Raw genomic sequence first — 112,627 nt, forward strand, 5'->3', positions numbered from 1 at the left:
CACTTAATGGAGGAAGGCTGCAACCCGCACACGAGTGTCTATGGTGTGGCCAGTAGCACGCCGGGGGCTGCCTTTATCTCTCCCCCAGTGCTGATGCTCACACGAAGACAAATATCCCCTCTATGGCCTTTAACAGACTGTTGGGGCAAGTTCTTTGTCGCGAAAATCTATGAAAGCCGGAACGGTACACGGGGGGGGGGGGGGGGGGTTGCGGCACTTACACAGCCGAACCAGGCACTCATTTGAGGCCGAGTCGACCTACGGGAATGTCCAGGACCGGTTCATAAAGTCATCACCGGTGTTGACCGTGAGCTGTGATCGAAGCTCAGATCGCCGGGTTTCGTAGCGCGCGGCGCGTTAACCTCTACACGAACCTCTTCCCCTAAACACAAACACCGCAGCGACCCAGGTGAGTCGCCGGCGTACACAAACAAAAGCGTGCCGAGATGAGCATTACGACAACCAAACAAATGAAAATAACCCACGGGCAAAGCGGCCGGTGGCGACACTTTAAGTCAAACGGAAGAGCACGAGAGGAAATTAAATTAAAAATCAAATTGGAAGGAAAATTGTCTGACGAGTCCTGACGTTTCGCAAGCGCAACCCACCAAAGGGAGTGTAACTGCGGCCGGGGGGGTGAGAGTGTGAGTGGACAACACGGACTCCTCCCATTTCAACAGCCCGCACGTTCATCCTCCCTCTGGGAGTGGCGTCCCTGAAAGCCAAAGTCGAGTTGAAAGCCGATTTCTCTTCTCGGTGGCGTCGCCTAGCGGACACGCGTGGGAACAGCGGCTTCCGGCCTCGAGGATGGGACCGGTTAATCACAATCTAGATTTGAAGTTTTCGTGACTGCAGGGATCCATACTCTTTGGTTCATTCGGTAAAGTCACGTAGGTATAAAATGAAATAAATTAAATCACGGCGTTTCGGGCGCAACACAAGCGTCCGTCATCAGGTGCGACAACCACAGCAAGAAACAATTGCTGAAGTGGGAAAAAGGGCTGCCGTGACAAGAGGCTATATAGGTAAGAGAGGGGAGAGAAGCAAGGGAGGAGAGATTGAGAGGGGGGTGTGGGGTAGGGGAAGTGGAGCGCTGCTAGATCGTTATTATCTCTCACGTTTGTCTGGCGCGTCAGGAGTGATTCTCACGTCAATCAGTCATCGTGAGCAAACTTTCTTTTGGGAATTAGTGATCAAGTTTACGACTAGTGGAGATGAATCATCCACGTACAATAATAGTGTAGTTATCATTATACTGTTGGCTACCAACAACAAGGCAACTCCTATGACTAATTGGGAATGGGACGCAAGCGTAGGATTGATCACCCTGTCGCTGGCCGCCTTTGGGGAGGGTGTATAGTATGAAAGGCCGAAACACCCTAGGAACCAAAGGGTCACTACTGACGATGCGCTCCCCAAATTTCACCAGGCTCACTGTTCATGAACTCTTGGAAGTGCTTGCAAAAAGGATAGTAACATCTCATCCTGTGTTCTTTGAAATCGTAACGATTCATTATGATTCAAATAATTATTTTATTTTTTATTTTGAGGATGATAATTATCACCCTCGAAAATAAGTCTTTCTTAATTGTCGCAAATGAGCATCATCATCAATATAATCAATTCACAATCATCCATCGTCATCAATACTCATCATTATCGTCAATTATCACAATACATTATCCAATATTTTTAATGCATTAGATGGAAACCAATGTTCAATAATATCATTATAAATAATCAATGCATTATCGATAACAAATAAACGATAATGAACTGTATAACCAGCTAAGAGCACATCGATAAAGATGTATTTTGCAAGGGAGAGCTGGTTTCCAGAGTAAATCATAATGTTAATTTACAGTCCTTGGTCAATCCACTGCTGAATTCGGTACAAATAACTCGATGCAAAAACACGGACAATGAAACTATGAAATAAAGTCGCTACTTATTAAGGAATAAAATATAATATATGCAAGAACGTAAAAAGTCAAACTGCACCGCTATACCTTTCACATATCCTCACCTACATCCAGCACCTATTCCTGTATCACTACATCAGCACTCTCACCCCAGTATGTTAACATCAGTACCCTCACACCTGTCGCGCGACACCGGTACTCGCAGCGCTCACCTATAGTCCGTACATCCACCTGTGAGCTGGTTTACACAGAGTAGACAGTTCGTCCCTGTCGCCGACTATACTATATCGGCCCGTTGTGTGTCGCTGTTAGGAGTTACGCACACATTTCAAACGCTTTAGTTTCCCCCCCCCACCCCGGCCCATGGGGTTGTCTGCAATGGGGTTCTGCTTTTGACCAAATCGCCTCTTTTTTTTAAATGCACCCCATCTGGTCAGATCTCGCAAGGCCGAGTAGGTTTGAGCCTGGTTGGTCCACGGTAAGGAAGCTGACGGGGAATTGCCGGGGGGTGCTGCAGGGCATGGGCGTCGAGGTGACCAGGAGATGGCGGCAGAGCGACGGAGTCTGGAATCTCTTGTGTCTGGAGCTCTGTGCGGTGTCGTCCTCCCCTCGTATGCGAGACGCGTTTTCTCACGACTGCTCTGGGTTACTACCACGTGAAGTCAAACACTCTTGAATGGGATTTGATCACACTTTCACCCTTTACACAACCCTCCACAAATTTATTAGGAAGCCACTTGAGATATGTATTTAAAAAAAATCGAGATTTAAAACTAATTTCTTTATAACTGCTTTTTGTATTTAGTTTGGCCCTCCCGCGCACCTGCGATTAGCACGGTTCGCTACGTACGGTGTGAAATAAGTTCAACATACATACAGTGCATACAATAGTTGTTTTTGGAATCATCAAGGCTTTCCTGGGTAAATAATGGACGTTATTTTACGCAGATCAGTCACGTAATGCAGATCTGAAACGTAATGGTTTATACCGCAACATTGTGGTGGAGTGGTGGTGTATTGTTAGCTCCCTGAGTTCGATTGCCAGTGTCACGACTACCGCCAGTGGGCAGTGCATGGGGCGATTTTCCCCTCCCCCACTCACCTTGGGATGTTTGTAGATCAGCCTGTGACCAGTGGCTCTGGTAGAGTGATGACTCTACCGGCTCAGCCCCCTCACCCACCCACCCCCACATCCAGCACTGCCTCAGGGTGGCGATGCTACGACAATTCCCACGACCCACACGTCATGGGTGAGGCCCGAATCGAGCAGAAGATCGGAATTGGGCAACTGTCAGAGGGGCTCGGGTATGGAGATGCTGGGGGAAGGCCAAGACATATACAGAGGAAAGTGTTTCTTAACGACTTTGAGAAAGGGCTTTCTGTCCACTGAAACGAAGAGGAAAGTGCAATATTGCAATATAAAATTGCAATTTTTAGCCCTTTGTCATGTCCACTGCACGTTGAAGGCTTTTCCACTCCATGTCAGTTACGGAGGATTTGGACCAGAATGCACCAGGCGCGATCAGTGCGGTTGGGTGAAGGCAATGTGCCCACGACCGGTTCAGATGTCAAGAAACACTGACGTTGGCAGTGGCCGGGAATCAAACTCAGGTTGTCGGGTTCATGGCATAGAAATAGAGAGATGAACAACCGAGCTACCGCTCCACCCATTTTAGCCGTACAATATATAGGGATACAGCAAATAGGGTGAACTGTCGTAAACTTTAAGTATGACCGTAAATAATTGGCGATCATCGCTTTACCGTGTCTGTGTGGACACCATGAACACGTCATGAATATTATGGCGCTATAAGAAACACAGCACTAACAGTTTTTTTTCCAGTTTCATTTATTTGGTATAGCCATGTGAGCCATTCGGCTCTTGAATCGGGTGCAACCGCAACAAACAAAAAAACATGAACACTAAAACATGTTAAAGTGACTATGTGACTATGTGCAAACAGAAAAAAACACAAACGATGTGGTTACCTTACAGGTATCTTACTCACGTGGGTGCTTTGAGCAGCACTGCAGCCTTAACAGGTGATATGCACCTGCAGAGGTAGATAGTGTTTGTCCATTCGTCATCATCATCACACATAGTCTATCATGCTTATTGTTTATGACAGTTCCCACTCTTTACCGTATATTGTATCTTGTCTCGGATTATTTTTTAATCAGTATATCCTCCGGCAATAATTGGGTGGAGTGTCTGGATTTAGGATGCATACGTCATTGCGCGGGGGAATGAAGCCGCTTGTCTTCACACGCAAAGTTGCGCTGCTCCTCGTGGTCACGTTGAGCTTTCCTGAAAGCACTCCATCCTGCTCTCTCTCGAGAGCTTCCGCTATTCCACCGGTTTGATCCCAATCTTCTTTCAATAATTTACCGAGAAATATTCGTATTCGTATATGCTACCGTGCGTTTCCAGGTGTGTCTGTAACACGTGCTATGGTTTGTTGTTGCCTAGCTATGTTAAACGTTTAATAGGTTTCTTTAATGAATATACATTAATAAATACGCCTCCAGTCTATTCCAATGATACAATTGACATCTCATCATTCGACCGATTATAATCCATTGAGACATCTCGTGAATTTTTTTTCCCCGTGTGTCAGAGAATGTACCCGCGGAAGCAATTTATGGAATTTGTCCAACGCCATATTATTTTTATTATGTACACCGTAGGGGGCACACTTCGCAACTCGCTCTGCTGTGAGGTTATCGCCTGACAGTCTAAACCCCATTATACACAGTACATCTGTAATTATTAGAACTGGCATTTTGCCGAACCCATCACAAATGCAAATTATTAATGCTGCGGCGTGGATTTTTGTTTTGTGTGTTCAGTAATTGGTGACCAGGCTGAGAAACATCAACTGGTTTACAACACCAAGTGGCTGCGTGAATTCTAGCATATTGTTAAGTTTTTTCGGTAAAGTCACGTAGGTAAAACATTAAAATTAATCAAAGTAAAATGAAATAAAAGTCACGACGTTTCGAATTCTAGCACGTGCGCTCAGTGATGACAAGCTCAGCGCTGAAACATCTGAATTGTATCACAAGGAGCTCTGTGATGGCAGCTCAACGCTGAGACATCTGAGCGACCTGGTCACATCTATATATATGCACACATATTAAAATCATGCCCATATACAAACGTTAGCTCTGCTTGTTAAACAAATCTTAGTTTATTGTGCTTTAACAAGACACACCCTGCACAAAGATATTTTCGTGCGGGTGTTTAACCGTCTTAAAATATATATTCCGTGTGCACGAGTTGTTTGCGAGAGAGGCTCTTTTATTTATACCGAGGCGGGGTTGAGATAAATGTGATGCGGCGTTTTGATTGCATATTCGTGAGCCATGTCAATTTTGTATTTTCATTACCCGTTTCAATGCAGCCAAATAATTGTTGACAAATTGCGCCTCATTTTAGTTCATACCGATGCGCATTCTGGGATGATGTGTGTGTGTAGTGTATGTCGGATGTGCAGGAGAGCAATGCCTTTAATTTTAAAGGAACCTGCGAAAGTCATGCATGTTTAATGTTTGACGTATTTTTAATGTTTCATACGCACATTCGAGTCTTGTTTCAAAAGCCCTTCCAAAATTTTAGAAGCTAGAAGTCAATTTACTGATGTTGAGTTACTTTAGTGGCAGCTGTTAATTAAAATATAAAATATAAATGAATAGCACCTTTAAGAATGTAAGTTGATATTTTACTGTTTAAATTTGTTCTTTATATAATGAAATAGAGTATTGCGGGCTATGGAATTGGCTGGAGAAAACCCTTCAGATTGAACTAATGAGTAGCAAGGAATTCTGATAGGAACAATTTGGAGAAGACAGAAGATCTGAACGGGGCAAATGTCAGAGGGGCTGGCTTGCTAAAGGAAACTCGGGTATGAAGATGCTGGGGAAAGGCCAAACGACATGAAGAGGAAAGTGCAGTTTTCGGCAAGATAGAAGGAGCTTGAATCGAGAAGTCTGCTCTTAACAGAGCATAACAAAGAGGACAATATTGGAGGTTTTGATCAACCATTGCAGAGATTTATTTTTTGCGCATGGCTGTACGAATAGCAGCTTATACGTTGTACGTTTTAATAGCAAGTTATACGTTGTTAAGGTTCTCGCCAACTCACTCGCAAAACGGTACAAAACTAAACCACCCCACGACGAGCGAATACTTTTTGAAGGTGCGTCAAACACCTCTCAAATTAAATCCGTAACGCGTTACTCTCAAGCGGCAAAAAACTCGCGTGGACGGTCACCTTGAGACAGCTTACGTTAACCGAAGACGACGCGGACCACAGATAAACAACGTCTCCATTGGGCACGCGTGGAGCAGGGGTGGTGAAGTGGCCTCGCTAGTTGTGAGCGTGTTTGATGTGCCGCGCAAGTGGGTCAAGCCACCAGAGGTTGGCATTTTATTCTGTTCATTATGGGCACGTGGAAGTGGCACGGCACCGAGGATTGCCGCTGCGCTCCTGTGGGACTACCTGCTCGTCACCCGTGCCCCATCTGCACGTAGATTTCCCATTAACTCAAATTACATTTTAAACTGAAATCCATACACGAGCCTTCGACTGCACGCTGCTCTGCATTTTTAAGATTTAAGCACGATATTTATTTTTAGTTTGGTTATGAAACTGGCTATTCTGGTGGCATACACAGTGGCGGTGTAGTTAGTTCCTGGGTTCGATTCCTGGCCATGGTCAACATCGGTGGCGTGTGATATGTCTTCACACACCGACCTTGACCAATTGGGAAGTACTGTATATAAAACAAAACTATTGCCGGTAGAGCACGTGGAATACTTCATCGAGGAATGGCATGACAAAGGGCTACAAATGATTATTATTCTTATGAATCTATCCTTGAAGTCAACCTACGATTCACAGAAAGGTTTTGCCTCAAGGATAATTAGTTAATTTCTCAACTTTAACATTTGGCACATTTTAATCAGGTTAAACGATGTCCGTAGGTAGATAAATCTCCATGGAGAGGCGTGCCGTTTATTATAAAATTACTTACAAACGAAATATTTCAATTTCCAAACTATTCAAATCATTAGAGGGCTGCTTGAGGTCACTGATTGTCTCTTGTCTGTGTCAAAATATCCATAATGTATCCTGCCGTATGAACAGACAATGGCTCTACGCACGTGCTGTGTGTTGCGGCCTACACGTGCACGCTTGGAGAAGCAACAGGGTATTATCATGCATAAGGCATAGATGTTTTTCTTGTCAAAAAAAAAATTGAGCACAAAGAGAGAGGCAGAAAAAAGAGCGAGAGAGAAAAAGATCCAGCGAGACATTGATCGAGATTCTTTGGCATAACATGTTGTGTGTAGTTTTCTCTTTCTCTCGTGACCTTGTACACGCATTTAAAACGCGTCGGAAAAAAACGTGGTGCTGGGAACAAGCGTTGCTAGGGGTGAATCCTATTTGATTCAGTCCCCCCACAAACACAATGATCTCCATATAGCCTTTAGAACAGACTGTTGGGGCAAGTGCTGTTCGCGAGCACCTATGAAGGCCGGCACGGCACACGAGGTGGTGGGTGGCCAACACCACGCCCGGCCGCCTTTGTCTCTCTAGTGGCGATATTTACGCATTGCACCAGGTACTAATTTGAGGCTGAGTCGACCTAGGGGAGGCCCGGGACCGGTTCAAATAATCGTCACTTGTGTCGGCCGTGAGCGGGAATCGAACTCGGGCGGGCGGGTTCATAGTGCAGGGAGCTAAACGCTACCCCCCACACACACACAAACACACACGTGTACACACACAGACACACACGTGTACACACACAGACATACACGTGTACACACACAGACACACACAGACACACACGTGTACACACACAGACACACACAGACCCACACGTGTACACACACAGACACACACGTGTACACACACAGACACACACAGACACACACGTGTACACACACAGACACATACAGACCCACACGTGTACACACACAGACACACACGTGTACACACACAGACGCACTCACTAACCACCCAATTCACCTACCCCCTTCCCTTTCCATCCACCTTTTTGTGCACCCCCGCGCCCACTGCAGTCAGCAATGGTCAATGGGGGCGCCACCATGCATCGATTAATTGTCGATTATTTTTTCCCCCACCTCCAATTACAAACACATTGCGCTCTCGGTGTAATGTCATGAGACGAAATCGTTGCTGTTTGGAACTGCAGCTGCCAGTGCATCTCCCCTGTGTCAATTGGTATTAAGGTTCGCGATGCAATGCATCGATTCGCGTGCGTGTGACCAATCGACGCTTTCCCGATTACGCAGCAACGTCTCCGCCGAACGATGCGATCGTTGTTTATACAAATGCGGCTGTGAATATGATGCGAACAAACAATGAGAATAATTTCTTGAATCTAATATGGGCCGTGATTTGTGACAAATCATCACAGCTCTGGAGTGCGTGGGGTTGGAGATGGGTGGGAGGTAGTGTGGGCTGGAGGGGTTGGGTGGTGGTGGTGGTGGGGGAGTAATGAGTGCTGGGAGGCTGCAGGTGGGTTATGCTGGGGGGGTGGGGGTGGTCTAGGTGAGTTGTGTGACCTGGGGAGATTGGGTGCCGGCAGATGCGGGCTGGGGGGCTTGGGTGGGGGGTGGTGGTTGGATGTTTGGTGGGGAGTGGGGAGTTAGGTAGGTGGAGGAGTGGCGGGGAGGGGGGGAGGTTATTCACTGCACCCCTATTGGACAATGTTGCTGGTGAGATTTCGCCCGCCCGCCCGCCCGCCCGCCTCGCTCGCTCTGCACGCTGTGACTCGCGGGGCCGCGCCAGGGAGACACGCGCCAGGGAGACACGCGCAGGGAGACACACGCAGGGAGACACGCGCCAGGGAGACACACGCAGGGAGACACGCGCAGGGAGACACGCGCCAGGGAGACACGCGCAGGGAGACACGCGCCAGGGAGAGACACGCGCCAGGGAGAGACACGCGCCAGGGAGAGACACGCGCCAGGGAGAGACACGCGCCAGGGAGAGACACGCGCCAGGGAGAGACACGCGCCAGGGAGAGACACGCGCCAGGGAGAGACACGCGCCAGGGAGAGACGCGCCAGGGAGACACGCGCAGGGAGACACGCGCACAGGGATTTCCATGCGCTTCCTCCGCGTTTCTCCAAACTCGCGATCGAGCCGCGCGACGCAGACGCCTCACGCCGGGACATCGCATTCACGAGCGCCGGCGACGGAACGTCACGGCCATCATCACCATCATCACCATGACGGATAAAGGCGCCAAGAAAGGAGAGTTTATGAAACGGAGGAGCGCCACTTTTAACATTGGAGGGTGCTCGTACATCATAGGTACCTTCCCGTGTCTTGCACCGTCTCGCTGTTGCAACTGAACGTCGCGTGGTAAAAAGTGATATTACTCGGAGGGGACTATTGAATTTGACCGCTGCATGTGTGACCGTGTTAAGCAAAAACGGTATGGATCACATACCCGTATTTTAACGGGGTTACTTTTAATGTGTATTTAGCGCAGCCTGATCGTTTGCTACATTGTACTTGTGTGTCGTGCCGTGTATACTCCTCGCCGTCACCAGTCACCGCGATGGTGAGGTATGGCTAAATAACCCCACAGCAGTGCATTGTTGACAAGATAACTTTACCATGTACAGGACATATTTGTAATCAACCTCCGCTGTGATGACTATTATGCAATCGCTCCCTCCACGCGTGTCTTTGTGCGCGCGAGCGGCTTAATTGGACCGCCGTTGCCCACGTTGATGACTTTAATGGTTGCCCCTCGCTTGAGTGCCATTCTCCAAAAACGCCGTTGCTCGGTTTGCATCGTTGGCGCCTTCACTGATCGCATCGCCACGTTCGTGTTCCCCGTGTTCAACACGCGCGCGCGTTTACACTCGGACCACGGCAGCGCCTTCCACGTGGTTACGCTTTATTAGAATCCTGCAGTAGTTTTGTACCAGTTTAAAGGGTAAAAACCTACTACTATATTTTGCCACTGGTAAAGGAGATGTCTCATAGTGTAGAATCCTACAGCTGCTCTGTTGCACGCGGCTCGAGAGCAGCGCCGGCTCGCATTTCCATAGCGAGCATCGATGGCGATTGATTGGACGCAGTCCATAATGCAATCGGCGCGGTGCGGTGCAGGGCTGTGATTTTAAAGCGCCGCGTTTTGCACCTGGTCATCCCAGTTCGATCCCCTGTCACGGCTGACCGTTATTGGGCGAGTGATAGCTGAACCGGTCCTGAGTTCCACCTCGTTACCAACCTGTGATTGAGAGTGGCGTTTACATGACGTGCCTGCCAGCATGGGGAGGTGTTCGTCCAGCACTGCATGGCATCGAGCAGACGACATTACGAATACGTACTACGAATGTAATTAATTTAAGACTGTTTTTAGAAGTGAGAGTTAGAATATACATACACGTTTCAGAATTTAGCGGTGTAGTTATCAGGCACACAAATAACATACAATTACAACAAACTAATTAGAGAAAGGGTAATTAGGTTTCTTGGACATGTAATGAGAAATAAAGAGACGTCATATAAATGTTTTTTTTTTCTTTTTTTACTGGGAAAAATTAAGAGGCACAAAAAGTCGGGGAAGACGGCGAATTAAGTTCACCGTGCGCAAGTTGAACAATCGGTGCAACTGTGGGAGACCCTAATGCGGAGTTGACCGAGTAGACAGCACGGGCAGGGTTCAACGGAAGAAAGACCACGGTCGCCGACGTCTTTGAGGAAGGACACGGCTAGCAGACGAGAGAGAGTGGGCGGCCGGGCAGAGGAGGGGTTGTCGTTATAATTGTGTGTTCATGTTTTTTCTGTAAAGCTTCTGCATGCGTCTTGCGTCCTGTTTTTACCCTCCGTGATGAACGAGGGGGGGGGGAGGGAGGGACGTACTTGTAGGAGCACGCGGAATTGCCGACTCGACCGGTGCAGCTGCCGAGTGGCGCCCGGCGCAAAGCGTGCATCGGGAAAAACGACGTTTTGCAGAACGACCGCGCGGATTTTTCGCAACGCTCTTCATGCCGTGCAATGGTTCCTGTTCCGCGGCTGATTAGTCGCACACATGCGCGCGCACGCACGCATAAGTGTGCTGCTGCTTTTTTTTTTTACATAACGCGCGTGGCCGATTGCAGATGAATGTTCCACGCGGCCGCACACGGTGCAATGGCCTTGGGCACTGTGCGACAAAAAGAAACGGAATGGGCTCATTCAGCACGCAGTGTATGTACCTGCATCCGTTGAGCTATCGACGTTAGTTTGCTCAGAGCGGGGCCTTTACGTTCTGCAGCAACAACCTGTGGCACGCAATTGTCTCGTTTGCCGGCCACCTTCCACGTTGCAATGCTCATGCGTCGACGCGCAGAGGGCAGCGCTGCGTGTTCGAAGCAAACACAACCAACATTCCACCGGAGGGGCTTTAAGGCTCTGCGGTTTGGGGGGGCAGCGGGCGGTGGTTGGAGCGGTTGTGCTACGCGTAGGTGTGTGTGTGTGGGGGGGGGTAAGGGATTAAGGGAGTGGCGTGTGGTGGGGTGGGTTATGTCGAGGCCGTGTGGATTTGGGGGAGGCATGAGAGGTGACCAGCTGGCTCGGTAGTCTTAATAAACCAGCCGTCACCTTAATTGTGCTCCCACTTCATCATCATCACCACCACCACCAACCACGAGCACCACAGCCGTGCTTTATCCATCAACTCCACCCCACCTCACGTATTCCCAAACGGGCCATGCCTTCTTCCTCCGAACACCCCACCTCCCCCCCCCCCCCCCCCACTTTCCACACCCATCCCTGGACACTCACACCCACGCACACTCGCACGCACAGTTGTTGGGGTTGTTGCTATAGAGGTAAGCCGTGGGGATAGGAGGGCAGTAAGATGCAGGGGAACGCAGTTGGACGGCGGAGTGTTTTGGTGGTGGTGGGGTGGGGTAAGCTGTGCTTTAACAACTGCATCAAATGAGGTGGAATTAATAGGTTCGAATCTTTTGAGACATCTTCACCCCCCCCCCTCCCACACACACACACACAATCTATCGTAGATACGATAAGCTGGCACACGTAAGAGTGCTGTCGGGCTGGAAGGACCTCGTACTTTGATGATGCACAAACAACAACAAAAAACATATCAAAACAAAACCGTTGGTTCAACTAATGTGGGGGAGGGGATTTAATGAACGTTGAACGTAGACGTTAAACGCAAAGGAGGCCTTACGTGGTGCATCATAGCAGCACACGCGTCTCACGCTAATGCACAATTGGCCTCCTGTTCTTTAAACGAGGTTTGCATCATTTTCAATACGCGTCTGAGAGTTGTTGCGAAAGCAGAGACGCCATTAAACATATACAACATGTCAGTTGCATCATGGTTTCAATCCCCCCCCCACCCCCTATGAACGACGTTCATGAGCCAGATATAAATGGATTCATTCAGATACCCAGTGTGTGTATATGTGGTCGTGTGTGTGTGTGTGTGTAGGGGAGCGGTGGCGTAGTGATTAACGCACCGCGCTACGAACCTGACCTGGGCTCGATTCCCAGGCGTGGCTAACACCAGTGGCAAGAATAAAAGCTTTTCCTGGGCCTCCGCTGAGTAGACTCGGCCTTAAGCTAGTACCTTGTACTGTGTGTGAACGTCAGCACTGGGCCTGGTCCTGGCCCCACACCACCCCTGTGTGCGGCCTAAATAGGTGCTCGCTAAAAGTCCTGGCACCAACACTCTGGATCAAGGCTACAGCGAGGCCCTTTGTCTTTGTAATCCGTATGCAGTCGCGTCGTATGTAACCACGACATCGATTCTACTACAATTCGTGTACGAAATTTTGTGACATTTGGTGTCTGTAATCTGGCCCGATCCTTTCCTCTATTCTTGAACGAATTGGCCCTTAACGAGTACTCATTAAGTCTCAACAATGTTGAGACAAAGGCGGCCGGGCAATGTAAAGCGCTCAGCGCTGGCAACCTTTACCCCTTAACAGGCGTTCACTAAAAGCACTTACGCAGAATGGGAGTATTAATAAGAATTACAAATGTAATTTGTGCCTTCCTAATGCTGCACACGCATAGGCTGATATTAAGTGCAGCATATATATATACTGGACTGTACTACGCCGTCGGTGTAGCGGTTGCGCAATAGTTTTAGAACCCGTCGACATGAGTTCGATTGCCGGCCAGGATCAAACGTGAGTGCCGCGTGACATCCGAACCGATCCTGCACCCTTCCCGGCTCAGCAGGGCCCTCTTGCTGCATTGCTTTCAGCACCATGGCCAGCACGGTAGTGGAATGCACACGTTTTGCGCACGCGCAGGCCTACGACACGCGCTTTAGAAGTAATCAAAATAATCGCTTGAATAATTTGAATAATCAAAATTGATTAACCAATTGTAGAGTCCCGCCGGCTTTTAATTCGGTGGGTGACGAACGTTTTCGCCTGCATTTTTCTGGAAATAATTAGCCTGAAAAGAATAAGAGGGGGGAGAGAGACACTCGGGTTGGTCGGGGGGGGGGGCGATGGGATTCTGAAAGAACGTGACGATGCAGCCGATTTGGAGCGGAGAGCTCACGCTGCGTTTGCTCTGAATGAACGAGTTTACGTGGACTGTCACCATGGTGGTAGCGATATGAGTGATACTGGGGCGACTGACCGCCGATGGGCGAGTGACTGGAGTGAATGAGTAAGTGCGGGATAATCAATCAACCGGACTGCTTTATGTTGAATGTTATCGAGTGCAGTGAGAAAACTACTTCTGAATCACTTTGTGAGGCCTCTCTAAGCCATATTATAGCCTCGCGTATGTACAACTACTCGCCCTTACATATCTAGGCCAAAACTCGGCAGACTTCAAAATAAAACAAACGTGAACTTTTATTTGGTCGGGGGGGGGGGGGCAGTCATTGGTGTGACCAGGTTGAGACAATTCATTCACTGCGCCTGAAAAATCAGTGAAACAACACGTGGCTATCGGCCTGATTCGAACGCAGGATCTCAGTGGCGCAGTTCCTTGAGCCACTCGGTCACTTTTACATTCTCACGTATATATGTGTGGTTATATATAAACATACATTTGTATTCGTATGCATATCTCCAGTACAACCACAAACCGCTACACACACCGTCTTGGTGTCAGAGATACTCAAAGCATAGCACATTTTGACCCATCAAATATGTGCACGTTTTTTTATTATTTAAATAATCATCCACATTTAACAATATACAAAAGCGTGGCGGATGTATACTGTTAAATGTGGATGATTATTTAGATTATTTATGCGCTGATCGTGTAGACGAACGCGAGAGAATATTCGACACAAAATAGCAATCACTTTTTAAATCCTTTATATTAAGTTCACTTGCGTGCTTGCTTGCTTGCTTACGACCATGCAAATATTTCGGTCGTTTTTTAACCCACTTCCCGTGATCCAATCGAGCTGACATTTTGCACACAGACTCGTTGTGCGTGACAATTTATTTTCGTGAACATTTTTTCCCAAAATTTTCCACTTTTTAGGAAAAAAATAAATTCATATTTAATTTAAAATACCAATGTGATAAAAATGAAACTCTTACTCAAGAAAAACAGAAATGAATAATAAAATAAAACCGATGCCACGCATATAAAGGATTTATAGTGAAAAACTTTGTTTTTACGGGTTAATTTTTTTTAAATCCTTTATATTAAGTTCACTTGCTTGCTTGCTTGCGCGCTTACGACCGTGCAAATCTTTCGGTCGCTTTTTAACCCACTCCCCGTGATCCAATCGAGCTGACATTTTGCACACAGACTCGTTGTGCGTGACAATTTATTTTCGTGAAAAAAATTCCAAAATTTTACACTTTTTTGGAAAAAATAAATTATATTTAATTACCAATTGCTTAATGGTGGCAGGCAATCATCTGACCCATAGGTGGCAGCCATCTCAAGCCAAAGGACGAGAGGACTCTAGCCGCCACGCATATAAAGGATTTATAGTGAAAAACTTTGTTTTTACGGGTTAATTTTTTGCACACCCTGTGGAGCCACATTTTTTGTTTAAAACAACTTCCTCGCCACCCATCGCGCGCACGATGTGCACGTTTGTGAACACCTCGACGTGTTAGCGCTGTGTCACGTGCCCTTGTTAGTAGTTGCTGAGGATGTGAAATACGAGTGCCTGTAGTCGTTGCTGAGGATGTGAAATACGAGTGCCTGGTAATGAAGTGAGCATTTTATTTTACGATGCTATGTTTACTTAACGTATCATCCGATGTCTAATTGAATAATTGCTTGTTATTGCTGAACGCTCATCCGTGCCATGGCGACGGGTTTCGTTGTTGCTTCGCGCGGGCATTGTCCTGGCGCGACGTGGAAATGTCGAGATCTCGGCACACTGGCAGCAAAGTCAGGCGGGTCACATGCCTCTCTCCCACCTGCCCCCCCCCACCGCCCCAGTCTCAGATCCGACCCCGCCACAGAAGCACTGTCAACAGCGTGAATACCGCGGCTATTCATTCCGCCAGTTCGTTTTCTAATTTGGCGATCGCTTTGCCCTTATTCCACGTACAATTCCTTGCGTACAACAGTGCGACTAAAGTTGGGAGGTGGTGGTGGGGAGGCAAATCGAGTAAACCGCACACACAACGCATCTCGTTATTCACCGATTGGATTCATAGCTTTCTCTGCCTCTTCCACGGGGGAGCGAGACGCAAGGCAGCAGGGAAAGAGCGCTGCACGTAGCTGTTTGCTCGCTCGGTGGGAGCGACTCTTGTGGCGTGCGCATCCAACCCCGTGTGGACACGCGTGTGTGTGCTGTGCATGAGGAGCGGGGGCACACGGTGGTTAGCGGACTGCGCTACGAACACGGCCACCCGAGTTAGACTCCTGCGCAGCCTTAAGTGAGTACCTGATGCAGTGTGTAAATATCAGCATTGGGGAAACTAAGGCTGGCCGAGTGTGGCGCTGGCCACCCACTCCCTCGAGTGCTGTGTTGGCCTTCATAGGTGCTCGCTAACAACACTTGCACCATCAGTCTATTAAGGCTATACGGGGGATATTTGTCCGTGCATGCAGGGTTTTATTTGGGGATGGAGGGGGGTGACAGCCCATGAACGTAGTGGGGGATGGAGGGTGGAACAGATGGTGGCTGCGGAAATAAAAACAATAGAGGAGAGACGCAGATCATAGTTGGCAGATGGGATTGAGGTCACCAGGCAAGAGGCTACTGCTAAGATGACATCACTCCCCACATCTGATCACCTTGAAGAGAACCGCTAACTGCACGTGGCCCTGTCTATGAAGTCGTACGCTAAGTCAACTGCTCATCGAGACTTATTTTCTCCATTCACTCACGAGGAGGAAGCTAGAGTAACACGTGAACAACACGCACACACATACACACGAGGGGATGTATGGATGCAAAAGTACGCACGGATGGGTGTATGAACCCGCTTGCTTTACTGCAATTTCCTGGCCAATTTGCAAATCAATGTACGCATCTACGTCAAACCTCTTTCGCACCATACGTAGCCAACTGCGCTGATCGGTGGTGCGGGGGGGGGAGGACATCAATCTAAACACAAAAAAGCAGTTCAAAAACAGCGAGTTTTTAATCTAGATTTAAAAGTGCAATGTTTCAGTGGCTACCTAATGACGAGCTCCAGTGGCTTCCCAATCCAGCAGGTGCGAGAGTGTCACCACAATTGGCGTGATCGTCAACTCTTGCCGACTTTACAAGCGGGAGCCGCGACCCATGGGACACTGACCGGTGACTACAGCTGCGCCGTGGCCCGCCAATTTTAGGCCGCGAAGCAACGATTTCTGGCGTTTGTTTTCCAGGATTGCGTGACCAGGGTGGGGGGGGGGAAGGGGTGTAGGTGGTGTTTGAGTGAAAACAAAAAAGGATAATTCCACCAGATGACGTGAAATGATGGGTAGGGTCAGCGCAAGGGGTCCAATTGCTCTGTCAGTGCTATCACATTATTGTAGGAATGGCAGCAATAGTTATTTTCATGTCAGTTGTGTATTCTGGAACGAGAGGGGGATGCGTGGGTGGGTGGGGGGAAAACACAACGTATTATAGTCGCTGCCAGGTGAAATGAATAGAAGCATTGTTTCGTGGTGAGAGCACCCGATGTGGTAGTTTCACACGAACCGGGGCAACGAGACCAACTTTACTCGGCATCATGTTACAGCAGTCGTTTGACCATACTTCACCATTCTGGTCAGTGTGGTTTGGTGAAGGGTGAGGGGGAAGTGTGGTGTCCGGTCGGAGTTCAGATATCACTTGCCGACTCAACTGAGTCGATGTATCTGGGCAAACGCTGAACGCTCTGAATTCACAGTGACAACGATTGTGCACTCAATATCCGCGGTGTGTGGGTAAGGCACGTCCCGTATGCCGAGTTGGGAGTGCCGGAGCAGTGGCTGGCGTGCGCCGCGTTATGAATCCTGAGTGAAACATTTGCAGCCGCGGTGGTTAACATCAGTGGCGGAGAGATAATTATCTATTCCGCCTCCGCCCTCCCGCTATCACCAGCCAGCAATCACAAGCGTGGTGAAATATGGTGAAACATCAAGTTCATTTATTAGGTATAGCCCTGTGAGCCATTCGGCTCCTGAATCGGGTGCAACCGCAACAAACAACAAACAAAAACATGAACAAGAAAACATTTTAAAGTGTAAACAGAAAATCCAAGAAAAGACCGCAGAATATTGCAGAAAAAACACCGTTGTGTGCAAAAATCCCAGTGGGATGCAAGTCAAACAACAACAACAACAACCACAAGACAACTTAGATTAAGGCCATCAGTCTAACTCTGAACTACAACAAACAAACATGGCCAAACCAATAGACTTTTCTGACACATTGCATCAGGGCGTGGGGGTCTTTGATCCAGAAGTGAATTCATAATGGGCTGTACATGACGTTACATTTGCAGCAGATGTTCTTGCCAGCGCACGAGTCTGCAAACGAGGATCGTTGCCCGCTCACCTTTTGCTCCAAGGCACCCCCAGCTGAGCCCCGCACGAGCAGAGCCTTCTAATGTTTGCTTTGCTCGAGCTTGAAAAGAATGCCCAGTCGTTACACGTGTGTGCACTAAGACCCGGCTCTTCGGCGAGGTGAGACCCCCCTGCGAGTGGGAACACACTTCGTGGTGTTATTTGATATTGGAACAAATGTGATTTGTATGCCCAACACATATATACAGACGCTGATATCGGCCGTATAGCTACGTAGACTGGTGGAGGAAAACAAGTGTTGTTTGCGAGAGCCAGGTAAGGCTACATACAACGCAGCTTTGGGGAGGGGGGGGGGTGGCAGATTGATTCGTGGTCTGAACCTGGTGTGTGATCTGAGTACTTTCCAGACGGTTCATATCGTTGGCGAGTGACATCTGAACCAATCCGGGCCCAACTAAACCAACGTCACCAATTTCTCTTTAAAGCTTTCGTGATTGCAGGGATTCATCTTCTTGGTTCTTTCTACGTGACTTTACCGAAAGAACCAAGAAGAACAACGTCACCAACATCGGTCAAATAACCCCAATGATTGATACAGTATGGGGAGGCTTTCATCAATCAGTGGATTTACAAATAGCTGAATATTATAATCTACACACACACAATGCACCTGCGAACATTTAAGGCATTGTACTCATAGACCATATTCCGAGTGTGTGTGTCAACCTCTCGACAAATATTCTGTATCTATAGCTTGTATTGGTTTAATCTTGATTTGAACCTTTCGTGACTGCAGGAATCCATACTCTTTGGTTCTTTCGGTAAAGTCACGTAGGTAGAAAATAAAATAAATCACGACGTTTCGGGCGTTGCTTGTGTTGCGCCCGAAACTTCGTGGTTTATTTTATTTTATACCTACGTGGCTTTACCGAAAGAACCAAAGAGTTTGTATCGGTTTTATGATTTGAGACGTTTTTAGAGCCGAAAATTACGTAAGAAGAAAAACAACCAATCTCCTTGCCAGGATGTCACTCCGGTACAATCCATAGTACAATTGTCGCAGCCCCATCTGTGGTCACCTGTGCATTTACATTCTAGTTTAGAGCCGCTTAGTAGACAATAACACATTTGTCGATAATGCGCTCGGAAGTGACGGCAGATAATAGGGCATTGGCACTCTCCACTCTGATGCCAAACGCGTTAGACCTTTCCAAGGGCTGGTCTTTTGGAATTTTCCTCACTTGATGCAGTAATTTTAGCTGTGACGGGTCCCACCTGATGACGGAGACTTGTGTTGCCTCCGAAACGTCGTGATTCATTATTTTATTTCCATGATTACTTTTATTAACTTTTAATTAAATTTTTTACCCACGTGACTTTACCGAAAAAACCTAACAGTATGAATCCTTGCAGTCACGAAAGCTTCAAATGTAGAACGTTCCAATCAAGGTCGGCTGTGCTATAAAGCTTCAGCTTTATGATCTTGACACATTTCATGAATGCGAGGAAGCCTCCTCCTCCTCCTTGCGCGTTTAAATGTGTTCAACCCGTCAACGATTTACAACGGCCGGGCCAAGCACTGATTTGATAATTGTGCTGAGCTCGTCTAGAGAGCGCCTTGTTGGGCTGCGACCTGTTTTTGAGGTTTGGTTGCCAATAGCAGGTGGCTTCACGTGTGTGGGTGTGTGTGTGTGTTTTTGTTGTTGTGGGGAGCGGTAGTGTAGCGGTTAGCGCGCAGCGCTAAGAACCCGGCGAGCCGAGTTCGATTCTTGCTCACAGTTAACACCAGTGACGTTTATCTGAACCGGTTCTGGGCCTCCCCTAGGTCGACTCAGCCTCAAATAAGTACATGGTGCGGTGTGTAAACATCGATAATGGAGAGACAAAGGCGGTCGGGCGTATTGCTGGCCACCCACTCCTTAGTGCGCCGTGTCAGCCTTCATAGTTGCTGCTCGCTAACAACACTTGCCCCTATAATCCATTAAAGGCGATACGGGGGATCTTTATTTTTGTGTTTTCTTATCAACGTCGTCTCGTTCAATCCCCCACTGTTGCCACCTGGAATCAGGTAAAACAAAGACCGTTGCGACCTTATTTGGGCTATAATTCATACAAACAAAGCTTGTCGTAAATTGTTTTGCTTTTGGGTTGTATCAATATGAGCGGGTCATCGACCTTCAAACTGTCGGGGTGGGTTTGTGCAAAACACATTCTTTAAGCAGTCGGGCGTCCAGATCAAAGTAAAATAACAAGCGCCAAATCAAGTTTAAAATAACAACTTTAAGGTTTCTGGCCAATGCAGCGGTTTGTCTAATTTCAACAAATAAAACCCTTAACCTTTAAGTCGATGTAAGTCACATGCAAAGCAGGATGGGCAGCAATGGTAAGGATTGGAGCTGCAGTGTGTTTGTCCAGGTCAAAGTAACCATACACACGGAAGGCTCCTGGTAAATACAGCGGTGTAAGCAATATATGGCGGTGAGCCGAGAGTGAATACCACAGAAAGACCCGATCCAAGTAATAAACCACTTACCTTTGCACATACAACGTAAACCTAGGGCAGCGCGATCTTCGCTGTCAGAATTTCAACATTCCTATAGAACGAGATCACTCCCATGCATCTTTCCAATACTACGTCAGTCCAGTGGCACCGCTCGTGGGCTCTAAAGGGACGTCAGACGGTAATAATGAAGTCTTTTCGGTAATTAAATGACCTGTATGTAATCTCGTGTCTCTTCGAGCTCTCTTCACTTGATACAGTAATTTTGTTGTGACGATTCTACCTGAAGACGGAAGCTTGTGTTGCCTCCGAAACGCCCTGATTTAATATATTTATTTTCTTTTTTTTTACCTCCGTGACTTTACCAAAAAACAAAAGAGTATGGACCCTTGCAGTCACGAAAACTTCAAATCTATAATTAATTAAATGACCCCTTCTTGGTTCTTTCGGTAAAGTCACGTAGAAGGGAAGTAATAAAATAATAAAAATAAAACACAATAAAATAATTCTCATGACGTTTCGGCCACTACGCAAGCAGCCGTCCTCAGACGCTGTCTCCTCGACGGACCTGGTTTTCACCTGAGGACGGCTGCTTGCGTCGTGGCCAAAACGTCGTGAGAATTATTTTATTGTGTTTTATTTTTATTATTTTATTACTTCCCTTCTACGTGACTTTACCGAAAGAACCAAGAAGATGAATCCCTGCAGTCACGAAAGCTTTAAATCGAAATTTAATTAAATGACGCTTAGGGCTCTTGTCGGACGAACTCGGGACATGCAGCCGCGAGATAAAAGCTGTTTGTGTCTTCTCATTTTTGGTTGCATCATCAGCTTTTGCAACGAGAGGAGAACAGCTTCTGTTCGCCAATAGGTGACGGTGACCTCACCGCAGTGCTTGTGCCAGGCTCGGTGCACTTTTAGGCCAACGCGAAGTTGTCGAAGTCTCGCGCTGGCGAGAAGTCACCGGCGCCGGTTGTCATGGGGGAACTGACCGAGATGACTGACAAGTTCGAGTGCGTTTAAAACAACGAGCCCAATCGCACACACTCGCACGGCAGCGCACAGAGGTCCTCCGAGAAAACGTGTTGAATAAACTCTGCTTCCTTCCTGCCAGGATGAGTCAAGAGACTGTTTGTACGAGAGGAACAGCACTTGAATACAACCCAGTGACACAATTGAATTACACAAAAACGTAGTTTTCTTTCTCACCGCTTTGTCTGTTTCCCCATTTACAATTTGAGCTGTCTGGTGCCATGGTCATGATACAAAGGGGTCAATTTGGAACTCTTGCAAAGTAGTGAGTACATCGCTTCATCCTAGACGATGCGTACGTAACTACTTTTGAGGTGCCTTCACGTGACCTTGCTCATGCCAGTAGATATGTTCTATTATTTGGCAAAGAAACCTCTGTTATCTTTTGTTAATGTACTTGTGATTTAAAAAAAATCTAATATGAAAACCATGATGGGTTGTATTTTCGTGTGTGGTGGTCATTCCAGGTCAGGTTTTTTTTCGTAAACCATCGCTCTGAGAATGCCATTTCATCACGGGTGGCTCAGTTCCAGATCCATACCCCAGAAATCTCAGCAGTGCTACTTCAGCACTGCTGCGAATCCATGAGCCACTTCCCAATTGATTTGAATGTTTAAAAAAAACGATGACACGGCGTGCCTATCCGAACTTCGACCACACCAAAGCGCGTGCAAGGAGGCTGGAAATCCACGTGCGGTTTGTGGCGGCAGGGCCGTACAGCTCCTGCTCGCGCCGCTCGCAGTGAAATCCGATCGCTCGTTTTAAAGAGCGCAGCAGCGGCGGCAGCAGCAGCTGCCTGCGTGGGTCTCGCGCTCTGTAAACAGCGACGCACCCGGCGGCGTCCGCGGAAGAAAAAAAACATTCCGCGCGGCGCGTAGCTCTTAAAACAGCACGCCGCGTTTGTTTTTGTGCTGCTGCTGCTGTTATTATTGTTTAGGACAAAGGCGGCCGGGCGTGGTGTTTGCCAAGCCTCCCCTTCCCACACCCACCCTGCGTGTGCCATTCCGGCCTTCATAGGTGCTCGATTAACAGTAGTTTGCTCCGATAGTCTGTTAAGGCGACACGGGAGATGTGTGTTATTGTTCAGGCTTTGCGTGACATGTCGCAGCGTTCGCTGTTTGTCGGGTTGTTGATTTCCGCAGCGAGTTTTTTTTTTATATTCCATGCTGCGGGGATGTTCGCCATCTCGTGAGAACCGTGGAATCTCCTGGGCAAGTCCACGGATGCTGTGCTCCTGCCATTAGGATGTGGAATTGTGATGACGCGCTTGAGACTACGGGCGTAGAAGTGCGCTGGTTGTTGTAGGGAAAGGGGGGAACTCATGTCTTGACTGGACGTGCCCTCGCGAGTTTGCGTGTCGGCGACGGTTCGCAGTTTGCGGTTAAACCAAAACTTCTTGAATGCGTCAGCTGCTGCGAGGTGTTTTCTTTTAGGTCAGCTCACGTGTAGCGAGTGAGATGGACTGTGGCGTAGCAGGGTCGTGAGGGGTTGCAACGACAGCATGCGGAGGGACACCTCATCCAGCACGGAATAGACTGGCTGGAAATAATAATAATGATTCATGTATTTGTGCCCATATTATGGGGTTGTAGGGAGCTCTGGGTAGAGGTAGTACCTTTGTTTTCTGGTAGCTGCACTCAATTTTTGAGTGGACGGAAACACTGGTCCTCATCCATCTCCTAAATCTCTGACGTCTGGCTCCTAGTGCCACACCCCGGTAAACCGCTTCAGCTGGCGGGCTAAACGACGTGAGGGGGTGATGTCAACACTGCATCACTGGGCGAATGAACTCCCACGACGGAGTCACCGGCCAGGGCGGAAGGGTCTCGTTAGGACCCAACGGCCAAGTGTTCGGGACCAAGGCGCGCCACTTCGTTACTGTGGACTGCGGCTGTGGCCTACCAGCTATGGTTTGAAATAGCAGGGAAGGTGGATCTCTTCAGCCTTGGAAGGCTGTCTACCTAGGAGAAGGAAACTCTGATGTAAAACCTACGGCCCGAGGACCCCGCTGTCACCGTCCCAGCTTGCTAGGCCATGGCAGACGAACCCCGGGTTTAAAGGGTGAGGTCAGTTCTGCGCACACTGCACTCCACTTGAAAGCTCCTTTGCGCAGGCAAGAAGGAAATCTTCACGTCTACCCCCCCCCCCCCCCCCCCCGGTCATGAATATGTAGAATTGCACATGGGCACAGCACAAATTAACGTATGCATGTACTAGCCTTGTAACCAAATTGCCTGGGATGTGCCCAAACTAATCAGATTTGAGAAGCTATACAGAGTCGAGGTTGGATAGATGGACAACGACGTGCATAACAGCTGTTATCGGCTGCAAGGGGATGCGTGCTTGCCAGGGTGCAGTGCATCAAATTAATGATTTCCTTGTACAGTGCTTCGATGCCCCCGTGTATTAGTTCCCTGCCTTCAAAGCATACCGAGCAGCGTGGTGAAGTTTGGTCGACACGTCGTGGGGAGGGCCCTCATCCAACAGTGAAATGACGACATCTCGTACATTTATCGATACTCTGCGGCATCGGGGGCGGAGGGAGCCGTGCACGCGTGCATCGCATTTAGACGACATCCAGCAAGAGAGAGTTCGTGCGGGCACCGTCGCTCGGTGGAATTGAAGACGGCACCGCACCGTTCCGAGGCAAATGAATGGCAGTCCTCTTATTGGACTCGCCGCGCTCCGATCCGCATCGACTTTTCCACCCTCCTCGGGACACCCGGGATGCCGATCGGCACCGCGCTTCCCGCGTGATGAGGACGTCAAGCCGCTCGCGTCCGCCCAATTAGCCGCCGTAATCCAGAGGCGCGGTGCCGCTAAGCGACGCGGCGCTTGCAGGGAAGCGCGCGAGCCCCGGGGCGTGGGGCGCTCGGCCAATTGGTTAAACCGCCAGTCGTGCGCAGAGGATGTCCCTTGCACTCCGGGGGGGGTGGGGAGGGGATCGATCCCCACGTGGACGGTGTCCTCGCTGTCCTGATTCTGTGTGCGTGCGCGCGCGCGTTTGGTGAGGTGAGGAGCGGTGGGTGTAGTGGTTGGCGCGCGCTGCGCTACGAACCCGGCGACCCTAGTTCGATTCCCGGTGACGATTTTTTAATCGGTTCCTGGGTCTCCCCTCGATCGACTCGGCCTCAAATGAGCACCTAGTGCAATGTGTAAATATGGTCCCTGGGGAGGTGGTGCTGGCCACCCACCCCTTCGTGTGCAGTGCCGGTCTTCATAGGTGCTGCGAGCTAACAGCACTTGCCCCAACAGTCTGTTCAGTCTATACGGGGGATCGTTGTATTTGCATTTGGTGAGCGTGCGAGAGAAGTGCAAGCGATGAAAACTCCCGCAACATGTGTACTAATAACTGGGTTCTTTCGGGCATTATGTAAAATGGTAACAGATGAAGGTAGTAATAATCATTACAGCCGATTTTCAATCCACTGCTGGATGAAGGCCTCCCCATGAATTTTGTTAATGGAGGATGTTTGGCCATATTTCACCGTACTGGTCGGTCCACGTTGGTGGAGGTTTGGTGGCCCAGGATCAGTTCAGATCTCAATTCGCCACTGACGTTAACCAACGTCGGGAATCTAACTCAGGTCACTGGGTTTGTAGCACAGTGTGCTAACAACTGTGCTACTCATCCGCCACGTCTAAAACGGGCTGTGGTATATCTGATGGACAAGACGATTGTGCACGAGTGATAGATAAACATTCTAATTATGTTCTGTAGACTACATAGATTAAATTGTGGGTACAAATATAGTGCTAAGTCTATGCTTTTAACTAGGAAAATCTGACAACCTAAATGGTTGAATTTGCACTGCCATAAATGTGGGCAGGAGTTGTATTACTTTCACTCATAAGGCAGAGTCAGCCCAAAGTTCGAATTTACTTAAGTATTGTCCTACACACTTGCAATGTACGGTCTCCATTACCAGTGAACCAAATTCATTCAGCTGAAGACCTGGAGAGATTCATTGCGGAATGGGTTTGTAGAATGTAAAACCATGCACTCAGAGATAGACTAGCAGAGTGTAACGCAAAAGACAATAGTTCTTTTTTGTGGGCTTAAATTATTTTGCTTGGCTCACTCCCTAAATCGCTGTTATCGTCGCAATGCACGAGTTGAAATCCTAATCCATTCAGTTCAGCCCATTGATACGTGTTTTGGAGTTATTACATTGAATCGGATTTGGTTAACGGCACCTTGCTGGAGAAGAGCACTTATGTAATGGTTATATTTGTGCCTGCCATAGAAATGTGGAAATTCTGCAACTGGAATATGATCACGAATGGAAATGAGTGGCGGACAATGCTCCTTTAAAGCACGGGGACGCATTGACCTTTCAAAAGCTATATAAAAAAATGCATTTAATTTAAAATATGAGCATCAGGCAGCACTTCTCATAATGTGTAGAAAGAAAATTGCACCATGAAGTCTTAAAAACCTTGTTTCGATGACCCAGACACGTGAATTGATGGGTGGAAAAAAAACATGAGATTTAAATGGGAAATGGAAATAGGGTTGACCTGGCTGTGAGTAGGAGGCAGCGAGCAGGGCAACCGAAACGCTGAGCGTGCGAGGTCACAGCGGCACCGTTTTCAGTGACATCGCCACATTACATTCAAACTAAACTTTTTATTTCACCACTGAGCTATTACCTCTTTTTTCAGAAGCGACCTGGCCACAAATGATCGCTCAACCACAATTGGCTTACGTGGCATTTTATAGCAGTCAAATATACTCTGAACGCATGTTTCTAAATGTGGAGGGACAAACTGGAGAACCCGGAGAAAAATCCACGTGACCCACGGGGAGAGAGATACGCAAACTCCAAATAAAGAACAGGCATTAGGGTCGGGATCGAACTCACAAACTCCTGTATACCAGGCGAGGTAGTTAACATCTCGTCACCGAGGCGCAATGCTGAGAGCATCTTTAGGAGCGGCACTCCACTTGACACGTGGCAGTGGATATTCCCTCTGTTCAAGTGCGACACCTGAGCAGGCGTATCCAGTGTGAAGACGTCAGACGGCGACCCTGAGTGTGGAGCTGGGATATAATATATATGATTATTTTAATAATCGATTCCTCTACCGGTCACCGTCGGTTCCATTCCTCTGCTAATCGGATAACAAACAAAAATGTATTTGGAACAAAATTGATAATATCTGTTCAGATGCTTGCCACTGGAATGGGAGGCGATGGGCAGGGCTTGGTGACGTCGTTGGCATCACCAGCCACGCAATATTGGGCATCACTTGTAGGGGGCTTTCCTGCTTTCGGGAGGCAGGATTTCTTGGTGGCTGCCAATTTTCCAGGGGCCCAAATAATCGACCACAAACTTGTCGTTTGCAATTTTTCGTCGATTTGATTGATTGAATTGACGAATCGTCTAAAACGCGAAGAGTAGCCTGACATTGCCGTGACAGCATGTTGTAAACTTGCGTCTCCCAGGTGACGGGGCTTCATTCCAGCCGGGTCTGTGCAGGTGGGTGACCCAGTAAATGTATTCACACCTGGCACACAACATCCGCCTATACCTGTCACACTAGTCACGTGCCTTACTCCTGACCTGGGTAACCTCTTCTGCGAGGTGTGGAGCCCTCCTCGGTGAGCTCGCTCACTGCGACCACCAGGAGCTCCACGAGGCACTTCGTGACTTGCTCCTGACGATCACGTGCTTGATGATCTGGTATCGACCTGTGCTCACAAACGCAAGAGGAGAGGAGCAACTCCACGTGATGTTGGGCAGAGGCCACAACTGTCCACGTGGGCGGGCTCAGTGGGGGCAAGGTGAGTAGGGGGGGGGGGCAAATGTGACTCTCGCTCCTGGCGTTAATTTCTGACAATCCAAGCAGCCGTAGCCTCCACGGTCTCAGTGATAGTTCGAGCCACGGCCCCTCTCCTCGTCCACCCTCTCCCGTGTCGCTCCACCCTCTAGCAGTGGAGCCTGGTCGCGCCCGGCACTCCTCGTGCGAGAGTGAGCCACCTGGAGCCGGCTAACGAGCCGGTGCGCTCCCGCTACTCGGAACTCGAGCGGCACGCGAATGTCACGGCTCCTGTCTAGAGGGATGGAATGTCGCGCTTTGCTGCGAGGTCCATCTGCTGCCTGTCACGAGGCACGAGCTGCTGAACACGGGAGAACGGGCCGCCTACAAGAGGCGTATTGTCATGGAATGGGTTCCAAGCCATTTAGTGAGGAAACCAAACTGAGCAAACATCGCTTGCCAAATGAGCACTGTTGGTAACATGCAAATAAACAGATACAAGTCTATATCTGTTCATTAAAATGAATTCCAGTCTATAAATGAATGGGAATAAGTTGATTTATTTCTACATTTGTCTTGCGATCTCCTCATATCGCTCCACTGATTTTTATTTCCATGAATGAGAAATAATTTGGAAGTTTATCAAGTGCGTTTTACTGTGAACAATTTTAATTACTAATGGATTTCCCTCAAACCCAATCATTTGCCTAATTCGGCTGATTGGCTCTGAAACTGCTTATTTATTCTATCATTTATTAAAGCCTGGAATATTCAACAAGCTATATTTGAAAACCATACAAACAATAGGCATAACCCCCACCACTGAATCTCAACGAGCTTACCACTACTGCAGTTGTTTTATAATGAGTCATTATAATGGGTATCTATGCAGTGTTATTTTTGGCATTGACGAGTCCCATCACTGAAATGCATGGCTTGTGCATTTAATATCCAACAGCATTACAGTGTTGGTTTAACAAGCCTGACCACTGATGAGACCCAAAAGGTCAAAACCAGTCCACGGAGTGTTTTCCTAAACAAATGCTGTTAGACAACATACGTCCAAGAGGTCCAATGGATGTTGAATATAAAATGTCTTTATAATGAAGGAACAAATACTTTTTTATGTTTATTTCTTAGCCGCAACATTTGAAATAGTTTGCTCGAGGCAAGATACATTCATCAATTCCCTGGAGCCATTAAATTAATTGTCACAGTTACAGTGTCGATATATTGAAAAAAAAAATGTTTTTGCATACATATTTTGTCTTGCTCACCATTACCCCCCCCCCCCCCACCTTTTAATAAGTTACGTTCACTTCACGAGCATAAACATCGACATTAGCATTCGACTATAACTTGTCACAGTTTAAGCATGATTCTTACGCGCACGGCATTATGCAAGTATCATGAGCGTAGGGATATTAATTTGTTGTCAATGAGTCTATGCGTCATCACATGCCCCGTCTTCTCTATCCGCAACGATCAAAATTAAATATGAAAGTGCTGCTGCTATGGAACCAGTTCGTAGAGAGCGGCCCACGTCAACTGCCGTTTCCACTCCTGCAGAACCATCAGAGCAACCGACCTGAAACGTGTCGGGACATCCATGTGTCGTGTGCTGAGGAGTGGCGGCGCGGCATGCCATCGTGTGTACCGCGGGCACGTTTCGACCACCGTGTGTCTGTGCGTGTGTTTCATCGTATGCATCCTAAATATCAACGTGTATGTAAACATGAAATGTTGCATGTGTAAAGTGAGAGTGGGGAGAAAGTATGAAACTGTTGCATATTCAGTGTAAAATCAGTTTTTTCAGTGGCGTACGTTTGGTTAATCTGCAGTTTCACCAAGTTATTTGTTCTTGTTGATGTTGAATCGTCTAATTGTCTTCTCATCTCCCGCTCTGCCTTTCTCCCCACCAATGCCTCTCATTCTACCCCACACACCGCCCTCATCCCACAGTCGCTAAGGAACACTACGATGCTGAAGGAAGGAGGCCTCTGGAACGATTTCGACGTAAGTACTCTCCCATTGATTAATTATTCACACTTTTCATCATCAGCAGCAGCCATCCACTGCTCGATGAAGGCTTCCTGCAAGCGGTCACCCGACCTCTTGGTCATGCCGGTCGTGACATTCCGTCTAGCTCTTGCACACGATCCGATTTCATCGCGATTATATATTTAAAATAAATACAGTATTGATCATGTGCCCTAACGGAAGTGTGTTGCGCCCGAAACGTCGTGATCTATTTTATTTTATTTTATACCTACGTGACTTTACCGAAAGAACCAAAGAGTATGCCCTCACGGAGTCTAAACCTAAATTGGCAGCAATAGCTTGCTGGCTTTTTTTAACGTTTAACCAATATTTATTGAGCATCTTTGCTTCAGCTTGGCAGTGCCTGAAGACAATCCGCACAAGGAAGGCGTGCCAAATGCTGCACAGATCGCTCGCAGCGAAAACCTACTTGCTGTACTGTGTCGTATAGGCATATATATATTGCTCTGCAAAACAGCTTTTAACACATTTGTGTTTTAGTTGCACGATATGTATATAGCGCACACGTAATGTGAACATAAATACACGTTTGTGTGTGTGTGTGTGCGATGCTAACAATTGAAATTGGCTGTGGAAATAAAATCCAGGTGGGAAAGAACATGCTATTCAATTACTGACCACGTCGGGCCATGGTGTGACATGTCAGGCTTAGTCTCAAGTTTGAAAATATTTCACAAATGGGTTTGTTAAAAATTAAATACTTTTCCCCCTACACTACACTCTACATACCTGAGAAATAATGACTCTTGCTGGGGCCCTCGCCTGGTTAAATAAACATGTTGAACTGAATATAAACGACTTCTCCCTTAGACATTCCCATACGTTCGTACATAATGTGTTCATTATGAATGTTGCTTACGGCAAATTGAATTTGTATATTTAGTGCCATTACCTTATAATGAATGCTATTTTATCATCATTATTCTTTTTTATTTAACCCTGCAAAAAGCGTAGCTGATAAATGTGGCACAAGCGAGGAGGTCGTGCGATTTCCTTAACATGCTTTGGCGGATCATTCAAGATCAACAACGTAGCATTATTAGCAGGGATCATTTTATAATTACTGTCCTTAAACGGAGCCGATCGATTTTCCGGTGAGGGGGGGGGGCAAAAGAAAAAGGGAGAAATTTTGAAAGGGGACTGACAACGGAGCATAAATAAAAAAACAAATAACTGATTTTAAACGCTGGTACGCACGCTTTAATCAGCGGCTCTCTGATGATCAAACCTCAACATGCTCGTAAACACATTCGCCTCATCCAAGTCAGCGGGTAAGGCATCTGCCCCAAGAATGCACGGCCACGTGGCGCCGAATGAGAATGAACATTCGAATGAATGAAGACAAAACGCCGAATGAGAATGAACATTCTAATGACTGAAGACAAAACGCCGAATGAGAATGAACATTCTAATGAATGAATACAAAACGCCGAATGAGAATGAACATTCTAATGAATGAATACAAAACGCCGAATGAAAATGAACATTCTAATGAATGAATACAAAACGCCGAATGAGAATGAACATTCTAAGGAATGAAGACAAAACGCCGAATGAGAATGAACATTCTAATGAACGAATACAAAACGCCGAATGAGAATGAACATTCTGATGAATGAAGACAAAACGCCGAATGAGAATGAACATTCTAATGAACGAATACAAAACGCCGAATGAGAATGAACATTCTGATGAATGAAGACAAAACGCCAAATGAGAATGAACATTCTAATAAATGAAGACAAAACGCCGAATGAGAATGAACATTCTAATGAATGAATACAAAACCCCGAATAAGAATGAACATTGTACATTTCGATTTAAAACTTTCGTGACTGCAGAGATTCATCTTCTTGGTTCTTTCGGTAAAGTCACGTATGAGGGAAGTCCTGAGGACGGCTGCTTGCGTTGTGGCCGAAACGTCGCGAGAATTATTTTATTATGTTTTATTTTTATCATTTTATTATTTCCATTCTACGTGACTTTACCGAAAGAACCAAGAAAAATGAACATTCTAATGAATAAAGACAAAACGCCGAATGAGAATGAACATTCTAATGAATGAAGACAAAACGCCGAATGAGAATGAACATTCTAAGGAATGAAGACAAAACGCCGAATGAGAATGAACTTTCTAATGAATGAATACAAAACGCCGAATGAGAATGAACATTCTAATGAATGAAGACAAAACGCCGAATGAGAATGAACATTCTATTGAATGAAGACAAAACGCCGAATGAGAATGAACATTCTAATGAATGAAGACAAAACGCCGAATGAGAATGAACATTCTAATGAATGAATACAAAACGCCGAATGAGAATGAACATTCTAATGAATGAAGACAAAACGCCGAATGAGAATGAACATTCTAAGGAATGAAGACAAAACGCCGAATGAGAATGAACATTCTAATGAATGAAGACAAAACGCCGAATGAGAATGAACATTCTAATGAATGAAGACAAAACGCCGAATGAGAATGAACATTCTAAGGAATGAAGACAAAACGCCGAATGAGAATGAACATTCTAATGAATGAAGACAAAACGCCGAATGAGAATGAACATTCTAATGAATGAAGACAAAACGCCGAATGAGAATGAACATTCTAATGAATGAAGACAAAACGCCGAATGAGAATGAACATTCTAATGAATGAAGACAAAACGCCGAATGAGAATGAACATTCTAAGGAATGAAGACAAAACGCCGAATGAGAATGAACATTCTAATGAATGAAGACAAAACGCCGAATGAGAATGAACATTCTAATGAATGAAGACAAAACGCCGAATGAGAATGAACATTCTAATGAATGAAGACAAAACGCCGAATGAGAATGAACATTCTAATGAATGAATACAAAACGCCGAATGAGAATGAACATTCTAATGAATGAAGACAAAACGCCGAATGAGAATGAACATTCTAAGGAATGAAGACAAAACGCCGAATGAGAATGAACATTCTAATGAATGAAGACAAAACGCCGAATGAGAATGAACATTCTAAGGAATGAAGACAAAACGCCGAATGAGAATGAACTTTCTAATGAATGAAGACAAAACGCCGAATGAGAATGAACATTCTAATGAATGAAGACAAAACGCCGAATGAGAATGAACATTCTAATGAATGAAGACAAAACGCCGAATGAGAATGAACATTCTAATGAATGAAGACAAAACGCCGAATGAGAATGAACATTCTAATGAATGAATACAAAACGCCGAATGAGAATGAACATTCTAATGAATGAAGACAAAACGCCGAATGAGAATGAACATTCTATGGAATGAAGACAAAACGCCGAATGAGAATGAACATTCTAATGAATGAAGACAAAACGCCGAATGAGAATGAACATTCTAAGGAATGAAGACAAAACGCCGAATGAGAATGAACTTTCTAATGAATGAAGACAAAACGCCGAATGAGAATGAACATTCTAATGAATGAAGACAAAACGCGGGCAACATTTATTTTTTGTAAATGAAATCTGTTTGTTTTAACGCAACGGGACCAACTCCCTCGGAGTCCCTCTCCACGTCTCTCCTTCACCAGCCCTCCTCCTCCTTCCTCGTTACACCTACACCCTCTCCCAAGAGGCGCTGTCGCTAAGCGCTGTGTGGATGGATAATTGGACGCTGCATTATATATTTATTTAGGTGCATGTCGGGGGGGTGGGGGGTGGTTTGGAAGCGGGATGAGAGCTTAGGGAGGATGGCTGTGAGGTTTTAGTTGGGGGGGCGGGGGGGGGGAACGGCGGGGAGGACTGAGCCGAGCGTGTGCGCTGCAGGGGAGGGGTGGAAGGGATGGCAACAGATGCGCAGGGACGCTGTGCCGCTCTCAAAAGGTCGGCAGGGAGGGGGAGGAGGACTTGAGAGAAGTCGATGAGGCAGTCAATACGCACCGGGCGGAGGTGCGGAGGGATGGGGGGGGGGGCTTCGCCAGCCCTAATTGCGCTCACAGCATCGCAGGGCGAGTCTCGCCGACTTCTCGCAGCTGTTTGTGCAATTTGGCGAGAGTACGCTGGTGTATCTGAATATATATATAATACGTGCATATATATAATATCTGTGCATTATATATATATTTAATTACAACATCTTATATATTTGAAATATATTAGATATTTATGTTGTGTGTATATTGAATGTATATGAATCTTTGGCGTTTTGTATATATAATGTGTGTGTGTATATATACTGCGTATATATATATAAAGCGCCACTGATTAATTCCAGCCAGGTGTGTCAGGGTCGGTGGCACAGAAAATTGTCCGGCGATCGGCACACCACATCCGGTATTTTGCTCACCGTGGCTGCCGCGACGAGCTTAGCATGCCTCCCGCTCTGGTCTTACTGCCAGTGAACCAGACAATGTTTCGGTGAGAAGTAAAATCCTCTCGCATCGTGGTCGCGTTTTCGACGTCGTGGCCAAAATTTCAAAATGCTGAGCAGACTGGAAAAAGTTTTCTTGATGTGTGATCACCAAGCGTCACAGGCTGTTGCAGGCTGCTTGTGGGCAATGCGTTTGACCGTCTTCTTCTTTTGTACGGCTGATGTAGATGCAGATACAACAACTGCAATTTAACATTGGGGTGGTCAAACCCAGACAACCGCGTCACGAGCAGCGGTGTATCGCCGTGACGTCTCCTTCGTATTTGCGGATGGGGGCATTGCGTGGTAATACGTTGTGTGGTTGGTCCTGTTCTGGATGACCACAGTCGCGTCACTGGATAGTTTATTCATTTATTTCCCATTTGTACATCGGGTACTCGCATCTGCCACGGTTTATGCGGATGTGGTTTAGGGGTGAACCATGATTTTCGTTGGTGGCAGAAGGCGGCAGTGCAGCAAATGCCCTGTGCGGTCCCACCCCACCTTCAGCCCAGAGGTCGCAAACGGGTTTTGATTCCTTACCCGTACCCGGCCGCACCAGGGTCGCAAATGGGTACCCGTACCCGGCCGGGTATGGGTACCCGTTCCCTACCCGTACCCTACCCGAAATGAGTGACAAATGGTGACTCACCAGTGACTCACGGCCTACCAGTACCCGTACCCGGCCGCACCAGGGTCGCAAACCGGTACCCGTACGGGTAGCCGGGTATCGGGTAGGGTACGGGTATCGAGTACCCGGTTGCGACCTCTGCTTCAGCCCACACTCGCCAAGCGTGGGGGGGGGGTGAAGTTGGGTCAGAGGAGAGGCCCCACGACCCGCACGGGGAGGCCCCATGACCCGCATGGGGAGGCCTTAATCTGGCAAAGCGGGGGGTGGGGGGGGGCCGTCTGTGTTTACATTAATTTCCTGTCGCAATTTGTGCACAATTCATAACCCTCTTTTTTAAGTGAATTTAAGGGTCTTTTGTTTAAGCGGGATAACAAATGAAGGTTTAAAAATACAGACAAATCACATGAATAATTAAATAATAAATAACGAAAGTGGCGATTATGGTGATGGGAACAAACGGCAGCCGGTAGCAAAACACAACAGGTTGCAGATGGTTATTAAAGTTTAATTACCTGAAGCATTAAATATTTAACAATTATAAAAAGTAAGCATACACACGTGTTTCATGCCAGACCTTTTTTTTTCACCTGTCGTGGGGATTAAAACCAGTTGTTTCAATATCGGCATCACGAATGAATCATCTTGTTGTGGACGGAACCAGAAGAGAGCTCATTGGTTTCAAAATATATCTTTGCACACGAAACGTAATGTCTGGCTGTGTCTGAACATGTCGGGTCTCTATGTCTGGTCATAGATATCCGACCCTTGTTTCTGTAAAAAAAAATACCACGATTTTTACATCATTTGCACGAACATTAGCGCGTTTTAAATTAAAGCGTGCAACAGGATGATAAAGTAAACCAGCTATAAAGTGGACTACCAGGGAAAGCCCTGTTCTGCAGGCTCGTATACATATGTGTTGAACTTTTTTCGCACCGTACATAGCCGTCCGTGTTTATCGGAGGTGCGCTGGATGGACAACGAACTTAACACACAAATCAGTTCTTACGAAATACATTTCCATTCTAGATTTAAAAGGGCATAGCTCCAGTGGCATTCTAATATGGGAAGGAAGCACGTTCCAGACAACCACAGAAGTCCATCTGACAGCGCATGATGCAGTGACCATCTTGTTCAATGGTTTGCCAAAAGCTGCGACTGCAAGGATGACTGGAGTTTGGGTGATGGTTTATGTTCCTTGACGAGATCAGCAAGGTATACTGGTTAATTTGTGTTCCGATTTAAAGCTTTCGTGACTGCAGGGATTCATCTTCTTGGTTCTTTCGGTAAAGTCACATAGAATGGAAATAATAAAATAAATAAAATAAAACATAATAAAGTAATTATGTTCTTCACCTGAGGACAGCTGCTTGCGTTGTGGCCGAAACGTCGTGAGAATTATTTTATTACGTTTTATTTTTATTATTTTATTATTTCCATTCTACGTGACTTTACCGAAAGAACCAAGAAGATGGTTAATTTGTGGCAAGCACTTCGTGTGTATGTAACGAGTGCAACCTTTGTAATACAATCCTTTGGCAACGGGGAGCCAAAGCAGTTCAGCGAGGGTCTTGCAGTGTCCATCCGACACCCGAGTCCACACTTTCCCTCGTGTCATTTGTTGAATCGGCATCAGCCGGTTGCCTTTTTTTGGCGCCGTCTCGCCGACGTGGCCGTGAACGCAGGGACGAGGCGACCGTCGAGAGAGGCGAATGAAAGGGGATGTAGCCGACCATCAACAGGGGGTCACTTGCGGGCGATTGCCAATTAACCAATCGCTCCTTCACACGTGTGTACCCACTCTCCCCAGGCCAGGCCTTGCCCTCTCAAAAAGGAACTTACATTTTTTGGAGAGGGGGGAACCGTTTTGTTCGCAATTGGTGTGTCACACATTGTACAACTGCTTTTGGTTCTCGAGTCAAATGCGGAAAGATGGACAAACATCCTGTGATAACTCAACAGTCGTGTGCCTCCTGATTTAAAATTTGCCCACAGAACGGGTGATGAATCCACACGCGATGTTTCCCCCTCCCAACCCCGTGTTGCAGGGACTCAATCACACAGCTCCATCAGGGGGCCGAGCGCCCAGCAGGAGAAGGGAGCAACGCAGCAGCAGCAGCACCTGCTGGTGCCCGGGGGAGGGGAGTGGGGCCCAGCGGGGGGTGACCGGGGCCACGGGGGTGGCCGGGCGGATGACCGAGACCCGGCGCAGGTCCTGGCTGAGGAGCCGCCACCCTGCGACAGCCCCGAAGCTCTGGAGAGAGCGGCCGTCAGGTGAAGCTCGTCACCACCTCTGCTCACCCCCAGCTGGGCACCTGAGCATCTGAGTGTCTGTGTACCTGGATGTCTGGTTGTCTGAGCATCTGCACGTTAAGACGACTGGGTGCTTAGGCATCTGAACATCTGAGTGAATGAACATCCTGGGTACCTTAGCACAGCGGTCCCCAAGCTGTTTGGCACCAGGGACCGGTTTCGTGGAAGACCATTTTTTCACGGACCGGGGAGGGGGGCGTTCATCATTGGGTCTTTCCCCCTTTTCAAAGAAGCTCTCCGGCAACGTTTGTTTTTTACTCATTGTGGCTACTAGGGGTTAGCAGCTTGTGGGCTTACCAAAACTGTGACTGAGACAAGTGTGCAGTGCGGGAAAGAGGCGCAGACGGAAGTGGTCAATAAAATAATGGTGGCGGGCCACGCACGGACTCACCGCTCTCACCTCCTGCTGCTGTGCGGCCCGGTTCCTAACAGGCCACGGACCGGTACTGGTCCGTGGCCCGGGGGTTGGGGACCCCTGCCTTAGCACATGGATGCCTGGATACTCCAACATCTGAGTGCCTGAGCACCTGGGCATCTGGGTACCTGGACATCTAGACATAGCTGTGCCTGGGCATCTGAGTGTCTGGGCATATGGGCATCTGTATATTTGGGCATCTGTATGCCTAGGCTGCTTGAGTCCTTACACATCTGGATGTCTGTATTCCAGCCATGCGCATCCACTCACACATTGAGAACAGTGCTCGGATTGTTTTCCGGGATTTCAGACGAGTTTGTGGAGGGTCGAGCAGGTCTTTGTGTAAACAGTGGTCGATGCTTCCTCGGATATATTCAAGTTGCTTTGTCCTCCGACGAAAAAGTAATAATAATAAAATAATTTTAAAAAATACTTTTTTTTTAAGAAAGAGCCATGCCACTCAATGGGGCTTTCCAAAAAAAAATAACGTGCGTTTTATTTGAAGGTGACTCGCCAATGTCACACTCGTTCCTTTTCATATGCTGCGATAAAAAATTAATGCATTTTGTACCGTTGCATAAGCCCACACATGGCACTGTAAAAAAATCATAATGGCCCCATTATGTTTTGGAAAGTTACCAGGAACCCAATTAGCCCACGAGGTGAAATGGGCCTTTATATAATTTTTTCGCGTTTTTATTTACCATTGTTGTTGTTGTTGTGCCCGACCCTGCGATGCCGCTGATCTCCTCCCGACACGTTGCCCAGACTGCGATGCCTCCTCAAGCAGCTGGAGCGAGGGGAACTTCCCGTCGCCGACCTCAAGAAGAACCTGGATTACGCCGCGTCCGTGCTCGAAGCCGTCTATATGGAGGACAACAGGTGGGGGGGGGGGGGAGTGTGGGCTCAATGTGGGCGTCTGGGTAGTGAGATGTTAACTACCTCGCCTGGTATGCAGGAGGTCTTGGTGTCTATTGGTCCTTTTTGGCAGTATCAAAATGATGAAAAATATAAGAATAGGCTTGACTATTTCTGGCAATAAAACAGGTGTTAAAATGTTCACACACTAAATAGAAACCTTTTGCAAGGTATCAAGTCTGCATTAACCACACGTACTTGTGGAAAAATATGCAAACAAACATGCTCTGATAATATATGCATTGCATTTGAAACTGATTGGCCTTGGGTTCGATGCAGACCCTGACGCCTGTATATTTGGAGCTTGTATGTTCTCACCGTGGTCGTGTGGATTTTTCTCCGGGTCCTCCAGTTTTTTTCCTCCAGATTTAGAATCATGCGTTTGAGAGGATTTGCTACTTTGTCGTGTTATCATTTGTTGCCAGGTCGCTTCTGACAAGGAGCTGAAAAGTTGACTGGGCCTTACTTGGTAAAATAAAATTAAAACAGTTTAGTTTAGGCAGAAGAGCAAGAGTGCACCTCGCCTTGTAGCCTTGCACAATCGCTGCGGTGACATCATCGTCACTTAGTGTGGAATGGCAGCTGGTGTGCTTGTGCTTGCTGTCTCTTTGTGTTGTACCTGCACACTCACACTCGCTCTCTCTCTCTCTTTCCCTGTGGACACGCAAGGCGTCTCCTGGACCCTGAGGATGAGCTGGGAGACCTGGGCACGGAGGCGGTGCCGTCGCAAGTGCGCGACTGGCTGGCCTCCACCTTCACGAGCCACATGGGGCTGGTGAACCGAAAGCCGGAGGACAAGCCCAGCTTCCGCAGCATTGTTCACGCCGTACAAGCCGGCATCTTTGTCGAGAGGTGCCATACCCTCCTGCCATACCCTCCTGCTCCCCCCTTCTCCATGCCGTACCGCCTCCGCTCGCAAGACTCTCTCTATCACAAGGTTTCTGCATTGCGATGCTTGGACCATTCATTGTAAAGGATTGTTCACGCGAGAGAGGAAAGTGAAGTGGCACGAACGGTGGAGAAAAGCCGCCGCACATGCCAGGGGATAGCGTTCGAAGGTTCCCGCAGATGGGGTCACAAATTCACACACTGTACTGCCATATTCTGGCCATATCGCAGCCCATGAAGGTATGAGCGTCTCGCAAGTTTACGCGATCCACAACCTATGCCTCCTAAAGTTGCGAATCACAGGAGTGTATGCGCTACCGAGCCTGGTTGAAACACACTTTACATGGATGGAGAGCAACCGTCTTAAACGCAACGCAAGTAGCTTTTCGTGAGAGCCAGGTACTCGTTTTAAGGCTGAATCGACCGATTGAAAGCCTGGGGCAGGTTTAGATGCTGCTTACAGGGGAAGGACAACAAACTGCGTTTTGTGCTTAGTTTGATGTCCTTCCCCCGATTAGCACAGTTGGCTACGTACGGTGCGAAAGAAGTTCTACAGACATACGTACATTGCCGATGAATTTAGCCATGACCGGAAACCGCAACTAGGTAATTGGATTGGCACTCATCGGGCCCGCTGCTCTCCGCGCACAAACACACGCGAGACACAGATTGCACACGTGAGACACCGTACACAAGATGGTGGCACACATGCAACGCACGAGCAGACACAGAGACACACACCTGCGCCCACATACCCGAATGCCCGCCCAAGCATCGTTTTTTGGCAGCCTTTGTGTTTAGAGCCCTCCTCGTGTGACCAGAGCAGCCAGGAGTCACGCTGCTTGTGAACCGTGACCTCCTGACCCCCCGGGGGGTGAGCGCGCAAACCGCTCACTGCGGCATCAACCCGGCGCTCTGTACGCTGCTCACTCTTATTATTATTATTTATTTGTATTAATAATATATAGAATTTTTAAACATCCTCTTCTACCTCCTACGGGTTCCACATTTGGTTTCCGACTCGGACAAAAATTGATGCACCCGAGCCAGTGGCGTAGCTATCGAGTGTGCAGGCAGTGCAACTGCACCGTGGGGGCCACAAAGACGGCGGGGGGGGGGGGTGAAATTGGACATGGGGGTATGCCCCCCTTTATTCCTTGCCACCCAGGGCCCATTTTGACGAACCGCTACGCCACTGCGCCCCACCCAGAAACCGCTGAGAGATAAATAACCGCAGCAGGGAGCCAGTTGTGTTGATTCAAGTCGTTCATTGCTCTGGGGAAGCCAACGGTCGAACCATATGCTCGGCGCCATTCAATCTCTGGGTCATCAGGCAGGGGTCCCCTTTGTCCCCGCGTGACCTTTTTTGATCCCTGGTGCACGACACAACGGCGCCCCGGCCTGATTTGGGCTTGGGCCCGTTTTAACGGACGCGTGGCACGACCCCGTGAACCGCGCCGATTGCACCGTGGCAGGTCGCGGTCGATTTGTCAGGAGTTGAATTCAAACGGAGTGCGGGGATCATCCCATTCGCTCGCCCGTTTGTAAGGATGTCCGGCCGCTGATCACAATTTATCGTTTGGGTCCTTTTGTTAATTCTTTAACAATAGTTTGTTCTCATCTTGTTCTTCTAAGGTAAAACTATTCAGCGGTGGGGCCAGCAGGGCAAGATGTTGTTGACCAAAGGTTGTCTTGGTATCAGAAAAATGTAGCTTCATAGTTTCAAGATACGTACAGATAAGGGCACGCAATTTTCTTCCCATTCCTGCACCGAAATCCACAAACTGCCAGTACTCTATCAACGACAAGGATTTTCTGTTGACAGAGCGCCATGCTTATTTTGCCAGGGCGGAGCGAAGTGTTTTTCGTCGCATCTCAACACATTTTTAAAAGGGCAACGTTGTCTACTGCAAGTTGTCCCAGTTGCAGCACGAGGTGACAGGCCTGCTAAACGGCATTGGTCTGCTGCCAGTAGTGGTGAGGGAGGCGGGGGGGGTGACAATTGCTTTGTTGTATCATCCCATATTCTTTGGGTCTTTCGGTAAAGCCACGTAGATAGAAAACAAATCACAACGTTTCGATCGCAACACAAGCAATCGTCATCAGGTGAAAAAATAGCAGGAGAGCTGCTGAGGCAGGAGGTTATAAAGGTTTGAGATGAGTGTAGCCCAACGGTCATAAGCGAAGTGGGCGGGGCTAGTGATGAAATTTGCATGTAACGACGACGAAGCTGCGGAGGTGGCCATTGCATTGTGAGAGATTAGCATGTCAATGTAAGATGGTAGAGCCACGCTGCCGGTGCTGCTGCTGCTGCATTTTCAGGATGTACCGCCGCTCCTCCAGCATGACGGGGCTGAGTTATCCACCGGGCGTCATCTCAGTGCTGAAGGTAAGCCCAGCCGTTACGAGCCGACAGCACGGTTCCATACGTCGATGTTGACCGAGAACAATCAGGGTGTAATCGCTCTGAAGGACTATTGAACAGAATGTTAATTTGTTACGGTGAAACGACTCGTATCTGCGCTGATTATATGGACTCTTATCCACTATTCACAGTTGTTTTACTCCTTAAATCCGCGTGAAAATGTGCATAGATAAATGCGGATAATCGGGTGACTTTGCCCCCTCCCCCCACCACTGCTGAGTTACTCTGACTCGCTAATTAATTCCTGATACGAGGATGAATGATGTACTTCCAGGTAACCACTACAGGTCAAACCGAATTGGGACAAAGCTCAAGATAAGTGTGGATAATCGGATGAATGTGCCGCAACTCGCAGGCTGTTGCTTCTATCCACACAAAGTGGATAATCGGATACATTTTGTCACCAATTATGGGCTAACGATCTTGTGCGCAGATAGTAGCAATCATGGACACATGGGTAACAATAATGTCCGCGTGTTGATTCAAATGTACACGTTGCACCCGAGTCAAGAGCCGCATGGCTCACAGGGCTATATCTAGTGAATGAAACTTAAATGAACCTGAAAGGCGTGAATCACAGACAGAGAGGATAAAAGGAGGGCAGATGCGAGGAGGAGTTTCACCGAATATAATTCTCCTGTATAAGATTGTACGATTGATGGCAGTGTTGAATTTAGTTTTTGTTGTTGTTTTATTCTTTTGCAAAAACTGCTGCTGTGTACGGAAAAAAAGTTTGATTTTAGTTTTCGCGAACGCTCTCTTTTCAGGACGTGGACAAGTGGTCGTTTGACATTTTTGCCCTGAACGAGGCGAGCGGGGAACATGCCCTCAAGTTCACCTTGTACGAGACGCTCACCCGATACGACCTCATCGCAAGGTTCAAGGTGCTATGATAAGGAGGGGGAATAGTCCCACGGCCACAATGCCACTTCACCGTAAAGCCTTCACACCGTCATGCCACCGTGACCTCAAAAACCACACGGCAACAAACTACCTCTGCAGCTTCCCTTTTGTAAGCCCAGGGACTCATTTTAGTCCTCGGCATGAGAGTTCTATGGATTTCCGTTGAATTTCTGTAAATTTTCTATTGGGTACGATGAGCGGTATGGACAGGTGTGAGAGTAAAACTACCCAACGCCCTAGTCTGGCCGGGACAATCCTAGTTTCAGAATCAGCATCTTTTTTATACTGGAGGAATCCGATGGGCTATGAATCTCTCTTTCACAGATGGTCCAGTATGGGTGGGTCAGCAAGAAGGGTTCGCCTACCTGAAGAGTGGGTGGGGGGCTTAGGAAAAGCAGTTGGGCCCAACATCTGAAAAAAGCGAGGATCGGGAGGAGGCCGCTCACTAAGTGGGCAGAGCTCGTGGATAATTGAGTGGGCGTGGCTTTTAAAAATGCGTGAGTTTCCGACAGAAGGGAGGGGACTGCCTAGCCAACCCACGTGCGTGTCCCTGGTTAAGCCTTCCAGATGTGTTGGCGACTTTTGGGTGTCGGGGGGGATGAGGGTGACCCATAAGGTACACGCACTCAATGATTAAATGCGCTCCCGCTGTCCGCTCGGGCAGATTCCCATCTCCTCGCTGGTGTCGTTTGCGGATGCGCTCGAGGCGGGATACAGCAAATACAAGAACCCCTACCACAACCTCATGCATGCCGCCGACGTCACGCAGACGGTGCACTTCCTCCTGCTCAAAACCGGCTTCATGGTAACGCTGCTTCCACGACGACAGAACTTCCTGCGAAACACTGGCTCAATAGCAGTCGTTTAGTAGGTGAAAAAAAATGGTTTTGTTGCGTCTATTAAAACGTTAATTAATGCATGACACTTTCAGCCACCCGATGCAAAATGTAAGTTATTGTGAGCGTTAGAGCTTCATTACATTCTTTGAAGGCAACTTCATTCAAGAATGAAAGCAATATAAGCTTAGAGACGGCACTAAGAGTGTGTAACAATCATGCTAACGGTGATTTAGATAGAATCACCAGAAAACATAGCATGATACAGATATTACTGGATACGATCATGCTAATGATAACGATAATGTAAATGATCCTTTAAATGATCAGTTAAATACACATACACTTTTTTTAAAATGGCTGTGTTACAATGATCATGAAGATACTAATTTATTTAATCTAATATATATTTTATATACAGCGCCTTCATTCAAGGCGCTTGACATGACTGACAAAACTCTAACAGAATGAAATGATATAGAGGGAAGGGACATTGCTACAAGGATTGAGGAATGAGTGACAGCGATAAAGGGGTACTTGCGAATCACAACAGGGTAGGGGAGGGATGGGAAGTAGTGGAGGGGCAAGGGGAGGGAAGGGGAAGAGAATGGGCAATATTGAAAGGAGGTGACCTTTAAGAGAGGAACGGAGGGAGCTTAAGGAGGGGGACTGCTTAATGCACGATGATGACGACGATGATGACGACGATGATGATGTAGCTTTTCGACTCTCGTTGCCAGCACTGGCTGAACGAGTTGGAGATCTTCGCCATGCTGTTTGCGGCAGCCATTCATGACCTGGAGCACACGGGGACCACAAACAACTTCCACATCCAGACCCGGTGCGCACGCGCCCGCGTCTCCTCCACGCACGCGCTCGCGCGATGGTCGGAGTACTGGCGCGTCCATGAGGGCACTTGCCATTGTAGTCGCAATTACTTGCGGCTCGTAGTTCAGGAGTGGACCAGTCGCACTGTTGTTCATGCACCGTGCCATGAACCCAGCGTCCTGAGTTTGATTCCCAGCATGGTGCCCCATTTCCCCCCCCCCTTCACCAACGCGCACCGACCATAGTGGTGAAGTATGGTCAAACCACCCTCCATGACCAACATTGTGTGGGGAGGCCTTCCTTCAACAGTGGATTGACAATGGCAGTAAATTATTTCATTACCCTCACCTTCACGCCTTGCCCTGACCCCTAACCCTCACTCTCATCCTCGACCCTCCCCCACCCCCTCACCATTACCAGCACCCCTTACTTTCACCACGATCCTCACCCACACCACTAACCCTCACCCCTGCCCCCTAACCCCACCCCTCACTTTCACCCCCGTCTCTCACTCTCACCCCCGTCTCTGACCCTCACCCCTTACCTTGACCCCCCACTCCCGCTCCTCACCCCCACCCCTCACCAGGTCCGAAGTGGCCATCCTGTACAACGACCGCTCGGTGATGGAGAATCACCACGTGAGCACCGCGTACCGCATCATGCAGGCCGATGAGGACGCCAACATCCTCATCAACCTCAGCAAGGATGACTGGAGGTAGAGTCTACATCTGCCTTCATCTTTACCATCACCAACACCACCACCGCCATCACCACCAACATAACCACCACCACCACCATCAGTGTCTTCAAGCCTAAGCTATCATCATCATCGTCGTCGTCGTCATTTATTCTATATTTAGAGGATGGTGGGAGAGCTATTGTCCAATTTGCAAAAAAGAAATCGTGCCCCAGTTGGTGAAAATGACCACGCAATTGGGGCAGTGCCCTAGTTCAGAAAATGATCATCTAACGCGCATCATTTTTACGATTGCCTGTGTGTGAGGCCGTGCTGGCCCGGGAGATGAAATGTTGTTTTTCTCCCTCCCCCTCGTGCTAAAACCAGCTTGAGATTATCCCCTGCCAAACTGTCGACCTACAGGGGGAGTACGAGGAGAACATAGCTGTTGCTGCTGCCGCTGCTGCTGGTGTTGCTGCTGCTGCTGTGCACGTCTTAGTCGTTTCGTGCTGTGCCACTGTGGGCGATCGGACAGACGCAGGGACAGATGTTGCGGGCTAAATGACGAGGCCCGCGGGCTGGTCCCTTCGTAGACTTGTAGACAATGCCGCCCCCCCCCCCCCCCCCCCATCTACGGAGTGGTGAAGACACTTAGACTCACGCTTAAGTGTTTTCTGTGCGCGATTGCAATCACGATGCAGGTCTCAACGGTATAGAGAGCAGACATTGTGCGCAAATAAAGCCATATCTACACCCATAGAGTACATAGAAACATATGAAATTCGTATATGTAACTACTGCCTAGAGTTGAAATAGAGTCCGACCTGCTCGTTGCTAAGTGTGTTTGCCGTTTTTATGATTTTGGGCTTTATAGAGCATTGTAGTATCTGTCCTCCTGGTTACATTTGTTTCGATAGTAGGAAACCACTGGAGCTATATGCACCTCCAATTAGCACGGTTAGCTACGTACGGTGCTAAAGAAGTTAAACGTACATATAAGACCCTTTGTTCAACGAGGTCTGCCTGCCTCTTCGTTTTTTCTTCAAAATAGTGTCGTCGTTGAGTGCCCGTCATTGTGCGCTGCACAACACGACGTTCATCATCACCGTCACCTCCATCAAGTCCTCGAGTTTAGCTTATCCAATTGTTCCTCTATCGAACGGCTATTACAGCTGGCAGTTTCTTGGGGTTGAATTATCCCCAGCCAGAATCAGAATCTTTGTTTGTAGACTGGGAGGACTCCGATGAGCTCTGAAGCTTTTTTTTCACAGATGTCCAGTCGTATGACCCACGGGTCCTCATCGACAGAGATTGCAGGATATTTCTAACCCAATTAAGAAAGCAATTAATGAGCAGATAATCTAGCGAGTTACGTCTTAATGCCTATTTTTAATTGCACTTATAAACAATTAGATTTCCAACGACGATTAATATAACATTTTCCATTGATTTTTGTTTTAATTGCAACTGTTTCATTATGGAAATCTCCGACCCCACTCCTTGCGGATCATTTGAACTTCATCTCGTCGGAGCGCCGATCATCGCCGCGATTGATCATTTGCGCGACACCCATCGCCTGCTCGCCCGCTGGAGTGTCGCAGGGGACGTCGTCGTGGTTGTGGTGTTGGGGCGGCGGGGGGCGTGGGGGGGGGCGTGGGGGGGGGGCGTGGGGGGGGGGCAGGCGCCGCATGTGAAAGGTGAACACTGAAATTGGCCTCCGGGTCGGAGGGGGGTTGGCTGGGGGAGCCACGCAGCCGTGGGACCAGCACATACAGCGCCAGCAGGCGGGGGGGGGGGCAGCCCCCACTCCCCTGGGGGGAGGGGGGAGAGGGGGGTCGGGGGAAGAGAGGATCGGGGGGAGGGGGGTGTCGGTGGAGGGGGGGGGTCGGTGGAGGGGGGGGGGGGGAGGATCGGGGGGAGGGGGGTGTCGGAGGGGGGATCGGTGGAGGGGGGGGGGGAGGGGGTGTCGGGGGAGGGGGGGTCGGTGGAGGGGGGGGCGGGGGGAGGGGGGGTCGGGGGGAGGGAGGATCGGGGGGAGGGGGGTGTCGGGGTCGGGGGGGTCTGGAGGAGGTATGTGTCGGGGGAGGAGGGGGGGTTAGAGGGAGGGGGCGGGGGGCTCGAGGGGGGGGGGGTCGGGAGGAGGTATATGTGGGGGGAGGAGGGGGGGTTATGGGGAGGGGGTGGGGGGCTCGAGGGGGAGGGGAGGAGGGGGCGAGGGGAGCGCTCATCGGCAGCGACAGCGGCAGCCGGTGGCGAACGGCGGCAGGGGAGGATTCGTCACCCGGCGTGCTCGCCGTTTTAACAATGTTTAATTTATGGAGCTGTTTAGACTCCAGTATTTGCACATCGTCGACTAAGTACACGAGACGGATATACTGTCGGTGACTGTGTGTGTGTGTATTTTGCTGTTTGCGCGGGTGTTTATAGTATGCGCATATGTGACTGTGTTTGTGTGTGTTATGGGGGGAGGGGAGCGGTGGCGCAGCGGTTAGCGAGCGACACGAGTTCGATTCCCGCTCATGGCAAACAGCAGAGACGATTGTTTGAGCCGGGTTTGGGCCTCCCCTAGGTCGACTCAGCCTCAAATGAGTGACTAGTGCGGTGTGTAAGCATTGCTGCTGGGGAGACAAAGGCGGTCGGGCTTGGTGCTGGCCACTAACCCCCTCGTGTGCCGTGCTACTCGCTAACAGCACTTGCCCCTAGAGCCTGTTAAGGCTATACACGGGGGGGGGGGGGGGTATCGTTGTCTTTGTAGCATGGGGAATGGTGGCGTGGTGGTTTTCACAAAGTACAACGAACTCAACGACATAATCGATAATCGATCATCAATAAGCAGATGTTTCCTTTATATATCTATCCCTCCGCAAAAAAAAACCACATTTTAACATTTATATCAATGGCTCGTCCAAATACGTGAGTTTGATTCCTGACGCCATGGCTGACTAAGTGGCTAAGTGGCATCTGAAACCTGTTCGTGGCCTCCCCCTAGGTCGACTCAGTCGTAAATGAGCACTGCACTTGCCGCACTGTGTAAACATGAGCAATGGGGATACAAAGGCAGTCCGGACGTGTTCATGGTCAACTCCACCCCCTTAATAGGTGCTCGCTAACAGCACTTGCCCCAGCTGCCTCAAAAAAACATCTATACAGGGCCTCGTTTTAAAACAAATCCACACGATGTTTTTAAAAAAAACACATTGCCTTGGGAGGAACAAAATAAATCTCAGGTGACATTTCGGGCAATGGCGCTTCTTCGTAGCACATAAATAGCACTTGTTTTTAATATATAGTCTGTGGTATGTGTGTACATTGACGGTATAGTGGCTGGGAGCCCCATCACCCGCATCCCCTTGAGAGACCTAAACCCCCTCTAATACAGGCCCTGAGGACGGCACCACGCCTGCCAAATCCTTTACGAACGTGGTGATCTCTTGCATCGTCGAGTCGGGCGCACAGCACTTGTGATTGCTGCCCCCTCGTCGCTGCGATATATACAAATCGAGTGCTGCCTCCACCCGGGTTCACCAGGCACTGCAGCCCTGCGGAACATTTGCGTGAGATGGAATCGTGCAGGGATTAAACCGCGCCGAGGTTCGCACAGGGCGTATCGGACACCCTATGAGAAGGGAGGCAGTGTGCGTGAATCTACAGCTGTGTTTGTTTTTCGCCGTGAATTATGGCAATACAGTAGATTGAAATGAGGCAGGTTTGACTTTTTTTAAAATTCGTAGGGATTTTCATGCCACGCGGCAACAAGCTGAAATCATCTTCTCTCATGAAGGGGTGACACGATATATTCCAATGTCCACAGGGTACTCGTCAAGTTCCTGCCACAGGTAAAACAATAATTAATTAGCTGATAACACATGCACATATACAGGATCACAGAGCTTGGGCAATTGTTGGCGCTGGCTCACTGCCTGGCTGCCTTCCCACTCGTCTGTGTTTCCTTCTCGCACGTCCAAGTCGTTATTTATCTCCACGAGAGTGAGCGAACACTGTGTGGTGTTCTCTGGTCTGACCCAGGTGAGACCAGGCCCTAAAGAAAGCTGTCGCTGGTGTAGACCAATCAGTTTCAAAGACAATGCATATGTTATAAAATAAATGTAACGATATATATAAAAAATAATTAATAAATCAAATCACGACGTTTCGGAAGCAACACAAGTTTCCGTCATCAAGTGGGAAAGCCACAGCAAGAAGCCCTCCCCGTAGAGGTGGTTCAATCAATATCTTAAGTTTTCGTGACTGCAGTGATCCATACTCTTTGGTTCTTTCGGTAAAGTCACGTAGGTAGAAAATAAAATAAATAAAAATCACGTAGGTATAAAATGAAAATGTTATACCTACGTGATTTCACCGAAAGAACCAAAGAGTATGGATCACTGCAATTACGAAAACGTAAGATCTAGATTAATGCATATGTTATCAGAGCATGTTTGTTTGCATGTTTTGCCACAAGTACGTGTGGTTCATGCAGACTTGATTCCTTGCAAAAGGTTTTTATTTGGTGTCTGAACATCTTAACACCTCCTGTTTTATTGCCAGAAAGGATAAAAACCTCTAATTAATTTTTTTTTCATACTTTGATACTGGCAAAAAGGTCCCTTTTTGCGGTGCGTTACAAGTTAATATTATTATGACATTTTTATTTAAATTAAACAAACAGAATCGTACAGAGCACACCGCGCCGCTCGTGGGGGTTAATTTACGATACTTGACCATGCCAATAAGTGCGCGTTTCTCAAGAGAGCGTGGGGCCCTGGACTGGTTCATACATCAGTTTTAGAGCGCAGTGCTCTGACCACTGCATTACCACCACGCGAACCACATCACCACCACCCTCACCACTGCACCACCACCACCCTCACCACTACATCACCACCACCCTCACCACTGCATCATCACCACTCTCACCACTGCATCACCACCACTCCCACCATTACATCACCACCACTCCCACCACTACATCACCACCACCACCACTGCATCACCATCACCTGCACCACCACCACTCTCACCACTACACCACCACCACTCTGACCACTGCACCACCACTCCAACCCGATGTGTAACTACCGGAGTCTAAACAAGAGAGGAACATGTCTGATCCTGTGAGCTCTTCTGATGCTGGAGGTTTGAGGAATGTCGGCAGTGGTGCGGCGTGGATCCCATCCCCCTTACTCTTAGTTCTTTCGGTAAATTCACGTAGGTAAAAAAATGAAATTAAAATAAAACAATAAAATCACTTGATGCAGCAAATCTGGCTGTGACGGTCCCACCTGATGACGGAGACTTGTGTTGCCTCCGAAACGTTTTAGTTTTATTAATTTTAATTTCATTTTTTACCTACGTGACTTTACCCAACCCCCTTATTAGCTGTGCGCAAATCCTGCACAACGCTTTGCGTAGCTGTCAACACAAATACGGTCCACCCGTATTCTTGTACAGGGAGATTGAGATTTCAGGTCCATACGACACACAGCCGTTTCAATACGGGCGCTGTTTTTTTGTCTCTTTGTTTTTATTTCTCCCTTGTGATGGGACTTTGTAGAGTGAACGTTGAGATGCGTAAGGGTGACCAATAAGTTCTGAATTGGTCTGTAATACGGTAGGGGGCCATCCATTTAGTACGTACGCATGGAGGGGGGAGGAAGGGGGTTAACCCAAATGCGTACCGCTTGCGTATGGGGGGGGGGTCTACTGACAATGTGCGTACGCATAGGAAACGGGGAGGGGGGGTGAAGCCTCGATAATAATTTGTCTACATTGGTCTTCAAATTAGTTAGTCCCGCGGTGGACTTTCTGTTTGCTTAAACACGTTAATATTATTAATCCTTCATCGTTTCTGCGTGGATTAAATATCGGCCGTTCTATAGGATTCGGGGGGGGGGGGGGTGCGTCAGGCATACGCACGCAGGTGCGTACAGGTAGGAGGGGGAGGGGTCAAGTTTTGACATATTTTTGCGTACCTACTAAATGGATGGCCCCTAGGCACTGACAAGGGGTAGACCGCTATGCGCGTGTACGCTGTGCGAGCTCGCCGGGTGTAGCGCCTGGTTGTTTGCGCAGGCTGTTGACGCGGGGTGTTCACAGCCTCCCATCTGCGCTGAAATGAGCTCATCTCGACGACGGACATTGCTTTCTGCACGCTGGCCGACGAATGCGCCCGTGCTGTCAGCTGACAAGGCAGCAATGCGCAGCGTTTGGTGCCGCCATTGTATGGGGATCGTCGACGCTGTTTTCTGTGAATGCCCTCTAATGGAACACTTGATCCGTAATTCTGGCAGCAATCGCCTGCGTGGGTTGTTAACCCCCGATGATATACGCCACGTGGTTTTACGAGCTCTTCGCTCACACTTACCGGTGCCCTCCACGTCGCCACCGTCACCTCACCGTAGCCTTAACCACCCTCGTTACATCTTTGTTTGCTTCATCAATCCCTTTCCCTTCTGTTTTTCTCTGTATCTGTAATCAGTCACTCTTTCCTATCAGTCTCTTCCACTGGATATTCGCTTGTCTCTGTCTCGTCCAGTACTTTATTTTGGTCCCCATTTTTGTTTTAAATGCTTATTTTTTTTTATGTATAAAGGCAGAGACAGTGAGTGTCACCGGGCTAGGTAACGCAGACTGATGGTAGATCACATCTGAAAAGCTGTTGGATTTCGGTTGTGCACTGCCACCATCCACAACCAATAAAGCAAATCAACAGAAGAAGAATGTAAAATTGAACAATTCCACGAGGCCACGGGGGATCTGACAACTGCATTCCTCTTCGAGTTTAACCCCTTTGCCTCCCTGTTTCATGATCCCTCTCCCCTACTACCTCCCCGCTCCACCTCCCGTCCGTGGTGAGTAGGGAGCTGCGGGCTCTGGTGGTGGAGATGGTTCTGGCAACTGACATGTCCTGCCACTTCCAGCAGATCAAGGCCATGAAGACTACGCTGCAGCAGCCAGACAGGTTTCAGCCCCGTACACGGCCCCTGATCCGTCGCCTGTCCTATGTGCGACCGTTAGCGGGCAGTTCTGCAAATTAAATGACCTCGCGGTAATTTTTTTTTAATACTTCCTATCGGGTGTCATTTTGAAGGCAATTATTGCTATGTCTAGTTTTATAAACAGATTTTTATTTTAGCAAAACAAGTCGGTGCTTTGACACCGACATGAAACTGAATGCACCATCTGCATACCAGCGTGTATAAAGAGAAAGTCAGCTTGTCTGCGTGCGCTCAACACCGTGGTATTTTAAGAACATTTCTCTCTTGCCCAGAAAGAGGGGACACACGTGTTTTCTAAAATCTAAGTGACAGTCCCAATTGATTCACAAAACTATGCCCAAGTACACTCAATAACCACATCGTTGTTGGCACCGCATCGGCGTCTTGCCTACGACCGAAGTGTGGACTTTGCTCACGTCCACCACGTCCCCTCTCTGCAGCGTCATCGACAAGCCCAAGGCGATGTCCCTGATCGTGCACACGTCTGATATCAGCCACCCGGCAAAGGAGTGGCGGCTCCACCGCCGCTGGACCGAGTCCCTCCTGGAGGAGTTCTTCCAGCAGGTGACGTCCCCCCTACCCAACCGGATGCAACGAGCAGTAGGCAACGAACATAAAACAGGCAGTGTTAGCAGGCAGGCAATGCGCAGAAAGTAGTTTGCAGTAAGCTATGGGCAATAAGCAATGAGCAGAAGATAATCTACAGCAGGTAACGTGTTGGCCTTGTAGCAATTCACTCAACCACGTACGCCGTTCCTCCCATCATTTGTCCTGATTAAGGGTCACAGTTCGATCCAAGAATCTGCTCGTTTTTGTTCCATTTGCACTGCCTCATGCCTGTTGTCTCTTTTGTTGTCTAGTTTATGGTACCTTATTGCATTCATTAGCCTTAAGATGTGCGCATGTACAGGCCTTTTATCTATCCGCTGCTGGCCGAGGGCCTCCACATGCCGTGCGGGTCTTGGGTTAGTTGACCATACTTCACCATGCTGATCGGCGTGTGTTGGTGAAGGCGGGTGGTGGTGGGGGGGAGATGCAGGAGCATAGGAATACAATACAACAGTGTATTTGCCGCACGGATTTCTGCTGCCCACCACTTGTAGCCCCTCTGGGTCTACGTAACCTAACACGAGTACTGTACGTGGTAGCGTCAGCCCAACAGCAGCAATGGGTATACAACGGTGACTATGTGTGCGTGATGCACGCATAGCAAACCCAAATTATATCATTCATATGAGTTGTATTATTTCAGAATTCGCGTGGCTTTGCCGACATCACTTGCCCCAATAATCTATCTAAGCTGATGGACAAATGTGGTCACGGTGTTTTTGTGATTGACACAACCGGTAAGTGCACGCAGCCACGAGTAGGTTTGCCATCGGTACACAAGTGTATTTGCTTAACCAGGTGAGCAGTAAATGTCTTCGTCTTTTCAGCACTACTTTTACTCTGTTTTAAGTCTCTGAAAAGCTTCAGTGGTTTTGCCACTGTTGTCCCAAATGCACATCCAACAGGATGCACGACTTTGAGGCGCTCAAACCTTTTGTGCGTGATCTTGATTGTTGTTTGTTTAATTCAAAGATGACAGCCCCAACCGGCGTGGCACGAGCGGTAATGATGAAAACACAAGGGGGGCGTCTGTAGTGAAATAAATCATGGCCATTGATTGGTAACGAGTGGCGTAATTCCAGGGGGCGATTTTATATGCGGGGGGTGGGGTGGGAATTTACTGGCTATAATTATTTACTTTGTCCCCTGGACTCCGCTTTCAGTTGTCTTCGCTAATCTCTGCGTGGAGCTATGAGCTGGGGAGCGCCCCCCCCCCCCTTCTTGGCATGTGGTGGGTTCCTTTTCCGTGTACTCGAGTTCCCTTTCACGAGAAGCCAAACTCTCATCATCGGAGCTGGACAAGCATGCACATTTAGCAGCGCCCTCATTAAAAAACGAGAGTCTTGAGACTCGGTGAGGCTTCCCAAGATTAAACACGTTATTATTTATTATTATTATAGCATCATCATTATTATTTCAAAGTACATACAACACATTCAGGCAACAGCACCTGTTACGTGTTCGTTACAGTTACGGTATTTTTCAATCTGCTATTGGATGAATGTGCCCTCGTGCCGTGTCGTTTACGGGGGGGGGGGGGGGTTGCTTGACCATACTTCACCACACTGGTCGATGCGACTTGGTGAAAGTTATTTTATTTCATCCCCCCCCCCCCCCCCCACTGTAAAATTGACAAATCGAACGCCGTGTTGAGTCTCTGTCCTCGCTGCGCTTCATGTTGACGCAGGGAGACCGCGAGGAGGAGCTGGGCCTGCCCTTCTCTCCGCTGTGTGACCGCAAATCCACCATGGTACCGCAGTCTCAAGTCGGTGAGTTGCCTGCGCTGTTTATTGGTTGGTTATAACTATCGTTGAGCCCCCGTAAGTCATTAGCCACGATCTATTCCGTGCTGCGTGGATGCCCTCCCAGAACTGCCGCAAGCTGCCACACCTGTTCAGATGCAGGTTCCCCTCGCTTTATGCGGTAGTAGTAGATGCGTTCCAAAAAAAGGGGGCGTACCTGACAGAACCGACACGAGGAGGCAGCTGCCTGCCAGGGAGCGCACACAGTACACACAGAGAGTACACACACAGTACACACAGTACACACACGCACACAGTACATACAGACAGTACACACACTCACACAGTACATACACACAGTACACACACGCACACAGTACACACAGACAATGTTGTCCCACATCCGACTGTATATGGGTGAATTCATAGTGCACGAGAAAGCGAATATTGGGTAGAAATAGTTTAGCCACACATACGTGAAATTGCACAAATCGAACCTGGTTCAAATGAGGGAAACCTGTACTTTGAAGATTCGTGTAGCTATTAGCATAATTATCAAGTGTATTTTTTTTATTTGGTCATATTCTGGCAAACAATTTGGACAGTAATGCGGATAAAAAATAATGTGTCTACTGTTCCCAATAAGGGAGAAATGCAGTGCAATGGTATTAGACGTACTCCAGATGAACTGGCTTTTTCACGTGAGCTGGGATGGTGGTGGAACATTCTGTGTCACGTTCCATGTCGCACCATTGACTTGTACAACAAATAAGCCGCTGCAGTTTTTATAAAATTATAGATATTTACTCTCAAAGGGAAACCCCAAATATATACTGTACACGCACGTGTACAGTCCGTTTTTCGCACACAGTATGGGGGTTATTTGACCGTACTTCACCATGCTGGTTGGTTGAGGTTGGTGAATGCTGGGAGCATAGACGTTCCAGCATGGTCCAGTACAACAATGGATTTTGCTAACACTGTTTTCGTCTACCTCCAATCTAACCCCACAGCCTGAAACACCTGTTCCATACACTGTGGACACCCATGCCAGCACTACCGAGGCTCAGACCTGCTTAGCTTCTAAGATCAATGAGATGTGCTGGTTAGTGTGGGTCAGTGAGGGCAAAGGTGCAATAATGTGGGAGCACAGAGGTACACAGTGCATTTTGAATCGCTGTCCTCTGTCCCATAACGTAACCCGACACCCGTGTGTGTAATTACGTCAAGTTCAAGTTCATATATTAGGTATAGCCCTGTGAGTCATTCGGCTCTTGAATCGGGTGCAACCGCAACAAACATAAAACAAAAACATGAACAAAAAACATCTTAAAGTGAATATGTAACTGAGTGCAAACAGAAAATCCACGAAAAGACAGCAAAATATTGCAGCAAAAAACACCGCACACCAACGCTGCGTGCAAAAATCCCAGTGGGATGACCGACTCTCGCCGTGGGGCTCCGTTCATTTGTAGAAGTCGCCGACACGGCGCTCGGGAGGGGCGATTTATCTTGAAGCGGCCGGGGGGCCGTCGTGAGCTCGCTGTCGTTTTCCCTGCGCGGGGCGTCGTGCGCCGCAGGCTTCATCGACTTCATCGTGGAGCCCACGCTGTCGGTGCTCACGGACATGGTGGAGGGCATCGTGGCGCCGCTCGTCAAGGAGGCCGTGCGCGCCGCGTCCAGCGCCAAGCGCCGCTCGAGGTGAGAGCCCGAGGGGAGGGGGGACATCGCCGGCATGTCCGACTTCCTCCCTGCCATTGTCGCTGTTGCAGTCGTCGTCGGCCAGCATCTTCGATCATCATCCATCATCGATATTGTTGTGAAAGACCCAACGCAGATGATCCCTGGGTTTGATTTTCAACGAAGCTCACGGTCCACCCTAAATCGCGTCCATGCAAACCATGGCAGATGCAGATATCTGATGCACAAATGGACGATTTAAAACTCTCCAGTGTGTGACTGTGGTCATCCAGAACAGACCATACAATATATAACGACACAATGCCCAATCCACAGATACGAAGGAGACATCAGAGCGACACACTCCGCTGCTCCTGACGCGGTTATCTGGCTTGACCACCTGAATGTTAAATCGCAGTTGTTGCTCTGCATCGACATCAGCAGCCGTACGAAAGAAGGAGATCATTATCATTGCCATAGTCATTGTCGTTCCATCATTTATCATCATCCAACGTCGTTATAATCGTTACCGTTCATCTATCATTTATCATCCGTCCAACAACCGTCACTACGATTATTGAACAAGCACCTTCCAGAGTTGGGTAGGCAGTGGCGTAGCTATCGAGCGTGGAGGCTGTGCAACTGCACTGGGGCCCATGGAGCGGGGATAACGGTGGCCTGTTGAAGTGACTGCGCGACTCATGATGTGGTGTCGTCTTCAGGAGCCATTCCCTGGACGCGATGTAATGCTCTGTTAACTGAATAAATTAAATAAGAAGACGGTCGCTTGTGTTGCGATCGAAACGTCGTGATTGATTAATTTTCTACCTACGTGACTTTACCGAAAGAACCAAAGAGTATGGATTCCTGCAGTCACGAAAGCTTCAAATCTAGATTAAATTAAAGATGTCTGTTCACTCCTTCACACGAAGTGCTTAGCTGGTGGCTCTGGGTTGCCCAAGGCCACAATCTCCAGTTCAGGTTTTCTGGCTTCCGGTGATTCACAGAGTTACAGGTGGATTCACTGAGTTATTGGAATTCGCTGGAAACAAATTCATCATCACCATCATCATTGCCTTCTCACAGAGATAGAATCGCAAAAAGACCCCATAGCCTTGCACAGAAGCCCATATTCTCACAGAGAGACCTATTTAGAAACTCAAATGTCCTGGCAGTGGCTTCATCATCAGCACTGTCTCCACCATATGGGGTGCATGCAGCCCATGCAGCGTCCCGCGGGAACTGGTCTTGTGGGAACCCAGCACTGGGATCATTATCATCACCTCCACATGCTGCATTTGCATTTCAACTATCAATGAATCCACCTGCGTAAGTCACTTGAGGCTGGGAAACCCAAGGCGAACTTCATTGAATCTACAAACCGGAGTGACAAAGCAGCACTAATGATGGTGCAGTTGGATTATAATTGGTGCATAACAAACCGTGTGTCCTAAATAGGCACCTAACGACGCGTCGATTCATCGACTGAAGTAGATTCTTACGGCCACAATACAGGCATGGAATTCTGCGCGTAAGAATCGATTTGATTTAAACGTTCATGTTGTATGTGATAGATTCTCGTAAATCCTGCAGCCAATACAGATTCCACACACACCGAATTCTAAGTCGAATCACATCGTTGAATTGAGAGTTGTCAACAAAGCGCGTGGTGGGGGTGATTCGTTACACACCTTCCCCCTCAATGGATGTTTTTATTTTCTTCCCCCCCCCCCCCCCGTTCGTAATTTCCTGAGCGCAGTGTCGGGGGCATGGAGGTGAGCCAGAGAGGCGGAAAAGCCAGCCCTGCCCCGGGCTCCGTGCTGTCCGTCGACATCGCGTACTTCGGAGCGGCGTGGCGCGAGTGCATTGTCTACAACAAGGAGCGCTGGAAACAGCTCGACATCATAGGTGGGGTGGGGGGGGGGGGGGAGCCCACTCGGTGGTTATTTTGGTAACGTTCAACTTTTAACGCGTCGCCACCACCGCACAGCGTTCACTCGCTCTCGTAGAGAGCGAGAGAGAGAGATGACGAGCTGGAGGTGCGAGGACGAGGAACCGCAGACGCGCGGGAAGGCAGCGGCCAATGCTCTGAGCTGGTGCCAACAATTGGCCAAGCTCTGCGGTCCTCTATGTGTTCGGCTGTTATCGGATAACTCAAGGATTGTTTTACATGTGGGAGGAAACTAGAGAACCCGGAGAATGATAAACTCGATTAGTACCCTGTAGGTACTGGAATTACCTGTGGTACCCCTTCGGTAAGGAATAGGATTTCAGCTTGGTTCCCCGTGGCTGAAATCCCTACAAAAGATAAACAAACGTTAAACCTGCCTAATTTCAATATACTACATCACGACTATTCACGTGGGAGAAAACCTAAGCACCCGCAGAATAGCCACGCACGTGAAGAGGGAAACGCTATAATAAATTTCTAATTCATTATTTGATTATACATAAATATAAAATCATTTTGAAAATGACCATGATTTTATTTCGAGCGGGGATAATAATAATAACACTAATGGCCTATGGCTAAATGACCCCTGAATGCACCTGGATCTCCAAAGCTAGACAGGGTTGAGTCTCATTGGTAAAGAGCTTGCCAGGTGGTGTAGGTGTTAAGTTCTGACGTGGCCAAGAGATGGGATTGTTGCCCCCCCCCCACCTCCGATTGGCTACGTGTGGTGCGAACAAACATCTACACGCATACAAAGTCGCTCCCTCGTATGCACGGGTTTTCTCCAGGTTATCCGTTGCTCTCCTACATGCCAATCATCAATGCTGGGATTGTTTTTGAAAATTCTTGAGACTCCTTGAGGATGTTTTATTATTATTAGTGTGATGAATTTCAAGAAATACATTATTTCTGTTCTTTGTTGAGCATGGTGGTGGGTTCGAGCTTGGTTCATGCATACACCAGCAGCTATACAACGATTCTATGAATGACACCAGCAGAATAGAGTCCTGCTCACATGATGCACGAACCTTACCAGACACCACGAGTTGCTGCCTCGATGTGATATGATGAATGCATCGTAGTGTAAAAGTACAAGTTGGTCAAAACTTGTTATATTTATTCAACTGCCATTACATTTAATCCGGTTGTTTGTATTCACGTCCCGGTAGTATTAGCATAACCTCCAATTCCAGGAATCTAATATAAGTTTATTTTTACATCTCAGTCGACCACGTGTTTCGGAGAGGCTTGTAACTCCTGGACAGTATAGGTGTGGCACCCAATGAAAGTTCTCGGTGCAAATTACAAATGTATCATCGGCATTATTAACACGTAGTCTTTCGTGACCAATATCAACTAGCTTCATCAGGCTGTCGCCTGATGAAGCTAGTTGTAATTCCTGGCGAAACTTCGTACTCAGATTGTAAATGTTGTGACTTGGCTCCAACACACCGGTTAGTGCTGTACTAGTCACGAATTGGCCACGTTCTGTTTACGTGACAACCCTGACTAGTTGGTTGTGTCGGGTGGTGGCGGGTATTAACGACACATTTATATTCTACCGAAAAAACCTAAGAATATGACACATTTATATATTTATATATATTTACGCGATCTAACCCAAAACACCTCTTATGGAGCATTATTACCGTTGACTAATCGCGTTATTGTCGGGTTAAAATGACGCCGAGCAGTGCCCGGAGTGCCGGCACACGGCGTCACGCCGCTGCTCTGGGGGCACGGCGAGTGAGTCGCGCTCACCGGACTCTCGACCTGCAGAGTTATGAGGTGGCCTGTCGCAGCCAGTACAGAAACCAGGTCGTCTGGTTTGAATGTCACGTGCTTGTGTGTTTATATCCCCCCCTCCCTCATATTCATGCATTTCCTCTGATCATTAGTTTTATCCCACATGCAAAAGCACTTATTAAGTGGTTGTCAAAACAAAAAAGGCATGATCGTCATCAAAAACAGTCTCGAGACTGCGGTGAGACGTCCCTGAATCGACACGGCAGTAATACACATATGTCTTCCGTACTTCTTTTTTCGCCATATCAATTCAATGCTCATTTGTTACACAAAATATCCCGTTTAGCCAGGCACCCAGCTAGTTTCGGTGGTAACGGCTCACAGCAGCCACTAACAATAGATATATTCACGTGATCTAACCCAAAAAAAAAAACTGGCCACGAAAGCCTACGTGTTTTAACTGACTGACAACAGAGTTAAAGTTGGGCCAGAGACGAACTCGTCCAGCAGCCAGCCAGAACACTCGAGTAATGATTTTTAATCATCGTTCCGATTATTCCCTTTTTATAGACCAACGCCTCAAAAAGGGACTGTCGGTCGATAAAGTGTCGGACGAGGAGGACACGGCGGCTGCCAAGCCCAGCGAGACGAAGCCGGAGCCATCGGCGGAAGAACAACCGGTCATGGTCATGACCCCACGGAGGCGAGCCAGAGCGCCCCTTTCCCGGAACGGGAGCCGAAGCCGCGTGGGCAGCGGAAGGTCGGTGGGCATGCGAGAGAAGGCGACCAATGGGAAGACCAACGGCAGCTTCAGCAGCACGGACGACGGCGACCCCCGGACCATGACGCCCGGGAGCGACTCGGGGAACTTCGCCGCGATCGATGGTAAAAAAAAATAAAAACGACAAGGAAGAAAAACCGTGCATATTTCATGGCTCCTGTATCGCCTTCCCAGCATTTCTTTGTCCACTGAAGTATTTAATAGCAGTACGGTCGTCGATGGCTGGCTGCCACGGAAAACTGCTTCTACATATTTATGAATAGTTCTTTACGTGCTGATTTGTAGTTGTAGGTTTTGGGCTGGCCCTTTGATTCTTTTTGCCGGTTTTCTAAAAGGCGAGTCTGTAATAGCAACATAACTGTATACTTAAGTTTTGTGAATATTGGATTATCTTTCATATCAGTTTTCTTTACCCATTGTTCCCAACAGACAAAGAAATAATAGACATATATATCAAATACATCTGCCGACTTAAGGTATGCCCATTACAAGAGTATTGTTGCCATGGTCCAAACACAATTGTTATAAGTTAGCCTATGAATACTGGATGGCCAGCCTTGCAATGGAGATTTACTTACTGGTAGATTCATCAGTACATGTACAGCAAATGTATGAATCTGCTCGATGGATTCCCCATGCTGCTTTAAGGTTGGGGCATTGTTTGACCATACTTCACCATACTGGTCATTGTGGGATGATGAAGAATATCACTCGCCACTGATGTTAGCCATCGGCGAGAATCAAACTCAAGATGCCATGTTCATAGTTCAATGCGCTAAGCACTACACCACTGTTCCACCCCGGATGAAGCATATTTAGGGAGACCGCTTGTGTAAACTGTTGCACCGTTCTACCTCTCCCCTATCATATGGCAATACTTCCCTACTCCTGCATAGCCCCAGCTCCAACAATCAAGGACGCCACCGGACGAAACCCAGCGTCAACCTCCTGTCATTGGGAGGGTCACACCTCCTGCTCTGCTGCACCTGTTGTGTGAAACCCATTCACCCTGGTTATCAGCACTGTTGACTTCCTCTTAACTACTTCGTCTGCCCCATTTGCCGATACCCCCCCCACCCACCCCATTACAGACGCCTTCCCCCAACAGTCATCTACTAGCTCCTTGAACGCCAGTCCTCACCACCCATCACACTCCGTCTCTGCATGTTTAACAATCTCCTCCATTCTGAAACGACTTGTATTCGTGACACGCTGCGCTCGCCTGATGACGAGTAAATATGTGCCACGTGATGTAGAGAGCGCTGATCTGAAGATAGAGATTGTGTATGTGTGTGTGTATACGAGAAATGTCCCTCATGCTGCGGTCACTCAGGTTGCTCAGGTCGATCTTGTTAATGAGAATTACCCCGGTCTCTTGAGTTCTCACCTGGTTAAGCAAAATACGCTTGATATGGAAAGTGCTAATTCAAATGTATAGGGATCGTGTGTGTGTGTTTGTGTGTACGTGTAATGTCCCATGGGGAGCGGTAGTGTAGTGGTTATCGCACTGTGCTACGAACTCGGTGACTCAAGTTCGTATCCAATATCAGTGACGAATATCTGAAACTGGTTCTGGGCATCAGCTAGGTCGACTCAGCCTTACATGAATACCCAATGCAGTGTGTAAACATCAGCTTTGGGGAGAAGGCAAAGGCGGCCGGGAGTGGTGCTGGCCACCCACCTCCATGTGTACCGTGCCGGCCTTAATAGGTGCTTGCTAACAGCACTTGCCCCAAGAATTTGTTAAAGGCTTTATGGGGGATTTTTGTCTTTGTGTAATGTCCCACGTGACATAGATTAAGATTGAACTTAAGATGAAGATATCGTGTGTTATGATTGCACGGCCCTCATCCAGCAGTGGATTGGCAAAAGGGGCTGTACATGTGCATACAGCTCACTTTTTATTGAATTGTCAGGTGCTGTAGCTTGTATGATAGCTGCTGCCATTGTCACCAGCGCTGCTGTTGTTGCTGCTGTTGCCATGTGCAGACAGCCCAGAGGGGAGCAGCAAGGGACAGAACGGACCGTCTCCATCGCAACGGCAGCTCCCGTCGGAGGAACACAAGCAGGTGGAGGAAGGTGAGATGCAAGCCGATTTACTTGAATAATAAATAATCTGCCTCCGAGTTCATTTTTATCCGTAGCGCAGTGGGGCCTTGCGAGACTTCTCACCTGGAGCTGCCAGGCAACCCGATGAGAATGTGCGTGCGTTTCGTGCTAAGGGAGTGCATGGTCCGAGAGTGTGGTGGGGGGGGGGGGTGGTGGGTTTGTACCGCAATGTTTTGCCAAATTAGCAGGCGTAATGTTCGGAGTGCAGCTTCTTAAATGTGATTTTTAAATGGAGGTGTGGCCTATTATTAATACATCTTATTGTAATTTATATAGTGCCTTGGTCAAGGTGCGATGCAGAGAATTAACAATGGAACATGTGAATGTAATGGCGAAGATTAGGCGAAATTAAATAGATGAGAGCAAGTAAAGGGCGAAGCTGTGATACGTGAATATGTGAATTGCTATAATCCAGGCGTCAGCAACCTGCAGTTCCAGAACCCGCATGCGGCTCTTTGAGGGACTGCTACGTGACGTTACGCACAAGCATCGTGGCTCTTGAAATATTGAGCTTTTAAGCAAAGTGGAACAAAAAATTGTCTCTCTCTGTCATATTGGTTGCCGAACCCTGGTACAGTCATACGTGTACGATTTAGTGGGTCCATTAACACGTGAATTCATAACATCGTATCAATTTAATTAATGAGTTCACTGACATGTTCGTTCGTAAACTCGTACAGATGTAATTAGTGAGACCATTAATTCATTGATCGATGAACTCGTACGTGTATAATTAGTGAGCCCGCTAATAGATTATTAACAAGCTCGTATTCACGTAGTGTGCCCATTTCTGTGTTCATTCATAAACGTACATGCGATTTTATTAATGCATTCATTCATAAACTCTCACAAAAATTGCATATGTTAATTTTCTGATTCTTGAGTGTATTGTATACATATAATTATACGTAAAACACATTGTTAAATACAACACTACATGTAGACAACCGTGGTTAATACTATGCACAAACTTATCCCACCGTAAGAATTGGCAAATGGGAAATCAGAGTAGCGTCACTTTAGTTTCCACTGCAAAGCCCCGTTGCCTTTTAGCAATTAGACTGCCTATTATATTATATTTATAGAGCGCCTTTTACTCGAGGCGCTGAACATAGTTTACAAAACGGCAGCACAAAAACACGATTTGGATAGCAGGGGCGTGCAAGGACTGCAGGATGAGGCACCACGATAGAGGAAAGGGTAGGGGAGGAACGGGGAGGAGTGGAGGGGTGAGGGGAGGGAAGTAGAGATGAGGCTTCAAGAGAGGATTGATGGACGGTTTTGGTTCATTGTAATGATACATACGATAAGAGACTGAAGCGTGTACGCGGTTTTGTTTTCAGCTCCATCCTAAGTGACCTCTGTGCTGCTCCATGTGCAGTGTGACTTTTCACGAATGCCCCATTTTTACTTTTAACATATTTCTTCCCATGCATAACAATCAATGCACGTGTTTCTCTCCCACAGGTATTTTTAACATTTTGTTTTAGTTTCCAGGGTTTGTGTCGGGGACATCTCGAGTTTTTCTGTTTAGATAACTTAGGTCTTTTTCTTTCAGGCTCAGAAGTCGCAGCGGATCAGTAGGAATTGGGGAAAGCAGCTTCTCCAAGGTTGAGCCATCACTTCCTCAATTTACCATCTCAATCATACAATACCTTGAAAACAACAACTTCTACCTGACCAAACCAATGCATGACCTAACTTCCCATTCCCACATTCTATTTTGCTAACCAGGGTGGACTTGCTGTGATATTGTGCATTTTTGGTCATGAATGCTTCCCTTCCTTCACTGCCTAACCCCCCTCCACCATCTTGATAACAAAAGAACAAAAAATCCCCCTTTCTGTTTGGTGCTTTGGTCGAGGCGACGGCTCACTTCCCTCGCTCTCTTCTTCCCTTTCCCCAGCCTCGGTCGGCGTCGTGGGGCTCAAGTTCATGGGTGATGACAGTGACCGGCCCCCGTACTGCGCCAGCTACCACACCAGCCCAAGCCCCCCGGACACGACACGTCGTTCCAGCAGCACGGACGCCCGCACCAAAGCACGCAGGCTGCGTCGCCTCAGCATGAGGGCCAACGTGCTGCGCTAGCCGACGCAGCGCGTTCCGTTTTCCCGTCACCGTCACTCCGCCGGTCCTGGCTCCTTGGAGGCGACGTGGAAGCGATGGTGTCTGGTGTTGACAGTGCTGCCCCCTCTACCCACCAGGGGGAACGAACAGGAGCTGGGATTGTGGTGGCGGTGGCGGCGGCAGCAGCAGCGGTGCTGGTGGTGGTGGCGGTGGAGGCAGCTGCCGCTTCAGAATGGAAACTTACGATTGAAGACTTCCGTTCCGCTATGCCGCTTCAATGTTTACAGGACGAGATATTTTGTGTTCTTAAGACAGAACCAAAGCTTCAGAATAAATAAAAATATATATATTATATTGTAAGCAAATTAAATGAAAACAAAATAACGTTTTTTTTCTGATTCTCAGAGAACGTAGGAACCGAGGTAAATTAAGCCTACGAGTAGATACTGCGCTGTAATTCCCTCACTTGACCTCCACAGGCCAAGGAACTAGGGGCAACATTAAGAGCGAGACGATGGTGCAGTGTCTCCACTTTGAAATTCGCCACCACGGACCGCACGGAGGAGCACGGACGCAGAGTTGGTATAAACAGAACGACCCCGTCGCACGTAGGGCGCCAATTGTGCGATTCAGTCCCACACCCTTGTTGCCTTGTCCCAGCTGTTCGCAGCCTGCGCACTCCGGCATCGGCCGAGCGACCGTACAAACCGAACCATCCGCTGTGCGGCCGACTGCTCGAATCTGAAGGCCACGTAGTGGCACAGTAAGACTCTTTGCCGTACCCTTGTTGCCTATCGCTCGAAGCCGCGGACGTTGAGGCAGAGAGCCTCAGAGGCGGACCACTGAACCCCCCCCCCCACTCCTCCACCTTTATTTACTGTTCTCAAGAAAACGCAGGAAACAAAAAAAAGAGTTGTATTTAATTACTTAGACTTACAAATTCAGGCTTACTTTTTCATGGCAGCAGCATTTCGATTTTGTTTTCTAAACACTGGTAAGGGTATGTCTGCGGAAAGCACGCCAATCATCGCACGGTGTAAACTCTGCGGTGGCTCTTCAGTGCCTGCATCTCTTGAGCGTTGAGGCTGCGATGGCACCTCCCCGTGCACACCAGGGTAGGGGGCAGTGCTGTACCGCACAGCTGGACTTGGCCGCCTAAATCCAGGTTTGGTGTGAATTGTCCTTGCTCCCTTGTCACTTAAATCAGCTGTTAATGCCCTTGTCGCGTTCATCTTAGCTATTACATGGACAAGCATTTGACATTGATTGACATGCAATAAGGAGATTAGTGGACGTGGATGAATGTCTCAGGGCTCCAGTATCTGTGTCGGGAGTGCTTAGCCAGCAACACGAACATCTTGGGTGTCACATCCTGGGCTTTTATATGTAAACCAAATAATGTCCAGGCTTTTGTTAATCCACTGTTCGATGAAGGCCTCACCACGCACTGACTAGTATGTGCTCTAGCAACCTGGGCTTTAACCTGGGATTAAACTAAGTATAGGGAATTGATATACCCTAAAGCTGTTTTATATTAGTTCGCCACTCATTTACAACTATCATCACCTCTGTACAGTGGGGGTGAATGACTTGCTGCATTTCCATGACAAATATGAACAGATCCGAGCCACGCCTGAAATGTGTTCAAGCACAATTGTATAAAAAGTAGTTTTAACGCATACTGACGTTGGCTACCATTACCCAGAAGCTAACCACCGTTATTTTGTAAAAAATAAGAAAATGATGGGCCCGCAGTAAACCTTAATGGCTGTCGTCTCTTCTGAGTTGGCCCCCTTGACATCGCGACTGTTTCCTAGGGTGGGCCCGGCTTAAAGCAAGCGGGCTTAGCCACCTTGGCCACAGGGAGCCACCACGTGGGCACGCTCTCGTCACGAGGCTGCCGTGGGAATCCGGACTACGAAGTAGTCGTGGGAACAAGTGGCACAAGTGGCACTAAGCCACAGAGTACCGTGAGGCGAACGAGTACAAGCGTAAGCAATTTATTCCTCAAGTTTATTCCGTAATTTATTTTGCCCGTTTTGGTTTGGGGGCCGGAGGGCACTGGTGTGCAAAAAAAGTGACTGTAAAGGTGGCCTTTGTAGCCGTCTTGCATTATATTGCGTCATTAAACAGTTACGGCTCATTTTACACGTGTGTATGATTATTATACGATGTGTATTGTATATTAACACCGGTAATAATGGGAATTAAGATTTCCATATGTATTTCATGAAATGAATTGAGATGGATTTAATGTAATTAATTTTTTTCCCAATTTGTTCAACTGTATTATGGCTGTAATTGTAACTACAAAAAATGCAGAAAAGTCATAGGTGCTGAACCAGACACGGGTTGCATCAACAACTGTTAAGCATAAGGCTGTCATACTGGATCTCAGTTATGATAGACTGGCAATGCTTATCCCGAAGTCCAGCCTCAAGAGCGTTTGCTGCATAGACAATAACGTGAGGACACTAAAGTCCATTCCTCAGAAGAACTGGCACCATGGAGCTTGATGTGGTCTTTAATTAACATGCCCTGTCCTGAAGGTCAATGACACCACACCACCCGTTTTGGGCCTGACCTAAATTTGAGCCCGGCTTTGGCCATCCTCACAACCCTTCAGGTAACCTGGCCATTTTGTGTTCATGGCTCATGGTTTGAAATTCTTGAGAGAAATATAAATGATAGGGAATTCAAGAAAGATCACTTTTTTAAAGACAACTATTTACATTAAAACTGCATTATATGAGGGTGGTTCAAGGATAACCTGAACGTTGAGATGTGTAGAAGTAAACCTAAGTGAATGATTCGTACTGTTTATCAACGTATTCCCCTGCTACACATTCATTTGACCCATAGGTGTTATGACACCTTATTGCCGGTAGCGTATAGAGTTTTTTTTACAAGTACGCAGACATTGCAGGACATCTGCTTTCACATCCTCACCACGTTGTATTTACTCATTTCTACTTTTAAACCTAATGCACCTAACACACCTATGCATGAGACACGCATAGCAAAAATTTACATCTGACATCGTATACATTTCAGTTACTGACATTTTCCTCCACCAAACATTTCATAACAATGCTGCCCCACAACACGTGACAAGACTTTTATTCCGCTATCTTGGAAAATACCCAGACTGCTTTGCACAGCCGAGATGTCACTTCACACTGGAGTTGCCAAATGTTGCCATTCCAACTTCCACAATCTTCCAGCAGTGATTTATCATTCTTTTCCCATTATCTAGAACAAAAAGTACAGGTTAACCTTGAAACGCCCTTGTAGATAGAAGCCAGTAAGGCAGAGTTGGTAATTTGTTGAAAGAAAATAACATGTATTGCATCATCGTCCTACGCCTTCAAGTTTGTTTCCAATTGCATTTGTTTAAACCATGCGACCTTGGACTGGTTTTTACTTCACTCATTAGTAATGCACACGCATTTATTCACGAACTTTTAGTCTTGGGTAACTGGACAATGGCACTGTGGGGGTAACAATCTCAGTGCATCTTTGGGCTACAGTTTTTGGTTACACTGTATTAAGTTTTTTTTTTATTCGTGCATTGACAATGGCGTCCATAACGGCATTTACTTAAGAGATATTTGGCTCTGTGCGAAGATTCTCCTAAAAATGTGTTGATGTTTGATGCATTTTAAATGTTCATGAACTTTTTTGGCAATGGAGATACATGTTTTGTTTTCTGTAACAAGGAGAATGTCGCAGACCATTTATTGACTTACCCAGTACAGCACTGACGGAAACAAAGAGAGACCGAATACTGTGACTTCATTTTTTTCTCCATTTTTTTGTGTGAAATCTCTGCATTAGATGAATAAACAAATACCGTTTCATGTAAACCAATAAATCCGTTGTTGAAGGCCTTTGTGGAACGCTCAATTCACATTGATTCGTGTATTCGCTTACTGTGTGAGAATTATATTATCGTTACAATAAATAAGCATAATTTTTTAAGGGTAGCTGAGGTAGCTGTCCTGGGACATCGAATTATATTAGGGACGTTAATAGTTCCAGCTTTGAAAGTTACATAACAATAGACCGTTCAAGAAAGTGCATGTATTTACATGTTCTCCCTATCAGTGTTGTAGATCTTCGTCTTCCCATAAATGTCCTGGTTTTTTGTTTGTTCTAAACAGTTTGCGACACTCAATTTGTCTTTTGTGTATTATCACTGCAGTTTTGTCATTGCCCAAGTAGAATAGGCAAGTGATAACCCTGCTTTTGCCTTGAGTTTAGTCAGTTGATGGTGTAATGCTCAATGAGTTCAATGAAAATCCAGGCAACAGTTACTGCTGATAACTTGTAAACATTTATTGGAGCATTTATGTTTATTTTACTGTATCGTATTGCACAATTGTTTAAGACTAATTTAGTGGTGTGGTTTAGGTATCAGTCATCCTGATGATAAACAGATGCTTTGCGTAATGTCCAGTTCAGCTCATGACATACGTGATTACACAGTTATGCTTTTGTTGACAGCAGCAGAATGTAATCCAGCAAGGGTGATCCACCTGAGCTCATCTTACAAAACACACTTAAAACGTCTCGCATTGTGCTTTAACATGATATCTGGTGTAAAAGTACTTAAGTTGGAATAACCATTAAACCAGTTTCTATTGTTGTCTTATTATTAAACATTTATATTAATTCCTGGACTCTAATACAAGCATATTTAAGCAGAAGTAGTAGGCTTTCTTTTACCAGGTCAGAGCTCAATGAAACAAGTCCCTCTTGCAAAGGAAACCATGTATACATACAAAAAGATAAATAGAAAATTAGATTAATAAATTAAGTTTCTCTCGTTAGACAATCTAACCGTACCAAACGGAGCCACGCATTTGTGTTTGTTCTTCACTAATGGCGACGATCGTTCACTCCAGGATCCACGTCTCTGCGGAATCTGTGACGCCCCCTGAAGGCGGTGGTGGAGGCGGCGGTGGCAGTGCAGGCGTCTGATCTCCAGCTGGCTCCTCTGAGTAGCCACTGCTGTCCGACTGCACGCTACTTGTTCGCACAAGGTCGGCTTTGGGGGCAAATGGACAAGTCGGACGGAGGGACAGAGGTCAGTGTAACCAGGTCACAGCATCATAAACCATGGTCCATTACACTTCATCACTACTGTCGTCATAATCATTGAAAAATCTACATTCAACTAATCTTTGACAGAAGCTAAGCAGGCTTGAGCCTGGGCCGTGTTGGGATGAGTGATCATCAAGGCTCCAAGAGTTGTAAGTGTGAGGCAGCAAGATGACCAGGAGGCAATTTGGAGTGTCACCACCCCCCTTGTTCGCGTGGTGGATTTTCTCCAGGTACACAGGTTTCCTCCCGAAAGAAGCCAAACACCCATTTGTGGAATTGGCTAAACATCCCAATGTGACAGGATCCAAATTGAAAAGGCTTCTTGGAATTGGGTGTGGCTTTCCTGGATAAATGCATGGCATTGCTTAAAAGGAATTTGTAAGACTAATTTTAGTTGACATTGCCCAGTGAAATTCATTTTAGGGGTTTGGTATGACAGGAAGCAATCTTTAAAATGTGCGCCATTGACACGAATATAATAGCGCTCTGAGAATATACTGTATTAGAAAAACATACAAAAAAGTAATAACAGTGCATTTTTTTCATTCAAAATATAAACAAGTTCGCATATGATTACATCAAAATGAATTTGCCACTGACCTTCAGCACCGGAACTCCCATCCACACACGCTCCATGCATGCCCTCTCCATCCTCGCTGCGCACCTGAGCATTACAAGACAACACAAAAGCCACCACATCATGCCTTTGCACTCGTCAAAATCTTCATTATGCTTATGAATCAAAAATCAACACGAGTATGTCGATGAGCAATAGCAAAACTAAATTTGCCTAAATCTCAGTGCTCTGAAAAAGAGACATTGCCCAAAACGTCACCTATTAAATCATTTTTATTCTTAATGGAGTGTTATCATATATGCTCCAGCCATCCAATGTAGAGAACAATAAAACAAATCCAGACATCATTATTGACAGGTTTGATTGGGCAGCACACATCGTGAAAAGGGATAGCGGCAAATAGAAGATACCAGTGATGGAATGGTAGCAAAAGAAGGGAACACGTCTGAGAAGAAGACGACCACAGAGCTGGATCGATGAGATCAGCAAATGAGCAGGTGTGAAATTGAGTAGCATCATGTCACCATAAGGGATGGTGATGGTATGGGAAGGTTTTCATTCAGTAGTGGATAACACAAGGCTGATGATAATCATGATGAGCAAATGCAAAAAGTAAACGCAAAATTATAATGTTCAAGATGCAAGTTTGTATTTGAGGAGGGTGTGACCTGACCTGGAGAGTGAGCAAAACATTTTAATGAAGAAAATTAACATCTCGCTGACCACTGCAACATTGCCATCTGTAATTCGCAAAGCAACAGACATTAAGCGAATATCAGAGTTCGTGCGACATTGCATGGACCAGGATTCAAATAATGAAATAAAGAGGCAAGCAATAGCAGGTTGGAATGCTTTGGCAAGATGAAGAAAGAGAGTGTGGATTGCAGGTCGTTTATTATCCACCCATTGTGATGAGCAGATGACAAATGTAGACACGTTCACGGATGGACGTTTCAACAAAGGTGCCACCACTGAATGAAAATATATTAATTTAGGCTTTGCAGTGAATAAAGAATGTCCCCTGGCCACGGATTGTTTTTTTTCACAATGCCATACATTTAGTTCTCTGCTGTTTTCAGAAAAGCTCGTTGGATGAGCTTGTCCAGATCTTGTTATTTTTCTCCACTTATATGGCAATGAGCAGGATTACAGTGAAGTATTGAGCCAAGAGAAATATAATGGCATAATCTAAAAGAAAAAGCATTTGTCATTCCACTAATTGCAGAAATGAGTCTTAAACATGCTGGGACTGCACAAAGAGCTCTATGGTATTTAAAAATAACCTGCCAAAGGAGTATTGTGCACTTAAAAGGCTACTTAAGTCATGATCTAGATGACATCATGCCTAATGCCACCACACCTTGGCATCATTCCCTGTATTCTGCTGGTGTGGCAATCTTTACACCCTGATTCCATTTTCCGCTCTTACACTAGTGAGCGGCGCATTTACAATGAGTAAACAAATATTGTGTCAATTAGTAGCCACGCATAGGTTATTCCAATACACTTTAGTAACCCTGTTATTTTAATAGCAATAATAATACTGTAATTTGGAACATGTGGCATTCGCATCATTCTTATAGCGCAGAGCTATAAGAACGATACTACGTTGCACTGGCAAGTAAAGTCTGCCAGTTGCTATGTGGTTTTAGCCAATTAAGTCATTTGTAAATAATGAAAAAAATGATATCTGAAAAATTGTAATGCGACACCGGCACACTTCTTCTTGGTTCTTTCGGTAAAGTCACGTAGAAGGGAAATAATAAAATAATAAAAATAAAACATAATAAAATAATTCTCACGACGTTTCGGTCACCTGAGGACGGCTGCTTGCGTTGTGGCCGAAACGTCGTGAGAATTATTTTATTATGTTTTATTTTTATTATTTTATTACGTGACTTTACCGAAAGAACTAAGAAGATGAATCCCTGCAGTCACGAAAGCTTTAAATCGAAATTTAACCGGCACACTTGGCATACTCTTTTTCCCGAACCGAATCTTGAACATCCACCATGAAGCAGCAGACCACGTGCGCTATTTGTGGTTAACGCACCGACTGCCGCGCCTTCATGAAGCCCAATCCTCCTTTTTACTCGAAGCGGAGGTGCCGTTGTCCACTCACCTCGTCCATCTCAAACGAGTCCTTCTGGCACGCGTCGTCGTGCTGCAGGGATTGTGGGAGATGTCCGCCTGGGCACGATGCTCCGCCTGAGTTCGCGTCGTCAGCCTCCTGCGGGGCGCCCGCCGGTCCACGCTCGTCTGTGTGGCAGCCACCGTTACCATTGCCGTCCCTTCGAGGTGGTAGTACGAGTGGAACGGCTCTCTTGTCGGTCAGACAAGCGTTCTCATCACGGGACAGCTCTTCAAAGTCTTCCACGCCGTCGTTTGAATATTCCTTGCTCTTCTTGCGAAACGGTCTTCCCACTGACCTGCCCACACACTTTTGGCGGACAAAGCCATCACTTTCTGGCAGTTCTTGAGCATCCACGTGTTTTTGGATGTCATCCCTTTCCGTGTATGAATTTATAGTTGCGCGGTCTAAATTTAGTTCACTGGTGGCCTTAGAAAGGCATTCGTTGTGGCCGGTCTTTTGAAAAACCCCTTGCTCTGTGGGAGAAGATTCAGGTGATTCGACGTCAGCCCAAACATCAAGGCTGTGACACGAACTTTGGTTAACGTTGTGTGATGGCACCGTGGGTTCTTCCACCACGCTCTGCCAGGAAACGCTCCTCCTAAGCTGCTGAATCAACCAGGCCCTGCCCGAGTGTCTGCCACACCTCCTTTGGTTTGCGACATTATCGCCGCCGTCTACTTTCTGGCACGGCGATGCTCTCGATTGTGTCGACCCTGGCATCGGCTCCAGATGAAACTCCCGAGAAGCTGGATTTACAGCCCCTGCATCCCATTCTGCTAAGCTCGTGGTAAAAAAATGAGCCGGCAGTTTGTGTGCATGCTTGAAACGATCTGAGGACACAAAATTAGTTCAAATACTGTTAATGACATAGCTAGTATTTGTGTGAATTGGGTGGCACTTTAATTACTAAAATCAGCTGTGATGTAGTTGTCATGGCCCAGAGCTTTCCAAATGTCATGGCTGTATCCATGAAAAAAGGTATATTTAAGTTACAGTGTAATTGCACATGTTAAAATACTGCTGTACAATGCTGTTAACTGCATGTACTACTGTATTCCCTATGGGAATTTGCCATTTATTAAAGCCTAAGATTTGAATACAGTAAATCCTTAATATTTGCCCGAGGTACATTCCTGGACAATGGTCCGAATATTAATACTTACAGCTTATGAGAAAAAAAGGTTAAGGGGGCATGAACATATTTTTTTAAACATGTAAACTGTATGAATATAAACATAGTTGAAATAGCAAATATAAATAAACAGATACATATTACGCAGTTCGTAATTGCAAACGACTGTAAATGAAAGCACTAGCGTGTACACAGCGAGGCACGGACAACTTTCGCGTGCTACAGCCGCGAATATTTAAATTACAACCCCGCGAATTTAAAATAGCGTAACAATACATTTGTTGATAATAGTTTTTTTACCCTTCTATCTGGCAACAAAACTGACACATTTTTTTTTACAAGGAGTCATGTTTGCATAGACCACAATACCTGCAGTCATAATGCAAACAAAAAACACAACTCTGATAATGTATGCACTGTCCTTGAAGTTGATTGGTCCACACCCGAGACAGCTTTCCTTAGAGCCTAGTCTCACATGGGTTGGACCAGATGACGCGTCATCTGGTCCAACCCATGTGAGTGTGGGTGTGGACCAATCAACTTCAAGGACAGTGCACATACATTATCAGAGTTGTGTTTTTTGTTTGCATTATGACTGCAGGTATTGTGGTCTATGCAAACATGACTCCTTGTAAAAAAAAGGTGTCAGTTTTGTTGCCAGATAGAAGGCTAAAAAAACAATTATCATATTTTTACTGGCAAATGAGGTTCCAATGGAATACATTTGTTGTAAATAGGCATAATCGGTGCATATAAACGACCTGCGAATATTAAGGGTCGGCAGTACATTAAAAGGTAAATAATTTCTCCCCAATTAGCCAATTAGAATGTGGTGATTAGAATAATCACATGGCACATCCATAGACCCCCCCACCCATGCATTTGCATGCACTTATAGTAGCCTCATCTCACCATTGACCACAACTCTGTTCACAGCTACACACAGTAATCATAGATCGCCTGCCCAACTATGTAACCCTACTATTGACAACTGCATGTACTTTCAATCGGGTAAGAACACATTGATTCCACTTCATCACACATATTATTAATAATTGTTATTCGTATGTGCAATACATGTGTTGCAGTGCATTCTATTCAATGCAGAAAATCACATCACATTACAAGTACAGTGCATAGGGTTGCCAACTCTTGACTGAAGACATTCTGGAAGATGTTTTTATTAATTTAGTTTCTTAAAATAGCCTATTTAATATCTCGGATTGCTTTCAATAGTCACCCGGAGATCAATGCCAATTCTGGTAGAGACTCCCGGCCAATCCGGGAGGGTGGGCAACCCGACCAGTGCCGGAGAGTGACGCTGAACAATGCACCCTGAGTTACTGCCACTGCCAGATGGATAAACCTTTGAAAATTGCCACGGGGAATACAAAGACAGCACACGAAATGCGTTGTACAAAATCATACATCCTAGCAAGTAGGTGTGTGGGACAACGGTGTCAAACAATGCAAGATGTATATTCTTTGGTTTCTTTCGGTAAAGTCACGTAGATGAAAAAATAATAATAAAAATAATAAAATTAAAATAACTAAATAGTACGCCGTTATTTATTTCTTTTTCCATCTAAGTGACTTTACCGAAAGAACCAAAGAGTATGGATCCTTGCAGTCACGAAAACTTCAAATCTAGAATTAATGCAAGATGTTTAAAGCATTAAATAGAGTAAACCTAGCAACTGTTGTACCCGTGTGGAAAAAGGAACGGGAAATCAAATAAAGAATACAAAATTGGAACTAAAAGGAGAACGAATGGAGAAATTGGAGCAAAGGGTCAGGAAAGATGAATAGGCTATATAAAAGCTTCGTCGCTGACCGGAGCAGAGTTGATTTTCATAGAGGGCAGGGAGAGGGCAGCGATTTAGAGTCAGGGTGGCCACACAGAAGTCACATGATTTACGAGAGGCTTTAGGGATGGTTTAGACATATAGAATTTACTGAGGAGACCCATCTGAAATGTGTACTGTCCACATTAATTTTGTATGGGAGGCAACCCCACGTGATGGGCAGAGCACGACTTTGATTCTCCTAAGTTTATATGATATTGAGGAATTGCTTTTATTGCTGCGAACATCTGTGTAAAGCAAAGTAGGAGTAGCAGTGTCGCTGGTTGCCACGCATGACAGGTTTTACTGAATGTTACTTAATGCGCCTTTGGTTTAATTACTGACTTCGCTTCTCACTCGTCAAGGGTCAGTGACCACGTCCCCAAATGACCACAAACATGTTGGCGAGTCAAACCGGTTGGTTGAAAAACCATCTTCACCCCCATTCTATGCAGGTAAGGAACACATTTGCAAAGCCTATTTTAAGCAAGTTTTGCATTTTTTGTGTTTTTAGTTTTATCCGAGCCACCTACCTGGATAATTGAGAGTTCACTATTTTCAAACAATGACAAAAAATCATGCATGCGCATGGATAATCTCATGATTTCCAGCGTGTTTTCAACTTTAGGTAGCCGTCAGGGAAAATGCATTTGCTAATTTTAATATAGTCATGTTTGATCTGGTTTGTGTCTCCAAGTTTTGAACACCACTTTGATCATTTTGGCAGGAAAGCTCATAACAGCAACAACTTGAGACCAAAATTGAGTCAATATGAGATCATCAGAACATGATTCAATCCTCCTCCAGAGATGTATAATTGCTTTTCAACCTTCGTTTGAATGCATTAAGAGCCGTGCAATGCCTCTGCGTGTCTCATGGCAGTGCTGTCCACACCCAGGATAATCAGGTGGTCCTGATCATTGCGCCGCGCCAGGGTCTGCTGCAGGAGGTCGGCACTGATGCCCTGGGCTCGTGACGGTGCCTGCAGGAAACGCTGGGGGACACGAGCCACGGAGTCGGGGTCCTCGTCCCCAAAGCCCAGGCTCAGCAGCGTCTCCTCGGCGTCCTCCCGGCCCAAGCTCAGCAGCTCCACCAGCCTAGGTCGCCACCAGCACCCATCAGTAAAACGGACATCGCAATGTTTCCACTGCGCTCACGTTCTCGTTTTGCCCTTGGCTGTCAATTGCGCTGGATACCAGGGAGGTGGCCACGTGCCTCACACTAAATGTATGAGTATAAAGACATTAAGCAACTTCTAAATGAGGGCAAAATGCATGACGACAAGAACATCATAATTGGTTGACTTAAAGGATTTTTTTAAAAAGAGCAGAAATTAGAGGATGATTGGTAAATTTGGCATCAGAGTGAGGGACCTGGAGAAGAGAATGTCTCATCGTGTTTGCAGTTAGCAAAAAAGGAGTCGAAAAAATGGACATTCAAAAAAGCCCAAATGGGAAGTATATATAAATAAAATTGCCTTGATTTTCACGGACAAACGTCAGACATTTCGATTTAAAGCTTTCGTGACTGCAGGGATTCATCTTCTTGGTTCTTTCGGTAAAGTCACGTAGAAGGGAAGTAATAAAATAATAAAAATAAAACATAATAAAATCAAATAATTCTCACGACGTTTCGGCTACAACGCAAGCATCCATCTTCAGGTGAAGAATGAGACACTGCCAAGCTAGGAGCTTATATATAAGCTGAGTTGGAGGTGGAAGAAGAAGAGAGCCTTAACAAAAGAATGTGCATATCAAGAGGAATTTAGCATATTCATGGGACATGCGTAGGAGGTGGGCGGGGGGGTTTCAAAGTCATATTATGCCCATGCATTATGCAGGATCAGCAGCACCAAAGGGAGGGGGGGTAGCATTAACAAAGGGAGGGCATGTTAATAGTATGTAGAAGCAATGAAACATGTGAATGGGAAAACGGTGGCAGGAGATCCGCAGCGGTGCAAATAATGCATTCCCTGTGGAGAACACAAGATACACAGTTAATGCCAGTGAGTGGACTGCGGTCTGAAAGTCACCATAAACGTGAACAACAATCAGTTAAGATCCGAAGTGGTTTATTACGTCCTTCCAATGATTTCTGAGCCAGAATCCATCTTCTCGGTTGAAATTGTCTCTGTGTTTGTATATGTGGATCGCCTCACAAATTCCTCTTGATATGCACATTCTTTTGTTAAGGCTCTCTTCTTCTTCCACCTCCAACTCAGCTTATATATAAGCTCCTAGCTTGGCAGTGTCTCATTCTTCACCTGAAGACGGCTGCTTGCGTTGTAGCCGAAACGTCGTGAGAATTATTTGATTTTATTATGTTTTATTTTTATTATTTTATTACTTCCCTTCTACGTGACTTTACCAAAAGAACCAAGAAGATGAAACGTCAGACAATCAGATATGTCTCTGTCCTCTGCAAACTCCAGCAAAGGAAGCGATCGCAGGCTGTTGCTATGTAACATTACCAAAGAAAGGACAAAGCTAATTACAGGCGAGAACAAGACACTCAACACCAAATGTGTAGTTCAAGTTCAGCAAGTGGGGGTGGGAATTAAGATTGATCATAAAAAACAGATAACAACCTCTAGGGAAGACAAATTGTGATATACATTTCACCAATAATAATAAAAATAAATAACTCGCATCTATATGGACAGTACACTTAAAGTTGGCACAAAGTAGATAAGCAAACAGAACAAAATATCTGAAACCACAAACAAACATGATGAGAAAGAAGAGATGTGCCAATAAGAGACAGAATAAACATAACTCTAAAACACTTAGGAACTTATTGAGATAAAAAAATTACAGAACACAAGACATATTGGAGAAATAAAGGAAAAAGACGTAAATGAAGGATGTAGAGTATTAACATTTAATATTTGCTGCCACATATGGTGATTATACCAAGCAATGAAAATGTATCACAGGAGACAGTTTAAGAAAATGTATTACAGTTAGACTTCTCCACAACGCTGGCTGTTGCCTGATCAAGCTAGTTGTAATTACTGGCGAAACTTCGTACTCAGATTGTAAATGTTGTGGCTTGGCTCTCCAACACACCAGTTAGTGCTGTACTAGTGACGAATTGGCATGTTCTGTTTACGTGTCAACCCTTACTAGTTGGCTGTGTCGGGTGGTGACGGGTTTTAACGACACATTTATATATTTACGCGATCTAACCCAAAAATCTCTTATGGATTATATTGGTCGCGAAAGCCTGCCACGTGTTAAATAGTTGAAGAGGTTAACAAAGTTGAACTCGGGTGTTGTACGTGGGTGGCTTGTGCTTGATCCGGGCCACATTTAACTATCTGACTCAGGTAACAGCTGTTGTGGGTGAATCGCATTCGATCCATTTGCCTCGCATAATTACGATAAGTCAGATGCCGTGAAGAAAAAAACATTCTGAAAGTGACTCATCTGGCCAAACGGATATGGATACATTTTGTCATCGTCCGCTTCAAGTTTCTGGGACACTCGATCAGCAGAGAGTGGGCATGGATCCCAGTATTGCGTGCTAGGAGGGTGAAAGAGGGGAATGCTAGGAGGGATCAAAGCAGCGGATGGGGAGTTTGGCTGCTGGGTTTTTATTACATAAGATGTCGAGTTACTTTCACTGCCTATGCCAACGGGTCTCCAACAATTCCCCGTGCCTCCACGCTTCCCGATTACAATTTTTACTCATCCGCTGACTTATTCAGTGCACAAATGTGTTCATTTACACGTGATGAGAGTGCAATTTTCAAATGTGAAATACAATACAATGCAATTAGGATTGTGTATAGCATGTAATCGCGATGGCAGCTCAAGACGCTGTACAGAAACTGTGGACATATTTATTTATTTATTGGCGAGAAATACCATCAGTGATTGACAGAAGAAAAGAGACACGTCAAAAGTCGGCATTTAACAGGGGGCAGAGAATTCAGACCACGGACATCTCAAGAAGCCGTCTGTGAACGAGAAATATTTGATGTAAGACCTTCAAGGAGAACGCACATTGACATCCACTGCTTTTCACAACCTAGGATTAGTGGCACCCTTCCAAAAGCCAACAACCCCACGCTGTCCCCTGATGCCTCAAGTAATGTTTAACTCTGGATATAATTTTCATCTGGAGAGACCAAGACAAAATAGGTATTGTGTTCCTCTTGAGAGTTTACTGTTGTACTCGACATACATGACAGCCGTCTTAATAGTTTTGAACGTTATTAATTTGTTTCAATGCATTCAAAAGGCATTTCCATTCTTCACTTTCCCTGAAGTGTAATTAAAAAACTGCACGTTATGCAATCATATCAGCCAAACGCATAAGCCGTCAAAGCATTGCGAATCTAAAAAAAAATACAGTACACTATAAAGGTGTTTACACTACACCCATTTGTTTCAAATAATAATTAATAAGCTGTTGTTAATGAGAACGCATTCAAAATACATGATTTTAGCCCTTTATTTTAAAGTAAACGTTGTAATCTGGTCGGTGTGTGTGTGTGTGTGTAACCAGATTTGTATAACTTTATTAGCACTAGGCACACGTTATTAGTGTGTCTTACTTTTCCGGAGTCGCCTCATAATCCCGAGAATAGTCTAGTTTGTAATTAAGTTATTTAAGTTAATATAACAAATACAATTATAATTAAAATCTTCTCGTGCTCTGTCCGATGGGCGTTGTTTTCCAGCCTGATGTGTCCCAGCTGAGTTTGAGCCCCGTTTTTCAGCCACACACCTCATCGTCGTTATCATCGTCGTCCGTCCCTTTAATTGTGAAGGTTTGCGGGAGCATTAGCGGTGCTGTTGGAAATCAACTCTGGCCACCACTTGCGGTGTTTTGTGATCTGCACGGCGCTTGCCAATCATTTCGCATGCATTGTGTATTGACTTAGTCCTTCCTTTATCCGGTGAAACTTCATGTATAAATAAAACTTGTTTCCTGCAAAAAATGCCGAGCACAAATATTTCCCCTTGAGTCATTGACCGTTGAATCATTGAGCAATGACAAGGAATTGTTTTTCACTTTTAGTGTTAAAACATCGGATATTTATCAGGATAAAGCTGAGTAAATTCAACATGTGGAAAGTTTTAATAATATTTTCGTATCCTTTGCCTGTCCAAATTAACTCTTACCTCACAGAAACTTCATTTACATTATTTTGAAATGTTTCATAATAAGATATACATAGAGTCAAACATTTTCCACAATGGATTTTTCTCATATTGTTATCATGCGTACGTTTAAACTATGGGCATCACAGCCTTTCCTCGTGTACATTGGGGGCGAGAGCTCGAGCAGAATGCATGACAGACAAAAACAAATCGTATCGTTACTCAATCTGTTAAGACTCGTCTACGTTTTGTTTAACACAGTGTGTGTCGTGCACCCCTTCCCGCCAATGCCCCCCGCCCGCTCCCACCCACCAATTCGTTTTGTACATGACACTCACTTAGACAATGTCACGCTGCAGGGTTGTGTTTAACAGGTGTTGTGTCCAAGACACACAGAGATGGACTGCACATGGGAGAGTCACGGCCCTAAGTCTCGGTGTGTTCATCACAAAGATGCGACTGTCGAGTGCCGTGCCACATGGCAGTGCGAGCGTTCTGTCATCGAATGGCCACCACATGTGTCATAGAATGAGACCACGCCATGCTCATTCCCCAGCACTTAGCATTCCTATTTGGACAACAGTGCTCACCTCCAATTGGCACGGTTGGCTACGTACGGTGCGAAATAATTTTCAACATTGATACATGCAACTACATTGATCACGAACTGTGTTTTGCTCGTGAAAAATATTTTAGGAACACTTAGGGAGGAGCACAGGCACACCTGCTTGTGAAACACTTCAAAAGAAGTCGCGCCTTGCTTTGTATGATCATATTGACACAGCCTCTAAGTCCCTCTTGTTAAACTTTATTCCACCTATGCATAGTCCTAAGGAGGATGTTATATGACCAAGGATAAACTATTCGTGTTAGCGTAGCATAATGTGTTATGAACCTGGAAATCTGACTTACACCGCCCAGCCTGGTGAAGTATGGTAAAACAATCACCACCACCTTCATTCCTGCCTATTTTAGTTATCTCATTTAGCTTCTATACTGTACTTTTTTTTTTACCCTTGCCAAACAATTCATTTATTTGTGATGTACAGTACCTTTAAGAAAGACACTTCAATGTAATTGTTGTTATTTTAATTTTGGTGTGGTATCTTATAAGCAGATCACTCTTTATTACAACTCTAGAGATGAAAGAAAGGATGCAATACAAACAAAATCAATGCTCCTCACCAATCCTTCGTGGAGAACTTGGTGTGCCTGCTTGGGTACCGATTCTCTGAGCCACTGTGCTCCGTGCCATCGTGTCTCCGACGGCCACTTGTCCGTTCCGCCTGCTGCCCGCGTGAGGCCTCCTGTGGCCACGCAGCGGCACCGGTACGGGCCCTGTCCTCGCCGCTCGCGAAAGGGACGGCCTCCGAGTCCAGGGCCCTGCCCTGCCAAGAAGAGCGGCTGACGTGCCAGCGATTGCGCCTTGAGGAGGAGGCAGCCGCGCTGTCGTGACGGACGGACATCTCTCCCGTCTTCTGCATCCCCTGCGATGAGATGCATTGCATATGGGGGGGGGGGGGTGCGGTATAAATAGTAAATGATGATGCCGTTAATTATGATAGGGATGAGATCTGTGCCCAGCACTGGGCGGATGCTTTGTGGGTATCACTGCGTGTTTCCCGTCATCGGGTAATGCTGTCTGGACCTGCGAGTGGGTGTCTCGTAAAATACCTGGGGACAGTACCGGGAAAAATGTCGTCAGATCAGAGGGCTCTCTGGGAGGCGCGCGTGTTTGTGTGCAGTGATGCATAGGGGAGCTGTGATGTCAGTCATGTGACTGAAAATCGCAGGTGGTTTTTGTTCCTTCTTTAAAAGTCTCAGCTCTGATAATGCACAAATAATGCAAAACAAATGGTTGTTGATAGTTGTCGCATACATCTCTGTATGGCGCAAAGTGCGGGCAGGTGTGTGGGTTGACATTCTGGAGGTTTTCATTATCAAAATGCGCGCATCAAATATCCCTCCTATATCTTGATTTGAAGCTTTCGTGACTGCAGGAATCCATACTCTTTGATTCTTTCGAGAAAGTCACGTAAATTATAAATGACTTTACCGAAAGAACCAAAGAGTGTCCCTCCTATAGCCTGAACAGACTTGGAGCCAGTGGTGTTGGCAAACACCTAATAAGGCACACAAGGAGCGAGGTGGCCAGCATCACGGTCGGCCGCCTTTGTCTCCTCAGTGGCTATGTTTACACACCGCACCAGGTACTCAGTTGAGGATGAGGCCACTTGGGGAGGCCTCGCACCGGTGTAGATAATCGTCACCTGGTATTGGTGGTGGCTTTGAGCGAGAATTGAATTGGAGTGGCCCGATTCGCCTGCACCCTGATGCAGGCAAAAACTCACAGCTTCGTCCACGCAATAATACCACGCACATTGTGCAGGACAGGTTCGAGCAAATGTATCGTAGTTTTATAATTGAACACAAAAGCGCCAATGAAAAAAAGTCAGACCAAAACAATTACAACGCGCTTACTCGCTGGAAATCTGCATGCAAGCAAATTCCCCGAGAGAACAAAAATAAGCCATGAAATAAACAGTGGCATCACCACGCACGTGGTGCGCAAGCCCCTTTAATAACTTCCCGCTGAAGCAAGTTTCAATGCTAAGCAAGCACATATCAAAAAAAAACATGATAACGAAAAGTGTGGGCACGAATGCCGTTTAAAACCGAGCCCTCCTGAAAAATGAAATCACAAACAAGTTATAATTTAACAGATGAGAGACACAGAGAGAGAGAGAGAGCACAGTCATACACACCCTGTGATGAGTAGCCGGCCGTGCGGAGTGACGAGCAGATCGTAAGAAGAAAAATAACTTGTGGCTGGGATAGTTGTTGTGTGTCCAGGACCCCCCTCCACCTCGTGCGCAGCCCTTGCGGACAGACCTGTGGCTACCGGCGAGACTCTCGGCGCGGACCCTGACGCCACGCTTCTAGATCTCCCCGGGGTGCCCTCTTCTGCGCGGCTCGCTGCTGTTGCTTCTGCCTCTGCTGCTGCTGTCTCAACAGAAAAAAACCCTCCTTGTTCTCACACTCGGCGGCGCGCTCCAGACGCCAAAGCGTGACGCACGACGATGCACTTGCAGAACTGGCTCCTCGCGACACTGCCCACGACAGCCAAAACCTTCATCCTGTGTCCTCGCTGCTGCCCCACCCAGCCCATCGCAGACCCCCCCCCCACCACTACACCCCACCACCACCACTACACCCCCCACCACCCACCCCCACAACCCCCACCCACCCCCACCACCCCCATCCCCCCCCACCACAACCCCCCCCACCACTACACCCCCCCACCACTCCCCACCCCACACCCCCCATCCCCTCCCACCCCCCCCCACAACCCCCACCCACCCCCACCACCCCCATCCCCCCCCACCACAACCCCCCCCACCACTACACCCCCCACCACTCCCCACCCCACACCCCCCATCCCCTCCCCCCCACAACCCCCACCCACCCCCACCACCCCCCATCCCCTCCCACCACCCCCACCACCCCCACCACCCCCACACCCCCACAACCACCCGCACACCCCTTCATCCACCCCCTCCACCACCAACACCATCACTACCCCCACCACCACCCCCTCCACCAACCACCCCCATCACCCCCCCCCCCCCCACCATCACTACCCCCCACCATCACCCTCCAAGCTTAACATTTCGGCAAATTCAGTCGTCGTCCCAATCCCCCCCCCCCTCCCCAAGTCCCTCTGCCCATCAAATTGTTCTGTGATGGCATTACGTGAAGTTAATGTGTAAAATGCGGCTGAACTTGGCCTCTGAATGGAAATGGAAATTAGGCAAGGGTTTCTGGCAGAGGACGAGCTCAACTGGTGTGTGTGTGTTTTGTTTTTTCAGTCTGTGCTTGTTTGAAGGCATGTGCTGCTGATTGGTCCCATGTGAAGTTATCGCAGTGCAATGATGCAAAACCACAAATGTTGGTCGTTGTGCAGGATAAAGCCATTGTTAAGTAGTAAGCACGCCGCCTATTAGGTTACCATAAAACGTGAAGGAAAACAAAGCGCAATTACATCTTCGTACGCGTTCCAAATGTTTAACATAGATGAGTGGAGTGGGTTTTCTGAAAAGCTACGTTTAAGTTTCTACTAAATACACTCTCTGCGTGGTGAGTCAACACCTCAATATGTTTAACAAAGTCAAACCTACAGTAGTAAAAGTGTGAGTGATGCCACAGTGGTTAGCACACTGTACTGTGAACACGGTGACATGAGTTTTATCCCTGACCACAGCTAACACCAGTGGAAAGTGATAACTGGAGCGGTCCTGTCATCCGCTTCAACAATCCACATTGACCAGCATGGTGAAGTATAATCAACTCCCACCATGACCGAAACCGTGTGCAGACTACTTCATTTGGCAATTGGATTAACAAAGGATCGTAGATTATGTTCAGGTACTTAATACATGTTAAAATGAAACGAAACATTTATTTCTTTATGTTACCAGGTAAAGCCCACTGGGCTATATAGGTATTTTTCAGAAGATACCTGGCCACAAATGATTGTCCAACGAAGTGGCTTATCGTGTAGAAATGTAAACTAGCCAAATACTCTAAACACACGTTTCTTAAAAAAAAAATAGTGGAAAAAATGGATGCATTCATTTTGCCCTCACTATGTTTGGATATTAGAACATACAGTCGTGGATTATTTTGCAGCTAGTTTGAATGGCGTATTATATGAGTGAGGATTTGTGTTGACTGGCACAGTGTAAGTGCGTTCCATAGATACAATTTGATCCAAACCAGAGCTGCAAGGTTGAAGCGTTTGGTTTCTCTTCGGGCCACTTTGATACCAAGCGATACATTCACCATGTTCTAACTGCTTTTGGAGCATCAGCTGTTTTAGAGCAGGCACTCCATGAGCTGTGTGGTGTACCTGATTAATGATTTAGTGTCCACTAAGTACTGTAGATGTACGCACATATATTACATTACAAAACAAATACAGGACCTCACATGCGGCTGCCATATGTAAATATGTTAAAGCACAAGTACAAAGATCCTCCGTGTAGCACACACAGACTTTCGGAACAAGTGCTGTATGCACATATGAAGCGCAAGAGGGGGTGGTGTGGCCAGCACCACACTGAAGTTGATACACCACGCGATGTACACTAGACCGGTCCAGATAATCACCACTGGCCAGGAGTCGATCTCAGGCGGCCAGGTTTGTAGCACAATACTAAGCTGTACGCCCCCAACATAAGCAAAGCTCCCCAGTGTAGATTGAAACCTGGTTGATGGGGCAAGACACACACACACGCATGTACACATATTACCTACTGTAATTGGCTGCTGTCAAGGCTGCATGTTTCCATATCTCGTATTCTCGGAGTAAGTGATCTTTGCAACAGTGGCATTTACTGTAGCATGCACACATGCTTTGCGTTGCAAATGGGAGGCAAGACAGATGATACGTATGGAAATTACCGCATGCATACGGTTGCAATGGGCTTAGTGGTACTGCTATTGATTTGATCTGTTTCCCCTTGGAGACTAAGTTATCCAAATTACATCTTGTAAAGCTGGCTGGGATATTATTTTCCATTTAGGGCTATTTTAAGAATCGTGCAATGAGTGCATTGTGCATGAAGAACTTGTCAACATAGGTTATTGAAAAATAAGCTTTTTTTTGTTCATAATTTGTATTGTCAATAAGAGCTGGCCAATTACGCTGCACATCCAACACAGAGTCTATGACCAAATCACATGGAAAGTGCCCATATCATTGATCTTAAATGCTACGCAGGTTTGATGCCGGATAGTGCTTGCATGGGCGACAACGATGCACAAAACACGTGTTGGAGGCTGCGGGAATACGTTAGAGGCAGAAGGCAGTGCTAGCAAATCCATTGTGAAATTTAAATCCATTGTGGTACTCTACCATGCTCCAACGTCTATGCTCCCTGTATTCACCAACCTCCACCAACCAGCATTGTGAAATATGGTGATATGACCTCCACTACCTTGGCGGCATGGTGATGTCTTTGTCCAGCAGTGGATAGACAACAGGGCTGTAGATGTACACCTGAAATCTCAGGCTTAGAGTAGTGGCAGATTAGTTAATATACGGTGTTAATATACGGCAGGGGTGGGGAACTTTTTTTCTGCCAAGGGCCATTTGGAAATTTATAACATCATTCACATGCCATACAAAAGTATCAACTTAAAAATTATCCTGTTATATTTGGTCAAACATTTAATTAACTCACCCCTAATGTGATGGCTGGAACTGCTTCTCTTTGGTGAGGCGTGTGATGTTAGCTGGTATTGATGATGATGTTGCTACTCGCAACTGCTTTTCCAGGTTTGCTCCAAGATTTATTGAATTTCGAGTCCCGCCTGCGGTTGCCTTGGCAGGGCCAGACCAAATGATTTCGCGGGCCTTATACGGCCCGCCGGCAGGACGTTTCCCACCCCTAATTATACGGTGTTAATCTCTAATGAACATGAGGAGGATTCCCGGCCACAACTAATATCAGTGGCAAGAAAATAGTTGAAGCAATCCCGGGCCCCTACCTGGCGAAGTATGGTCAACAACCTGGAAGACGTTCACACAGCAGTGGATTGCCCTCTGTAAAGTATTATTATTATTTTCATTGCATTAACCTCAAGGTGTCATCATGCTCTGTTAGGCCATATAAAGTGCTCAACTTCTGTAGCAGTCCTTGGCCATTGGTGGAAATTCCATGTTTTTTGTCAGGAAATAGTCCCGTGATCCTATAACCGCATGGACTTTAACCCTCGCTCTGCTCAACACATTTGCTTTATCATCACCCATGATTCCTATAATGCTGCATGAAGGCCCTCACTGAGTCGTCACCATCTGTCACCCTCTTGCGGTGGAACAAACCACCTAGAACCCGCACACGAGCAGCATATATCATCACTCCACCTCCACGGTGAACATCCATTCGAGCGTGTTGCACATCGTTCAGAGCACAGATATCATGTGTTTGTGCTTCTAGCAGCTTACCCTAAAAGCTGCACCGTTAAATAACGTGCACATCACAATCACCACGGACGTGACAGTGGAACAGTGACAGTCGCCGTGGCTATTGAGAGAAGCCACACCATCTGACTCTTGTGCAGCACAGAGGCGGCTGTGTTGTGTTTTATTCGGTGGGTGGGGGGTTTGGGTGGTTTTCTCAAAAGGCTGACGTAACTTTTCTCGGGCATCAGAAAGGGGTCGCCGTGACAACGCTCCGCCAATCACACCGATTCCACTGCCCGCTCCCCCCCCCCCTCTTCCGTTAGGGGAGCGGGGCGGCCGGGCCCGTTTCACACGACCCCGACGGTGGCACCCCGGCTCCTGGCCACACGGAAACCGCCACGAAACGCAGCACGCGACGCCTTACGGTTGTTATTTTTCGATTTAGAGCTTTCGTGACTGCAGGGATTCATCTTCTTGGTTTTTTCCCCGGTAAAGTCACGTAGAAGGGAAATAATAAAATAATAAAAATCTAACATATTTTAGTATGTTCTATTTTTTATAATAAAATAATAAACCATATTTTATTATTATTTCATTATAATAAAAATACTAAATTTTTATTATGTTTTATTTTTATTATTTCCCTTCTACGTGACTTTACCAAAAGAACCAAGATGGTTTGTTATTTTTTTACTTCCATCCCACTGGGATTTTTGCACGCAGCATTGATATACGGTGCTTTTTTCTGTAAGATGTTGCTGTTTTTTCCTGGATTTTTCTGTTTGCGCGTCGTCACTTTAAGATGTTTTCTTGTTCACGTTTTTTGTTTGTTGCGGTTGCAACCCATTCAAGAGCCGAATGGCTCACAGGGCTATACCAAATGCACTGAACTGAACCCGCCGCTTTCGCTTTGCATGCCGCCACCCGCAGAGCGACTCCCAGAAACCAGTCGTCACTCGCCCTTGGCCCAGTTTGTCTAAGCCACCAGAGCTCCCGAGTGCCTAAAGTCAGAGGAGAGCTGATTTGCTTCGTGTGTGTGAATCTTAAAGTTGTGACCCCTTTAGTCATCGAACAAAGACGGTCACCGCAACACGTGCGCTTCTGTGGAGCCGTCTGGAGCGCTCTTCCTTCCGATATTAAGAGACCACTGGAAGCTATAGGGCCATACATTTAGTAGGAACGCAAAAATCTGTCAAAACTTGACCCCTTCCGACCCTCCCTGTACACAGGCGGAATTTTTACACCCCCCCCCCCCCGAATTCTATACCATGGCCGATATTTAACCCACGCAGAAACGATCAAGGATTCAAAATATTAACGTGTTTAAGCAAACAGATAGTCCACCGCCGGACTATCTAACTCATTTTAAGGCCAATGTAGACAAATTATTATCGAGACTTCACTTCCACCCCGTTTCCTATGCGTACGCACATTGTCAGTAGAGCCCCCCCATACGCAAGCGTACGCATTTGGGTTAACCACCCCCCTTCCCCCTCCATGCGTGCGTACGTACTAAATGGATGGCCCCTATGCACTTTTAAATCTAGTTTGCAAACTAATTTCAGTAGAGCTGCTTTTTGTGTTTATCGTCTTGTCCTTTCCACCCAGATCCAATTAGCACGGTTGGCTAATCATACATACACATTTGACCCCTTACACATACACATTTGACCCCTCTGACCTTTGGCTCCGTGTGCAGCCCTTGGGAGTCCTTTGTCAGCTGCGCCCCGTGTCACCCAAGTACGTCACACGCAGCTGCGAGATTACAATTATTTATGGGATGTCACGTAAATTAAGGCGTTACAATGACGCATTTGCGCAAAACAAGTTAAGGTCACTGCCGCAACGCTTCGTTTTTTGTTGTGCCAGTGGAATTTAAATGTCTTCCAAGATGTCACAGAACACAGCAAAACAAATTCCTCCGTGTCATGCCGAGAAACTGCTATCTTTGCAGTTCGCACAATGCACGCAGCTTTGTAAAGATAAAGCAAATTGTCAATAACGTCTCATCTTATTTAATTAACCATATGCAATACCTTCCATATCACGAGATTTACGGTTTGACGTCTTGACTGGAACGTATGATTTTTATCAACCTGTAAAGTAACGTTGCCCGATTAACACCAGCCAAATATTTAACTTGCTAAAATATTGGGAGGGACCACTGAAAATTCTCTCCATGCATTATATTTTATTGATTATAGCTTCAACACGATAAACCAAGTGTAACACACAGTACGCAGGAAAAAAAGACCGACATTTTCTGTACTTTTTATATTTATAATAGAGTTTAAATAACGATGCAAAAATGATATATATCATAAGTTTGTACTGCAACAAGATCTGGTGGTGCAGTGGTTAAGGCACTGCACTATGAACCGTTAATTCGAGATTCATAGCCACAGCTAAAATCAGTGGCTCCTGACTCCCCCACCCCCAAATAAACCCATACGGACCAACACATAGTGCTTTGCTGGAATACAAAAACCCGCGACGGATATTTGGTGGGGAGGCCTCCTCCATCCAACAGCGGATTGACATTTTAGAGTTGCACTTAACTGTAGATTCGCTTCTATACATTACATAGTGGAAGTAAAAGTACACGTTATACAGGATACAAGTTTCGCGGTAGAGCATTTGGTGGATCGCTTTCTGGATTGAGTTCTTCTATCAGCTTGGATGACCATGGATGCTTGGTGCAGTCATCTCTTCTGGTGATTCAAGGGCTGTTTAGTCAGTGCAAAACACGAGGCAAGCAATGGTTCACACCTCTAGCGATAGTATGAAATGTCACGATCCGGAGTGACAATTTAATTCACTAATCAAATGTACTGATTTTCCTATTCAGTTTTGTCTATACCAATTATATGTAACATTAACAAATCCTACTCGCAAGACTCGATTCATGTATCATGCACGTTAAGAATCTAATAAATGAATCAAAGCATGGTCACATGCCTACAAAACGGCCAGTGTCACGTCGCGTTATTGATGGACAGTGCATGCCGGCAATTATATGCATATTATAAAGTTAAACTTTCACTCTATCCCTAAATTATTACCAGGTTTCAAATCCGCAGCATATTTAAGTGCTGTTCACTTGTATGTTGATGACATATTTGTAAAGAGAATCCATGCCTTGAGTCACTCAAGGCAAAACATGTTTAACGTCGCAACAAAACAAACGATACGATTAAACTAATGTTACCATAGTGTGACCAGTTCAGTAAAAAAAGCATTCTCTTGGAGTATATTTTCCCCCCCCAAAGAACTGTCAAAACTGTTCAGGCCCTTGCAAAACAAAAGGCTATTGCACTGAGGCCCATGACCAACAATGACCATTCTCAGCATCTTTCTCCACGGATGAAACAGAAAAGAAACAGTCAACGTTTGCTATGGGCGTCACATTGGTGGAAGGCCAATCAAGAGACAAGGCATACGGTGGGAGTAATGGGGCCATGGAGTGTGCTGGTGTACAACTTTAATCGTGAACACTGACGATGGTACAATTTTCTTTTTTTCCAAAATTATTTTTCAAAATAGCAAAATGAAAAAAACACGATAACTAAATTTTCAGATCATCCAAAAACACAAACTTAGTATCTACACAACCTTGTCCTGCTTACGAATATGCTGTTGGAAAACGTTGGTCTCGAAGGCCCATAGGGTGACAGACTACCATTTGATGTTACATTGGGGAAACAGACCCATGTCTATTATTTATTACCAACTAGCTTTACTACCCGGCTTTGCCCGAGACTTGGATTCTTGTCAATAACCCACGACAACAACACGTGATATATTCTGTACAACATTGCTGTACTATGCTTAATAGGCTTCACGGTGTTTGTGTAGCACTCTTGTTTGCAAAAAAGCATCTCAGCAGCATTTAATGGGCCACACCCTACTTATGAAATCCAAAGTTAAAATAAGTCTAGAGTTTGCCTTCGTAAAGAAATGCTGCTGGAAAATACTGTTCTAGAATGCCCATAGGACAAGAGTAAAATTTATTTTTTTATGTTCTGAAACAGACCCTTTTATGCTTATCTGAATATTTTCAGATCATCAAGAATTCTTTCAAAAACGTTTGAGTGTCTCTGCGAGTGGCTCGCTATTAACCACACAAACTAGGCAATTGAATGACCAAGTGCAACTTGGCAATTTCCTGTTCATGTCCATTTTGTGTTCCGGGAAAGGGGAAGGCGCTGCAATAAATGATTGTCGCGCACAAAGTGTGCTCAACATCCACATTCTCAATGTTCTCAGAGACGTTTCTTATGCTGAGTTCTCTATCATTTTAAGTTGTTGCTTACCTGAAAGGATTACATTTAAAGGTGTACATAACATTGCTATTAATTGTTAGTGCCAGGTAAACAATATAAAAAAAATACTTTTTGTACCATTTACAGATAAAACACATTTCAAGTAAATAAATAAATTAAAGCGATTTCAATGTATACCAATCAAACTTTCTCATCAGTTCACCGTATTACAGCACCTTCTCCTCAGCACATTCAAGGGTCAGAGGTCAAATGGATGGCTTCGTGGAACAGGGGGTCTGCATGCAGACTCTCTCCAGATTCTTGCTCATCTGTGTGACCTCCCCAGGACGCTGCAGAGTTGCCCGGCTGGTTGGGACGGCCGGAAAAATACGAGAAGAAGGAGGACATGGCAGAGGTGGCGCCGCTCAACACCCCACCCACCACAGACTGGCCTGTCGACGCACAGAGAGACGGTTTCTTGTGAGGCTCTTGGTGACACACTCAAGTGCAATCAATTAACTTACTGCAGCAGACCATCCATCAGCAACACTTCAGTCAACCACACATACGAGTAACCGCACGAAGGTGCCGGTGAATTTCTGCTTCATAGCATAAGCACTCGCAGCTCGGTGAATAGGAGATCAGCATGTTCCTTACAATCTTCCCAAATTGCTCTGCCACCCTCCCTCCAGCTTTCACTCTCAAGACTTCCTTTAATATTGTTCAAATAACAGTTTCTTACCCTCACTAGTTTGTTACCCCCCTCCCCACTCCCAGTCAGTGCAGTGCTATCATTGACAAATGCTGTCAACATTTCAGGAAATGGCCATTTTTGCAGGAAAGAATATAAATCAGTAGAAGACAACAGTTTTCACCAAAACGTTTGAAAGAAATAGCCTTTCTCTTTGTATCGAATTACAATGTGCAATGTTTCAGAAATAAATCCATTGGTTATACAGCCATCCAAATTGGTTTATTTCCCTTCATGTAACACAAGCTAATGGTCTTTCTTCAGAGCTGAAACGGGACGCAGAAGGAACAAGACTGTAGCTTGCCAATGGGAGACCATCCTTGTACAGCCTTACCGACAGCCTTCCCCGTCTGCAGGACCGAGCGGCTAGTTGACAGCATGGCCGTGCCAATCCGCCGACCGCGTTCGCTGCTTTGCACAGAGCTGTGAGATACACACACACACACGAGACAAAGATCCCCCACATAGCCTTGAAACAGACTTATGTGGCAAGTGCTGTTAGCGAGTACCTACGATGGCCAGCACGGCACACTGGGTGCTAGATGGCTAACACCACGCCCGGCCACTTTTATCTCTCCAGTGCGGATGTTTTTACACACTGCACCAGAAATAATCATCGCTGGTGTTGGTCATAAGCGGAAACGAACTCTGGTCGCCGGGTTCGCAGACAGTGCGCTGCTATACTATCGTACAAACACAAACGCGCATACACATCCTATCCTTGCTGCGTGCACACAGATATCCCTTGGCAAGCTAACAAAAAGAGGCTAAGCAGTCACCACCCACTCTATATACCCTTGCTTCATTGGAAAGAGAACATGCAATGAAAATGTCAACGTTTATGCATATCTAATCCCTCACTTTTATATATATTTGTATTTAGATTGTATTGAGATTTTTCCCCACATACTTTGATAAAGGTTTGTATTACTTACTGTGTTAGTCGCAATTTGACGTCAGCCACTGTGTAGTGACCCTGGAAAGGGTGTCTGAAAGTGAAGGACAAGGTGAAGACAGAACATTGGCAAAGGCGGATAAAAATGCTAAAAATGCCAAGAAAATATCAAATTAATTAACTTTTCCACCATTGCAAACAGTAATGTTTTATATGTAGAAGGCATTTATTCATACAGAAGGAATCAGTCCATGTATTACAAATGTGAAGTATATCAGTGGTCATATGAATATTTCGAGGAGTGGTTTAGTATGCATAATGGAGCCAAGAACTCAGTTAAACAATGTCTAATTTTAAATAGCTAAGCTACAGTCCTCCTCATTGACAACTGGGACAGCAAGCAATAGCATAAAGGGAGCAGTGCACCCAACTCAACTTTTTGTAGTCCTTATATCTCTTTCTACATATACAGTAAAACATTGGATTGCGAGCATAATTCGTTCCAGAAACATGTTTGTAATCCAAACAACTCTTATATCGAAGCACTTGTATATCAGTTGTGATGACGTGATGCTCGGAAGACAAAGCGTATACGTACTACTCGTATTGCAAGACCTCGCTCGTTTATCAAATGAATATTTATTTTTAAAAAATGCTCGTCTTGCAAAACACTCGCAGACCAAGTTACTCGCAATCCAAGGTTTTACTGTATAGCTATACTGTGCAAATCCTCAGCATTAATACAATCCATTTTTACTTCCATTAATCACATTATATCACACTGGGGAAAGGGCTTACTGTGACCCATAAAATGGCTACATGATACCACAGCGAGTGACTCAAGCACAGAGATGATTAATACAGCAGCAGATTGCCAATGCGACTGCACGTGTGGCAGGGGGACCCACCCTGGCTGCACGTCACGCATGGCCGGGTGCTTGTTGCTGCTCCACACGCGGTGGTTGTGCGTGTCCTGCCACGCCTCCACGAACTCGCTGCCGTAGTCGGCCAGCATCGCCTCGTTGTCTGCGGCATCACAACGCAGTGCAAATGCGCGACAGTTATTGCCGTGTTGTCTGCCCAGTGAACCTGAATGTGCGCTGTAAGCAGATGCTCGACTGAATCTTTCCTGCTGGCAGTGGCCAGGTGGCTCAGGAGCTAATACTGCACTGCTGAGATCCTGGATTCCCATGTTATCAAAAACGGAATGAAAACACGTTAAATTAGCTTTTCCCTTAATTTGTCTAATTATAGGTTTAAGAATTATTCATTCTGGTTCTATTGATTTTTGCACACCACTCTTTGTAAGGTGATATAAAAAGTGCACAGCTAAAGGAGCTTTAGTAGTATTAATGTCATCTTCCAGGCCTGTCATCTGATGTATCTCACTGTTATCTCACTGCAAGCTGTGAGTGTTCTCAGGTAAAATATCAGCTTATTATGGCATGGCAGTGATAGCACCATTGGATTATGAATGCGAAAACATTAAGAGTCCTTCCTTCAATAAGATACCAAGTTGACAAGCTTAACCACAAGGTTTTCATATTGATACTCATGGCATCACCTCAATCTAACTGTGGATACCAATGCATGTCCGACAGGGCTTAGTGGTAGAGGCATCTTAAAGCTGTGCATCTAAATACATTGTTGTACTGTACTTCTATGCTCTCACATGTACACTCCCCACTTTCACTGGCTCACACTCGTCAGCATGTTGAGGTGTGGTGTAATAACCACCACGACCCACACAGCATGGGGAAACCCTCATAGACCAGTAGACAAAAGGCATTAAACGTAAACAGCAACTGAGTTGACGGATTAGGGTTGTGTATGGCACTGAACAACTCCTCATCCCAGAAAGTCCTGTTGGCTTGGTTGGCATGTGCCCTGGTTCAAGGCATGGAATGTGATCATCTGTCCAATTTCCACTCTTCTCGTAGCCAGAAATCTGGGCCCTGGTACAATCATACCACCGCCACGTTCGATCGCGATGCCACTAACCCGGCAGCTGTGTGGTGGCGAGCAGCGACATCAGGTAGAGGCGGAAGTGGGCGCGAACCCACTCCTCGCTGCCCTCCCACTCCGCACTGCCCCCCCCGTCGCCGTCGGAGGCCCCGCTCGCCCCGTTCTCTCGCACCTGCCGCTCCAGTAGTGCCAGAAAGCGCAGGTCTGCCGTCGTGGGGCTCAGAGCGCGTTCCAGAGCAGCGTCCTGGAACTCCAGGTGAGCCTTCTCTATCTGGGGAAAGCATACCGAACAAACGCTGCATGTAGCACTTTTTGTTTTCATCTTAGACTTGCGCTGTTTGATCTGGTTAAACCGAAATACAGAAATAATACATTACAGAACAAATGCAGGTTGATCATTTCATCATCACTGTTAAGAGATGTGGGGCTGGGCAGGACGTGTCCCCTAGAATGGATGGTTAAGAATAATGGCAGTTAAATTTGGATTTAAAGCTTTCGTGACTGCAAGGATTCATAGTCTTGGTTCTTTCGGTAAAGTCACGAAGAAGGGAAATTATTTTATTATTTTATTATTTCCCTTCTACGTGACTTTACCGAAAGAACCAAGAATAATGGCAGTGGCTGCAATGAGGGGGAATGTTCCCCAGAGTAAATCCACCAGTGACGGAGCGATTGAAGCAACTCATGTACAGGTGCTATGTGGTTTGTTGCATCACTTGATCATGAGATGTTATCAACTTGGCGAGTTATTTATCCAGCAGTGGACTGTTCAAGGCTGATGATGGGAAAATCGAAATTTGATCTCCCACTAAGGAGGTGGAGTGATGGCATTAGCTTATGTACAGAAGATGGATTGTGGCATTGTATTACTGTAAGGGATGGCGATAGTGTGGGAAGGCCTCTATCAAGTAGTGGATAGTTCAAGGTCGATGATGAGTAAAATTATCTTGTTAAAAGGATGAGGTCAATGTTTCAGTCACTTAGACTTCTGTGTTCTAGCCTCGATAAATTGGATTACATTTTTTAAATAAACACAAACACCCAAAAGCACACACATCATACATTTCTCATCAATAAAATATGAACATCTGTAAAAGTCGAAGATCTTTCTAATTTTACAATTTTATCGCAATATTTAGTGAAATTGTCAAGACATAGCACCCAATTCAAAGACCATTTAATCACAGAAAGCTTAATGGATTTCCAACCCAGGGTCTCATTAGTGCCACCTCAGCGCTCTCACCTTTGAGGCAGGTGGATGATTCAATGATTTGTATTTCTCAGTGGATTCAGTCGTGACTCACATCTACTGTGACGTCGGTGAGGTGTTTCTGTCGGCGGAAGAGGTAGTTAGTGGCTCCAACCACGAATCCTCGAAGAGAGACATCACTCAGCAGGGAGTGCTGCTGCAGGGAGAGGTAGGGCAAGCACGCGTAGCCCTGCATGGAGGCACAAGGATGGTACACTAAAAAAACTGTCCCTGCCTTCCCACACACCACCTTCTTCATTGTTGCAACATCTGTAATGCACACAGACCCCTCTACAGTATATCCATTACTTTTTTAAAATTGAAATTCAATCATCCGCCCTTTAAAAAAAGTGTCAAGGTTATAAAAAGTTAATTTTGAAGGGTTTCTTTTTTCATTCCTGTTGCTATATGCATCTGTATCATTCCATTTCTACTTTAATGTTGACTGATGCTTACTTTACTTAGGGCAATATTGGCACAAACTAAAGATTTATTGAGTGAATACCATTTTCGCAAAAATGTCTAAGTGATAATAATCTCTGCAGTGACTCTAACCTGAGCGACTGACAACTCCACAAAATTGTGAGAATTACTTTAAGTTTTTTGCTGCCCAATGCTTATGCCAACTATGTTATAAGTCATGTTATGAGCTGATATGAATTTGTAATGTTCGGAAACCTTGTGTGCTATGGAACAGCCCGCATACTATTTTATAGAACTCCTTCTGATATCACTTCAATGGACATATTTTGCCACACATTAGAGGGGGATGCATTTTCCCGCATTGTCTACTGTTGACAATTGTTTGTCAGGTGACATCTTTTTGTTAATTATGAAAGTTGGAATTTAGCCACATCAAGTGAAAAATATATTTAAATGTGATATTTTTTATGGAGTCATGAATGACAGTGCTGAGAACATAAACTCAGCAGCGAGTTCGTGGAACCTTGGCAGGACATAAACACTGTGTGTGGATTAGCAACAAGCATTCAGCCATGCTCAATGTGCAGCCAGGATAAGTGAGCCGCTTTAATCACAAGTGGCTATCTGGATTGGCTCAGTGCCCTGACATCTGAGTCACCTGGCCATCGTAATTGTTATTATTTTGTTACGATTATTATTCTTGAGCCATTCACTGCCCAGTAAGTTCGCACCTTGGTAAACACGGCAAGCGGCATGCCATATTGGTCCTCATCCAGGCCCGAGAGGAGACCCTTGGTGACCCGGGCAGTCGGGTCACCGGAGGCATGCAGAGGCTGCACCACCACTGGAGCTCCATCGCCCATCGACAATTTCTGGACCAGACCCTTGGTTGGAACTGCCCGGGCCTCTTCTGTATCATCCGCTCTGCCCACCTCCACATTAACACCATTCCCTTCCGAGTCCAATGGAAATGATGCACATGCCCTCTCAGAGGGCCCTGTCCTCCGTGGCTCGGTGTTTGGTTCTACTTGTTCGCTGTAGCTTTGTGCTTGAGTCGAATGAAAAGAGTTTGTGAAGGTGGACGTGAAAAGAAATGCTGATTCCAGAAAGTCGGCTTCGTCCATAGAATCCTTCCTTCTGTAGGACACCGAGTCCACAAAGCCGCGTTCTATCATTCCTGAATAACATAGGGGGGACGTAAAACAAAAAGTACATGCTTTCATTGTGATTGTATAAGCGTTTATTTGAATAGAACTCCAGACTTGAGTGTATAAAGCATAAGTCACGTGCAGTTTTCACGAACCTGGAAAAAGGGAGAGTAGTGCCATTATTGTTCCAACCAACGTATGGACGGGTGCAATGAAAAATAACACCTGCAACACATTGAATGATGCATCCATTTTCAAATATTGCCTTAAAAATGAGTTACAAACATGTCCACTCAATTGTTTCCATTTCTCTGTTAATGTTATTATTTAATTTCCAACTCAGGAAAAATATTGTATTTGTCCACTAAATTAAAATAAGAAATTTAGTTTTCAACATCCAAGATATGCACCAACTGCTTCCCAATATGGTGCTTGTGATTTACAATGCGGTTTCATATCTTACCCTCTTTTCCAGCAGAATTAATTTGAAGAGCATAAGTGCCTGTAAAAGACAAAAAACTAATATTAATCAGTAATTGCACTGCTTGTTATAATGCACACAACACAATCCATGCAGAACAATAGAGCTCTCCAAAATCAAATGGTAGTGCCTCTTAAAATGAATATAATTACGAATTATTGAATTTTTTTTTTCATTTGTCAGACAGTCGTGATGGAGAAACATCAACAAATGTAGCGGGCCACTCCGTCTTCCAATACGTGTCAAAGGTGAATGTAAACACCTTGTACTTAAACATATACATTTTCAACAATGCTTCCAAATGGCCAAAGTGGAAGTATTTTTTCGAGTTCAGCACATTTAACGTCAGATTGCGCTCATAATTGGTTACAAAATAATCGGTGTTGCCATCTCATTCAAGGCTCTCAGGCAGAATCTCTCACGGCTACATGTCGTTTTTACGCATGCCTGCCACAACTCACTGAAGATATCATTAAGCAATATCGTATGTTTTACTGACAGGCAGTAACTTTTAATACCTTGTGTCCAAAATGCAGAAGCAGCTCTCTGACGGATAAGCCTGCCAACACACGAGGCACAAAGAATCATTCCAGGTGATATCCATCACATACAGTTACTACAAATGCTCCACCTTCAGTCGGGTAAATTTCCAGGAGTGTAATATTTTAGTATTCTTAACCCTTTCCCATTTGGAGATGACTACAAGTTGCAAGGTGGGTCCCATTCACTGCTGAACCTCAGTACGTGCAAGCGGTTCAGCATTCATTTTATTTAGAGAGGTATAGCACTCACCACAGAGAACTGTACTCACCACAGAACTATAGCGACACGACCGCACTCTATGATAGCTGGTGCCAAACTGTGCCACACGCCCTCTTGCATGGCCTTGTGGGAGCCTCGGTACTAATAAAGTTATTTTATTTTAGGTTTTCTTCTGGTTCCGTTTCGATGACGTACACGTATGTAAATAAACACCTTGTACTTAAACGTATACATTTCTAACAATGCTTTCCAAATGGCCAAAGTGGAAGGATATATACACGTACGTTATCGGAACAGGAAAGGGTTAATAAACCCAATGGTGATTATTTTATGGCAACACTTTTAATTTTATGTAGTGGTGCATTGCTGACCCCAAGTAAATACAGACTCTTGCAGGAGAAAATGAAGAAATCAACATAGCGATTACAAAGGCTCACGTATAAAAATCTGGCATCAGTAGAATACACTTATTATGCTGAATTAGAGTTTCATCATTGTCTTGTTTTCAATGTGTGGTATATATTTAGATGTGTATTATATACACCCAAATAAAAACAATGAGTACACCAACTGACAACATTAAAGCTCCACAAATTGTTCAAGTACCAATGTGATAATATTTAACCGCAATGGTACAAATATATTAAATTGGCTGAGGAGCAAGAGACAGATGTATGGAGGTTTTTTAAATGAATGTATTATCCACTAGAACTTAATTTGCGTTTACCTATGTACAGATGAGAAGGTTCCAGATGATTTGTACCCAACGTGCTATTGAGTTGTTCATACAGCTCCTGGTAAGATGAGAAATTGCATGTCAGACAAAATAATTAATGGGACTTGTTTCCTTTGATAACAAAAACACTACCTAATATAATACAAAGCTTGCATTGTTTAAATATTTACTTTTAAAACATCAGTTTTGGAGAAGTCTTTCTCTTGGAAGTAGACCTGAGTGATCATCTGTAGCTTGGCTTGCAACAGCCCGTAAAGGGGCTGCACAAAAAAACACAAGCAAAACACACAAATACAAACTTTAGAGAAAATGTCGACAAAAAAGCTTTTCTAATTTAATTAAGCGCGTTATAGGAGCGTGATTGTTGTTTGTTTCATTTAGAGTGCAGGAGTGCACTTACAGCAGCCCTATAATGATTCACCCCCTTCGTGAGTTGATGAAATGCATGGCTCTGGGTTGGGATTCCATTCTGAAATCGATCTTTAACATAGTGGTGCAGTGCAGCATCTCTGATTGCTGCAGGAGTCACGTCAACGAATTGCATACAGCAATTCTGGTGAAAGTTTCTCAGAGCCATCACTATCTCTCACAGTCTTGTGATACAAGTCAATTTAGCTCCTGCTCACGATCAAATTTCACCACTCCATCCCTTCCCAGGCCATGTCTAGGCTAAGACCACTTATTTTTCTGAACGGTCAACATGATGCCTCTACTCTTCCCGGTATTTATTTCTAAATCATAATTAATTTATTCTCACATGCACGATGTTCTGCATTTATTGCGAGCATAAGAATATATAAGAATCAATGCATCATTTACCCCTCTACCTCAGCATCCTCGGTGACTCACCAGTCGGCTGAGCACACACACGCTCTTCTGCACCGTACCACGTGTCACCTCGGAGTCGCGCACCTTGAGAGCCTGGGGAGAAAGACATCGCAGCCACGTTTCGCGCTGTGCTACCATAGTCTCTTATACAGTGCTTAGACGCCAAGCATGACGTACTCTTCATCATTTGTACAGTTTATATGCACACAGTAAAAAAAACATAGCAGCTCAGGTGTTGGTAAAAAAAAAATTGCATTTGCAGCCCTTTGTCAATCCACTACCTCCCTGCACCTTTCAGTCATGGGGGTTGTTGACCACACCTCACCATACCAGTCAGTGCAGACTGGTGAAGTTTGGTGGGGGAAACCAGGTGTCTGAGTACAGAACAACTTGTGCAGTTGTAGAAATTTAATAAGCTAAGACTTATAAGAACAGGTTTTTCCCCTTTTTTTCTGGCAACAAAACTGAAACCTTTTTTACAAGGAATCATGTCTGCATTAACCACAATACTTGTGGTCAGAATGCAAACAAAAAACACACTGATAATATATGCATTGTCCTTGAAACTGATTGGTCCACACCAAAGACAGCTTTCTTTTGAGCCTTGTCTCAAACGGTGCTAGACCAGAGGACGCCAAAAGGCGTACAGCTCAAAGACAATGCCACTATCAAAGTAATGAGGGCTCGGGGTAAGCATCTACTCAGACTTGTCAACTCCAATTCCATAAGAAAGTAAAGACAAAGGATTGTAAAGTTAGGAAATAACTCAGGAGTGTTCAAAGCATTGATTTTCAAAAACAAAGTAAACGATAATGCAAAACAAACTATTATTTAATATTAATAACACGACTGATTATTAATACCATTATATACAAATATAAGCAACGACAAAAATATATAGCTATCTCAGCCACAGACAAGCTGAAGGATATGCAGTGATGATGGCAATGTAGCATGGGTCTTCCTGCCAGGTGACTGGCTGGTGCTGTGCGAGTCATAATGTAACCCCTAGAAACCACTGCCATACCCCCAGCTTTGCCCTCGAACGTGGACACCCATAGTACCTTCGAAATTGTTTACATTTGTGCTTACTGCCAGATTCTACAAGCATATTTTCTGTACCCAGGCACCAGGACTAGTTCAGATATTTTCATGAAGGTTTTTTTGAGTTTGATCGCGTGAATATAAATGTGTCGTTAAACCTGCCACCAGGTTTAACGACACAATTAGTAAGGTTTGTCACGTAAAATAAAAACGTGCCAATTAGTTACTAATTAAGTACACCGGTGTGTTGGAGACTAAACCCACAACAATTACAATTCGAGTATAACGTTTCACTGGAGATTACAACCAGCTCCATCAGGCGATTAGCCATAATTGTCAAGAAGTCCTCCTGTTTCTTTCACATATTACTCTCCACTGATGTTCACGATGGCCAGAAATAGAACGCAGATCACCGAGTTCAAAGCGCTATGCCGCCACTCCATTGCAACAATGGCAAGCACAGTCACGTTGATGTTTTCAAGATAAATGTTATGGAAAGAACATGTTAAGTATAAGAATGTGCTTGTACCAGCATTTTCAACGCTGGGCTTGACAACTCCACAACTGTAATCTTCCTCAAGCAAGAGCTTGAAGCTCACATGTAAGGCAGAATCTTTAATTTGAAGCAAGAGGTGTATTAATCATTGTATACCAAAGTAAATCCACTGTAAATAAAATACAACGGCTAATTAACTTACAGGTTGTTCTTGCATGGTAATTTCAACGGCCTATCCAAGCACTCACCTCCGAATCAATCTGCTGGTAGCAAGACACTCCGTACACGATGCCTCTGTCCCCATCTCGTGGAGGGAGGTGGAAGTAAACACAATCTGCAGGGAAAGAAGCACACGTGCGCCAGTGTCAGCCGAGCGTGGAGGCTAAGCCACTACAATTCAGAATCAGAATCTTTATTCATGAGCTGTGAAGCCCTTTTTCACAGATGTCCAACAGGGGCAGGTCAGAAAGTTATAACAATACAAAAACAAATATTGTAGTGCAAAAGTACAGGAAAGGAACGCAAATCACAAAAGAAGTATACATAAAATGGATGAATTGCAATTTGTATTAATATAGTGTCTAAATATAGCTGCATCTCAAGATGCTGCATATACATGTGCATCACTGGGAAAAAGAAGGTATGTGTACTTGTTTTGGCAAAATAGTCATAGGCAGAAGATAAAAAAAGGTATCGAGCTTGGGTTTGAACAGGGGCAGGGAGTCGAGTGTGGATGGCCGATGGAAAGGAGTTCCTGCCACTCACAATTTTGTAACCCTGGCTTATAGAACAAGTTAAAACACAAGTCTCTCTCATTCAAGTTCCTACAACAAAGCGAGTGAACACCATTTTGGAGGCATTATCGTGCCGCCCCTTGAGTATATTTCGACTCACCTTCAAGGTAGTTGTGTGCACCGTCAGGCAAGGCCAGATAAGGCAGGTGCTGCCATTCCTCTGGCAGTGAACGGCCTCCATTATCATCTTTAATCTGAGGATGAGAAAACTCCACCTGGGAGAGGTGCCATTTGTTATGTTTTAAACGGCTCATTCAATGACAGGGGAATGGGGCTTATTTTTTCCACTCACCAATAGGTATTAATTCATTAGTAAAAGGTTGTTATGTATCAACTGCTAAATAAACACCATTTATATAGCAACTCCTATTGTCCTGCCCCCGCACCTCCGATTAGCACGAATGGCTTTGTATGGTGCAAAAGAAATTCAACATACATACGTTTCTCCAAATGTCAGCTTTGCAAAGCAACACATTGTTAATGTATGTCTGCCTTTTCTCTGGTTTTAAATGGTAGCTTTTTATATACACCCAGTGTATAGCTGTGGTAATGACCATAATAGTGATCGGAAAATGCCGGATAGGCTGAAGGGAAAAATATACAAGACCATCGTCCGACCGGTCGCACTCTATGGATCCGAGTGCTGGCCAGCCACAACTGTACACGAACAAGCTCTCCACACCATGGAGATGAGGATGCTCAGATGGAGCCTCGGGCTCACTCGATGGGATCGTGTCAGGAACGAAGACGTTCGGAAGCGACTTGGTGTGGCCCCCATTGCGGACAAGATGCTTGAGGCAAGGCTTCGGTGGTACGGCCATGTGATGCGAAGTGAAGAGTCATCAGTGGCCAAGACTGCCGTGCGTATTGAGCCAGAGGGCCGCCGTCCACGCGGACGTCCGAAGAAGCGATGGATGGATCGAATAAAGGAAGACATGAAGACGGTCAACGCATCCCCTGAAGATGCCCTGGACCGAGCCAAATGGAGAAGACAATGCCGAAAAGCGGACCCTGCGCCACAGCGGGGACAACGCTAGGAAGAAGTTAATTCTTTTTGCCCTTCAGAAATTGACGGTTTGACCTCACCTCTCTAATACCTCCACTTTCCAACCTCAAAAAAACGCAAAAGAATTGAAGCCTCCAGGGCAGAGCATGTGTGGAAGGTGCAGCTGATAATGCTCGTGTTCCAATGGAGACAAAACACAACACTAACCCCTGTAAATATGTTTTCATAAAAAAAAAAATTCCACACAAGGCACTTATAAAGGTTTCATTCGTGTAGGGCTCATCAGCAACACACATTACTGTATAGTTTATCCTTATACGTGGTATCCCTCTATTTGGGGCGTTTTTCAAATACTCTTTAGATCCAGTGTCACACTGTAGTCATTCTTAAAAGTTAATCAAATTTTAATAAAATTCCCATTGTCGACACATGCAGAGGGAATGCAGCTGCCACAGCAGCCTAACTTGCTTATACAGTACTGCATGCCTACTATCAATCCTGGGTAAACCCAGGATGGATCGTAGGCAGGGCAGCCTGAATGTTTTAATCCAGCGCAGGTGTTCCTTCAAAGGGCTACACGTTTCATAAGCATCGAGAAGCAAGAGTATAGCTGTGGCCAAACCATAGAGCTTCGTGTGGAGCGATAGACCAGGTAGCGTCTCCACAGCGTTATGCAGCTGATGAAAAGGCAATGCCGCTGGACTGATTTGGAGACCTCTGCTGCCTAACCAGAGCTGGTCATCAGCACACTGATAAGGTATGGAAAATTCTCCACACATGCCCCATCAGTCCTGGGGACTTGAGGGGAGGGGGGTGAATATTTGCGGCTGATGATGCGGTCCAATCTCTTAGTAGCAGGCTCTAGGTTCAGAAGTAGCATCTCCAACACATTCTCAGAGCAGCAATTACCAGATCATCAGCATACATAACATGACTGACCAATAGGGAGCCCATCCCTTGACCACACCCGGGCATCGATCAGCTTTCCCATTGTATCTGTACCAAATTGAAATTCCACCGTTACAGCCATGTTAAGCTTCTCGAATTACATGGTAAAATATGTTAAATAGTGTATGTACCAGAAGACAGTGCTGTCGCAACACAAGCTGAACAGAAAATGGCTCTAGACTCCTGGCCAATAAGCATTACCCGGGCCTGTCCACCATCTCTGAAGGTCCTTCATGATTGTAAGCAGAGGGTCAGGGACTCTGAAATACATGAACAAAACCCATATCCCTGGCATATTGATGGCAGTTGTTGTAACCGATTCCCCCTATTAAAAATGCGGACCACCAAGGCATCCTTAAAATCCTGCAGAACCCGTCCTGTGGACCAAACGGTTGGAATGATGTTACATAGGGCAGTCTGCACACAAACATGACCCTCCCTCAGCAGTTCACTTCAGAGGTCATCTCTGCCCGGCGCTTAACCTAATCTCCACAGGATTCCTACCACTATCATTACCAGTATCACAACCACCATTTCCACTATCATTACCACCACTACCGTCATAACCACCAACACCACAATCCTTTCCACTATCACTACCAGCAGCAGCTGAACCACCAGTCAGTGTGTAAAGCCAGGTGCAATGATTACCTACTCGCCCTTTATTTGTGGAAGCCCACCACCAGCACCATCACTGCCCCACTACTACCATCACCTCTAGCAGAAACCATCACCAGTGTGAGTGTGTAAAGCGATGTGCAATGATTACCTGGCAGCCCTTTTAGTGGTGGAAACCCACCACCAGCACCATCACTGCCCCACTACTACCATCACCTCTAGCAGCAACCACCACCGTCACCAGTGTGAGTGTGTAAAGCGATGTGCAATGATTACCTGGCAGCCCTTCTTGTGGTGGAAGCCCACCCACCAGCACCAGCACTGCCCCACTCCTACCATCACCTCTAGCATCAACCACCACCGTCACCAGTGTGAGTGTGTAAAGCGATGTGCAATGATTACCTGGCAGCCCTTCTTGTGGTGGAAGCCCACCCACCAGCACCAGCACTGCCCCACTCCTACCATCACCTCTAGCATCAACCACCACCGTCACCAGTGTGAGTGTGTAAAGCGATGTGCAATGATTACCTGGCAGCCCTTCTTGTGGTGGAAGCCCACCACCAGCACGGCCAAGACAGGGCCCGCGCCGCTCATGATGTCAACAAGGCTCCCCGCAGCTTCACCCCGGAAGCACTCTCCGTGACCCCCCCCATGACCCCCCCACGCCCCGCCCCCATGACCCACCCCCCATGACGACGGGTCGTTGAAGATCCACGTGACTTCGTGCGTCGACGGCCATCTTACGTGGGGGCGGGGGAGGAAAGCTGCCCGTGTTATCGGCAGGGCGGTGTATGCCTGTGACGTCAGGACACCAACAACCAATAGAATTGCGAGAAAGACACTCGCTTCCCTACCTAAGATGGCGGCGGCGGCGACGACGAGGCCGAGACAGATCTGGCCTGCGCCGATAATTGAATTTGGGGTGTCCGTGCGTTATTGTGTCAGAAGGCGGGCTTCTAAGATTCCGAACGCTATAAATTTTGTATTGCACTACTTAATATTGTTTTCGTTAAGTGGAAATTACCCACGGGTAGCTATAATTTAAAACTGCAGGCGGTAGCACTTCCCAAGCTTAAGGAGTAGAAACCGGAGTGGCCGTATCGGCTTTCGACATGAGCACAACCAACCCATCCCAGCTGCTGCCTCTAGGTAACGAGGGGATAGTCGCCTCCTTGTACAATGCAGGCTTTGTGTTACATTAAAACGTTGGACTCGAGCGTCTTCGCTCTGTTGTGCTGCATGATGTTACGTGTCATGCTGTTGTACTGTGTGAAAAGGCTCGCGGATTTGCAGTGTTTCTGATGTGGCCACTCGCGCTTCGAGTAGAGGCCTTGCTTTTCTTCATTCATTCACACGTGTGTTAGTGGCCTGCAGTGTGCTCTTGTTGTGGATTGTGATAGGATTACACGTGTTAAAGTGTGTACATCGTTTCATTGCTTTACGTTCACTGTGCACAGTGAATGCACACTACGGCTTAATTGTTGAACGATCGGCCTATGGGCCCTTCCGGGCTATGCTTTAATTGCGGCATTTAAAAAAAAAACAGGGATATATTGTAACATGGGGATAAATCGGCATTTGTGCAACAGGTCTGACTGCTGATGAATCCCAGAATATGCCTGCTTAACTGTTTCTTTCATGAACCATGAGTCTGTAAGGCCCAAATGTGAACTAGAAAAAACACATGCAACGCAACAGCGCTGAATGAGTTTTTACCGGCTTAAATATTAGTTGAATAGGAGCGGTGGAAAAAATATATATAGTTAACTCACTGCCCTGTGAATCTGGACATGTACATTTGGCTCTCCGCCGCATCGGTGGCGAGTGATGTTTGAACCGGTCCTGGGCCCCCCATCAACCCCCACTGACCAACGTGGTAACAGATTTATGAAACTTACGAGGTGGCCAGCAAATTGCAGTAATGTACGTACTGTTGTACCTGTGGACACGTGAATGGGATTTTGGGATTCATACTCTTAGGTTGTTTCGGTAAAGTCACGTAGGTAAAAATAAAAACATAAAAATAATAGAAATAAAATAATAAATCGCATTTTGGGAACCTTTGAGTGTTATACCCTCATACTCTTTGGTTAGTTCTGTAAAGTCACGTAGGTTAAAATAATAAAAAATTAAAATAACAATTAAATCACGATGTTTCGGAAGCAACACAAGCTTCCGTCATCAGGTGGGACAACCACAGCAAGAAACAAAATTACAGTAATTTTGCTTCCGAAACATCGTAATTTAATTTAGTTATTTTTATTTTCACCTACGTGACTTTACCGAAAGAACCAAAGATTATGGATCCTTGCTGTCACGAAAACTTCAAATCTAGAATGTTATACCCTCGTATGCAAAACACTCTGCAATTGTCCAAACATCCAGATGCAGAACCATCCTCAAAATGATCCTGAGCATCATGGAGGTTTTTCTGGATTTTTCACTGTCTTTAGACAAGCCAGTTGCAAACCGAATAGAGACCTGTTTTTAATGGTTTATAGAGGGTTAATCTTAAATAAAGTACGCCTTGTACAGTTTTTATACCAGAGCTTTGCTCCCACAAATGATCCTCATGGCGGTACCCCGGGGTACCAAATAATACAAATGGCCGAGGCAATTAGATGTTTTATTTCTGGGACACAATTTTTTTCCAGGGGTGTACTTCAATCCGAAATCTGTGCTACTCCGCGATGTCGAAACGCAGCGAGGACGATTGCGCCGAAACCCTGAACGCTCGCACGTGGCACCGTAGTGGTGCATCGTGTACAGCTCGTCGAGATGAGTCGATTGCCGCGTCGCCGACCATCAACAGACTAAAAACTACTGCATCACGGACATCATGCGAGAGCCGGGGTTCGGCCATGAAGTTAAAATGTAATTGTCCTGTTAACTATTTTTGCAGAGCTGGTGGACAAGTGCATTGGATCCCGCATCCATATTGTAATGAAGAATGACAAGGAGATCGTTGGCACCTTGCTAGGTTTTGATGACTTTGTCAGTATCCTTTCTCAGCGCTGCTACAATATTCGTCGGATAGTGATAACGGAGGCAGTCTTGGTACGAAAAATCGGTTTTTCATTATTCATTTACTTGAACATTATAATTTAATTTAATCGCTGGATGAGTAATATAATTGCTTGAATTCTTTTACGTAGTCATACCGAAGCCAAATGTAATTGTCAGTATAATGGTTAAAGCACAGAGGAATTGAATATGTATTACCTACACATTTCCCATACTGACCTCATTAAAATGTGTTTGGTGGAGCTGTCGGACATCATTTCCCGAAACACTGAGCTCTGCCTCACAAAATAGTCTCAGTTTTTGTGCATGACGTAGCAGTGGCAATTGGAGGCTTGACTGTGTCTGCCTATGTATATTAGTTAAGGAAACGTGGCTGCCGAATTGAAATGTTTACCAGCATCCTGCATTACAGGTTTGCCCTTAACACAGACTTTTAAGATATGGTGCTGGAAGATGTTACGGAGTTGTAAGTATTACATTTTTACTTATTTAACACTTATTTAAATGCACATTTTCATTGCAAGAATACTTTGTTAAGAGTTTCTGAATTATCAGTAAAAGTATTTTATTCAATTTTAACATTTGAATGCCCATTTGTATTCTAAATCCAGTGAGACGACAACAGAAGGCAGACGAATAACTAAACTGGATCAAATTCTTCTCAATGGGAACAATATCACGATGGTGAGTTTAAAAAAAGTGCAGATGTTCTTGTGTCTCAGTCTTAACCATAAAAATAGACCAACCACAAACATTCTGTATGTAATCCAACAAGTATTTTTGTATGTTTTATATTTTAAATTCTAAACTTTCACTATAAAAGCTATGCATAATATAACATCTACAATATTAAAAGAGTGCAAAGGATGAAGATTAGTCATTGGGTAATTCACATGCAGTTTATAGGCAAGATTTACATGCATACTTAATTGTGTTAAAAGTAGTGGCTGGTGAATGTGATCCCACATTGTCACTCAATTTATTAAATTTCCAAGCTATAGAGCATTACTGTTCAAAAATAATAAATGTGCAGTTTGGTGCAGGGCTCATTAAATCATAAAACATGGTCATTCTATTTATACTCATATAATCCTCGTCTATACTTGTGATTTGCAGTGAAATTATTTAATTGTTATTACATTTCAAACCGTGTTTTCTTCTTTGCAGTTAATTCCTGGAGGAGAGGGCCCTGAAGTCTAATGCAGCGCTCCGTTTGTGTGTGATGTTGGATAGAATGAATATACTATTTGTATTTTGTGTATTACAGGTTGTGAAGGCATTTTCACATTCAATGTTACTTTCAGCCAATTATTATTGATACAAACATGATAACTACTTCAACTTGTAAAGGATGTAAAGCATATGGGTGACAATGCTGTACATTTCTTGTGTGAAGTTTGAATAAAATTTGTTACACATTGGCATACCTCTGTTTATGTTTAAGTCCTCAATCTTCAACCTCCTTCAGGTTCTGATACTTTTTGTGTGGAGCAACATATGATACATTTTTTTACCTCATTACGAATACTTCAACCACAAACCAATTATAACTTTTGTGGTGCAATATTCCCCTGTTTATATTCCGATTTGCCTCCTAAAGGTGACATGAAGATAATGGTAAACAATTATGATAACTTGCCTGGTTTCACTTGTATCAACATCTGTCTCGACGGTTATTTAAAAATACGTGAAGTTTAGAATCGACGAATTCTATCTGTTCAGACATTCCAGCAAATTATGTATGCTTTCTCTAGTGTAATTACATGAATTCACTGCGATGTAGACTTGAAACACTTTAATATGTAATGGTTGAAGGAAAGCTTTTTACACGTAACAGATTACTGAATAACATCCAGAGGAATTAAATCTTGAAATCATGTTTAAAATTCCCAAGATAAATTTACATAAGTAAAATGTGTTGCTAGATTCCAAAGCAGGTTTTGTGTCTCTGAAAAAAATACCCATTTACGATGCTGGAAGGGTATAATATAAAAGTTATTACTTGAAACAAACTGCAACATTCCTCGGTAGTATTTGAGATGGCATGCTTATGCCAAAACCAGTGCCCAGAATGCATCACATGCAGCCTGTGTAAACACTTGGTGGACTTTAATTTGGTCAAACCACAAATAATTTAACATGCCACGCACTTCCAAAACAACCTCTCCTTTCAGTGGTGAGCGGACACAGGCTACATTCAAGAGTAATCTGTATGGAACATTGTGCGACAGACGTGTCATTTTCGTTAATTTGGTATTCAGTGTACATTCCTAAGGTTCAAAATTCACCCAAGGCACCCAGACAAAAGGGAAATTTGTCGCCGGCTTGGAAACAGTCAATTTTAGCCTCAACGCAGAGGCGGGTGATTGAAAGCAAGAAAAAAACATTAAAAGGCACAGCACACGCTATAATCGGCCGTGATGCTTTTTTTTGTGCAGAAGCTAGAGATCCCAATGCGTGACGCCATCACACAGTCAAGTGAGGGGCACCTCCACTACGTCACTCATATAGATGGTGGGGGGTGGGGGGGTAGGGGTGGGGGATTCCTCCGTGCGTGTTGACATCACGGGTGGGCCCCCCGCACTGCGGTAAAAGGACGGGAAGCGAAGCTTGTTCGCTCGTGCAAATTTACAGCTGCATCCAAGCATGTTGATGCAGGAGCGTGCGTCGGGATGGTTTATTGTTGCTCGTGTGGAATGGAAGATCGACAACAACAACAATTGTGAGCTTCAAAATATTCATCTGAGCTGCATACAAATTTCTACAGACGTCCCTGCACATTATTGTACAATTAATACGATAAAGCGTACATGTGCCTATAATACTGGTAAGTCACGTAGGGTAATTTAATAATTGAGTATATCACGTACAATTGTTGAAGTCGAGTCATTTTAAAGAACTGCTGATATGTTGGTGAATTGGATACATAGATACATTCCAAACTGTGCATGATAATGCACATCTCTGTGTAATGACAGCTCTTATCGGTGTTAAAAGGGATTAACGATGCTACATTAACACTAGGTGTGGTTGCCACCCACCACATAGTTAATTCCGCATGCAGGTGGAATTTCCAGAACGCGGTTCTGTTCATTGAGCAAGCAGGCCAAAGTTAAAAATTAAGGAACCCCGAATGCAATCCGCAACCCAGACCGTATCCTCTTGCAGGATTGGCATGGCATTTAAAAAAATTGGATTTCGATTTAAAGCTTTCGTGACTGCAGGGATTCATCTTGGTTCTTTCGGTAAAATCACGTAGAAGGGAAGTAATAAAATAATAAAAATGAAACAAAATAAAATAATTCTCACGACGTTTCGGCCACAACGCAAGCAGCCGTCCTCAGGTGAAAACCAGATCTGTCGAGGCGACAGACCTGGTTTTCGCCTCGACAGATCTGTATTCACCTGAGGACGGCTGCTTGCGTTGTGGCCGAAACGTCGTGAGAATTATTTTATTTTGTTTTATTTTTATTATTTTATTACTTCCCTTCTACGTGACTTTACCGAAAGAACCAAGAAGAAAAATTAGATTGTTTTGCTGGGTTGAGTAGTAGGGTGCAAATCAGGCAGCTACAGTTCTCATGTCAACTTGGACTCGGAGTACCCAAAGCCAGAGAATCTAATTATCTTACAAAACCATCTTACTGGGTTCCTCAGCAGTATAACGTTTGTTATAAATACATTGTTTAAGAGAGTTCCAGCTAACAAATACAAAAAATCTGCCACCCTTACCAACCAGACAGCGAAACCAGACACTCATTGCTGCGGGCACTTTTTTTTTTAAGCGATAAACCCCCAAAGAAAAATACAACCCCAAAAATCAACTCTTGTATTTTAACTTCGACCCCCCCCCCCCAGCCTCCTTAATATACCAATACATATCACAAAAAGGAGGGGGTTGTTCAAGTTCATTTATTAGGTATAGCCCTGTGAGCCATTCGGCTATTGAATCGGGTGCAACCGCAACAAACAAAAACATGAACAAGAAACATCTAAAAGTGATTATGTGACTAAGTGCAAACAGAAAATCCAAGAAAAGACAGCAAAATATTGCAGGAAAAAACATCGTACACTAACGCTGTGTGCAAAAATCCCAATGGGATGCAAGTCAAACAACAACAACAACAACCACAGGACAACTTAGATTAAGGCCATCAGTCTAACTCCGTACTACAACGAACAAAC

General features: G+C 45.9%; 4 protein-coding genes across 8 annotated transcripts; 2 read left to right on the forward strand and 2 right to left on the reverse strand.

Annotated features, from left to right (window-relative positions):
- Positions 1-9,036: 9,036 nt before the first annotated feature.
- LOC133344663 (dual specificity calcium/calmodulin-dependent 3',5'-cyclic nucleotide phosphodiesterase 1A-like) lies at positions 9,037-67,997 on the forward strand. 2 transcript variants are annotated; one of them, XM_061554707.1, is made up of 19 exons: positions 9,037-9,274; positions 29,136-29,189; positions 36,302-36,527; positions 37,750-37,863; positions 38,569-38,751; positions 41,110-41,176; positions 41,980-42,096; positions 42,780-42,920; positions 43,692-43,792; positions 44,366-44,494; positions 51,315-51,416; positions 51,894-52,017; positions 53,750-53,831; positions 55,385-55,505; positions 57,244-57,392; positions 59,755-60,069; positions 61,955-62,044; positions 63,633-63,684; positions 63,981-64,118. In XM_061554707.1, the coding sequence occupies exons 1-18, from the start codon at positions 9,190-9,192 to the stop codon at positions 63,656-63,658; spliced, it is 2,226 nt and encodes a 741-aa protein (XP_061410691.1). In that variant the 5' UTR covers positions 9,037-9,189; the 3' UTR covers positions 63,659-63,684; positions 63,981-64,118. The 2 variants fall into 2 exon arrangements, with proteins under 2 accessions (XP_061410691.1, XP_061410690.1); XM_061554706.1 differs by lacking the exon at positions 63,633-63,684 and having other exon boundaries at positions 63,981-67,997.
- Positions 67,998-68,458: 461 nt separating this feature from the next.
- On the reverse strand, positions 68,459-83,130 carry LOC133344664 (uncharacterized). Of its 2 annotated transcripts, XM_061554709.1 has the most exons (6): positions 82,811-83,130; positions 81,231-81,532; positions 75,829-76,031; positions 71,947-72,788; positions 69,848-69,911; positions 68,459-69,191 (listed from the first exon to the last, which is right to left on the reverse strand). In XM_061554709.1, exons 2-6 carry the CDS (start codon positions 81,527-81,529, stop codon positions 69,040-69,042), a joined length of 1,560 nt encoding a protein of 519 aa, XP_061410693.1. In that variant the 5' UTR covers positions 81,530-81,532; positions 82,811-83,130; the 3' UTR covers positions 68,459-69,039. The 2 variants fall into 2 exon arrangements, with proteins under 2 accessions (XP_061410693.1, XP_061410692.1); XM_061554708.1 differs by lacking the exon at positions 82,811-83,130 and having other exon boundaries at positions 81,231-81,862.
- A 5,830-nt stretch (positions 83,131-88,960) lies between these two features.
- LOC133344666 (late secretory pathway protein AVL9 homolog) lies at positions 88,961-106,053 on the reverse strand. 3 transcript variants are annotated; one of them, XM_061554711.1, is made up of 17 exons: positions 105,695-105,850; positions 102,947-103,061; positions 102,301-102,386; positions 100,534-100,605; positions 99,855-99,944; positions 99,676-99,742; positions 98,705-98,745; positions 98,169-98,207; positions 97,861-97,930; positions 97,289-97,734; positions 96,190-96,324; positions 94,922-95,156; positions 93,829-93,946; positions 92,961-93,014; positions 92,360-92,448; positions 91,511-91,726; positions 88,961-89,738 (listed from the first exon to the last, which is right to left on the reverse strand). In XM_061554711.1, exons 1-16 carry the CDS (start codon positions 105,767-105,769, stop codon positions 91,527-91,529), a joined length of 1,932 nt encoding a protein of 643 aa, XP_061410695.1. In that variant the 5' UTR covers positions 105,770-105,850; the 3' UTR covers positions 88,961-89,738; positions 91,511-91,526. The 3 variants fall into 3 exon arrangements, with proteins under 3 accessions (XP_061410695.1, XP_061410696.1, XP_061410694.1); XM_061554712.1 differs by lacking the exons at positions 88,961-89,738; positions 105,695-105,850 and adding an exon at positions 105,947-106,053 and having other exon boundaries at positions 90,481-91,726; XM_061554710.1 differs by lacking the exon at positions 88,961-89,738 and having other exon boundaries at positions 90,481-91,726; positions 105,695-105,849.
- Positions 106,054-106,199: 146 nt separating this feature from the next.
- LSM5 (LSM5 homolog, U6 small nuclear RNA and mRNA degradation associated) lies at positions 106,200-109,868 on the forward strand. Its single transcript, XM_061554452.1, has 5 exons — positions 106,200-106,567; positions 108,321-108,416; positions 108,881-108,908; positions 109,054-109,126; positions 109,610-109,868. Exons 1-5 carry the CDS (start codon positions 106,531-106,533, stop codon positions 109,640-109,642), a joined length of 267 nt encoding a protein of 88 aa, XP_061410436.1. The 5' UTR covers positions 106,200-106,530; the 3' UTR covers positions 109,643-109,868.
- Positions 109,869-112,627: the final 2,759 nt, after the last annotated feature.

The sequence above is a fragment of the Lethenteron reissneri genome, chromosome 20 (genome assembly GCF_015708825.2).
Source record: "Lethenteron reissneri isolate LAM-NWPU_2019-01 chromosome 20, ASM1570882v1, whole genome shotgun sequence".
Lineage (NCBI taxonomy): Eukaryota > Metazoa > Chordata > Hyperoartia > Petromyzontiformes > Petromyzontidae > Lethenteron > Lethenteron reissneri.

What these genes read in the sequence shown, in the direction of transcription:
- LOC133344666 (XM_061554711.1), bottom strand. Translation starts at nt 105,769, where the DNA reads ATGCTAGAGGTGATGGTAGGAGTGGGGCAGTGCTGGTGCTGGTGGGTG. An exon ending in ATGCGTGACGTGCAGCCAGG is followed by an intron (nt 93,015 to 93,828) that starts GTGGGTCCCCCT and finishes CTTCACTTTCAG; the next exon opens with ACACCCTTTCCAGGGTCACT. An exon ending in GTCAAATTGCGACTAACACA is followed by an intron (nt 92,449 to 92,960) that starts GTAAGTAATACA and finishes TGTATCTCACAG; the next exon opens with CTCTGTGCAAAGCAGCGAAC.
- LOC133344664 (XM_061554708.1), bottom strand. Translation starts at nt 81,553, where the DNA reads ATGCAATGCATCTCATCGCAGGGGATGCAGAAGACGGGAGAGATGTCC. An exon ending in AAGTTCTCCACGAAGGATTG is followed by an intron (nt 76,032 to 81,230) that starts GTGAGGAGCATT and finishes GTGGCGACCTAG; the next exon opens with GCTGGTGGAGCTGCTGAGCT. An exon ending in ACTCGTTTGAGATGGACGAG is followed by an intron (nt 69,912 to 71,946) that starts GTGAGTGGACAA and finishes TGTAATGCTCAG; the next exon opens with GTGCGCAGCGAGGATGGAGA.
- LOC133344663 (XM_061554706.1), top strand. Translation starts at nt 9,190, where the DNA reads ATGACGGATAAAGGCGCCAAGAAAGGAGAGTTTATGAAACGGAGGAGC. An exon ending in ACCTCATCGCAAGGTTCAAG is followed by an intron (nt 42,097 to 42,779) that starts GTGCTATGATAA and finishes CCGCTCGGGCAG; the next exon opens with ATTCCCATCTCCTCGCTGGT. An exon ending in TGGAGGAGTTCTTCCAGCAG is followed by an intron (nt 52,018 to 53,749) that starts GTGACGTCCCCC and finishes ATGTTGACGCAG; the next exon opens with GGAGACCGCGAGGAGGAGCT.
- LSM5 (XM_061554452.1), top strand. Translation starts at nt 106,531, where the DNA reads ATGAGCACAACCAACCCATCCCAGCTGCTGCCTCTAG. An exon ending in CTGGAAGATGTTACGGAGTT is followed by an intron (nt 108,909 to 109,053) that starts GTAAGTATTACA and finishes TTCTAAATCCAG; the next exon opens with TGAGACGACAACAGAAGGCA. An exon ending in ATGGGAACAATATCACGATG is followed by an intron (nt 109,127 to 109,609) that starts GTGAGTTTAAAA and finishes TCTTCTTTGCAG; the next exon opens with TTAATTCCTGGAGGAGAGGG.